The 144179-nt window shown below is 33.6% G+C and overlaps 8 protein-coding genes and 1 long non-coding RNA gene across 12 annotated transcripts; 4 read left to right on the top strand and 5 right to left on the bottom strand.

Moving 5' to 3' along the window:
• The first annotated feature begins 15851 nt into the window (after positions 1-15851).
• LOC124830609 (two-component response regulator ORR3-like) lies at positions 15852-17346 on the top strand. Its single transcript, XM_047304382.2, has 5 exons — positions 15852-16093; positions 16221-16306; positions 16405-16485; positions 16579-16649; positions 16780-17346. Exons 1-5 carry the CDS (start codon positions 15955-15957, stop codon positions 17087-17089), a joined length of 687 nt encoding a protein of 228 aa, XP_047160338.1. The 5' UTR covers positions 15852-15954; the 3' UTR covers positions 17090-17346.
• Positions 17347-33596: 16250 nt separating this feature from the next.
• FH8 (formin 8) lies at positions 33597-36499 on the top strand. The gene is made up of 2 exons (XM_047304383.2): positions 33597-34910; positions 34995-36499. Exons 1-2 carry the CDS (start codon positions 33715-33717, stop codon positions 36202-36204), a joined length of 2406 nt encoding a protein of 801 aa, XP_047160339.1. The 5' UTR covers positions 33597-33714; the 3' UTR covers positions 36205-36499.
• An 815-nt stretch (positions 36500-37314) lies between these two features.
• Positions 37315-42175, bottom strand: LOC124830611 (neurofilament heavy protein). Of its 2 annotated transcripts, none has more exons than XR_007028195.2 (9): positions 41420-42175; positions 40560-41207; positions 40050-40460; positions 39860-39924; positions 39412-39505; positions 39219-39290; positions 38718-38825; positions 37864-38024; positions 37315-37608 (listed from the first exon to the last, which is right to left on the bottom strand). XR_007028195.2 is itself a non-coding variant. In XM_088094871.1 (9 exons), exons 3-9 carry the CDS (start codon positions 41205-41207, stop codon positions 38001-38003), a joined length of 1422 nt encoding a protein of 473 aa, XP_087950997.1. In that variant the 5' UTR covers positions 41420-41506; positions 41678-42175; the 3' UTR covers positions 37631-38000. The 2 variants fall into 2 exon arrangements, 1 of the variants encoding a protein (XP_087950997.1); XM_088094871.1 differs by lacking the exon at positions 37315-37608 and having other exon boundaries at positions 37631-38024; positions 41420-41506; positions 41678-42175.
• Positions 42176-42688: 513 nt separating this feature from the next.
• Positions 42689-44120, top strand: GLP7 (germin-like protein 7). The gene has a single exon (XM_047304386.2). It carries the CDS (start codon positions 42890-42892, stop codon positions 43538-43540), a length of 651 nt encoding a protein of 216 aa, XP_047160342.1. The 5' UTR covers positions 42689-42889; the 3' UTR covers positions 43541-44120.
• Positions 44121-45089: 969 nt separating this feature from the next.
• LGT8 (glucosyl transferase family 8) lies at positions 45090-46922 on the bottom strand. Its single transcript, XM_047304387.2, has one exon. It carries the CDS (start codon positions 46580-46582, stop codon positions 45440-45442), a length of 1143 nt encoding a protein of 380 aa, XP_047160343.1. The 5' UTR covers positions 46583-46922; the 3' UTR covers positions 45090-45439.
• A 26949-nt stretch (positions 46923-73871) lies between these two features.
• Positions 73872-80517, bottom strand: LOC124830615 (pyruvate dehydrogenase complex E1 alpha subunit). Its single transcript, XM_047304388.2, has 8 exons — positions 79665-80517; positions 79072-79151; positions 77932-78009; positions 76040-76135; positions 75874-75945; positions 74676-74729; positions 74483-74548; positions 73872-74256 (listed from the first exon to the last, which is right to left on the bottom strand). The coding sequence occupies exons 1-8, from the start codon at positions 80347-80349 to the stop codon at positions 74212-74214; spliced, it is 1176 nt and encodes a 391-aa protein (XP_047160344.1). The 5' UTR covers positions 80350-80517; the 3' UTR covers positions 73872-74211.
• Positions 80518-85509: 4992 nt separating this feature from the next.
• EMB25 (DEAD/DEAH box helicase) lies at positions 85510-92399 on the bottom strand. Its single transcript, XM_047304390.2, has 8 exons — positions 91884-92399; positions 91619-91794; positions 91376-91489; positions 90461-90569; positions 90289-90375; positions 89688-89806; positions 88157-88337; positions 85510-88001 (listed from the first exon to the last, which is right to left on the bottom strand). The coding sequence occupies exons 1-8, from the start codon at positions 92346-92348 to the stop codon at positions 85749-85751; spliced, it is 3504 nt and encodes a 1167-aa protein (XP_047160346.1). The 5' UTR covers positions 92349-92399; the 3' UTR covers positions 85510-85748.
• A 10702-nt stretch (positions 92400-103101) lies between these two features.
• On the top strand, positions 103102-106261 carry LOC148196103 (uncharacterized). Its single transcript, XR_015781043.1, has 5 exons — positions 103102-103790; positions 104371-104429; positions 104533-104628; positions 104707-104836; positions 105789-106261. It is a non-coding gene; the product is annotated as an uncharacterized LOC148196103 (long non-coding RNA).
• A 2696-nt stretch (positions 106262-108957) lies between these two features.
• Positions 108958-121076, bottom strand: LOC124823273 (paired amphipathic helix protein Sin3-like 4). 3 transcript variants are annotated; one of them, XM_047295454.2, is made up of 25 exons: positions 120780-121076; positions 120399-120687; positions 119856-120008; positions 119535-119721; positions 119344-119442; positions 119060-119221; positions 118272-118584; positions 117721-117857; positions 115919-115994; positions 115808-115840; positions 115398-115681; positions 115143-115297; positions 114821-114948; positions 114449-114703; positions 113044-113739; positions 112834-112904; positions 111999-112113; positions 111481-111926; positions 110882-110982; positions 110636-110774; positions 110400-110552; positions 110132-110295; positions 109939-110044; positions 109636-109818; positions 108958-109417 (listed from the first exon to the last, which is right to left on the bottom strand). In XM_047295454.2, exons 2-24 carry the CDS (start codon positions 120473-120475, stop codon positions 109660-109662), a joined length of 4209 nt encoding a protein of 1402 aa, XP_047151410.1. In that variant the 5' UTR covers positions 120476-120687; positions 120780-121076; the 3' UTR covers positions 108958-109417; positions 109636-109659. The 3 variants fall into 3 exon arrangements, with proteins under 3 accessions (XP_047151410.1, XP_047151409.1, XP_047151408.1); XM_047295453.2 differs by having other exon boundaries at positions 111481-112113; positions 118320-118584; XM_047295452.2 differs by having other exon boundaries at positions 111481-112113; positions 120780-121075.
• Between the last annotated feature and the right edge of the window lie 23103 nt (positions 121077-144179).

Raw genomic sequence — 144179 nt, 5'->3', positions numbered from 1 at the left:
GTATCATAATATATTATATTATTAATATATATATATATATATATATATATTATATACGTAACATATTAATATATATATTATATATACGTAACATAGTATATATATTAAATATATGTAACATATTATATACGTAGCATATATTATATATTATATTATATATGTAAATTGGTGCATGCAGTGGCTATATATATACATATTATATATACGTAATATTAAATTAATTTTTGGTGTTTTATAAATGCTTGAAGGGTATTACGTCACTTAATATTATTATAACATATATTGCATAGGAGTTTAGGCATTGAAAATAAATTATAAAGATTATGGTATTGAGAAATTTAGATTAAATTTATCGAGCTATTACTTTTATAACTTGTGATGATTGAGTTAATGTATATTGTTGAGATTATGTATATGTTTGTATGCAATGTAAAAGTGAAAGGTTATATGTATATGGTTTCATATGGGTCACGGTTAGTTATAAGTATGGTTGATGGACGTAATTTCATGATCCTCAAGGGAGGTTACATGGTGGTGTCCTATGGTTGTTGTGATTGACCGTGTGAATGGGCGGAGTGTCCTTATGGGGTTTATCCTGACATTCTAATGATCATCCATGCTCAAGTAGAGAGTGATGAGTCATGTGGTGAGAATAGCAGGAGGTCCTAGCCCATAGGTTCTTGGGTGAGTTATAACGGACTAACCTCGGGTGGCAGCTGATGGTTTTCCAGTTACTACATCACCTGGGTGCACAAACTCCTGGAACTTGACATTTCATACTAGTCCGGATGGTCAAATCACGTGGTCGGTCATTGGTATCAGGATAATGCATTCGGTCCTAGTTTGTATTGTGTTATGATCCTTGCATGCTTGAAATACTTGATTGTTACATGCTTATATAAATGTTAAATTGATATGGGTTGTATGATTTTTATATAACTAGCTCACCCTTGCTTGTTTGTGTTTGTGCCTTCTTTGTCTGTGTTTTCTTTTGCGATGATCATCCACTTGGATGTGAGCAGAGGGAGATGAGGCATCTGTGGAGTAGGAGCTGGAGGGTGACAATGCTGTTGAGTAGCCTAGGAGCTTATAGATTTACCTACTTCTATTCTTTTGAAATACTCTACTCTTTTGTAATTCAAGTTTTAATTTCCTAGCTCTTTTGGAAGGATAAATGTAATCATATTGTCCTAATCACTTGTCCTAACTGCTTTATCGTATTATACTTGATGACGTCTTATATTATATAATTTCTATATAATTGGGATGTTACAATAGTTATTAGATACCAATATCTGATGACTTTTTTTAATTTTATTTTTTATTTAAAATTTAATAATAATTTAATTTAAATGAAAAAATTATATTTTAATAATTATTGGTTTTTTAAATTAAACTAAATAATTATTAAATTATAAATAAAAGACAAAGTTTAAAAAATTTTATTAAAAGGGTGCATAGTTAAAGAAGTGTAGAATTACTTTAAATAGAAAGAAAATAAGTAAAAAAATATTTACTAAAGTCAAAAAGAAATTTAAAAAAAGTTGGAGGTGTAGAATTAAACACCCATAAGTATATTATCTAAATGATCACATAAGTAGTATAAGCACATATATCAAGGTTCCAAACACTTCTTCCTGCACTTTCAATAAATCAAAACATTTATTATTATTATTATTTAATTATTTATTAAAAATTAAACAAACTCAAACTATATTTTCATTTTTTTTCTTTATATTTCCTTATCTTGTGTATTTTCTCTCTAATGAGCAAACCTTAAAATAATTTAAATCACATTGAATTTGGATCTTAAACATAGACTGTTTATAGGTAGTTAAATTACCAAAAGGTCCTTCTTACTGCTGTCACCCATTGCCGCCATCAGCCCCTTGCACTTATCATCATCCATGGAAGGAATGGAGAAAAAAGTATTTTAGATAGTAGAATTTAAAACTTATTACAAAGAAAGTTTTGAATTATATAATTTAAAAAAATTGTGCAAAAATAATTTCTAGAATTTGTAAGTTTTTTTTCATAAAAAAAATTACTTTCAAATTGCACAATCTAAAAAAATTTTTAATGCAAACTTTTTCATGCTAAAAATGAATTCGAGATTATATAATATATAATTCATTTTTTAAGGAGGAAGTGAAAGTTTTGCATTTATGGAAGTGCAGAAATATGGGGTTACAAAAAGAAATGTCCTTATACGAGAATGAGCTTTAAAGATATTGGGCTAACAGCCATACGGGCTTTTCTTTGATAATTCTCCTTTCTTCCTAACTATCAATATATATTGTTATAATCTAAAGATAGATTTCAGTTAAAAATGACTAATTAATTTTCGGTTAAAAGTAATAATTGAAAACCTGTCATATATTTCATATAAAATAAATATACATATTTAATCATACTTTTTATATACAGGGGAGAGAAATTCTGTTGCAGAGAGCATAGAATATATTATATATATATATAATTAAGTTACCCCTGCATTTTGTTAATATTTATTAGTTTCCGACATACTACATCTAGTTCAACTAATATATTATGTGGTTTTTTACTTGATAAAATGTTATTATATTTTTTAATAATGCTTACATATGCTTTGGGTAATATAGTATAATATTTTTGTACTAGTATGATTTGCCAAATAAAGAAAAAAAGGAAAATCCGACCTAAGTATGTTTAATTTGATTGGATTGAAAATTACAGAAAATTGTGATCCAATCCATACCATATACATATACTTTTCATGTTTTTCTATTTTTACGTGGTTGTCTTTCCTAAACTATTATACAAAAAAAAAATCCAAATTCTCCTCTTGACTTTTCCATAAAAAAAAAACCATCAAACCATTATTAGAATCTTATCATAAATCCACTTAGAATACTTTACTTTTAAAATATAGGGATAAGAAAGATTAATCATTTACATAGTAAAAAAACAATCGATCCTAATTTTTAAAATGCACCAAAGCATTTTTTTTAACATGTAATTTTTCCTTGAAAGCTCAGCTTTTACCAAAACAGAAAAAGGGTTAAATTCTTTTCCATAAGAAAAGAATTTGGAGTGCATGATAAGAGAAGTTGATTGAACAGGAAAGAAGGCTTTTGAAAGGTGATTTGGGTGAGGCATTAAAATTGAAAGCCTAGTAGAAAACATTGGTATTCCTATAATATTATAGCATATCCTTGACTTCCACTTTGTTTGTTTTGTTATTCTGGTTGACGTTGGAGGGAAAATGCTTTGTGCTTTTATTACCTGTTTGGTAAAGTGAGATCCAAAGTTCCTATGATATTGCCATAGTACAAGCAAATAAAAAAGATACCCAAAATCAGACCCAATATTGAAAAAAAGAGATGCCAAATCTTGATCGATCAAATAAAATACCAACTATTCGCTGGGTTCTTTTTCTCCCTTCAAAACCCTTTGCAAAAGCTAGCTACCATTTCTTATTATATAACACTCCTTGATTCTATTGAATATTTCAACCTCTAATTATATTCATCACATCTAATCCAAACAGTTTGTTCAGTTGGTCGGGCATAATATATATGCATTCCATTACTCCATCAATCTAATATTTTATCTACATTCAAAACACCTCTTCATCAAACTCTAATCTCTCCAAATATTCAATTCTTTTTCCTATTTTTTTCACCACCTAAATCATCAAATCTAGTAACAATTTCTACATAATTTTGAATTAAATATGTTTTTCATCTTTAAATCAGATATGATTCGTGTTACCCAATTAACCCTAACGTTGCTTTCACCAACAAACCTCTTTTCACAAAATTATGCTCCCAAGGGACAAAAGAAGATGAGCTTGACCTATTCAACAATCATACAAGAATGGGTGAAAATAAAATTATAAAAAGAAGGAGACAAACTTTTTGTTTGTGTTTAACCAATATCAAAATGTTACACTAAATTTTCATCACTTTGCACCAATGTTTGTTCTTTTGCACTTTGTTTATACATATTGTTTAGTTAGGGTTTGGAGAGTACCAAGAAATTACAGTTAGGCTTAATTTCAAGTAATTTCATTGTATCGTTCCAAAAAATAATAGTAATTGAAAGGTGCAAAGTAGTATGGTAGTTGAGATTGCTGAGTTTGAAGAACCTGCAAAACATTTTAGATTTGGAGTCACTGATAGTTCATAAAAGATTGGTTCCTTCAAAATTTGATCCCTTTTGAAATCGATTTTGACCTTTTGGATGATTTAAAAAATGGGAAATCCCTTTTGAAATCGATTTTGACCTTTTGGATGATTTAAAAAATGGGAAATGTTTGAGTATAACATGCTAGAAAATGGCATATAAAGTGACTCACGGTTCTTGATTTTAGTCGGTGCTAGTTTATTAGGAATTCGGTGGTTGGTTTCTTTCTTCATTCCTAAATTTTAATTGTTTATTAAATCATTTTACTTTCTTAGTATAAATTTTTGAAACTGAAGTCAAATTGTAGTTGATGTTTGGTGATTTTAAGGAAATTTAAATTTACTTATGAAAATTTTAATTCAGTTTGGGAGACTTATTGAAGTTAAAAATGGTTTTGTTACTTAAACAAATGTTTATAAAAGTATTTTTAAATTACTTGTGAATAAACTGTTTTTAGGGGAGAGTATAACAATTTTAAAAGAGTTATATTGATGATGTAAAATATGTATGATTTGTAAGAGTAAGTGTGGATTATGACGAGGAAATATTCAATATATTTGAGTGTTTATTAAATATTTGATTTGATTGAATATTATGATACTTATAGGTATAGAATTATAATAATAAGATTAAGGTAGGTGTATTATCATATTTATTTTTAAATTATTTGTTAATAAATTGAATGACAAATTTTATAGGAGTGTAAGTCACAAATTACTCTTTTGAAGATTTACTTTGTGAGTGTGATGGTGGGACTACTATTGTGAATCATGAGTAAATTTCTAAGTGACAATTAAACAAAATACAAGTACAAGACCATAACATACAATAACTTATTAGAACTTATAATGAATATATGTTATTTACTAATCATAGAAAATTTAACTCAAAATAATTAAGTCTTTATATTTTTTTCGAGTAAAAATTTATAAGTAATAAGTAAGGGTCAAACTCAAAAGGCTCCTTATGCTAAAATAAAATATTTTGTTTTAAAATAATTATATATATATATATATATATATATATATATATATGAGATTGTTAGAAAAATTAGTATAATTTAAAAAAAAATAATTAAAATAAAAATTTTCTATTACTAATGTTTTGATACATTATTAATCTTAGAGATAAATACTATTTATGTATAAATAGTTTTTCTTTTATATTTATTTAATTGATAATAAATATTATTATTTTAAATCAAAATGATGACAAACAACTCCTATGCTCTCTCTTCTACCTATAAATACTCATATTTAATAGACACAACAACAAACACAATTCATACAGTGTTTTATAATATTTGAAAAAAAAATTGAATAACATGATTTTAAAGGTGAAACCGTACGTAGTTATGAAAATTGAGTGTTTATGTGGATGTAAATCAATTAGCATTTTATGTGGATGTAATTAATATTCTTTTATTAGCATTTATGAATGTAAATCAATTACTGACTCTAAAATAACAATTATATTTTTAGTATTTCGTGAAGTTAAAATGTTTATTTTTGACAGATAATTTATGAGGTTGCACAATTAAGATATCAAAGTTTACACTAATATCTTACACAATCTTATTTGGGAAGTTAAAATATTTACTGTAATAAAAGTTATAAAGCTTATTAAAAGGAAAGCTTCCTCAAATACGTGTTTTATTGCAATTAAGTCTTTTAATTCAAAGATGGTAAAAGAGTTTATAAAATAGGGTCTCCTTTAAATTATTTCATTAATGGCTACAGTTTCTTTAAGTTTGAATATATATATATATATATATATATATATATATATATATATATATATATATATATATAATTAGATAACTTAAATGATACTTAATGTAATTGATTTAATTCACTAAATACTAGCTATATCGTAATCCTTCATTTAATTTAATAAAATAGATAACTAATTACTAACTAATTCTGCATTAGAAGGCTTTCTGTTTATTTTCTATTTAGAGAAATATCGTAACATACATTAAACGAGTTTGTTTTATATAGTAATAAAATAGTTTAATAATATATATTAGACGAGTATGTCTATATGCTGAATAGACAAGTGAATTTGTTTTTGTATACTAATTAGAGGAGTCTAGTAATACATATTAAACGAATGTGTTCATATATTGATCAGATGAGTCTAACGACATATTATACGAATTTATTAATGTACTGATTAGACAAGTATAACAATACATATTAAATTAGTTTCTCCATTCACTAATTTATATTTTTAGCGAGTCTATTCTACATATTTTTTGCACATCTTTTATATATTTAGAGAGTATTGTATATTTTTTCACATTTTTGTCCTTTTACAAAGTTTGCTATTTATATTTTTATAGACATATTGACTTTCTAAACTTATAAATCATTTTTCATATCGATTCGATTCAAAACTTAATTATAAACTTAAAAAGATTTATTATTTCTTTCTTCAACCTGTAAATTTCTTTTAATAAACACACAAACAGACTTCATCATGTGTTCAACACAAATTTAAAACTAGTATACATATAAAATTAGATAACTTAATGATACTTAAATTCAGCATATATACCTATAAGGCTACAACCAAAAATACAAATTTTCTTTGCAAAACTCTATAGTATGACTATCAAATACTGATATCATGACTGACAAGTCATAAGCCGAGGACTGACTACTATTGTTTCTCTAAAGCTATTTACACGCCTTTAACATATCATGAAAAGTCTAGGGGACTAGTGTACTATATATGACCGCTTACCCCTCGACCACATTAGTATTGGTCTCGTCTTCGGACGATGTAGTGAAAATTGCAATTGAATATGTTCTAAGTGCCTACACCTAAATATGTCCAACCTGCATGGTATATGACTACCACTAGGCGACCTGGCCGAGTACCTGTCGATCTACCAAAACTAATGGCGTACCAACTACTCTTTAGTTGTTAGGCTTAAATGTTTACTTAGTCCCCATGTTAATAGTTAAATTTCTGTTTAATATCCGGTTTTAAAAATGAAGACATTAGGTCCTTATGTTATGAAAAGTGTATGACTTTAGTCCTATCCGTTAAGTTGGTGGTAACGGTGTTAACTCCACGCTAACGTGGCTACACTTCTTTTCTCTCTCCTCAGCTTTTCCTGACACCTTCTGCTTTTTGTATATTAATGATTTTCATGATTTCTCTCTCACCAAACCTTTCTCTACAACCCCACCAGACCCTAGTCTTGATTCCAAACCTTCTTCCCTCTCCGCCCATCTCAGCTTCGTCTTCGATCAGAGAAAGAGTGTTCTCAAAAGCAAGAAAGGCTTCAACGCATTGGAGCCTGGCGCCAATCCAAGGTCGCTCCCCCTCAAAACGACAACCAACCTGAGCCGCCGCTCTCCCTTGACGATGAAACCCCCTTGGAGCCCCCGCCGAAGAAGGCAGTGGAGTTGGTGAACCCATGGCCCGTGTGGATCCAGTTGATGGAAATGCTCGTGCACCAGAATTACTTCGATATTTTCCCTTGAAACTGGAAACACACAAGACTGGAGAAGTGGTATTATCAATGAGGCTAGAACGATGAAACCAATACCGATGTTGAAATGTGTGCAATATAGCTCCGAGTCCTAGGTGTTGGAATGGGCGAGTTTAGGGTTTAACACCGAAACTGTATCCATTGTGAAAGTCATCGTGAATGGAAGGCTAAGAGAGGGAGAGGGAAAGATGGTGGAGCTAAAGAGAAGCGAAGGCTACGAGGAAGAGGAAGTTGTGAAGAAAGCAATGGGATTTATAGTAATGGTAGGAATTGTTCTACTATCTTCCTACTCGCCTTCTTAATTCTGTTTCCATATTTTTACTTCAAAAGGTAGGAATAAATTAATTAACCTACTTTTTAAAATATATTATTAATTTATCATTAGAATATGGAAAACTATATTTAGGCTTTAAAATCAAGCTTGCTACACGTTTTACTTCTTAATCTCCAATTTATATCTAATTATTTGTAAATTTGTATTTCATGTTAATTATTTTAATCTCAAATATTTATTAACTATTGTCTATATTTTATTTCATTTTTCAGAAATTTTTCATTCTTCTCCTAACTTAATCTTTAAAATTACATAAATTATTTTATATTTTGTTTTTATAAATAAGAGGTGTATTTTTTTTCCACCGAGTTTATCCATATTTAATCAGCGATTGCACTTGTGAAGGTTGAAGTGTAAGTAGTCTGTGGTGCAAGAATATGATTCTAAAAGCCTTGTTTATTACACACTCTGCCTTTTGCTTCACAACAAAACAAAAGAACCAATGCCCAAATCAGAAATGTCAGGAAGAGCAGAGGAGAGAGAAAAGAAGTATAGCCACGTTAGCGCGGAGTTAACACCGTTACTACCAACTTAACGGACAGGACTAAAGTTATACACTTTTCATAACATAGGGACATAATGTCTTCATTTTTAAAACCTGGTATTAAACAAAAATTCAGCTATTAATATGGGGACTAAGTAAGTATTTAAGCCTAGTTGTTATCATAATATGATCAAACACTTGATCAAATAAGGTAAATGAGTCACTAGACCAAAGCCTAAGCCCTTCCAAATAAGGGTCCACAAACATAATAAGTTGTATTATAAATAGCACAATCATCGAGATATTTTATTTATGTTCTCATGAATTACACATTTACTACTCTATTGACATAAGATGCTAACTTGAGCATCAAAGTATCTTCTACAAACACAATCCTCATTCATCTTACAGAGGACGAGTACCGAGGAAAAGGAGAATGAACACTTTGGAGATTGAAGATTGGAGATGTTCATGGAGTTAATAAAGTCTTTGTAGGGTACGTCATCGACTTTGTAAGAACAATTGGTGTCCACTGTGGGGCTAAGGGGGGTCAAGTAGTATTCTATGAAAAAACCTAGTTTAGTGAAGGAAGTAAGCATTATGGTGTCCACAAGGAGCAAAGTGGTTGGAGAGAGAGAAGTCCTCCTCGACTATAACATAGCCATTATCCTAGAAGCTCAGGTAAGGGTGCAACAAGAATTCACTAAGCTTAAGAAGATGAGTTTTGAAGAAATGGATGCCCTAAGAAAGGAGAATGCAAGACTAAAAAGGAGGGTCGAGGCCAAGGTCATAATTGACAAGGAAAAGGAGAAGGAAGTTGTTGACAACACGGTTTTGGCATAGAAAACTCCTTGCACCGTCCTTGTCTGTGGAAATGAAGAAGAGGGTGATTACAACCCCACTTCCAAGACACACCACTCCTTAACAATGGGAGGGAACCACCAACATCCCTTCATAGACGGCATCATCGACACCCTCCTTCCTAAGCAGTGGAAGACTCACTCAAGATTGGTATGATGCTAGCATCGACCTAGATGAACATGTGGTTTTCTACATCACCCAAGTCAGTTTGTACTTAATCGACGATGCAATCATGTGCAAAGCCTTGCCCTTACTCTTAAAATGGTGACCTTGAAATGGTTACCCTGCCTCCCCCCTTATTTTGTTCACTACTTTAACACACTAATGTCGTCCTTCACCAACAAATTCACCACTAGTCGACATCATCATCTCACCTCTCACCTCTCTCCTCTCTTGCACTCCTTAGGTGAACCACTGAAAATCTTCACTGAAAGGTTCAACAAGGTGGTAGCCCCGAAGATAAAAAACCTAAACCTTGAGGTAGTTCTCCACTACATGATCACAATGATGAGGTCGGGTCCATTTTGCAAATGATCTATGCATGGCGTCGTCTACAAGCATGAACGAGTTGAAACAGAGAGCTGCAAAGTTCATATGCTTGGAAGAAGTAAAAGAGTATTGCAACAAGATAAGACCCAATATGTTAGCTGAGAAGAAAGACGTTGAACGAGGACTCGACTTAGAAAGGTGGTTTTTGGCAGAGAAAGCCTATGCTTCCTCAATTCTTGCACTACACCTCACTCAACGCTTCCAAATCTCGAGTCATTGTGGAAGTGTTGTAGGAAGGCCTTATCTCGCCATCCAAAAAGTCCTAAAACCAACAAAAGGTGACATGAACAAGCACTGCAAGTACCACTACAACAATAGCCACACAACAAATGAGTGTGTCACCCTTAGAGATAAGATTAAAGAGTTAGTCTGAGTCAGACACATGAAGCGATTTGTAAGGATGAAGGTAGTTTGCGCTCTAACTATCAAAGGTTCGATGATTGAAGAGATGATAGGAGAGGCAAAGATAAGGAAGAGAAGAGAGATGAGTCGACCCAATGTGAGGACAAACGTTTCAATGTTAAGCCCTCTTTGAAGGGCAAAATTAACACCATATTTGGAAGGTTTGTGGAAGGTGAATCTTCTTCCTCGACCAAGAAACATCTCAAGGTAGTATAGTTAGTGAATGCGATATCCTAGTATTATCGATGCAACAGGATGCCACCTGTCAAGTTCACAAATGCAAATTTCTAGGGAGTAAACCTAGATCAAGGTTACCCCATGGTCATAACCATGGATGCTGAGAACTTTGCCATAAAAAGGGTCATAGTCGACAAGGGTAGTTCAATATATATACTCTACTGAAAAACTTACCAGAAGTTGGAGCTGCCCAAAGAAGCAATGACGTCTTATAACGAACTTGTATATGACTTCTTTAGAGAAAAGGTGTTTGCTAGAGGTTACATTGACCTCCATACGAATTTTGGTGAAGGAAACCTAACCAAAACCATACCAATTTGATATTTGTGAGGTCGCCTATTGCTAAACTTGTTAAGCGTTGTGTTGTCCACCTTACACCTTACTATAAAGTTCTCATCCTTGTTCGGGGACATTATCATAGTTTATGGTGACCAAAAGACGGTCAAGGAGTGCTACATCGCGAGCCTGTGACTCTAAGCTCCCTTACTAAATACCAATAATGTTGAACGAGCAAGAGCAGCCAACACAATCATAAGAGATTACCTCGACCCCAGAATAGGCAATGATGCAAGGATAAAGCTTGTGGGGAAACAAGACGTTTCACTTTGCAAGAAGATCGATGTATGAAGATAGGGGTAACACCGACCTAATTGATAGGCCAAGTCCTAACTAATAACATGGACCTGTTCACATGGACAACAGTTGGCCTCCTAGAGGTCGACCCAAGGGTAGCCTACTGTTAAGACTCCGACAAGTAAGTGTACCAAATCGTATTAAGTAATAAACATGGTAAGACCAAGTATCGTTTTCCTAGAGACTCACGACCTAAACAGTTATGTGATTTCTTGATTAAATAAGACTTAAAAACAAAATCTTTTGGTTTAAAATGCAAATACAGAAAAGTAAAGATGCATGCAAATTGATCAATCGGACAAGAGTGCAGAAATGAACAGATGAATTTGATATTATGGGATGAATATGTTGTTGGGGTTAGATTTCACCTAGTTTACTCTCATGTATATACGAATTATACTTCTTCATTAATGTTAATGTCACTATCTAAAGTACTTAAAACCCTCCTCGGCGAAGAAAACCTATCCTTAATTACTAGGTCACAATTCCTTGTATCCCTAACAATTAATTATGCATTACGATTAGTAGCTTAAGACAACCAGAACTCATACCCCCATTCCTGAGCAATACTGCTTCTAGGAATAATTTTCCAGAACCTGAATTGTAAGATACCTTCTGGTACTCATGCAAATCATACATCATGCTAATGAATGAGTTAAACAAAGAAAGCATTGAGTGAAGAAGAATTACCCTAACAATTAATGAAAGAAGCATATATAATTAAGAATCAATTCAATACATGAAAGTTTACAAAGGTTTACATCATTCCCCAACAACAAATAGAATTTAGTTCACCATTGGCATGGTGAAACTAGATGAATAATGGAAAAGAATGAAAGATAAAAAACCCTAGAAGTTGAAGATAGGAGTTTTCGCATCCAAATCCGCTTTCGAGGGGTCAAATAATGTGTTTTTGCACCTCTTCTGTCAAAAGATACAATCCCTAGGACGTTCAAGTCCTTAAATATAACATAAAAATAACAGAAAACGGGTCCAAGTCCACGAAACTAGCGCTCAGCGCCCCACTTAGGGCGCCTAGGCGGCATGCCGAATCATCTGATGCTCAGGGTCAGCTCAGAAGGCAAGCAGGCGTGGTGTGACTCGAGGAAGTGGCGCTCAGCGCCCCAAAAAGGGCGCCCAGGCACGAGACAGGGACTTCCTGCGCTGAGGGCTTCAAGAAAAGGGCAGCCAAGCGTGAGAAAATGTAATCTGGTGTTGAGGGCCCTTAAAATGGTGCTCAGCGTTGCTGCGTTCCTCCTTTCTGATGCTTTTCCAGCTCTTCTTGAGTTTCAACTCCTTACTACTTCAACTCTTCTTCCAAATCATCTCAATTCCTGTTGAAAACAAGGAAATTTAGCATATAATCATTAAATTCACCTTCAACTCTCATTCACACAAAACTATTATTTCAAGCTATTTTCTAAGTCAAAAGGGTTGTTTTTAGTATCAAAATTAAGTATCAAATAACGGTAAATTCAACCGTTATCACCTACAGCAAGCTATCCATATTTAGTGAGGTAAGGCCGATTTCGTAGAAGAAGAGGAAGTTAGGCAAGGATAGAAGGCAGCCTATCAAGGCTAAGGCAAAAAAGTTATTGCAAGCTAGTTTCATAAAGGAGGTAAGAAATAAAACGTGGTTGGCTAATGTTTTTATAGTAAAGAAGGTCAATGGAAAATAACACATATGCATTGACTACACAAATCTGAACAAGACATGCCCCAAAGATGCATATCCTTTATTCAACATAGACCGATTGGTAGATAGAGTGACCGACCACAATGTCCTGAGCTTTTTAAACGCCTACCTAGGATACATCTATATCCCTATGGTTGAAGCAGACAAGTTGAAGACTACATTTATCATGGAAGAGGCCAACTACTACTACAAAGTTATGCCCTTTGGCCTGAAGAATGCTATAGCCACATACTAAAGATACAATCAGACCCCTATGGTTAAAGTCGAGAGGCTGAAGACTACATTCATCATGGAAGAAGCCAACTACTACTATGAAGTCATGCCTTTTAGCCTGAAGAATGTTGGAGCTACCAACAACTTATTGATAAAGTGTTCAAACACTTACTCGACAAGATCGTCGAGGTGTACGTGGATGACATGGTGGTGAAGTCCCCAACCCTAACTCAATATTTAATGGACCTGTCTTAAGTGTTCTTTGTCCTATGAATGTACAACTTGAGGATAAATCCAGAAAAGTGTGTGTTCAGTATAAATGGCGACAAGTTCTTGGGTTTTATGTTAATACATGGGGAGATAGAGGTGAACCCTAAAAAAGATAGGTGACCATAGACATGAGGAGCCCCAAGAATGTCAAGGAGGTACAACATTGACACCAGACTACTGATATTATTGTTAATATCTGACTCCTCTCTAGAACTCGTGTTCGAACCACTACAAGACACACATCTGGACTTAGAACTAATTGGCTTCTCAAAAGTAATCAGTCTTTAAAGGGATGAACTTCTAAAAAATATGGCGACTTCAAAGAAATCTTTTGGGAACATGGTGATAACTTAGGTCAAATGAAACCTCTATTTATAACAAATTTTGTAATGGTTTGCCCCCTTACTTCTCTCCCTCAATCGTCAGATTTATCCAAGTCTAAGGGCTAATGGTTGTGACTCCTTTCCCTTCCAAGCAACACATCGTTTAATGTGCAACAAGCCAATCACACCTCCCTCATCATGTTACCCCTAGCACCTAATCATTACAATCTCTTCATCGTTACGTTTCACGAGGTTAAGGCTATTATACTTGTATAATTATAACTAAAGATATAAATTTTGATTGCAAAATTTCACAAGACGACTACCAAATACCGATATCATGGTTAACAAGTAAGAAGCTGAGGACGAATTACTATTGTTTCTTTAAAGCTTTTTACACACCTTTAACATGTCATGAAAAGACTAGGAGCTATTATACTATATATGGTCGAGTACCCCTTGACCACAATAGTATTGGACTCGTCCTAGGATGATGAAACGTGGATTACAACCGAATATGTCCTAAGTGTCTGCATCTAAACATGTTCAGCCCATATGGTATGTGACTATCACTAGGCAGCCTGGCCGACTACCTCTCGATCTATCAAAATTAATGACGTTCCGACTACTCTGCACTTGTTATTAGAATATGATCAAACACTTACTCACATAATGTAAATTGGTCAATGGATCCAATCTCAAACCCAAACTCATCTAAGCAAGGACTCACAGATATGATAAAGTATATTACAAATAACATAATGATTGTAGTATTTTATTTACGTTCTCATTAATTTCGTTATGAGAAATTGACTTAAACATCTTTTTGTCATTCATCTTACAAAAAATAAGTACTAAAGATAAAAATATTTAAATATTAAATATTGGAGACATTCCTGAAATTATTAAAATTTTTACAAAATACATCATTACAATAATACTAATTCCAACTATATTGATAGGGTAACCCTTCTTTAATAAAAAAGGACACAATTAATTATTTGGCTAAACATAATCCTAAATGATTTTATTTTCCATGCACTAAATGCAACTTGGGATTATTTAAATTAGTATTTTAGAAAGGTTGGAATTTGCGTTATCTCAAACTTTGGTATTTTCTCAACTTTATGAAAATTAAAATCATTCCATGTCCTTCAGCCGTACAAGTACTCGATCTTTGCATGTTATGATTATGAATTAGAGATACTGAAAGTACTTACATTATTGACAAAATGAAATGAATTATTGACATGCATAAAATAATAAGTGTTGATTTTAATTTTGAGCTGGCATTGTTTTCAGTCTTTGACCAATATTAGTCAATTATTCTCCATCAAGAACGAAATCTCTCGAAAATATCACCTCCATGAACATAAGCTTATAAAATTAAAATTCAAAAGAGAAAGAACAAAATCAATTCAAATCCCAACGAAAATTCACTTCCTTAATGAATTATTTTCCAACAACAGCAAACACATCTTCATTTTGTACAACAAGCTTTTACCACAAAACATGGACACAAAAATCAAAATCAAAACAAAATAAAATAACTCACACGAGGTTGCACGTGCATCATATCACTTCCATGAAGATTAGAATAGATACTCTACACCCATAAATACTCTCTATAATTTATTGCACCCCCACAAAAAAGAAACATAAACTCACACAAAATCAGAAAATCTTCTTGGCATTAATTAAGGAGTTCTCTTCTTTCACGACTTACCAAACGAGGAACGGTAAAAAAAATGACGTTGGGAATTTGACGGCGCTGTTTGGTTCAGCTTGACTTAGGTCAACGCTGTCAAACCCCACCAATCACTGTGCGACATCGTTCACAAACTCCCAAGATTGACCAAAATCACGCGAGATTTTGTTTGAGGACGTGTCATTAATACCTTACTTAGCTTGGGATCAGAAAAGAGAAAAAAGAAAAAAGAGAAAAGAAATTCCTTTGAGATCACAAACCAAAGTGGATTTCAGAATCTCAGCGCCATCTTCCAAAAAACACAAATAAAAAGAGAAGATTTTAAGATTTGATTTTTCCAAAAGAGACTTTATTATTATTATACCATTATTATTGCAATTACAATAGTAGTAATAATTATTAAAAAAAAAAGTGACAGATGGATATTATGGAACAACAACATAACATGTCACATAGCCACATTCATTAATATAACACTGTATTTAAGATTTGTTCACCCATGTTAAGGAATCCTCTTTCTGTTCTTTTATTTCTTTCTTTCTCTTTGCTTACAATTCCCTCTGCACTTTTCAATGGACACAGACGCCGCAGTCGTTTCCTTTGATCATGTCTCGCCGGAGGATTCTCACGAGGTTCATGTTTTGGCTGTCGACGACAGCCTCGTTGATCGAAAGGTCATTGAACGCTTGCTCAAAATCTCAGCTTGTAAAGGTAATTAACTGTTCTTTAACATATCAAAGCAAAACACACTGTTGGGTGTTCTATATTGTTGTTTTTTTTTTTTTTACTCTTTTATCTGTGTTCTGTTAAGGATTTTTTCTGGATGGAAAAATTGCAGTTACAGCTGTGGACAGTGGAATCAGAGCACTGCAATTTCTGGGGTTGGACGAGCAGAGGAGGACCTCTGAATCTGATGGTTTTGTCGTATGTATCATGAGAATTTTCATTTCATTTTCATGAACTTTCGTTTATTTTCCATAGCTTATTTTCTGCTCTATGTTTTTGTTTTTTGTTTTCCTTAGCCGAGTTTGAAGGTGGATCTAATTATCACAGACTACTGCATGCCCGAGATGACAGGTTATGAATTGCTCAAGAAAATAAAGGTTCATTAATTAATAATTAAAATTCTAATCATAAACCCTTGATTTTTCCTTTGTGATTGACAATTCTAAGTGAAAACGTTTTACTCGATGCAGGAATCGTCCATGTTCAGGGAAATTCCAGTAGTGATTATGTCTTCCGAAAACGTTTTGCCTCGCATAGACAGGTATTATCATTATTGATTTGTTTCCTTCATGCTACATTTTTCTAATTCTAGTTAAGCTAAAGAACATATGTTTAAATTTGTGATGAATTTTAGAAAACTGAAAGGAATTGGAAAATTTGAAAATATGTAGATGCTTGGAGGAAGGTGCAGAGGATTTCATAGTGAAACCAGTGAAATTATCTGACGTGAAACGGTTGAAGGGTTACATGACAACGAAAGAGGTTAAGGTTGGAAGCCATGACAGAGGAAGCGGTGTTGAGATTAACAACAAAAGAAAGCTGGAAGAAGAGGAAGAGACCTCTGACATGTCATCATCGCCACCGTCCATTTCTACACTTTCATCATCACCGTCCGTTTCTTCACCATCATCTTCTCCTACATCTTCACCCACCGTTCTCGCTTCTCCAATCAGACGGCTTAAAATGAGCACCACGGATTGACTCTCTGCGATGGCATCCACAGCAGTATTTAATTTTTTGCTCTTAAGATTTATTACTTTCCTCTCTCTGGGGTCGAATTGCAATTACCCGTTGATGATGATGTTGTTGGTGCTGTCTGTAACGGTTTTTGTTGCATTGGCCCTCTCTTATCTTTTGCTACTTTGTTTTGTTTGTTTGTACGAAGGTGGGTTAAGGTTATGGAAGCATAATGTTATTATGTGGGAAAAGAAAGTTATTGAAATAAATTACTTTTGCAATGTTTTTTGTTGGATTAAAAAGTTAGAAGAAGAAGAAGAAGAAGAAGAAGAAGAAGGTGCAAAAAATAAAATAATGGATGGTGTAAGTGAAGATTGAATTTGGGAGTGGAAATGGTGTGAAACAGATGGAATAATAGTTTGCAAGATCTTGTCTGGTGTAAAGAATAAAGAAATGTGAATTGGAGATGTTGGAAGTGTTCCCTTAAGGAAGAGGGTGGGAAGGTGTGGTGGGGTCTTGGAACTGCTGTACTTGTCTGGTTGTCTCTGATGGAGGAGGTTTGGCTGCAATAAATCTGCAATATCAGAAAGCATTGCCTCTGTCATGTGGAAGAGGAACCAGAATATTTGGTTGTTGATACTGGACCATACTCATCCACATGTGCCCTCTTCACCATTGCCTTTTTTTTCATCTTTTTCCACTGCTCACCCCTTTTCCACGGATCACAACATTCACTACCACACCCTTTACATTTTCTGCTTACACTTCAACCATTATCATCAAAACTATAAAAAATCAACCACCTCTTCTTCCTCTTCTTCATCTTCTTCCTCTTCCTTTCTTTTTAGAGAACACTATTTTATTCTGAAATTTAACACAGTTCTGTAGGCTATAAACTCCAACAACTGCATGCAAAAGTTACTGAGCTAATGTGGCACCCGATAAGCACAATTGCTAATTTGACTGGTTTGACCACCTTCCCTTTTGTACTGTAAAAATCATAACAGGAAGCAAACTTCAACTACTGATAGCCTTGTTAATTTGCTTAGAGTTCTCTAATCTGCATACAGGAGAATCACACTCTCCAAAGCACTTGTTTCAAAGAAACAAAATATCAAGGGTTGACTGAACAACTGCCAATGCCAAAACAGATTCTTACAAATTATGAGTCAAGCTCTCTACTTCCACTGAAACCATGTTTCCCTAATCTCATCTTTCAATTCATATTTGATGTGCTTGTAAAGATTCTGCTCAAAATAAATTCACCATAACTGGACGAAACGAAATGCTTTTGAAGATACTCCACACCAGTTTCCAAGAGTTCTTGAAGAAAGTTAAGCCTAAACATTTATAGCAGAGGACATATGAGAAGAAAAAAAACCAATTTCTGTATAAATTAAAATCAACAGGTCTATACATGTTTTTTTTTTCTTTTTTGAAGGGTATGTGTCTTTAAAATGATTTTTAGTGTACATCAAATCAATTATAGGATAAAGACAACCAATAATGTGGAAATCAATTGGTGTATGGTGGGACTGTTCTGGTTTGTGAAAGGTTTCACATTTAAATATTTGAAAAATGTAATCAAATTAAAAACATTAAAAAGAAAAAGGAGTTTTTGTGATGTATAATGATGATATTGAACACCATCTAAGTAGAGATAATAATGGAAAAATCAGAAATGATAAAAGGAAAAGAGGGTAGATGTGAGTGAAGAGAAAGAAATTGGGCCTATGTGATTAAGAGTAAGGAATGGTTTAATTGGGGGTCCATAAAACCCAAATTGCAGGGCATAATAGAAGAAAGATGGAGACAAACTTTCTACTGGGCACCAATTTTGTATGTGTCGGCTGGCCCCATAATCGAAGTGCCCTTTAAGTGATGATTGTGCAAAGTTTGGTTTTAATGATGTCCCTCATGTTTGGCAAAATTCTGATACGTAAAATCAGCTTTCTCTTGTTTGATTCTGTCACTATGCCATATCTGATATCCGGGCCTTATCATATTTGTTGTTACCATTGTAGACAAAGTTCATCATACATGACACATAGAAGACTCATTTCTAAAAGCATTTTTTTTACCTAATTGGGCTAAATTTATATGCTTAATGGGGAATCCTCATGAGCCAGTTGCCTAATAAAGAAACTCCATCACATGCACTCACCAATCAACCATTATTCTGCATGGCTAATGGATGTTTCTGGTGCTTTTATATGAAACACAAAACACAACAATAGTTTTCATATCTGTTCATCATCAAAAATTTTAATTCTTTAATCACTTTCTGAAACAAGTTTTTTATTTTTTCAATTCAATAATAGCCTTGCTCAGTGTTTAAAGTTCTTAAAACTATCTATAGTTTCAAATACTAGTTAAGTTTACAACGATATTCATGGTTAGTTAGCTGACCTAATTGGATTAATGTGGACCTCATTAATTATTAGAGAGACTTCATTAACTTTCATTAAATCACATCAATTTACTTGTAATCTTTTATTGCACCTTCCTTTTTTTTTCCTATTGCTAAAGAATTTAGCAAAACTATGTTTGCCTACAAATAAAAAGGCTTACTTGTGTTAGGGATCACCAACATTGGAGCATTAGTCAACCTTTGCTTTAGCTCTTGAAAGCTAGCTTCACATTTGTCCTTCCAAGAAAAATGTTGATTCTTGCGAGTCACCTGTGTCAAAGGTGTCACTATCTTAGAGAATCCTTCTATAAACTTGCGATAGTAGCCAACCAAACCCACAAAGCTCCTAATCTTTGTTGCAGAATTAAGTCTCTCTCATTGTAGCACTACCTGAACCTTAGCTACATCAACTGATATACCACTGGCTAAGATCACATGCCCTAAAAACTGCTCTTCATCCATCCAGAACTCGCACTTGGGCAACTTGGCACACAACTTCTTCTCTCTCAATACCCTAAGCCCTGTCCTGAGATGATCTACATGCTCCTCGCGAGTCTTAGAATAGATAAGGATGTCGTCTATGAAGACTACGAAAAACTTATCTAAGAAATGCCGAAAGATTTTGTTCATGGCTGGAGCGTTAGTCACACCAAAAGGCATAATCACATACTCGTAATCCCATATGTGGACCTGAAAGCAGTTTTTTGCACATCACCTGCTTTAACCAGAATCTAATGGTAACCCGACCACATATCTGTCTCGGAAAACACCACAACTTCGTGCAACTGATCCATCAAATAATCTATCATTGACAATAGGTACTTGTTTTTTATGGTTAACTTATTCAGTTGCTTGTAGTCCACACAGCCTGAAACTCCTATCTTTCTTCTTCATCAACAACACCAGTGTTCCCCATGATCAAACGCTAGGTCGGATAAATTGTTTCTCCAACAACTCTTTAATATGCTTCTTTAACTCCACTAATTCAGCTAGAGTCATCTGATAAGGAGTTATTGATACTGGTCGTGTCCTTGGCACCAGATCCATAAAAAAACTCAACTTCCCTTTGAGGAGACAATCTTGGCACTTCCTTAAGAAACACGTTAGCAAACTCACCCACCACAAAAAGATCCAAACTCATTCCACTTTGCTCCACATCCATATGAGTTAACATGATGAAACAATCAGACCCTTCCTTCTCTTCTTGCCATACCTGCCCAGACGATAATAAAACAAAACTCTTCTTCCTTGAGAAACAACAACTTCTTCCCACCATAGTCTATGAGAATGTGATTGAAAAATAGTCAATCCATCCCTAAGATCACATCCAGACCTTTCAAAGGCAAACATATGAGATTAACTCTAAATTGTCGTCTTTCTACAACCACATTACATTTAGCACACACGACAGATGTCTTAACCAACCCAGAAGTTGAAGTAGGTACCAAAAGATCATACTACAACTCTTTCACTGGAAAAAATCAACTATTTAAAACATACTTCTAATATTAATGAGTATGCCGCTCCAAAATCAAACAAAACACACAAATCTCTACCAAACAACACACAACTGCCAACGATAAGATTACCTGACCCAGTTGCGTCAGCCCCTGACATAGTGTATACTCTGCCCGTGGCCTGAGGTTTATCACCTTTCCTCTGTTGTATCTGACCCATTTGTTGAGACTGAGACCTTGACCTCCTGGTTGTAGGAGAATCTCTCGTAATGTCCTTCCCTGCTACATAAATTACATCTCTTGTAACCTGTCAATTGAGGATAAACCCTTCTGATATGTGGTCCCCCACACTGGTAACATTGTAACCCCCTAACTGACTCCTTTACTGTGAAAGATTGTTTATAGACCCATAAGGAGAAGGTCTAGAGTAGGGTTTCTTTTTATCTCCATAACTAGACTTGGACCCAGATGGCCCACCAATCCTCTAAGGCTGCCTTTGTTCATTCTCCACTTCATTTTTCGTCTTCTCAAGCACCCTTGCTCTTTCCACCAGAGCAGGAAACTCCTTTATACACAATCCAGCTACCCACAACTTTATGTCTCCTCTCAAGCCATTCTCAAACTTCATGCACTATCACTCCTTATCCATATTCAAAGCATGACAACTAATGAGGTGTTTAAACTTGTTTGCATACTTAGATATTGTCATCCCTCCCTAGACTAGCTATAGGAACTCCACCTCTTTAGCAAACCTCACACTAAATGGGAAATACTCTGCATAAAAAGTTTTCTTGAATAATTCCCAAGTCATAGTCTTTCCACTACCTTCTAACAACATCCTCATGTTACTCCACCAATGAGTTTCTTCCCTAGTAAGCAAGTGCTCCGAAAAAGCCAACCTGTTTTTTTGCTGAGCACCTCTTAGCATTGAAAATTCTCTTCATGTCCCTAAACCACTAGTCTGCTTCATATGGGCTTGTCTTTCCATTGAACTTATCTGAATGGTGTTAAAGAAGGCTCTATAAACTTCAATCTTGAGCTTGAGTGGGTGGAGTATAAGAGGATCCAATTACTAGCCTTACATCATCCATCTGATTCATAATTTCCATATACTATCTCAGGGAAGTCTCAACTGACACCTTAGCAACTTTCAACTGTTACAAATCCATTGTGTTCTGTTGAACCAAAGATGCATTCTATTGTTACACCGCCGCCACAAAGGATTCCATCATCCTTACAAGATTCAGAACATCTAGATTTGTAGGTGGAGAAGGAGGAGGCCTAGGTGTCATACTCTGCTCACACAGACAAAAGCCATCATTTTAAACTAAAGAAACAAAAATACTAAGTAAACACAACTAAGAGTATACAACAGAAAATTGGTACACTCATAACCTACATGTTTCTAAGAAAGAACTACTATATACCATAAATGTAACATCTCATTTAAATAGTGTAATATACTATTTAGGAAACATCATAAGTCTAATAAACTAGAACAATTAACATACAAGAAGTATAAAGTATCATTATAGTTATCAAAACATAACTATAAGTCAAACTTTATATATAAATTTTTTTTAGCCAAAACTATTTAAAATTTGGTTCTTTAAAGCAACCAAAAGAAAACATCTAAACTAAAACATATATACATATGCACCATCTCCGCCTAGGGCCTGCTCTATTGAAACATAATCTTCCTCTTTTGTTGACCAATCAGGTGATCATCCAAACATACAACAAACCACAAAATAAGAATGATAAGCTAATCGTAAAAGAATCAATCATAACATTCACAAGCAGCATATAACATTTCTTTTCAAACAAGCACCAGGCCTAAACATATTAAAAATCTATACTCAACATTCGGATACATGTATTGTTGTCGAACTATGAGGAGTTCTGCACTTGTGTGATGGAACAACTGACCTATTCAAAGCTAACACACAAGGTTAGTCCGTTAAAATGCAATTTTCCAAATGGTAAAGCCCCTAAACTCGGACCTCCTGCTACTCTTCATGACATAATTCATCTCTCTCTACTTGAGACTTGATGATTATTGGATTGTTAGGATAACCTCCAAGAATAAGCTCTTACAATAATACATACACTATTGGAACAACCCATTGAGAATTTCACCTTAGAAATTTTTTCAAACCATATTTATATACATATATAACCTTAAGATTTAAACCATCATATAATCCAATAGAAACTTTTACACCGTCATCAAAGCCCTAAAATAATTCAAAGTTGCAAGAAAATAATTAAAGAAAGACTTATAATCCACTTCTAAACAAATCGCTTAGCGCATGTCTCGCTTAGCAAACCAACCCCCCTCGCTCAACAAGCCATCATTCGCTTTGTGAATAGCAAAAAGAAAGTTCTCGTCATCTAGCGAGAACTCTCGCTCAGCCACTACTACACTCAGGTTTCTCCCCCAAAACAACTCGTCCAGCCTCATGGCTCACACTACGAATGCAAAAACAGAGAGAGTTGCTCGCCCATGAGTAGATAATGAAGGACTCATAATTGTGATCTTCTAGGCACTTCATAATTGTCAAATAGATGTCTTAGAAGTCAGAAATCTTAGAAAGAAGAGACATGAAACTCAGAGTAAGAGTTTTAGAAATATAGTGAATGTTTTAGATAATGAGACGTGTTTATGAAATTCTATTTATAGTATTGAATTATTTTAGCATTTAAAATATTTGGTCTCATTGTTTTAAAACACTTATCAACTCTAATATTCTATGCTCTAGATTTTTAAAAAACTAGTTTGTAAATTTTTTATTTATTTTTATGAATTCTTGTTATCAATTTTAATATAAACTAATTTTAATTAATAAAAAATATTTAATTTTTCTATTCATTTATCTTCCTTACATATTTTGTGAAAAATTTTATTCAACAAATTTTTCTATTCATTTATCTTCCTTACATATTCTATTCATTTTTCAATAACGAATATTGTATGTCTATTTAAAAAACTAATTGTCACTGTGCCCAAGGATCAAAATTTCCCAAATTATGATGATTGGATTGCGTAACCAAATCGTAATTTATTTTTTTATTCTCATACTCACCCTATGCAATGTAATGCACTGGTTTATAAGAGTGATTTAAAATTAAATAACATTGTCTAATAAAATTTACTATTAGGACAAATAACGTGACATGATTTATGTAAAGAGTTTAAGGGAAAAAATGTTTTAAATATTAATATGAATTTAATAATATGACTTACAAAATTACGTTAAACTATCACTTAAAGAAAAATATTGGAGTAATATGTCAATAATTAATTCACGTGATATTAGGTAAAGAATAACAAAAATTAAAAAAGACAACTTAACTAAACTTATCAATTTAGCTCTTCTTGTATGATTTGGTTCTGACTCACATGGGGTTAAAAAAAATCATAGGATCAAAAAGTCTTTTATTGAAAAAGTTCATCATATCAAAATATGCACAAAAACTCTATGAGATTAGTCCATGAGTTTTTTATTTTTAAAAAAGAAAATCATTTTGAGTACAAAAAAGTAATTAACTCTTAAATTGTCGCAAAAATAAATACTTTTAATTTGTAAAAAAACTATATACAAATATTTTAATTAGACTAATATAAATTTTATAAGATATTTCATTAAACTTGATTGTTTGTTTATGACTGTGTATATTGTGCTAAATTGTTGATTCTATCCATTAACTTGAGAAAAGAAAAAGAAGCCTCATTCATAAATTTTCAGTGTTTAATTTTTTGTACATATTACATAAGGTTTTTGATCTTATATATTTCATCAATTTGACTCCATTTCAAACTAATTATGTTTTTTTCCTTTCAGGAATGTAAATGTTTAACCACATAAAGGAAATAAAGTGTATATCAGGAAAATCTATTAAGCTTAAATCACTTTTTTTATTTTAAAATTGCTACTAATTCATAATTTATTATCATAATATAATTTTTTTTATCATTGATCAATAAAAACCACAGAAACAACATGTAAATATTATATTTTTATAAAAAAATAGAAATTATTAATATGTAGATTCGACCAACGTCTTTTACCTAAATCATTGACTTAAAAGAAAAAAAAAGAATAATAATAGTCTTCATTCTTTGGAAGCAGATAAAAGTTTGGAGTGAACTTATGTATTGTCACTAATAAATTATTAATAACAAAAAGGGAGAAAATGTGTTTTGAAAAGGCACAAGTAACATTTTAAAAGATACTTAGAAATTAGAAGTGGATGATGTTAGTGATTGGGATTAAACACATCATAACTCTGATCCTAACCCACTTAAGCTAGTATTTTAGAAATTAAGTTTTTTTCTTTTGTCTCCCCTAGAGAAGATATGTTATAAATCATGAGTCAAGTTGACACCTCTAAACTCAACTAGACAATAATGATCTCAATCGTAAACTATGGAAGAAATCCTTTTTCATTGACCAAAGAATAGGTTTTTCTTTGACTTTATAGAAAAAATACAAACAAATATAAGTAAGAAAAATCTAAACAAATATAATTTAATTGGTTTAGATAGGCTCCTGAGACATAAATATGAGTATCCAATCCTATAACTTGGAAATTAATAAATTTTTTTATATAAAGTGTTTTTATTAGGAAGAAGGTTGATTAATAAGATGGTAATGATATGTTAGTAAGTATTTACTAAACTTTCAAATAATGTAAAAAAAGAGTTTAAAATGGTGTTGGGTACTTGCATGTTACGAGAAATTTACATTTTTTTTTTTTGTCAATATGAGAAAGTTTATCATTTTTACCAAGAAAATTACATATTGAATATTTGTGAATATAGATTTTAAGAGAACAATAACATTAAGTTTATTGTATGCTTTTATTTAAATTTTCTATGAGCTGATTTCCAACATACTCAACCACGATAATGAGAGGTAACATATAAGATGTAACTTTTAGCAAAATGGTAAACTTTTATTAAATGCAATTTAATTTAAGTATAAATTGTAGTAGCTTAATACTAACATAAGATGCGACACAACACAAAACTAAGTACCCAATAAATAGATCACAAAAGCAAACCATTATTATTCAAGGTTTAGTTTCTACCAGTCAGAACCCAATTAAATATGTTTGAAATTGAATTAAACATTAATTTTTGAAAGAAAGTTGAATGAGAATTCCTTAGCCTAAAGTCAATCTAGTTTTCTCTTTTGTGGGGATATCCATTAATAATATTTTTGGTGAGTGTGTTAAGTTGGTGAGATTCATAATTCACGAAGGAAAATTTGAAGTTGTGACTGAAATTTGCTAAGCCATCATCACTCAGCAATTTGTACAACCAAATATCGGGATTTCATTTTATCATAATTTTCAGTTTAGATGAGTTAATCCTCAATTAATCTTACCATTTCAAAAATGTTTTTTTTAATTAATGTACAAAAATCAATGTATTATTTACTAATGTATTGTTTTATTTAACTTTAATTAAAGCATCTCGTTTTCATATTTTAATATCATTTAATGTATTAAAGAATTTAAATTAGAATCTCTAAAAATCAAATTATGATAGAACTGAAAAAAAAAAGATTGTTGGACAATGATTTTAAAATAAAGGAAAAAAAAGTCAAAAATAATTAGAATTTCTGAATGGAGCAAGTATTAATGCTTACATCATATTCCTAGTTGAATTGTTTTCTACACAATATCTATTATTATTACATTAGTTTTGTTTAAATTTCATTAAATATGTTTATATTTCATCGATAGAATTTAATGTTAGAAGAAAAACTAATGAGAAAAGTGGTCAAGATTTTCATAATTCAAAATCCATGAAGTACTACTTCACGTGGTCTTTCTTCGTTTTTAGCTTTGATTATGATTATAGAATTGAAATTATTACCTAAAATCTAGGAAAATTGAACAATAACTCCTTTCAGTGTTAAAGTACCAAACCCATTTTCTGATCACAGGATTAATTAAACTTTTCATTGTTTTGCCAAACTTTTAGGTTAACTCCCAAACTTAATTATTTACTCATTTTATTTTCCCCCAAATTTAACAAACATAAAAAAAAATTAGGTTGAAAAACTGAAATTTATGGACATGCAAACTGAGGGAACTTGTTTTTTTTTTTTTTAATTGAAATTGTTTCATCTTCTAGAATAAAATTACCTTTGAAAAAAAAATAAACCCCATTTGAAATGGTATGACGTTTTCACCGTACGATTCAATGTGTAGAAAAATATGCAAATGAATGATTCCTTGTAAATTAACCAATCAAAGCAAAACCGAAAAATCGGTTTAGGAAAAAGTATAATAATTCCTTTTAATTTTCTCTTTTGGTCGTTTGGAGGTCACCATCTAGAATAAACAAATATAACCGTTAAAAATGCCGCTGTTTCAAAATTTTGAACTGTATATACAGAATTATAGTATCCGGTTAGTTAATTGGAATTTTTATTTTTGATGTCTATGTTTATTTTCTAATTTTATTTTTTAAATAATAGTTTTTTATTCAAATAATTATTTTATCAGTTTCATTTTTAAGTGGTCGGTTTTTTTTTTAAATTCAATTGAGTTTTGCAATTTAATTACTTTTTAAAACTTAACTATTTTTTAATTATAAAATTAATTACAAAATAAATAAAAACTATTTATTAGTAGTGACAAAACTTGAATTGTAAAACTTAGAAAATTGTATTTTAGAATTGATGGAATTGATGGAGCATGGTGTGGTATAATGTTAGAGGTATGGCTGGTTTTGGTATAAATTGGAGGTTTTGACAAGATGAAACATAATAAATTGGTATAAATTGGAGGTTTTGACAAGATGACACAATGAACCATATTATAGATGAACACTGATTTGATCTAATAGAATACACGACAATGTGTAGAATGTTCACTAATATGAAAACTCTTCAATCTTGCAAGAATCTTTATAGATTTCCTTCCAATCAAGCAATTTTGATTCTCCAAGAATATCAGGAAGCTTTTGCAATTAAATATCAAAGTTAGTTAGGAAAGTTTTAGATCATCAAAATCATTGAGAGCAAAGAGCAATGCGTCTATTTATATATTTTTCAACTCTTATGCAATTTAACTGATTAAGCATTTAATGTAATCTATTCAGTTTTTTCTTCTGCTTTAATAGTTTTACATCTACATAAGATTTAACATATTAAAATTACATGCAATCGATTATATAACACATACAAGCCACAACATTCAAAATATGACCGTTATTGATAGTTATGGCTTTTCAAGAAAATGGTTTTCACTTAAAATGCATTTTAACCGATTATGGAAATAATGTAATTGGTTAAGTTTCATACTTAAGCAAATTTGAAAACATTTTCTTATCAAAACACTTCAATGCACTCAACAAACATATGTTGGCATAGCAACATGTTTTAATCGATTATACACTTAATGTAATAGGTTAAAACATAGTTGTTTTGCCCTTGTTAAACATAAACATAAATCTGAAGAAATTTAACCGATTATAAAATAATGTAATCGATTATTTCTATCAGATATGCAATGTGCAATGTGTTATGTGTTTCAACTAACGATTCATTTACAATCAATGAATACATGTACCAAACAATTCAAGCACAATCATAGATATAATCAAGCAATTGTTTTTCCATTTTTTTATGCAAGAAACTATAAACATTTCTTTTGTCATCATCAAAAACTCATATGTGAGATATGTGTTCAGCTGTACATAACTCTCCCTATCAACAATATTTTTTTATGAATACTAAACACGATATAAGCATTTTGTATGGATTCAAGTTTGAGGTGAAAAGGATTCAATCGAAAATCCTTCTGGGTGTTCTGTTGTGTAATGTATTGAAGTATCCGAGATTGCGGGATGATTCTAACACTCTCAATAACTCTCAATCTCAAATAGAGATGGGTGGTTATGTCGTCAAGAGTAGCAGGAGGTCCTAGTCTATAGTCACTGGTTTAGGCCATAGATGTTTGACGGATTAACCTTGGTGTGTGGAAGTTTGATGGTCTGGTATTATGGTTTGGACAAGTTGTTTCACCGCACACGGGACATGTCCCCCATGAGTTTGACATCAATACATATATCTAGATGGTTGGAGTTTAAGGTTGATGAGGTTATTTATGTATTGTTTGATTTATATTATGAAAGTGATATTATTGTTTTTAAAATGTATGGATGTTTTTTTTGTACTTTAGTTTACTCTTTCTTTTGTGTGTGCTATAATCTTTTCGACAATGATCAGCTTAATGGTGTGAATAGAGGAGGATGTCTCAGGCATGCAGATGCTAGCTGGTGGTTCGTGCGTGGTGACGACATCATCTTTGACCAATGGAGAAAGTGCGGTGGGACTTGGCCACTCTCTCGATCTGTTCTTCATTTTTTTTCCTCCAACACAGGGATCACAGTGCTGAAATGGAGAACCTTATAAAGTTAAATGAGTGTCTTAACAAAGAAGAAGAAAATAAAGTAGAAAATTAATTTCATTTTTTAAATTAAATAATTTGTCACGAAACGAACAACTGATGTGAAACACCGTTTACCACGTCAAGGAAACCACCACTAACATCATTAGTCATTGAGGACTAATTTTATGAATTTTGAAAGGATATGAACCTAACTAGAGCAAGTTTTGAAAGAGTGACTTAAACAAAAATAACTTAATAGTTTAGGAATCAAAAACATAGTTAGCCCTTTAATTTATAACAAATATTTAATTAAATTTGATGGGAACACCAGTGCTTATATTACCAATGAATTTACGGATAAATTTTAAAAAATACAAGTATCAATGGATTTACTAACAAATTTTCAAAAGTTCAACTATAAAAAAAAATTTCAAAAAATTTAATTATCAACATATTTAGCAACATAATTTATCAGAACATGGTTAAAACTAAAATAGAAATTTTAGCATCCATTTTATTGATGAAATATACTAATAAATATATCTATCAATAATAAAAATTATAAATTACTAACAAATTTTACCCATAAATCTATTATATGTGAATACTTTTGTTTATAATTATAATTTTAAAATTTATTATTAAATTATGTTTTCTTTTAAATTTGTGATAATATAATATTTTCTTTGTAGAGGAAGTAAGCATAAGGGACATTAAACATTCTGAAGTTCCAATGAATTTTTTATCACAAAACAAAGTCATAAAAGTAATGTTATAGATATACTTCATTATGTTAAGCAAGAGACCTGTTCTTAAGAATTTCTTTTATTTGTTTAAAGGGATGTACAAATTATAATAGTGAACATAATAACTTACAACGACTACCTATAAAAACATTATGTATTAATTTGTTAATTGATGAGAAAGAATTTGTTGATGAAATTGTAGAAGTTAGTGAATTAAGATTTGAATTTCAATTATACAAATTATGTGTTACATTATTGATCTTAAGTTGAATCCAATCATGAGACTTGAAGTGTTTGAGGAAAATTTTGGAAGTTGTTAGCTAATAAAATTCAACATAAAAGAGAAAAAGATTATTAAAATGTAAAATATATTTTATTTGTTATCATTATGTTTTAAAAATACATCTTAATTACTTTTTGTCATTATGGTAAGAAAAAAATTATATTTTATTATTTTGCATGATATTAGAAATATTTGTTCAATAGAAATTAAAAATGTGCTCCAATGCTATATAAAGGTCTAGTTTTGAAAAAATTTCAAGTTTATCATATTCTCTCATGAAGGAAACTTAATAACGAAATAGGTTTATGGCTGATGAGCTGAGTCACAACTAATTGAATGATCAACAAGATTATTTAGTCAAAATTAACATGTAAGCAATTGAATGTAGACAAAGAGATTATGATAAGAATTGAGTTATTATAATGATTTATTTTTCTTGTGAGTATGGAGGAACATGAAAGGCATTTATTTAAACTAGAAGGCTATTATTATTTAAAGTAGAATTGTTTCACTTGTTTTTATGGGACAAAGAACATCGTATTGGTTTTTAATCTTATTGGGGATAAATGAATGTTCAAGTTATAATATAAACCATGGAAGTAACATAACTCAATTTTTACAAACCAAAAAGTTAATAATTTGGAATGACACGCCAATGTCAAATAGGTAGTGTTTTGAAGCATTGTATAGAATTTTGAAAAATATGCTAACATCCAAAAATCTAAATAGTTTAAATAAATCATTTAGAGAAAATAATGCGATTCTTTGAGGAAATTTCAAACAACTTTTATTAGTAATACCTAACAAGATGTTAGAGATATTATTGTGAATTATCCATATTTTTTATATTTTGTAAAGTTCTTGAGCAATGCAAATGACATTCATCAATTTGCATAATATATATATTTAAAATTTTTGAATCTTTAAAATTAAAAGTTATTTAATTACCCTAGACGCTAGAAAGAAAAAATAGATAATTTATATTATTTAGGCATACATGTAAGTTTAACATTAAAAGTTATAAGTTATTTAGTAATCACATTGCCACTTAAAAAAAAGTCATTCTTCTTAGTGTTTAGATTTAATCCAATTATTATGATGTATTGTTAAATTCCTTTATTCTCATTCAACGTAGCATTGAAATGATAAACTATGATTTTGTCATGGAATCGCCTATTTAAATTTGTGGTTATTAAGATTTGAATAAATAAAATATAGATTTCAAGATTATAACCAAAATGAAATATTTCATATTATCTTAAATAAAATAAAAATATAAAAATCAAAATGGTCTAATCAAATCAAATTCATTTTGTCTAATTTAACTTAAGTGGAAAAATGTTTTTTAGGTCAAGAAAATGTGTAAAAGTCATATTTTTTAGAAGAAATATTTGTTAACATATTTATTGAGTCATTCATTAAAACAATGATTATCACCATGTTGAAATTTTTGAACAAGTTCCTGACATATGATTTTTCATTGTGATTATCAATTGGAAGATGTCGTTAGAAAAATTAGTCTCACACTGTTGTTCTATTTTAGGTTTCTCTTTTTTTGTTCTTCAATTTTTAAAGCATAATGTTGATGTATTAGTTAATTGTAGGTACTTGTTTGTATTTTTTATTTAACTCTCTTATACTCATATTTTTTATTTAACTCTAAAGCTATTATAAGTGTGTATATACTTTAAGTCACCTAGTAATTCAATTACAAAATACCATGTATTGATAAGCTTATTGGCTTTTAACTTAATAACCTTAGAAAATATTTCTAATTTGATGATATAGTGTAATATAAAATATATGGTTTTCATTATAATTCTTATTCTAGCTATAACTAAATTTTAAAACTAATTAGAAATAATAATTCGAAAAGTGAAAAGACAATCATCTCCTATAAAAATTGAAAGCTAAATCATATGTTCCATACTTTTAGTATCAAATTTGTATACATTATATGTAAAAACTAGTTTAATTATCTCTTCAATTTTGTTTTTTTTTAGAATGCAAATTTAAGTAATCCATCGTTTGAGTTTCACATTCTTATTAATTAGATCATGCATATAAAGTTTCATAGAGTTTCAAAATTATCTATAAGTACATCACTTAATTTTCACCAACAAAATGATATTTGAAAATACTTAAATATTTATTTTTAGATAACATATCCATATAGAAAGAAAGAAATTATGTGAAATTTGATATACATTATAATTAAGAGAATATGATAAAAATAATCTGTTAGATTTGAATTAATTTGTTTTCTAAAATAAATATTGAAAGTTTAATTTCACTATTCTTTTACTCTTGTGTAACCATATCTTAGCCCATATTATTTTTATAATTTCTGACAAACCAAGGTGCTGATATTAATATCTTCAAAATAAAAAATTAACATATTAATATAATTGATACAAATATTTTTTAATAAATTTACAGATATAAAATTCAATCAATTAAGTTTATATTTGATAATTTGATTACGTAATATAACTAATAAAAATAGTATTTAATGTTTTTAGGAAGCCAATTTTATTCGTATCATATTAATTATTATAATTAATTACATTTATCAATTTAATTTTGTTTGGATCGATTATATTATAGTAAGATATTGTTTACTTTGAGATGTTAAACTCTTGTCACACCTTATTTACATTGTTGAACCACTGCACCTTATTGTTAGGTCGTCTCTTAAAATACTGAGTATTCAACGCGGGGTTGGCCTTAGCAAGACCTTTAAGTCAACCAAATTTGGTGAGCCTCTTGAGTCAACTAATCCTTCAGCCAAAGGCTTTACAGTGGAATTGGTATTTCTTATTATTTTTAAGCTTTTAAATCAATAGTTTATGAAAGGCTGCTACAATCTCAAAATCACGTTTGTACAAAAAAGCCAAGTCAGACGTGTAAGATTACTGTACTACACATTTATGGCGTTTTGAAAAGCCCTTTGAATCATGATTGTGCCACTTCAAACCTGTACCATAATACGAATGGTTGACTTTGTAAATCAGTTTCCACTTGTGAATTTCAAAGCATGACCAAATCTTTAATGCTACTGCTAAATGACTAAACCATCCTAAACTGCACCATTTTCTCATTTCAAGGGTAAGGGTCATGTTCGTCTTTGCAATGTGAAATTGGAATGCATCTGGAAGGCTGATAATATATTTAACTTGCTTACTTGTGTTGAAATTTTCAGCTAGCAAAACCAACAGCGCAAGACAATGAAGGACGACAAAACTTGCAACGGCGATCGTGCAGAAAAACTACAATAGCTAACTTTGTGGAAACCTCTTTGTATTTTTAATCTTTGCTCCTCAGAATCCGTGTCTTTGCACATGATGTTTCTTCTTCTTGTGAGGCTTGTTGTTTTGCAAGGCTTTCTAATACCAACCTGCTATTGCCAGATCAATACTCCTCAGAATATTGAAACATTTTATCCAATCCAAACTTCGGAATCACCCCTCCCAATCCAACCTTTTCAGCCACAGGCATCACCACCATCATCAGGACCAGTGGCTGCAACAAAAGCCTCTTCATCAAACAGTAAGGTAGGAACAGCAGTGGCTGCAACTGCAGCAAGCACTCTTGTTGTTTCTGGTTTGGTTTTCTTCTTTGTTAGAAGGTGCTCCAGAACAAGGAAGAGAAAGGAGACAAGTAAGAACACCGCTTCTGCTGCGGAAAGGCATGTTTCACCTCAGGTGGAGGTGTTTGAGAGAATGGAAGGAAACGTGAAGGGACTGATCGTTGATGAGGATGGTTTGGATGTGCTTTATTGGAGAAAGCTTGAAGGTAAAAAGATACCACAAAAGGATTTTCAAAGGGAGGTGTTGGATAGTCCCAAAGATGAAGAAGGTGATCATGAGGGAAATCCAGGGAAGATAACTGAATTCATTCAAGAAACTCCTCTTCTTAGAGAGAAATCTTCAACTTCCCACATGAACATATTTCTTCCAGAAGAGTCCTACACAATCATGAGAATTCCACCTCCTGCTCCTCCTCCCACTGTTCCTTCATCGGTTGGAAGCTCTCCTACACATTCATCTTCTCCTTCCTTTACCCCTTCATCACCAAAACCAATCTCCACTTTTTTCTCATCAATTCCAAACATTACAAATTCTGCAACACCATTGGCCCCTCCAAAAGTACCTGATAAAAAGAATGAAGCTCCGATACCAGCATCAGCACCACCACCTCCTCCACCAATCATAGATGAAAAGAAGTCACCACAACCACCTCCTCCTCCTCCTCCAATTCCAAAAATCATGAACTCAGCAGTAGCATCTCCTCCTCCTCCTCCTCCTCCAATCCCTCCTAGAAAGAGTCCAGCACCACCACCTCCTCCACCAAAGGCAAGTGGTTTGAAGTCATCATCAAAACCGCCACCTAATCCAATTGAAAGAGCAGCAGGTACCACAAGTAAGCAAGGAGACACTTCACCTGAGGTGAAACTAAAGCCACTACATTGGGATAAGGTGAATACAAACCTTGATCATTCTATGGTGTGGGACAAAATGGACCGTGGTTCTTTCAGGTAATCATAGTAAACTAGATTTTGAAAATATCTAAATTTTGATTCCTCCATTTTAGCATCGGTTGATGATTTATTAAACTACAGGGTTGATGATGATCTTATGGAAGCTCTCTTCGGGGTAGTCGCCACCAACCGAAATGATAATGCCCCCAAAGAAAATAACTCAACGAGTTCTAGCAAGGATGCTTTGGCTCTATCATCAAATGCCTTCCTTCTTGACCCAAGAAAATCACAAAACATTGCTATTGTTTTGAAATCTTTGACAGTCTCTCGTAAAGATATTATTGAAGCACTCATTGATGGTCATGGCCTTAATATAGAAACCATTGAAAAGCTTGGTAGAGTAGCCCCAACAGAAGAAGAACAATCACTTGTACTTGCATATGAAGGAGACCCTTCAAAACTTGCTGAAGCCGAAACTTTCCTACGCCACATCCTCAAAGCTGTTCCTTCAGCTTTTAAGCGATTGAATGCCTTGCTATTCAGGTTGAATTATGACTCCGAGGTTCTAGAAATCAAGGAGTTTCTGCAGACCCTTGAAATGGGGTGCAAGGAGCTTCGAAAACAAGGAATCTTTGTCAAACTTCTTGAAGCTGTGCTTAAGGCTGGAAATCGCATGAATGCAGGCACACAGAGAGGTAATGCTCAAGCTTTCAACATGGCTTCTCTAAGAAAGCTCTCTGATGTCAAGAGCACTGATGGAAAAACCACACTGCTTCACTTTGTGGTTGAAGAAGTTGTTCGTTCTGAAGGAAAACGTGCTGTTCTCAACCGCAACCACAGTTTGAGTCGTAGTAGCAGCAGGAACAGTAACAAGAGTGATGACTCTCAAAATTCTTCTGCTTCAAATGAACAAAGACAAAAGGAATATATAACACTAGGATTGCCAGTTGTGGGAGGGATCAGTTCTGAGTTTTCCAACGTGAGGAAAGCTGCGATTACAGATTACAGCACTTTTGTTGGTTCAATCTCAGCACTCTCGGCCAAGATTCTTGAGATTAGAGAACTTGTTTCCCAGTGTGGAAATGACAAGGGAGGGAACTTTGTGAGAGAAATGAACCGTTTTCTTGAAAATGCTGAGGAAGAATTGAGATTAGTGAGGGAAGAGCAAACAAGGGTGATGCAAATTGTGAAAAAAACAACAGATTATTATCAAGGAGGAGCTTCAAAAGATATTGTAGAGCACCCTCTTTATCTATTTGTCATAGTAAAGGATTTTCTGGGAATGGTTGATCAAGCATGCATTGAGATTGCTCGTAACATGCAGAAGAGGAAGACACCTAAGGTAAATTAAGTCTAACACTGTAATAGTCTGCAGAGGAACCAGCACAAAGGACTTTCGAGGTTTAACATTGCATGTCATCGAAATCTAGGATTTGCGAACACATGCAACCTGAGCTTTGGGACCATTTACATAAGGGAGCTGAAGTGCTAAAACTCAGTTCAAAGTGACAACATCACTCGCTTTGTTTCATTCATAATATGAATGAGATAGTTCGCAGTTTGTGGTGGAGAATCTTGTGCTGCAAAATGCTAACCATTGGAGGTTTGGAAATACTATGACGGCAGTGTGTGCTTTTGAACTGTTAGAGCCAGTTTGTCTGTTAAATTCAGAAGCTAAAACCATTCTTGTAGTGTTAACAATTTTTCAAAGTTTAACCTCTAAATGTACGTGTCACTTGTACAGAGAACTATTGTTCTTGAGAATTTTAAGTCTCATGTATATACACAGATCTTGGATTCTTTTGTTATCCAGAATTTGATAACGTGCTGCGTTTCTTCTCATTTTCTATTGTATTTAAATGTTCAACTGATGGATTTTATTTTATTTATATGAGGTATGACATCAAAGAAGCTGACTTAGCATTGCTCAAAAAGTAAACTGATCATGCGCATGAACTAATAGAGCAACGTTAGGATAGAAAATGAATTCGTGTCATCAATGATTTTATTTTACCATAATTCATCAAGACAGTCAGATATGCTTCTGCATAATACACGACAAATTTGACATTACTATCTTAGCTGAATAGCTCTCTGTTTGCGTCAGAAAACATTCATAAATTGAATTCCCACGTACAATTATTTCTGCAAGTTTCTTTTGGCAAGTTTCCTCTGTATTGTAAATGTGGTGCGCTTTTTAATTTTTCAGTGATAATTGTACCTTTCTGTTTATGTATGCATTTGTGTACATACAAAAGTATTATCCTACAACTCCATAACCGTACGCAGTTACACAGGTTTTTTCTTGTATACTTTAACTACAAAATAAAGGGGAGAAAAAGAAAGGATAATAAAAAAACAAAAGACAAAAAGTATATATATATATATATATATATATATATATATAGAGAGAGAGAGAGAGAGAGAGAGAGAGAGAGAGAGAGAGAGGCTATTGTACAAGTTCAAAATTTCAAGTTGCTGGCATAAGAATCTTCCTCGTATAGGTAGCACATCCAGCAATATTTATTTCTGATTAGTGTATATTGGAGAGAACATATGTCAAACTTGATACTGAAATTAATCTGCTTTGTGAAACCCACTTAATTAGTCTTGTTCCTTGGTTCTGAAAATTCTTCAATCATGTTTCCCAATGTAACAAAGTCTTGTTTGTATCATTGCATGTGAATAGGGGGAGATAGGCGAGTTGAACTTTAGACAACTTTTATATCACCTTAGCTTCTTAGAGATACATGGTCTACAACACGTTAAAAACCATATCAATCACCCACATAGGACGGGTAGAGAAGCAGAATAATAATGCAACCAATGACAACAGATATTTGCATTTCTTACATTACATACATCAATATTATTTCCTAATCAACACAATGCCTACGAGGAATGCAAGGAAGAAAATTATCATCAATAAATGATGCCTACTCCTTCCTCCTACTCCTCATAATGTTCATAAGCTCCTATTTAATTAGGATGTTGCTCCACTGTTGCTTACCAAACATGGATATCACAGCATTGAGCTGTTTCCACAAACATTTCCTCTGAACATACAGGTCTACCTGATACACTGGTGTATTTAACCTCTTTTCTCCTTCTCCTTCACCTTTATCACTTGTGGGGTCACCAAGGATTCTAACTTTTACTTTTAGCATCACCCTGAAATTAGAAATAACAGTTAATGGAATAAGCCTTTCTTTAATCTCGTCTTTGGCATTCCCCCACCCTCTTTTTTTCCTTGGTACATAATGATGTGTATAAATAATTGATATAGCACGTTCGTATTATTAATAGAGCTCTCAAAAGTAAGGCGCATACTACATAACATCACTGCAAAAAAATTCTAAAGTAAAATACAAACCATGCCTCAAAACTCATTTAGTTTAACATAATCCGCAGTCAGTAAATATCTTTCTGTAATCCTAGAAATGCTGTTAGAATGTATAATGTAAACAAGAACTTCTATTATCATCTCCATCAACCAGATCGCTCATTTGGCAAGAAACAGGTTCATTCTTACAGCAAATCAAAACAACTAGGTCACATAGATCTCCCTTTCTTGTCAACAATCACCAGACTCCAGTTAAAAATTGAGGAACACAAGTTTCAGCTTACTTCACTACAAAGTTGAGCTTTATTTAGTAATTTACAGTTGTGTCTCCAGAAACAGAATGCAATCAACAGTAGCTGTTTTACAAATTGCTTTACATTATTAAACATAAAGAAAAGAAATAATCAGTTATTACCCCCAAAAGAGAAAATGATGGTAAGAATTCAAGAAACATTCAGCGGACAAACATAAACTACAATTTATGTAGGGTACATATCTCGGATAAAATGTACAACTTGTACCTTTTCTGGACGACTTTTTACTACTTTTTGACCACGGTAAAAAGCTGGTGTGGATGTGCCTTTGACATTATGTTTTAACCTTTTCATCTCCTCCTCTTTTTTCTCCTCCTGCGTTTTATGCATACAGAGTTCAGACAAGCCATTTATGGATGAAAATATAAATGTCCATTTTTTTTAATAACTCCATGTCACCTATTCTACATATTAGTACCTAAGTATCATGAATGTTGGAATAAACTGTGTAACACATACTTATTATTGGTTAAATTTTCTTAAAAACTATTAACTCGTAACATAAGTGAAGTTTATTTAATAAGTAGCACTCATAAGGTTAACAGCAGTTAACAGAAGGGAATATATTCAAAGAGGGTGTTTCAAGCATTTTTCCTAGTACATTAGATATATGCAGACACACTAAAGTGAAACCATAGGCAAGATGGAATGTAGGAAATGCTAGTCATTTCTAGAAAAACATTTTGGAACATGAAAGAGGGCGTTTACCTTTACTTTTGATTGAAGACGCGTTCTTTCTACTTCTTTTGCATTAGATTTTTCCTCTATTTTTCTTGAAGACTGATTAAGAAATAGAAAGTGAAAAGGCATAAGTTGGGTGGTTGAATTCTCATAATCTTATGAATATTCCATGTTATAGGCACTGAAATGTAATAGGAAAAAAACCAAGAGCTAGTCCTACCTCTTTTCCTTTCTCTGCTCTGATGGCACTTTTTGGGCCAAAAGTACTTCGTACAGCATTTCCACTTTTATCCGCACTCTCAACCTTAGTTGGCCTAATAAAAAATAATTTCGAGAGGGTCATATACAGAAATTTTCAACTTAAGGAGAAATTTCAATTAAAATTACAATAGATGTGTTGGACAAAATCACAAGTTATAAAATATATTTTAATAAATTTGCATAACAATAACTCGCTACGTTTCCTCCTCTATTCTACAATTTCGGTAGTTTCCTTGCTTAAAATTCGCCCAAAGAAAGCTACCAAAAAAAACATGACCTCATCAAATGGAAATCTTGAGCGCACCAGTAGGATGAAAGAGACAAAGAGAAAATGACCATGAAATATACAAAAGAAAAAGAAACTTGTGCAATGAAAACTCATTATCAGTGCAGTTTAAAAATTTTACCGTCCATTTTCTTTCCTCAAAGCCGTAGATGTTGGAACCTTTGACACGGTCCCTCTTGAAGGAACCTGCACAGGAAATAAAGAGAAACATTTTTAAATCAACATTTTCTACAGTTGGGCAGTACTGATTGCACTGTATATAAATTTTTTTTGTCAATGATGAATAGTAGTGCATAAAGATTTCCAATTACCTGCTTCTTTATCGAAGATTTGTCTTCATCAGAAGCTTTTGGCTGGTTGAAGCTGTTCTGGAATGTCTTAAATGCTCGCTTGACTATGTCCTTATCTCCCATTTTCTCCATGATTAAAGATCTCCTCATGGTAGCTTGAGGAGCTGGCTCAGGATTACTTGGAGCCAAGCTCAGAGACATGTGCAAAGGTTTGTTAGCAAATTTTCTACTCTCCCCACTAGAAGTAATTTGCCTTCTAGACAAAGATGACGAACTTCCCTTTTTAGTTGAAGAAGCAGGTGTTACTGTTTTGGCAGGAGTTGATGCAGGCTTTGAACTTTTTGGTGTGGAGATCTGGGATGCCTTAGAAGTAGGTAGCATTGGTTTCTTCTTTGTCTTGGCTGCATTGCTGCCCTTGTTCACAGAGGTAACCTGTCCAAATAAGAGGGAGAGAAATTAAAACCAGGGTAACCAGATTGTCAACCCTTCAGAAAGAACATGAATCTGATAGATATATGAATTGAATCAAACCTTAGATTCCTTTGGTTGAACCAATTTCACATGTTTTGCTTCAACTTCTGAAGCCTTTGCTGTGTCCTTGTACACAACGTGGGAAATTTCCTTCACATCTTCAGCTTCAATGTTAGGACTTTCTTCATGTTTCACGCATACATCTTCAGGTTCATCCATCTGGAAGGAACTATTTGATCTACTTTCCACTTCCTTGTTCTCCATCTCAACCGGCGAACTTTCGTAATCTCTTGAAACTGCAACTTCCTCCTCAGAATCATTAACATGGGTCCTATGGATCTCACCAACAGAACTGGTTTCTTGTGTAACTCCTTCATCGAAACCTTGAGTGTCGGATTTATCAAGTTCTGCATCAGCGTTGCCACCCAGATCTATTTCATCTTGATCTTCTGATCTGAAAGAATCTTTCTCCTTCTGCTTCTCCTGAGCCAGCAATTCGGCTTTCCGGGCAGCAATCTTCTTGTAATGGGCTTCAAAGTAGGCTTTTTTCTGAGCCACTGATCCAGGTGTGGCACACTTCTCAACTTCTTCTAAGTACTTGTTAGGAGAGAAAGAGGACCATCTCTCCCAAGACAAGGAATCGTTCTCAAATCTCCCAAATGAAACAGACACTTGCAAAGAAGGATTGGAAGCGGCACTTTCTCCCATCTGCTTCAATAACAAGGAAAAAACAAAAACTTTTGTGCATAATTGCAGACGACCAACACAAAGACAACTCACAAACAACACCAAAAAGAGCACAGGATTTCAACAATCATAAATTTGGATGTGATCCAAGCAGAGAGCAAGACAAATTTGCATCAATAATAAAAAATAATCAACTTCTAATATGAAGGAACCTTAATGACAAACAAGTTTACCTTATATTCAAACACTGTTGCATCCACAAGAAATTCACCAATGGAAATAAATAACTACTTCGCCGCAGAAGCTATGCACTATACGGCCTGTAAACAAGCAATTGGGGAATAACCATTCCTGGATATCTCACTGAAAAGACCAGGAGTAAGAGTCCTCCCAATGGGACAAAAAAATAAGAGTCTAAAATAATTTGCAGCAAATGATGAGAAAGGGGAATAGCAGGGACATGTGCATGTGGATTTGGAGTGAGAGAATACTCTTTTTTTTTCCTTCACATCAAATTCGACTTCACTTGTCTACAGTAACAACAGCCTTTGTCTACTTGTGGCACTTCAGGAAACTCCCAAGACCCAAAAACCAATCATAAAAACAATCCATTCCCAAAAGAAAAATTTAGAGAAAAGTGCAAAGTTACTTGGTATTTCTAAATCACAACTTGGTAACTTTTAACGCAATAAGTACCACTGCTTTCCAGTGAGGGCCAAGGTTGAATCAGTGTGTTGGATTAGACTTCAGGGATCACAACACAGCACAACGAAAGGACATAGAATGATGAAACCAAAACCTTGTACAAAGTAAAAAAAAAAAAAGAACAAAAAGAAACTATACCCTTTTTAGCAAATAATTACAGAAATTATATATGTTCAACAAAACAAGTGACCATGCACTGAATAATAAAAGAAGGAGATCACAAGTCAAGTCACAACCACACTTAATTTTTCCTTTGCTCCCACTAAACTAACGAATATCTCTATACTAGATGGTTCAAAGAAAGAGACCCATTAACCCCAATGCAGTGATGGTTAGATACATGGATGAGATCAAGCAGCATTGTAAGGCAGGGAAGGAAGGCCCACATCGCCCCAACCTAAAACTCTCGCGCCGCGTGTGGAAAGTTTGCATGTGACGAGTCTCAAAAATTTATTATAATATACGTAGCATTTGGGCTACATGTGGACCATGATAGAATCGGCTGAACTAAAGTATAAGGTCCTAGCCCCTACACCCTCAAATAAGAACAAAAAACGATGCCGTATCAGTCCCTACTACCTCAAACGACAGCGTTAGATTTGCAGAGTGGTGATCTAAAATGGGCCCAAGCCCAAATAAAGAATGAAATTAGCAGCAATGGACTCGGCCTGGGAATGGTAAGCATAGCATAAAGCATGTTGGTTAATCAAAATGAAAAATCATTTTCAGTCAAATAGAAGGTACACATCAGCCCTTGTGTGTGGCTTAATATGAATTGATCACACTTACTTTAAGTTTTTCCTTTGTTTCTCTCATCCTATGCTCTTAAGCTACTCAATCACCACACCCCACAACACACATGGAAGTTAAATCAATATCAACATCCACCACCTTCTCTCTCTTTCTCTTCTACAACTATTTATATACAATTTGGCTCATGCAATTCTACCACATAAAATATAATTCTCCATTCGCTTGTTTCCTCAATTGTACCAAAAATGAGAAACTATTTTCTCCTACTTTTCTTCACCCTATCCCTTCTATTGGGCCAATCCAGACCCGACCCTGACCCACTTCAAGATTACTGTGTTGCTGATAACAAAGGTGAATTTTTCCTTAATGGGGTGCCCTGTATCAACCCAGATAAAGTTACAGCCTCACATTTTCTGACATCTGCATTGTCTAAGAATGGTAACACCAGTAACCAATTTGGCTTCAGTGTCACAGCCACCAACACTGTTAATCTTCCTGGGCTTAACACATTGGGCCTGGTATTGGCCCGGGTTGATATAGCGGCGAATGGGATCGTGCCACCTCACTCGCATCCACGGGCCTCCGAAGTGACCACTTGCCTCAAGGGCCAGCTTCTTGTGGGCTTTATTGACACAAATAACCGTGTGTTTACCCAGAACCTGAAGCCCGGTGAGTCTTTTGTGTTCCCAAAGGGCCTGATACATTTCTTGTCCAATAATGAGTTAAGGGAACCGGCACTGGCCCTTTCTGGTCTAAATAGCCAGAACCCAGGTACTCAAATTGCATCACTTGCAACATTTGCTAGCAAACCTGCTATTTATGATGAAATTCTCAAGAAGGGTTTCCAAATTACTGGCAGAGAAGTGGAAACAATTCGTAGAAACCTTGGAGGATGATTAAATAGATTATGCTGGTAATCGAGGTCATCCAATTACTGTCACCAATATGCTTAATTTGTTATTGCATTTTGCTTGGGATTCTAGGTGGGAACATGGTGTTAGATTCACATATTTAAAATGTCAGATTGCGTATTTAAAATGAACAGAAAGAGACATCCAAACCGTCATGTTAGAACATTACATGTTTAATAATCAAATTAAAATCAGATGGCTGATCTGAGTCATGTATTGAATATTATTATGGAGTGAAAAGTATTCTTGTCCTTTTTTTAATTTGTTGACACAGTTCGTATAGCTGGCACCTTTTTTGTAAGGTTGATGAGAAAGGGAGTGTCTATAAATTCAAACCCCTTATGATATGAATGTTTCCATTGCAAAAGTTACTCCTGTTTATACAAACTACTACAGTATCTGCTTTACTTTTCTGTTCCTCAATCATAGTCCTTTGATGTCATTTTTTTTCTGCAGACATGACGCAAACAATGCAATTGGCAGTTGCCAACATGTTTTGTATTCTCAATTTTAATGTTTATTCCTCCAACGCATGATGTTCTGGTACACATTAGGCTAATAGTGCTTTCAATATGACATACCTCTGCAACAACTGTTTAACTTTTTGTTCCTCGATATTTTTTATGGAACTCTTTTTTGTTATAGATGACATGTTGCAAATAATGCAATTGACAATTAGCACTAAGAATATTAATAATAACCCTATTTTCGCAATAGTTTAATTCAGTAAGCAAACGCGAAATTTCTTAATTTCATTTGAAACAGACGTTGTAACGGTACACCTCATGTGGTCAACTTTGGTAAAGCAGAACAACAAGACATGACTTCATGTTGGACAAATGGCAAATACAATGGAAATTAAAGAAAAATAAAAAAAGAAGCATAATAGTATAAAGTATAAACCAATAATTTAGCATTATTAGTGTTATTCTTATACCAATTCCTACGAATGCGTTCCTTGGATTCTCATGGATGTCTTGAGAAGACTCGGTGACATGACGCCTGTGACGAAAATTGCGAGTCAAGATGAAGCTGCAATGATTTATCCTTACGCGAAGAACTTTCCAAATAACATTAGCTGTTTGGTGGGGTCTAAAGTTGTTGATAAGTGAAAACTACGATCGCTGTTAGGCATCATTTCAGTTTCCTCATGGCAAAGGAAACAACCGTGAGGAAACCAACCACCACTTCAAACAAACCCCTTTCATGTGCACTTTATTTCACCCTTTATTAGCCTTAATTCATAGTCATTCCGTGATCAATTCTCAATCATAACATGACAAGTGCCAATGTGCCTTCCGCTTTGTCTTTTCATTTATTCACTCTACCTATATTTATCCTAATTTGGAATTTTGCTTTATACACAAGATAATTCAACAATTTTTCATATTTTACATTGTTTGATACACGTTCAAGACCAGAGTAAAACTTCCCCTCATCGTTCAATCTCTCATGCTGACCTCACCGCACCGTTGAATGTGTAATTGTCACAGGTAGGAAAGGAAACAAAAGGGTGATAGAAACTGAATCCAAATAAAACAATGAACAACTGTCTGTTATTCTGCACTTCGTTTGGCACATACAATCAATGGTCCCATAGAAGGAACTGAACCCACCCACCAAAATCGTTCCAATGGAACCCTCCACCAGCAGAGAAAAGAATCGAAATTTCATATTTTGTAAAGCACAAGAATTTTAAAAAACGTCTTAAAAAAAGGTAAGAAATTCTACAGAAAGAATGAAGAACCCCAATCAATCTCTTCTACTCAATCTGTTCTGTACACTGCTAACAAAGAATCTCTGAACAACAAATGTACCAAAGAATCACCATCATCATCATCTTCTTCATCATCATCATCTTCTTCATCTTCATCATCATCTTGGTCACAACAAATCATGGGCATAGCCAACCAAAATAGAAGAAGAGAACCCCCAGCTCTGATCTCTCACCCTATCCCTCGTTTGTTTGGGTTTATACAAATCGTAAGGCTCCCAAAGACGATCCAAAGGACAAGGTTTCTTCTCATCAAGCCTCACCCAAGGCTTCCCCTTTCCGCTCCAATGTAACAAACTAACAGGACCAGGATGCAGAGACCTGCACACCCCATTAACGTTGTCCCCACCAAGCCCATGCTGGTTCCATCTATGATCAATGGCTTCAACATTCCCTGCAAAAACAAGCAAAAAAGGAGGCAGAGAACCCAAATCATAAATCCTCTTTTTCCTCTGCAGTTCCATCCAGTTCTCAATCCTCTTCCTGTAGTTCCCCTCCCTCCACCGCACCAAATCCATCACCATCACTCCAGTGTTGAAATAACAAGGCTTTCGAGAAGAGAACACGCGAGAGAGTAAAGGGTCGTTCCAGAACTCCTCAGTGAAGTACTTCGTGAAGTTCGCGTGGCAATACTCCGGCGCACCGATCACGCGCGCGTCCGTGAGTGGCACGCGCCACAGCTTCCTCACGTCGTCGACCACCACCACGTCGGAGTCCAGGTAGATCACGCGGTCGACGCACGCGTCCAGCATGTCGCCGAGGTAGTTGCGCGCGTAGTTCAACGGGTTTTCCAAGGCCAGTCGGATTGAAGACGAGATTAGGTTAATCACCGTGTCTTCTCTAAAGATGTAGACTTTGAAGTTCAGAGAGGGGAAGATGGACCGAACGAGGCGGGTCAGGACCCGAGGGCTTGCCGGGTCGAACTCCGCCGCAACGAAGTGGAAGAACACGCTTTCCGGGCACGAGGAGTGGCGGAGAACGGAGTGCACGGCGGCGATGGAGCCGCGGAGGTAGCCGGAGTCGAGGGTCATGGCGATGTGGACCAGAGACGGGTCGCACGAGGGGATAGCGGTGTGGGTGGAGGAAACGGGGCAGCCCGCCCCATTTCGGTACCCCGGTGCCTCTGCGTAGTGGAAGAACGAGCCGTCGTCTTCGGTGGTCGGAAAAGAGCGGATTCCGAGGCAGAAGAACGGGGAAAAAAGGAAGCAGAGAATGAGAGAGGAAACGACGGCTCTGAGGCGAAGGGGAAGCATTGGAGTAACGGGTCGGTGGCAAAACGGGTTCTTGATGGAAGAAAATGAAAGGGTGTTAAAGAAAAAACGGCATTGTTGGATTTTCTTGGGATGTTCTTGAGTTCTGCGTTTTTCTTTCTTTCTTTCTCTCCGTTGGTGCGTTTTAAAGAGTACGCGGTTTTCTCTGGAACCTTGATGGAGTGAAGTTCCAGAGAGAGAGAGAAAGAGGTGGAGTTCTGAGAAAAACAAATCTATGACTTACTTATACCAGATTTATTTTTCATTCATTCATCACTGTCTCTGTCTCCATTTCTCTCTCTTTTTCTTCTTTTTTTCTCTTTTTCCATCTGACAAAAAAAGGGAAGAGGACGTGTCTGGTTTTAACACATTGGCAGCTGCTGTTAAGCAAGGAATTTTTTTTTCTTTTATTTCTTTATTTTTCATACTTTTTCTTCATTATCTGTCATTTTTCACAATTTTACAAAATACTCCTCCAATGCGTGTCCTATTTAAAGATACAAAATACAATTCACGCGTCCAAACGCTCTTACGCGCTCCCAGTTAAACTTTTAACTATTATTACAAAAAAAAACTTCCATCTGAAAATGATTTGATTTTGGAAAAGAATCGTATTATTAGAAAAAATTAAATACACTTATTTATGTGTATTCGTATTTGTATCGATAACGATGAAGCACTAAAATTTCGTATCCACGAGATACAATACAACCACAAGAACAGGTGGAAATTCAGTGAGTAGCTACGTGCCAAATAAATTTTTGCTGTCATAAGCTGGATTTTTCAAATTCAGCAGTTAAACGAGACAGACGTAAATGATTTTTTCGTATTCTTCTATTTGAATTAGAAAGTTAATTTTGCTCTTTCTCTTGTTCTGCTTATACACCACTTTCCGACATTCGATTGTATCCAAATTCGCATAATTTTCAAAGATTGTTTTTAATTTGAAATAAATCTTGTAATAGTGTTGTTTGTTACGACTCAATTAAAATACTAACATTTTATATTAATTATGTTTGTTATGATTTGTGACATATTTATTAGGCGTTAGGATTGATATGCATAGAGTGTGTTGAAAAAAAAATAGTAATAGATTGTGTAAAAGAAATAGTTTGTTTGTGGATTGAATAAATGTTTTATGGCTTGTTGATTTGAAGAAAGAGAGTATTTATTAGAGCATTTAGTGGTGCATTCAGCAGTGTGACAGCTAGCTATGAGCATGCAGAGTTGGGACATTTTAAATTGAGAGTGCAAAATACTGTAAACTGCGTCTCTGTGGTTGGAGGGGTTGCCTTGTCTATTTATGAACATAAATGATGTTTGACCATTTCGATGCAGAAGAAAGCATAAACTAATGCATTTCTGTGTTTCGTTTCACTTACTCGCCACACTATTTAAGACGTCTTTTCATTCATAATGGAAAAAACTCTTCCCTTCAATTCTACTATCTCATCATTATGCTTTCTATCAACCATCAAATATGCATTCATGCACTCTCAAGTACTTTCCTCTGTTTATCAAAAACACCTCTCACATGTTGTTTTCATATATATTTTTAGTCTTTTTAGATTTTAAAATCAAACAGATAAATATTATCAGTTGTGTTAATGTAAATACTATGAAATCAGTAAAATTGATTCATTTTTTATATTTCTTAAACTTATTACTCCTATTATAGAATTTTTAATGAATTACATGTTGTAAATGTAGTTTTCTAACTAGTGATGAAATGGGAATAGGCTTCGTGTTACTAGTGTATATTATTTTCCTATTTTGATTAGAGGCTATTATGTTGGTAATATATTACCTCCTCTTTAATTTATTTACCGATTTAGATTTATATGTAAATTAAGAAAAATATTAATATATATATATATATATATATATATATATATATATTAATTAATTACACAATTTTACTAAAATAGTTTCACATTCTCAATATATAGATAATTACGGTGATTGATCACTTAATAATTTAATTTATGAAAAGAAAATTGAGAAATAATAATAGTTAATAGTGCATTATAAACTAACATTGCTTATTTTTTTGGAAAAATATAGACTAAAACGAGGATTATGGTTGGATCGGATATGGATGATATATTATTTGTATAGATACATAATAGAAAATCTTCCTTATTATTTGTTAAATATTTGTTTATAAAATATTTCATAGATAGTTATGAATATTTTTTTAAAAAATTATAGATTTATAAAGTTAAATTTAAATAAAATTTAAAAATATATAAAATATAATGTAAATTAAATTACATATTTTTAATTTAATTAAATTTAAACTAATAAAATATAAATTATATTTTAATTTTAATTAAATTTAATTTAATAAAATATAAATTATATTTTAATTTTAATTAAATTTAATTTAATAAAATATAAATTATATTTTAATTTTACTTTGTATAGATAATGAATATTAACAAATATGGTTAATATAACATTTATACTTAATCCATTTATAAACATGTATTAAATTATTAATGAATACTCGTTTAAAATATTCCCTTATATTAATACTAAATTTAATCCACAAATATTTGAAAATATGAATACTTTTCCATAGATAATTTGAAATTATGGTAGTATATAGATTTATCTTGATTGAAAAAATTCCAAATTAAAAAATAAATACTTTTAAGTTCTATTGTTAATATCTTACCTTTTATGTCATATTAAATAGGTGTATATTACTAGATATATACATATATATACTCTTTAGTTAGTTTTTAAAAAAATTCATAAAACGGAATTAAAAAGTAGCAGAACTTTTTTTTTGGGAGTTTTTTCATGTCTACCTATTCAGAGATTCATAATGTCTACCTTTTTTTTTTCCTTTTAAATATAGTTGCCTAAGCCAAACTAATTGTTAACTTCTTTTTAATTATAACATTGGAATGAACAAATTCACAATTAAAAATAAGAACTAATATTATCGGAATTTTGAAGTAACGAATAAGTATAGGGAATTGAAGAGTCGTATCAAAAAATGAAATACTTATAATAGCAATCATTCATAATTTTATTTTAAAATATAATTTGTAAAAAAATACATGTAAGAAGAAGTAAAATATTTATTTATTACATTAGCATTTCTAGGGTTTAATTAAAACCATTTCTTAAAAAATTAAGAATGCAAAGAAAAAATCTTCTAAGAAATTTATTGTCAAGAACTCTGCATTGGTTTAAAATTTAAGTCAAAAATCGATATACAGCTGGTAAAGCTTGCCCAGACATTATTTGGAAAGGAATCTTTTGAAATTTTCTCATAGTATCTTTTCTTTCTTAGTTTTCTTTTATCTTGTATTATATAGCACCCTTTAAAATAACATTTTACACAGTAATTACCGAAAAATGTAACTAATATTTTAAGCTATTAACCACATTTCCATGCTTTTAAATATAATAAAAGACATGAAAAAAGAAGGTTTGTAAGAAAAACAAGTGAGGAAACATAAGAGTATGATGTTGTAGATTAAAAGGAAAAAGAAAGAAGACAACAACCACAGAGCACTAAAGAAGAGAGATGAATGATATTATTGAATTTGCATGATAATGATAATGATGATTGATGGCTCAGAAGCACTTTTTTGTATACTGCATTTTCTGTGGAGTGGCTTCCACCACCACCACCACTCACAGATACCTTATACAATAATTTCTCATATCCAAACACAGTACTAACATATATAGGTACATGCATTTTAATTATTAACATCAGTAATGTTTCGTGTAACCAATCACAGCAACAATAATTCTCATTTCATATTTCTAATACAAGTTAAAATTTTAATCAGATATTCATTTCCTTTGGAGTTTCAAATCAGTGAAAAAAAAATCATATTAACCAAATCTCTGTTATAAATGTATAGACTGTTTTTTTTTTCTTTTAGTATTTTTTTATTTTGAAAAATGAATGTTTTCCCAACTTAAATTTTTCAATATTCAGTTCTATCTAAATATTTAAATATTGGAAATAAAAAGATAACGTAAAAGAGACAAATAAAATATTGAAACATAAACATTTTATATTTTTCAGTTTTAATTATTACAAAAATATATATTTTTGTTTCTAAACTAAATTATAAACATTTCATCTTACACTTTGATATGAATGTAGAGGGTAGAATACATGTAAAACTTTTAAGTCACCTGAAAAATAACCTTATCATATATGTTTTGCATTATTTTCAGCAGGAACATCGTATGATTTATTTTTAAAACAAAATGTAATTCCTTATTATAGTTTCTAGACAGAAAAATATAGTTAACCTGACATTTACAATAAAAAATAATTTCGTAAAATACAAAGGATGAAATTATTCTTAAAAAATTGTATCAACAATTCCAAGATAACTGACATCTCGTATAAAAAATTATGAAGAGTGAAAGTAGTTAAAAGGAAATTAAAATAAAGTTAATCATAAACTAATTAATTTTTAAATATTTTCTTATAAAAATTAAATATTAATTTTAAATTTGTACACAATTTTCGTGAAAATGATGAACATAAAAATACATTTTGGAAATAGTAAAATTATTTAGAATGATTGTTGTATAAAAAGGTGATGATATGTTAGTAAAGAGTTAACATGGGACATTGCTTGGCTGGCACGACCCCACTGTCTAAACACCTCTGCTGCATCCAATTGGCCAAAACCCACTCATCACATGTCTCTCCACTTTCTATCCTTCACTTTCACCCATGTTCACTTTCACCTATGTTCTATATATGCTTCTAATTTTTTTTTTCTCAAATTATTAATAAATATTAAACATTTTTTCACTTTCAATATTTTTTATTATTTATAACAGTTAATTAATCTGAACTACGTGCCCAACGGAAAATAGAGTAAGCTGGACTTGCTTATCGTATTCACGTAAATTCATAATCATGATTAATCCTCTTGAAAGACGAGTTTTAATTTTAAAAAATGTTATTTTTAAATTCTTAAATACATATAAAGTTTGTAAGTAAAAAAGACTATTTAAACTTTTTCTCACAAGAATTATTTATCTTTCTTATGAAATAAATTTTTTATCATTTTTCTATCATTTTTAAAATTTAAAATTGTTCTAATAATAATAGTGAAGGTATAAGAATCTAAAAAATAAAGTATTAAAGTTTTTTTCACTTTTCTTTAAGATATCTAATTTCTCGATCATTTGTTTGAAAATCAAAAAGTTTCTTAAAGATTACGGCAGAAAAATAAATTTCTATCTGATAAATTTCTAATATAGAGATACAAGTGCATAACCCACTATAGCTCGACATTCATACTAAATTCGGACAGTCCAACCTAGGTCTTGACATATTTAAGATGCTTAGAGTGTTATATGTGTATTATGTTTCCTGCTTGAAATGTTAATGTCTTTACATTTTTAGCTTACTTTTTTTGTTTGTGTATTGTTTGTATGTTCCTGCGTTTCTTTTTTTGCTATGATCATCCGGTGGGTCGGGTGTGAGTAGAGTGTGATGAGATGATCGTAGAACAAGCTTTAGAGGAAGGATTCGCAAACATGTTATTTTCTATAGGCTAGTTCCATATATATACTTTTGCTTTAGTTGGTTTGTATATAAAGTTTGTTTTATAGTACTTAGGTGATCGTAAATAACTTTATATTTTTGTTTGTCCCATTTTATTAAAATTGTAATAACTTTTTTATAATATATATACTATATTTTGAGATATCATATAAGGTATTTTAACTAGTAAAATTTTGTTTATAATATTTTTTGTGTTTTTAGATGATTGTTATTGTTTGCATGCTTAAGAACAAGTGTTTGTATATGAAGTTTTGATGAATATATGATACTTTAAGTATGTAATAATATTCCTAATTTATACTATCACAATTTCTAAGAACAAATTTAAATTTTGTGTTAGAAACATGACAAGTTGGATTTGACTCAGTTAGATATTCGATAAGAGAATTTATCTATCTTTTTTGACGATAAATTGGGAATAGAACTTAGTTTATGCTTGAGATTTTCATTTTTGTGGTAATTGGAAATGTTAAATTGTTGCATATTGAATTGTAGTTCTACGTTTTCATTGGTTTTGAAAATAAAGTATATTCATTAATTGTATTTTTGGGAGAGATAATGTTAGGTATTGGAGTAAGAACTACTTTCATATAAGTTGTGTTATGACAAAAATATATGTTGATATTATGTTGTATACTTTTTTTACTTTATACATTGTAGTATTATTTAGTATGTTGATTAATGATTCTAATATTGTTTATAGTTATTATCTCTTGTATTTGTTTTTTAGAGGTTAAGAGGGTTAACATACGTTATATAAATGAATTTTCTCTTTATTTGGGTGTATAGTTTTTAAGTGTTTCGTGAAACAGTTGAATTAAGTTTTGTTTTAACGGTATCTTATCCATTATCAATATATATAATTTGACGAATAATGAGATGGTTAATAAGATAATTAACCAATTAACTTATAATTAAAATCAACGTAAATACATTTTCAAGAAAAAAATTATTAAAATAATATAAATAAATGATAATATCAAACTATAAATTTCAATTATTTTATATTTATCCCGTGTCTAATTAAAAGTATAAAAGTATCTTCATATTAATATTCTATGTGCGAACGGAAAAGGACATGTTTTTGAGAAAAAAGAAAAAGTCTTTAACGAAATCTCAACCTATACAAGAAGAAATAATTTTGAATTATAGGAATGAAATATTTTCTCATGTATTTGCCTTCGTTTTCGTTTCATCTAATTAAGTTTTTTTTTTTCTCTCTATCGGTCCCTTTCCCTGCGGTTACGTGTTACGTGTTTCACTTTAACTAAACTTGAGATATTTAGTTTCTAGACAAAAGCTGAGTTTTCAATTTTCTAAATTTTCATATACCCAAAAACGGGTCTTTCCATTATTGCTTTCAAAACAAATCTTTCACAATTATAAATTGAATTTTCGATGTTTAACAACACCAACTAGTTTACATCATTGATTAAAAACCATTATTGTCCATCAATTATCTACAATATTTATTTTGGAAATAATTTATCAATAATTCAACGTCATTACATTAGCAATTATTTCCAGGTCGTTTATTTAGATTTCTTAATCTTGAAGACTTTGAAATTTTCTTCGTCAATGAATTAATAATTCATATTACTCGACAAGTTAAACATAAAAATACATAAAATATGAAAAATGGTGAGTGGTGTTGTAGTGTATACGTGCTTCACATGCAAAATACGTCTTTTTTATTTGTTGGGTGACAACGTGACACCAAACATTGAGTAATCATTGAATTCAATAGCATATATATATATATATATATATATATATATATATATATATATATATATATATATATATATACACACACACGTATATACGGTTCCTTTTACATATAAAACATTAATTATTTCTTTTAATTTTCTCTATCTTATTCTACTTCTTGCCCTAGTTCCATAAAAAATTAATCAGCCCTTATATAACACAATTATATATATCATGTTTGATAAGATTCTGTTGTTGGTGATTTATGTAGTTTTCTTTATGAGAATACTTTAGGTTGTATTTTTTTAAAGTGCTACTTTTTTCACTTTTATATTTATTTTTATGATCTTTATAATACCTATTAAATGGTGGTTTTTATCACTTTCAAGTAAAATAGGTTCTATTATAATTTAAGGTACATAAATCAGCACAGTATAAATATGGTGTTTATTTACTCTTTATTTTTATTTTATGTTTAATTAAAAATATTTTACCATATTGTATGATTAATAATAGAATTGTATAATATAAAAATAGTAATTTAAAGTAGAGATTAACTGAAACTGCTGCAGTGTAAAGTTGACTACAAAACCAAATTGTAAATACTCCTTCATATGCTTTTATTAATTAAATTAAACTTGATATAACGCTAAAGGCTTAATTATATTTTGAATCTTTGTGAATGGGAATGTTTTGATCTATGGAAAAAAAATGAGCTCTTATACGTTTGTTTATATAATGATTAAATATGAAAATATGTTTGTAAGGTGTGTAAAATAAATAAATAATTGGATATAAAAAAATGGATATTCTTTAATGCATGAATATATGTTTCTTTTATCTATATTTGGTCTTGGCTGAAACATCAACCACTTAACTAAAATTGAGAAAAAATTGAATTGGGTAAAACTGGGGTATTGTTAGATTAATTATCTTTTACTTATATTCGACAAAAACTTCATTCACACAAAATAATTATAGACAAATCTATTATATTTTCCTACAATATATAAGCATTTCATTATCTCTGACAGCATTATCCAAAAAAAAAATCAACTAGTATGGAAACAGAAAATTCATTATCTGATAATTTTATTTTGTTAACAATACTAAACAATTTATTTAAATATTTCTTAAATGTATCATACTTCTCATCATTTGTAACCGGAACTTTCTTATCAAAGTTAGGGTTAATGACTCTTTATACACCACTATTAAAATTTAAAAAAGTTAATCATTTTATTTTATTCATGTAACGTATATATTAAGAAAAAATATAATAAAATACTAAACATTATCAATATTTTAACCTTCTAAAACTAATTAATAAGTTTATCTTTATGTAAAATATATTTAAAAAATCATTTAAATAAAATATATTAAACAAATATGTTTAATAAATCTAATATATTAATTGTATATCCTCGATCATATTTAATTAATTAAAATGTAAGAGAATATTAAATTAAAATTAGGAATTTCCAAAAAAAATAGAGAACTCTATTTAAAATGAAAAAGAAATAGAATAAGGAAAATGTAGAATCTAATTAAGGTCTATGTGAAGGTTTACCAATGATTAAGGTCTCTTTAGCACCACCGCAAAGTATTTGAAGAGAAATTCTTCTTCACTATACTTACCTCATACGTTGAGTGGGTGTCAAAATTCGTAGACTAAGTTGAGTGAGAATCACAATTCATAGACGTGCTTTTCCGGTAAGGCTTTGCGTTTTCTACTTTTCTCCATTCTTTCTGCAACGTCTTTATGCCGTTTTTAACATCCAATCGTTAGGATGAGATCACCAAAATAATCGAAAAAAAATAATAAAAAGTAATTAATTTCACAAACTTAAACAATTTCCAAAAATATATATTATTTTTTTAGTTTAACGTGCAAACTATTATTTTAGGGATTAAAAAGGAAATAATCGTTTCTAACATTTTAACAAAATCAACAAAGATGGTCGCAAACATTCATCTGGCCGGTGACAGTTTCAAGTTTCAAGTTTCAACGCAGAATTATTGTTAAAAATAGGAAAAACTGAAAGTACAATTATAATTATTTTTGATGTTTTGAAAATGTTGTGTTAGAGAGTGGAAAAGGAAAGCTTATAGAATATAGATTGGGTGGGATTTGAGATCTGTGCTGAAACAAGTTGAAGTAAAAAACTGTGACTGATGATTATTAATTGAGATAAGTTTATTGTTTTAGTGCCTTGTTTGGCAATCACTGAATTGTACCTTATAAAGTAAGGTAAGGTGGATTCTCTTGCTTCAACGATTGCCTCATCACCAAACACATAACAAAGTGCCTCTCACCCACTCTGCATACAAAATTATATTTTAGCATTTTGTTGCATAAACCAAAGGTTTGAAAACTGTGGCCAAATTTTTCTGCACGTGTGGCGTGTATTGTGATGCCAGGTAATAATATAACATATAACACAATTCACATTTTTAAGTGCCAGATTACGAGGATTTTTTAATACATAATCAAATATTAAAATTTATAATAATATCGAAATTTTAAAATTTGGAAGATTCGTATTTCCTAAAAAAATGTTAAAGTTTTATGATCGTTTTGAGGTATTTAATTTTATGTAAATAACTTTCTATATATATGACAGTTTATTTATTTTTATGGAGTTAAATAAAGGATGAAGAGAAAGTACTTTGTGTGAATGCGTGTACTGGTAAATAATTTAGCGCGTGCATTGGATACTCTGAGCGTTGGTACACATAGTTAATGGTGCGTCCAGACTCATCTACGGTGGTTTTGTCGTCATGCCAGTTTCACGTAAGATTCTGCCATGTGGCAAACAACATAAGCAAAGACATCATAGTCATAGAACGTGTTTTTCTTTTCTTCAACGTTCGTCCATGTCACTGCGCGAGCGGGACCCACCTTTAAAATAATCAAAAGATTCTTTTGCGATGTACAGCAATCATCAATCACTGATAATAAAATGCATCTGACGGCTACCACTCACCCGTGAAAATAAACGGGGTTCATCAGTTGTCACCTTCTCGCATGTGATTTCATATGCAAATTAAGCGTAAAAGGAAAAAAAATATGTTTTTATCCATGAAATATTCGTCAAAGTCCGGTCGAAATATTCATACACTTTTTTTTAAATCTTAATTTTGGTTTTATATTCAAATAAAATTAAAATATATATATATAATTTAATATAAACCAAATAAAATATAAACTAAAATTTCATTTGATTAAATTACTCTAAAAATAAAAATTAAATTAAATAAAATATAAATTAAATTTTTATTTTTATTTTTTACCTAAGGATGGATAATAAATACTTGATCCAATCCATTTATAAACAGATATTTTAATATCTGCTATCCACACGAATTTTTTCTTTATGATTTCTTTTCTCTGTCCTAAGTGGTCTTTGCACTTTCACAAGGTTTTTCAACAAAGTAAAAAGCCTTAAAAACCCAATAACTTCAACGTAGTGTTTTGTGTATTGATGGTTTCAAAAATTAAATTTTTAATTCAAGAAAACTCATGTCACATATATGCTAGCACAAGTATCAAGATTTAGAAAAATAAACTAAAACATTGTGAGTAACGTAGGATAAACTTTAACGATGTTAAAAAATAAGAACTAAAACCAATATTTTTAATAGAACACATATTAAATAATGTCAAAATTTTTATTAGACACTATTTTCAATTTAACATAATATTTTAAGGACAAAAACCTATTTTTTCATAAATTTATACATCAAAGTTTAAACCCTCGTTTGGTCCTCGTATTTGTGTGTTAATCTCAAGTAGGTCATCGTGTCTTTTTCGGTCTCAATCAGGTTCATAAACTTGTAAAAATCAATTAAGCCATCTCCGTTAAGTTTTCGCTGACGGCGTTTACAGTTGCTGACATGGTGCCCACTTAGTATGTTGATGTGTACTGTTTGATTACGTAGAATTTTTATTTAAATTAAAAGATTATGAAATGACAAAATTTAATTGGTTAATGTTAACATTATAGGGTTTCGAATCTATGTGCAGGTTTCAAATGAAGCTGCAAGTTGTCATGGTTGTGTGAGATTGATGATGGAGGTCGCGATTGAGAAGATGTTCGTCATCTGGTTCTCTCTGCAAATGCGTGTTTACGGTGATGTGCGAAGATTGTGTTCAGGCATGGTGGAGATCGCGAGTAGGGTGGTCTCTACAGCGACGACTTCTACTCCAATTGGGTTTTTAGATTTATGTATTTCTCTTGTAGGTTGAAGGCTTGTGTTCAGAGAAAAGATAATTGTTGGTAGCGCCGGAGCAGCAGAAAGGGTTTCAGTGGATTCTTTACCAATATCTGGGAGGAGTTCCCCAAAGAGGATGAAAATTCCAACATTAAAAGCTCCCATAACTGAACATTAATATCAATAACTCAACATTAATATCAATAACTCAACATTAACATCAATAACTCAACATTAATATTCAAATTCTTATCTGCATGTGGCTTTTGAGTGTATAAGAAAAGTGGCAATTCCTCCCTCGGAACAACTTTCTTTGCCTCAACCTAGCAATAGACGAAACAATATTGAAGATGACCCAATATCAGAAAAAAGTGTTGAAGATCTATAATCCTTGTTCTCTAACAAACTACAATTGGTATGGACAAAACTTGGATACAGTTTTCCAAGTGTTAAACACAACATAAGTCCAGTATCTAAACCACAAGTTTAATTTGATAGTTAAACTTTTGTCAATCCATGATTGTAATTTTGTATTATCAATTTATCAACCTAGTTCATACCTTACTCTCAATACTTAATTGTAATATCAGTTTCTGCATCAGGTGACATTCCGCATTTCTGATATCATGATTGTATTTATACAATTCGCAGAAAAGCTTTTGTTTTGATGTGGTTTTGTTTTCATAGTGTCTAGATTTCATTCAGTATTTAAATCCAAAGAAACCATCTAATTTAATTTTAATCATGATTTGCTTATTAATTTAAGCCAAATAAAAATGAGGCATATCTGCCAAATGAAATGAATGTGGTAACTGGTATATTAGTATTTTTTCCTATGAACAATATATACGATCAGAACTCTTCAAATTACAACTTAGAGAAACCAGTATATGGCCAACATAATTGCAATTAACACAACAAACTGTGAATTCAAATTAACTGTACTTGCAGTATATCCCTTAAAGTGGCAAGGAATTTTGACTAGTTTTGGCTTCTGAAATCTCCATGTACATATGTTTTTGCACTTGCAGTATTTCTGTTCTGCAACTTCTATCAATGGCTGGCTGTACCCATCAGCTCAATTTTGATTAGAATGTATGATTGAATTGATCAACTAGGAAGAAGCAAAGATGTGATTAGTTCAGGATTCCCAAGTGTTGATTCCTTGTTGGGAGACCAAGCAAATACACCAAGCAAAAAACGGAAAGGGAAAATCCCCAAAATCTCGCTCCGTCTTTCCTTTCGAAAACGATACAGTTCTGTTATGACCGGCGACGAGCTTGGCGGCGAATGGTGGCGCTGGTGGCGCCCTGACTCGTGCCTCGCGGCGGCCGGCCTCGCTCAAGAGGCAATTGATGGAGGAACGAGAGAGTTCCTCTCTCACGCCTGAAGAGAAGAAGGAGAAGGAATGATTGATTATACAACATAACACTCATTCAATTTAATACACATTGCCACGTCAACTAAAAATATTACAGTTCAGCATCCGCAGACGGCGTCAATGAAAACTTAACGGAGAGGACTTAATTGACTCATTTTTACAAGTTTATGGATCCGATTGAGACCGAAAAAAAAACGATGACCCACTTGAGATTGACACACAAATACGAGGACCAAATGAGAGTTTAAACCTACATCAAAAGTATAATTTTTTTTTCAATGTATGTCTCACGTTAATGTAAACCCTTCATAAGTGTAGATGGATGTCACCTCAAAGGCAATGGGTCGGGTCGGATACAGATAATGTCTATCCTCAACTCTACCAGAAAATGAAAACTCCACTCGGAACCCGTTCCTTAGCTATATAGATATCCGTTTCAAGAAATCTGAATATTTTAAAATATGCGGGTATCCGCATATAGTCGCAAATATTAAAAAAAAATATTTTATACATTTTTAAAATAAAATTACAAAAAAATGTATATAATTTAATATAAATGAAATAAAATATAAACTAAAATTTAATTTTAATTAAACTAAATTTAAAAAATATAAATTAATTTTATTTTAAATAAAATAAAATATAAATTAAATTATTATTTTTATTTTTTGCTGGTAATGAGTATCCGCGAGTCGATAGTATAATACTCGTATCCGACTCGTTTGTAAGCGGGTATTAAAACATCCGATAATCCACAAGTAGTAAATATCCGCGAGTATTAACACGAATTTTTTTTACCATCCAAATCTTTGCACTTTCACAACGTTTTTCAAAAGGGTAAAAAAGCCTTAAAAATCCAATAACTTAAATGTAGTGTTTTGTGGGGGTGATGGTTTCAACAAATAAATTTTTAATTTAAAAAAAACACATATCACATATGTGCTAGCACATGTGTCAAGATTTAAAAAAATAAACTAAAACATCGTTAATCACGTATTATAAACTTTAACGATGTTAAAAGTAAGAACTAAAACCAATATTTTTAATAGAACACAGCTTAAATAATGTCAAAATTTCGACTAGAGACTATTTTTAATTTAACATAATATGTTAGAAACAAAAACATATTTTTCTCTAAATGTAAACATCAAAAGTATAAATTGTTTTCAATATATGTCTCATGTTAATATATCGTTTCTAAACATTTAAATGTTCAAACTATTAGAAATTTCATAAAGCAATTTTCAGTTTTATAAAATTATTTACGATTTTTTATTCCCTTCAAATAACCTAACACAAAAAGTGACGCAATGATTAAATTTAAAAAATTGGTGAATAAGGAAAGAATGTACATTGCTTAGAGTAATGGAAGTGGGTGGAAACTATGGTATAACAATGGAGTTTCATACTTTAAAAGTGATGAAGGCTAGAAAAGAAGGGAAAAATCAAAGGAGAAAACAACATGAGCAGTTGTGTACTTCACTTTATTCCAAAGTGTTGGTAACGAGTAACAATTTTAATTGATAATTACTGAATTTATTGTTAAATTGTAGTCATTAAATAAATGGGGGAATGAGATCATGGTCAATAATTTAATCAAGTAATTTTTTTTTTCATTATCATTTCAGCTTACTGAGTCAGAATAATCCCATTTTTAATGTTACCACTACTGTTATTTCTAACAACTCTTTAAATATATCAAAATATAATTTTATATACCGTAATAAAGTTGAGTTTAAGATATAATTTTATTTAATTGTTTTTTTATTAGATAGTTATATAAAATAAAGTTTGTGTTCGAAATATTTAACGTAAATGTACGTTTAAAAAATAAAATAAAATAAATCATTTTTTTAAGGAATAAATGCACTTTTCTTATATATATATATATATATATATATATATATATATATATATATATATATATATATATATATATTGGATATATTAATCCATAGTTATTTTTAACCTTTGATTTAGCTTGAAGTCTATTAAGAAGATGATTAGTCGTTTTATTATTCTATTTGTTGTTCCTTTGATAATATAAATCACCGGAATTAATAACTAAATCATCTCTTAAATTTAGTATTATAGTAATGTCATTAAAGTAAATAAATACTTCGATTATTTAATCATATAAATGATAGTGCAATAAAATTAAAATCACGACATAATTTGAGTTAAAATTAACTAGCTAGATTGTTTATCTTCGTGAATGAATTATTTATTTCATATAAAAAATTCAACTCTCAAAATTAAGTAACAACTATTAAAACGAAATGACAAATTATTCAAGTGATTTTGCTAAGTCACAAACAAATGAATCCGCTTTTTAATATTTATAATTAAATAACCACAAAGTGCTTTATTGTGTAATTATTATCATTATCTAATACTTTGTATTTTAAAAATGAATTTTATGAATTATATGTGTTTTGATAGTAAGTAACAAATTGTTCGAGAGTCATATACCAACTCTATCAAAGCACCCTTTAATTATTTTCTAGAATTAAAATAATAATAATTAATTAAATCAAAATATTAAAAACTGGCTAAAATTTCACCTTCTAAATTATTCTTAAAAATTATTAGAACTCATCATTCTATTCTCACAGAATAAATAAAAAAATTCGTTTGGGTATACGAACAGTCTTATATCATTTAGTATATGTTTGGAACTATTGAAATACGATTTACGAAGACAGAAAAGGAAGTGTGGAGCGTGTTTGTATCCAACAATTTGCATCGAAATGAAGGCGCCAGTTTGTGGGTTAGCAGCCGAAGAGAAACATCACTAAATTCAAAGGAAAGAAAAACAGCTTTGAAATCGATTATATGAGATGAGAAAATCGATTCTCTAATATAAATAATTGATTATCTAATTCTTTATATATATGTATAAATGATCTATTATCGATTTCCTTATACATATAAATAATCTATTCTCAAATTTCTATATATATTAATAGTTAATCAATATAATATAATAATATAAATAATAATTATAATAATAATAATTATTATTACAATTATTATTATAATAATAATTATTATTATGAGAATATGGAGATAGATTTTACAAGATTTGAATATAAAAATATATATTATAATATTATGATATTTTTTTATATGTATCTTATTCTCATAAGACAATTTATATGGGTTTTATGAAGGAAGAAACTAATTACAAAAACCTCTCACTTCCAAAAATTTAGGTTTTTTCAATCTTCTTTTTCCTCTCAAAACTTTGATCTATTTTTTTTTTTATTTTTTTTTTCGTTTTCTTCAATACCCAACGCTGTAAAAGAGTTATACCGACCAATTTCATCTTTTGATAAGTTCAAAATCTACTTCTCTTAGAACAGTAAATTTAATTGTCTAGGGAATGCAATTTTCCCCTATCTCTGCATTTAGTTTTTTTGTTATCTAAATGAACTTTCATCTAGCTGTAGTCATAAAATCATGTGAGGCGATAAGAGTGATGTAAATCTTTTCTAAAATAAGGAAAGCTAAATTCTTTGCAAATTTAATATGTTGTTGAAGTATACATAAGGACTTAAAAAATAGAGTATTAGAGCAAATAGGTGTATTAAAATAATAAGACCAATTATTTTACTTTAAAATAATCTTATAATATAAATAGAATTTTTATAAACACGTCTCATTATTCTAAGAACACTTCATCTCTCTAGAACACTATTTTTCAGAGTTCTCTGATATCTCTCTAGAATTTCTCTCAACTGAGTTGTTTGATTGACGATCAGGAGGTGCCCAGACGTCCACGGCGTAGAGGGCTACACAACTGACTGATCAGTTTCGTGATTCTAGTAGGTAAGTTGTTTGTCCTCTTTCTCCGCATGCTCTTAAACCTGGGTCATGCAATTTCTGCTGGTTACATGTGTCTTGTAGTTTTATCCTTCAATTCTCAACTCAAATTAGGTTCTAAGAGCTATTCTTTATCACCAATTGGTGGTTTGTAGGATTCTGTCGAGTTTCCTTGCGGTGCAAGGTATTGTCGGAGTAACTATGTGAGCTGGGCTGTTTATCTTTGAGGTAAGGGAAACTATATCTGCTTTGAACTAGAATTAAGTATTATATGCATGATGAATTGTAATCATTGAGCTGAGAATATTTAGTTTAGCAAACTGGCTTTGATTTTTAGACGTATGTTATGTGTAATATGATTGTAGTACTGCGTAATTTGATAATCTGAGTAATTGAATCTGTTTGGTTGATGTTTTGAACTGTAATTTGATGTGTGAAATGTTGAAAATTGATTATGTGAAGGTTTAATATGAAATTGAAATGAATTATGCTTGTAGAAGGTCAATTTTGAGGAACTGGAGTAGTGAATTTGTGAATTAGGAGTTGGAAGTGTATTGGTCAGTTGGGATAGCTTAGACAAGTCATTTGGAACCTATTTGAGTTCCTAAGTGGTTCAAGAAACTGTGAAAAGTGGTAGAATTGGATTTAGGTCTCTAGGTTGAGAGATTTGTAGTTTTGAAATCGAATTTGGTTCATAATCAACTTAGATTGATGTTAGGAAGGTTTAGAATCACTTAGTCAAGTCTAATTAAGTACATACAACAATCTAGGGGTGTTAGAAGTTGAGAAAAATGATTAGAATGGATTCACATAGCAAGTCACCTTGGCGAGATGCTCTCTACCAAGGCATTCGCACAACGAATGAGTGCGCTGTGCGAATGGATTGAGAGGGTTGCTCTCTCTTTGATGATCCGCATGGCGAATCAGGTCGCTATGCGACTGGTTGGGGTCTGAGACTATTGTTAATTTTATTCAAATAGCGAATGGGTGCGCTTTGCGAGTGTTTAGGGAGTCTGAGCCACTATCTGAGGCTCTCGCATAGCGAGATGAGACGTTATGCGAGGGGTTTGGGTCTGATACAATTCGGAGTTTATTCGCATAGCGAGTTTAACTATTATGCGAATGGTTTTGAGGGGTGAGTCTCTGTCTGAGGATTCGCACAACATTGGGTCGCTGTGCGAGAAGCCTCTGGTTTCGCTCTACGAATGTGTGCGCTGTGCAAATGGTTCAGTTTTAGTTCACTCTTTTCTTTTAGTCTTATGTTTTTTTAAATGAACTATTGAGTGTCTTAAGAAGTATGTTTGATTTGTATGATGTTATATCATTGCTTATTGTTGTAAGTTGTGTTTCAAAGTGAAAGTTGGTGTTTTCAAAGTTGTAAGTTCAAAGTATGGTTGATGGACGTAATTCCATGAACCTCAAGGAGAGGTTACATGGTGGTGTCCTATATTGCGATTCAAAGTGAATTCTCTTGTTTATATTCAAGTATGATTAGAATGAATGCAGGGCTCAGTATTAGGGGTTATCCTGAAACTCCAATGGTCTTTCATTTTTAAGTAGAGATGATTGATCCATGTCGTGAGGAGTAGTAGGAGGTCTTAGTCTTGGGGGCTTCTAGTATGCTCCAAGGCGTGGTACAAACTAACCTCGTGAGTGTGGTAGGGTGAAATCCATTGGCAATGGCTTTGCAAAGCAGTAGAAACCACCACGAGTGCATAACCCGCCAAAGCTCGACAATCATTCTAAGTCCGGACAGTCAAAGTCAGTGTGGTGTCATGTGTGAAGAGTTTATGTGATGTGAATAAATAAGTATGATTCTATGAAACTTAGTAAATGAATTTATGATTAGTCTTTGTTTAAACTAGCTTACCTTGTTGTGTACTTGTGTTTTGTATGTATTGGTGTTATTTCTTCTGCAATGATCATCTTTTGGGTGTGAGCAGCGGAAGAAGAGGTGTCTCTGGAGCAGACATTGGATGGAGGTGATGTTGTGGAGTAGTTAGTTTAGTAGAATCTTGTATATAGTTTTGAGTATCCTTTCGTATGTATATAAAGCTTTAAATTTATAGTTGTTTTTGGATAATTGTAAAGTTAATACTTTATATTTTAGATGGATGATTGTTCTACCTTATCATGTATGTGATGACTCTCTGTTATAGTTTATACTATATTGGGATGTTACAGTATAAAAGAGATTTGATTATTGTGTAGGAATGTTGCTAAAGCTTGTGAAATTCTTTAAGAGAAAGGAAATTATAATGTATGATATCTATGTGATGATTTTCTTATGTCGAGAAAGTTAAGGCGGTTGTAATAGGAAGAGAATTTAGTTTGTTCTTTGTAATTTTTAAGAGTATGTGAAATTGCGGAAAGAGATAAATTGAGTTGTGGTTGTTATTGTTGGTGTAATGAAATTTGTAAGAACAAATGTTAGAAAAGTTGTTATAATAGAAAATTTATGAAATGAGTATGATTTATATGAATTGTATAATTGAATGACTTTGATGCACTAATGTGATTTTAGTTATGGCCTTTATCTTGTATGAAGGGAGGACTTATATCTTGTTAGATGATTTTCCTTGTGTTCTTCTAGTGTGATTGTGTATGTATTGTCATATGTTTTTAATTAAGGAGAAAAGGGTAGGAAATGAAGGTATTTGAAAAAAAAAATTAATAAAGTTTGTGAGAGGTGTGATAAGCTTGATAGATTGAAAAGGATGTTTTAATTGTTAAAATTAAAATATTATTATTTTACCCTAGAACATAAAAATAAATTAAAAAATATAATAAATATAAATTATGTTAAAATGAGATGTGTATTATTATTTAAATAAAATGTAAAATGATAAAATTATATTGAAATGAAATGGGATTGGTAGAGATTAAGTTAAAATAAATGATAAGTGAGAATAATTAGTTTAAATAAAAATATTGTTGTTTCGGTTGTAGGGGCTGAGTCGTCCAATGCCTCCGCGTCCTCCTTCTCTCGTCTCTCGAACGTCCGGCTCTCGCTCCTTACTTCTCGATTTCCTCCTCAGCGTGCGGGTGGGAGACCTGCGAAAGATTCTCCAATGCCAAAGTCAGTTTGAGAGCAATGACGTTTTTCGATAGAACAATGATAAATGTGCAGTAAATGCAACCTATCTACCACTCACCCTGGATCTGTATTTATAGTTTTTGTTATGGGCTTGGGATTAGTGAAGATTTAATCACTGTCCAAATTCAGCCCAATAGCTTTTAACCACTACTTACCTTAAACTTGGTTAATTAGCGATGTGGCCGGCCGGTCTCTCAAAGTTCGGCCTAGAGACCGGCCGACCCACGTAAGCAGTCTGGTCACCTGGCGGTATGACCGGCTGGCCTCACCTGAGTTGATGTTTATCTGGATGGCAAGGGCAAGGTTGCGCAATCGTCAAACGGACGTCCGGCCCTCCCGATGGCGAGTAGAAAGGTACTGTGGTTGGACCATTGTGGTTATGCGGACGTCCGGTCCGGTCCGTTTGATGCCCGATCCCAACTGGTACAATTGTTATTATTATTATTATTATGAAATGTGAATTATTATATAAAATGTTAGAAAGTTAAAGTCGATAAACTATATTAAATTAAAATGGGTTTTATATAAATTAAATTAAAATAAAATATTGGTGATTATTTAAAATAAATTTAAGTAGTAATTTGAATGGGTGAAATTATTTTAAATTAAAATGTAGTTGTTTGAAGTTAATATAAATTAAAATGTCAGTAATTTGTTAAAAAGCTTTACCATTAGGCTCTCGGACTTTGTCCTATTCTCTTCAGAAGCTTATCCTCAAGTCTGTTTATGTAAATATGTAAATAATTGTAAATCACTTGATCCAAACGTAGCCTTAACGAAAATGTTTGGTTTGCGTACATCAGCACAGGTTTATGCAAACCACCGCGGAAGTTAAAAAGCTCAAAGCAAGTCTTCGCTAACCGAAGAAAGATCCAACGATTGTATTTTATGTTGTTGACGTATAATATAAGGAAAACGTTTATTTGACAACGTGGCGATTGTTTATTGGTGTTTTTCAATTTAAAATTTAGGGTTGAGGAATGTAACGTTGGGTATTTTTAGAAGGGGAAGGCAGAGAGAGAAAACTCAATTGTTTTTCTCAATTGTTTTTGGCGGTTTTTCTTGAACTCTTGCATTTGCGCTTTTCCTTGAACTCTATGTTCTTCTCTCATCTTCCCTTTTCTTGTTCATCTCTTTGGCATCCACTGTTGTTGCTCGTTGAAGGTTGATGCTTTTGTAAGGTTGGAGCTTTTCGAAGGTGGAGGCTTTTCGAAGGTTTAGGCTTTTTAAAAGTTGGGGCTTTTCGTCTTTCCACACAGTCTTTCCCACACTTCATGACCGAGTAAAGGTTTCGAAGGTTGTGGCTTTTGACATTGACCGAGTAAAGAAATATGTATGTGACTGGCTCGACAACGACAACATTAGAAGAATGGAAGCACTACAGGAATTTGGATTGTTATAGGATTGGTTTCATTTGTAGAGTTTTTCTTTGTATGTAGACAAAGATGAATTTTTGTCTTTGTAAGAAACAATGATATTTATGTACAAATTCTTATTGCAATATAATGTTAGCTTTTATGATTAATTAATGTCCAATGTGATTTCATTTACATTGTGTGTGTTTTGATGACTAAGTTACGTGCAACGTCACTTTTTTAGTGGATGATTGTGTTTTGATGACTAAGTTACGTACAGATTCGTTTATTAGATAAATCTATAAAAATTAAAAATATTGACCATGGTTAGTCAGGTTACCCCAACTGGCTCCTACAATAAAACTTTTTGTACAAAACCCAATTTTTATTCGTGTAATCGTTTACGAGGTAGTTGTAATCGATTACTAGTATATTTTTTGCCTACACAAGTTTCAAGACTTCACCTAAGTTGGTAATCTCACAAACATTGTTTCTTTCCTCCATCATGGAATGCCCAAACATCACTTCCAAGCCTTTACTCACACTTAAACACTAAAAACAAGTGTCAACCATTCGATAAATGTCAAAAAATTAAAAATATTAACTATGGTGAGTCAGGTTACCACAGCTGGCTCCTACAATACAAGTTTTTGTACAAAACTAGATTTTTTTTTCGTGTAATCTTTTACAGGGTCCTTGTAATCGATTACAATGGCCAAAAAGGTCTACACTTGATTACCAAGGCATAATTTGAAAGGTCTTTGAGTCTAGATTCCAACAAAACAAGAATAAACTCATTTGGAGTTCGGTGAAGAAAGTTATGAGAAAAAAAATGGCAAAGGTCAGAGGTGGCAGGAATGTATAAAACGTTAACTTTAAGCAATTAACTGTACCTACTCAGATGTCCAAAAGTCACAAATTAGTAGTCATTGGAAAGAGTTTTGAGTCTATTTTCTAATAAAAAAATAATTACATCATTTGGAGGTCTGTGGAGAAAGTTATGATTAAAATAGTCATCAAAGGTCAAAGTTAATAGCATGTTATCTCACTCAAATTGCCTTTGAGGAGTGACGTTCTCACGGTTGGGTTCAGGACTTAGCTAATATGATCATCACACCAACATTGGGTTGCCCAAACCTCAGTTTTTAGGCTCTACTCACACTTAAACACTAAAAAGAAGTCTCATCCATTCAAGAAATATGAAAAAAGTATGTAAAATGTCTTTAGCTACCTATGTGCCCACAGCCGGCTCCTGCAGCACAAATTTTTGTACAAAACTAGATTTTTTTTCATGTAATCGTTTACAGGGTCTTTGTAATCGATTACAATGGTAAAAAAGGTATACACTTGATTACCAAGGCATAACTTGAGAGGTCTTTGAGTCTAGTTTCCAACAAAACAAGAATCAACTCATTTGGAGTTCGGTGCAAAAAGTTATGAGCAAAACAACGAGCAAAGGGGGCAAGTATGTTTAAAATATTAAATTTAAGGAATTAACTGAACCTACTCAGATGTCCAAAAGTCACAAATTAGTAGTCATTGGAAAGAGTTTTGAGTCTATTTTGTAATAAAAAGATAATTACATCATTTGGAGGTCTGTGGAGAAAGTTATGATTAAAATAGTCATCAAAGGTCAAAGTTGATAGCATTTAATCTCACTCAAATTGCCTTTGGGGAGTGACGTTCTCACGGTTGGATTCAGGACTTAGCTAATATGATTATCACACCAACATTGGGTCTTTCCTACATAATGGGTTGACCAAACCTCAGTTTTTAGGCTCTACTCACACTTAAACACTAAAAAGAAGTCTCATTCATTCAAGAAATATGAAAAAATTATGTAAAATGTCTTTGGCTACTAATGTGCCTACGGGTGGCTCCTGCAGCACAAGTTTTTGTATAAAACTAATTTTTTGTGTGTAATCGTTTATAGGATCCTTGTAATTGATTACAAGGACCAAAAAGGACTACACTTGATTACCAATGCATAATTTTAGAGGTCTTTGAGTTTAGTTTCCAACAAAACAAGAATCAACTCATTTGGAGTTCGGTGCAAAAAGTTATGAGCAAAACAACGAGCAAAGGTGGCAAGAATGTATAAAACATTAACTTTAAGGAATTAACTGCACCTACTCAGATGTCAAAAATCACAAATTAGTAGTCATTGGAAAGAGTTTTTAGTCTATTTTCTAATAAAAAAATAATTACATCATTTGGAGGTATGTGGAAAAAGTTATGATTAAAATAGTCATCAAAGGTCAAAGTTGATAGCATGTTATCTCACTTAAATTGCCTTTGGGGAGTAACGTTCTCACGGTTGGGTTCAGGACTTAGCTAATATGATCATTACACCAACATTGGGTTTCCTCCACAATGGGTTGCCCAAACCTCAGTTTTTAGGCTCTACTCACACTTAAACACTAAAAAGAAGTCTCGTCCATTCAAGAAATATGAAGAAATTATGTAAAATGTCTTTGGCTACTTATGTGCCCACAGCTGGCTCCTGGAGCACAAGTTTTTGTACAAAACCAGATTTTTTTTCGTGTAATCGTGTACAGGGTCTTTGGAATCGATTACAATAGTCAAAAAGGTCTGCACTTGATTACCAAGGCATAATTTGAAAGGTCTTGGAGTCTAGTTTGCAACAAAACAAGAATCAACTCATTTGGAGTTCGGTGAAGAAAGTTATGAGCAAAACAACGAGCAAATGTCAGAGGTGGCAAGAATGTATAAAACGTTAACTTTAAGGAACTAACTACACCTACTTAGATGTCCAAAAATCACAAATTAGTAGTCGTTGGAATGAGTTTTGAGTCTATTTTTTAATAAAAAAAGAATCACATCATTTGGAGGTCTGTGGAAAAAGTTATGATTAAAATAGTCATCAAAGATCAAAGTTGACAGCATGTTATCTCACTCAAATTGCTTTTGGGGAGTGACATTCTCATGACTGGGTTCAAGACTTAGCTAACTTGATCATCACACCGACATTGGGTCTTTCCTCCACCATGGGTTGCCAAAACTTCATTTTTCAGGCTCTACTCACACTTAAACACTAAAAAGAAGTCTCATCCATTGAAGAAATATGAAAAATTACGTAAAATGTCTTTGGCTACATATGTGCCCACAGCTGGCTCCTGTAGTACATGTTTTTGTACAAAACCAGATTTTTTTTCGTGTAATCGTTTACAGGGTCCTTGTAATCGATTACAAGTGATAGAATACCCTGCAAATGCTTGAAATGCAATAAAATTTTGTCAATTCCTCATTATTAATGGATGATACTCAATCACATTGTACACTTTGTTTTTAACATTTGAAACAATAACTCACTTGAAAATGCCAATAGGGAAAGGAATAACACTTCAAATAACATTCACAATAATGAATGCAAATCAAGATCCATTTTCATTAACGTTAAAAAAAATGTTACAATACATTATTTTCTTCATCTATGTACAATAATGACCTATTACTTTCTATAATAACTAAATACACAAATCACTCATGTTTCGTCCTATTTCCAGTGTACGGAGTCCTAAAGGCTCTACTCTTGTATTGCTTTCGTGATCCGACCCTCACAAACCTCTCTACAGTGGGTTGGTTGGTGTAAATGCCTCCCAAGCTTACAAAGGGAGTGTTCATGTGGGATTCTTGACGAGTCGTACTGTGTTCACCATCATCTTTATTCCTCTCTTTATTCTTCTCTTCGGCCAACTCTGCCTCCAAAGTAATAAAAACACAATTAAACAAAACCCCAAAATCAAGAAATAAAACCCCAATTAAACAAAACACAAAACCAAAACCGAAAACCCAAAATGAAAACCTAAAGTCAAACCCGTAACGCATTTAAGAAAATGGAAAAACCCATTTATCTTGCTCGAACCACCAGTGTCACCGGAGGATGTCATTGCACACAATACCATAAATGAGAGCTTTTGGTCCGTCCCACGAAATTGAGGAGGTTGACAAAGCTTGGAGAAAGGACGAAAATAGAAGAGAACGAAAATGAAGACAGACAACAAAAAATGGGGAATGAGAGAATGAAGAGAGATGACGAAGGCCTAGGGGTAATTTTGGAATCAACAAGAACCCTAAGCCTCTCTCCATGTCATATTTTTGCTTTAATTTTTTTTTTAAACGGATCAATCTTGTGCTGATACGTGGCATGGTAAAAAAGTTGGTAAAAAAGAGTTTTTAATATATCGTTCGGAATCCATAATATAATTCAACATTTTATTTTATTTTTCATTTGAAATTATTTTATTATATTTTAATTGTTTTAAAAATTGATATATAAAAAAATGTACACAACTAATTATTTAAATATATTTAAGTTTGAAAATTAATTATTTTAAATATTATTTTCAGTTTTATAAAATACTAACTTCACAATTAATCGTCTTTTAACTTTAACTCTTACTCAATTTTATTAAAATTAAAATAAAGGTATTCTTATAATTCATAATATTACTTAATTGATGTTATTTTCTTTTTCTATCACATTAATCAAATTAACTACAAATTTTTTACTTATTATCTTTTATTTTTCACTTTTGTTTCCTCAATGCAAACTATCTTATTTTCAATTATTTTCATTTTTTATTTAACTTTCACCCTCGGTTAAAAAGAATAATATTGTACGTACACACATTTAATTTAGATGGTTGTACTTATAAGAGGACCACTCCACGTATTACCAATAACTAACTAAATTGTTCCTTTTCTAAGTGTTGTGTATGTTTGTCTTTTAAAAATAAAAATTAAATATTTTTACTTTAATAAAATATTTGTAAAATGGTTTATTATCTTTTTAATTTACATAGCAACAGATACAAACATTGTCAAAAGGCAGACATCCATTGTCGGAAGGCTACAAGGACATGCATCTGCATTGGTCGAAACTCTATCGTCCACAACAAGATTTCTGTCATGAGATTTTTATTTTCAGATTCAAAATTCATTCTGGATTTTAAAATACGTAACACAGGTAAGTTTAGATAACAAATAGAACTCTACAGTCCACAACAAGATTTAAAATCCATAAGAATTCCAAATTGTAAAATCCAATATATATTTGTAAATGCCGGATTCTACGAGAATACTTTTCGATCCAAATCTCATTCCAGATTGTAAAATCTGGTATGCTAAATAACTTAAATTATGTTACAGATCTGACAATCTGTAATGTGTTTCTAATCCAAACGGATTATACAATTAGTAATGTATTTTGGTTCAGATTTGTTTTCTTAAACGTGAAATTAGTTCATATTTGGTTCAATAATCACAAGAGGCACCACCATCACCTCTACAAGATGAACTCACAACAAGGAATATCAGCTGTCCAAAACACTAATTATTCATCACATAATACGGTGTAACTTTGAAACGGGAATTTTTTAGATTTTCAAAAATGAGTGAAGGAAAAATATATAGAGATGCAGAAAGAAATAGCCTTAAAACATCACAGTTGTCACTTATTTTTTTAAAAAAGAAATGTTTGCATTATAGATTATTCCAAAATCATCTTTAATAATAATGAGAATAATCTCTTTTAGTTCTATTTCTCTCAATCTCGTTTATCATTAACATATTTGTTGGTTTAAACTTTACTGACTATACACTAGAATAATCAAGGTAAACATTAAAAAAATTTATTTAATATAAATTTAAACTATTGAAGAACTTAACACATTTACGGTCTCTAATCGAATGACAAATCAAATTGACACGTTTAAAAAAAGAAATGTTTGCATTATAGATTAATGCATAGCACTTTTTTTTCTTATCAGTCGTCTAATGAATAATTCACAACAGTCTACAAAGTCTATCCCCACACAACAATTTTACGATATTAATTTATGATTAAGATGAAAGATGAAATGAGAATGAAGTACAAGACAAAGTAGACTACTGAAAACATACAAGTAAATGAGTGAAGAAATATTGTGAAAAATAACAAAAATTGCCTGAAATCTGGGGTGTCATGTTTATAATTATGTCTAGCATAAATCTTTTATTAAAAAAGAATAACAACTTTATGTCTAGTGTATTCGACAAAATAGCAAAAATGTTGCATTTTGCATGTTAGTGTTGAATAGAACAGAAATTAAGTTCAGTGTTTGGGCTAGAGCTATATAGAATTGATTTTGAAGTTTGGAATATGATTGAGATGTGTCTAAATTATTCTGAACTACATATTTGCAAATAATGCACAGTGCATTCCGGAAATCCTCAGAACACCCCAGTTGCATCAATCACAATGATGCTTTCGCTGTTAGTTTCCTCCAAAAAAATTACATGGCAAAAAAATAATAATTCCGCCCAGTTGCTACCCAAGCATAACAAATCCACTATATACGAGGGTAAAAAACTCAACAAATAGGGGGAGACAGGACCTGCTGTAGAACCTTTTTATTCTTCATTATTTCCATGACTCTGCTACCAGATGGTGGTAAGATATTCAGAGGACAAACTTCTTAATTATGGTAAAGTAGCTCTCACTATTTTCCTATCAACACCGAATGCCTGCAATACATAGCACCACCAATCATAATGTTATTCACTAATGCTATGAATTAATTGTTTCAACGTGAGTGCAGTTGCATCTTTTAAATGTAATCTTATAAACCAAGGAGGCTGTCATTTCCCTGAAATTCATATTTTAACTGTATAAATGCTAAATCAAATTATTCAATTATATGTATCCATTCTATAAATTCTTAAGCGGTAATAGTTTGAATGAAATCCATACCTCAACTCCTAAACCTTTAACGTAGACATGGCTAAATAATTCGGATGGGTCTGGCATTGGACTCTCCTGGAAATAGAAATGAACACAAAACCCAGATTGTAAACGATATATGGACATTACAGAATGTGGAAAGATAACGCATACAGAAACAAATTTTCAGCCAAGAGAAAATAGAAAAAGTTATGTTTTTCACCTTTGCTTTAGCAATGGCTTCGTCGACTTCTTTTCTGACTTCTTTTTCAATGTCCTACAAGAAGGAAAGGAAATTAATACATTTGACTAGCATTGCATCAAAATTCAACTTTTACATAACACACATGAAGACATTTGCATAATAAACCATAAACTGCTCAAACGTCAAACTAATGTTTCCTAAAATCACAAAAATCTATACGGAGAAAAAATTGGTTAAATATAACAAAATTTGAAGTTAACCATGAAATATTATTTGTGAACCATAATATCGACAAATTCATCCTTGCACACAGCAAAAATACTCATAGGTACAATGTTACGTACCTGAGTACGAAACCTACTCAGACAACCTCTCACACACCCACACATGCAACAGAACAATGAACGAATGAATTTCTTTTATTAATGGTGATAGAACTCTTTGAATAAACAAAAGTAAACAAAGATAACTGGGAGCATAACCTCCCTCACAGAACTATCAACAAACTTAATAATCAAAAGCATAACCATAACAATAGCATCTACCTTTATTTATACTAATTATTTCCCTAGAATATAGCTCTATTTACTATAATTATCTTATACTGAATATTTCCCTAAGATATAGCTCTATTTACTATAATTATCTTATACTCAATATTTCCCTAATATATAGCTCTATTTACTATAATTATTACTAACTATTTCCCGCCTATCCTAACTGTTGCAACAGTTAGGATAGTAGCTCTTCAACCGGTCGGCTCAGGTTCTTCGCTGATTCCCACCGTTCGACTTGACTCCTCATCGCCTTCCACCATTCGGCTTGACCTCTCCCTGCCTCCTACCGTTCATGCTTCCCCTGCCTCCTACCGTTCGGCTCCCCTGCCTACTATCCTATCACCCTATATCCTATCATACAATTAAACTCAGTAGAATACTAGCTACCACCACAAAGGACTACCAGCCCATATGACACCCCACTGGCACTCAACTTCATGCCTGTATAAGCTGATTCCTAAAATCTTTTAGATAAATTAGATACCCTTCATCATTATAGAGAATGGAGTTTCTATTATGGACTGTCTTCAGGAAAACAACCAGAGGGAATTTAGCCAAGGATATAAAAAAGAAAAGCATTGTATGTTGTGCATAACTAATTCTGAAAATATCAAGTTTCCCAATTCGAGGGATTAAGAATGAACCCCAATATTGTTCACCTTTAGCTCCTTTTCAGCAGCAATGTCATGAGACAATAACAGCTTTCTTACTCTCTCAATTGGATCACGCTCCTACAATCATAGCAGACAAGAAAAATAATTAAAATAAATCTTTTAAAATAATTAACTTCTAACATGTTGTAAGCTGGCGAGTAGTGTAACAAACCTGTCTCACTCCAGATATTTCATCACGTGTGCGGTAAGTGCTGCCAGGATCAGACATAGAGTGACCATGGTATCTATAAGTATCCATTTCAAGAATCTGGACAGATTAATACGAAAGAGAAATCAATAAAATAAAAAAGTATAAATTTTTATAATTTAATCAAAGCAACACAAGTGACAGATATATTAAAACATTATACACCAATTCTTTTTATGTCATGCAATCTATAGGATGCTGTACTATATGTTTAGAATAAAGGACCCTTTACTATTGGACCAAATCACACCGCCATTAAAAGGATGATGGTAAACACTTTTTGAATACAGTAGCTGATGGGCAATATATGCAAAAAACCAAACCCTATTTTTATAATGCAAAGAATCAAATAATAAAATACATTTTTTATTTGCAAATAATAAATAATATGCCCAATCTATTGAAAACAAAGGATGATAAACAATTGTTTTAAAATTCAAAAAGTTGATGAATACATTCTTCACATCAATGACCAGTACCAGAAATATTAAACTTTCAGAAAAATAATTTCTTCCCAGGATTCAAACTGCAATTAATTAGTCAAGTAAAGAAATAGAATTTATAATGCCTCAATGGCTCCTTAATCATATGATAATTTGTTCCGAGTATCATGATATTTCATAAGAATTGTTGGAGTTTAGAAAAAGAAATTCAAAGTAAATAAAATATCAACTCCGTAAACTTGAAAAATAACTAAAATGATCCCGATACAGACCGGGGATAAAATTCAACCAAATAGCTTTGACTTCGGGTCCTACAAATCAGGCAAGTGATTTTAATTATCTACATTTTATTATCAAAATTATTTTGACCAGTTGGCATAAATTTATCCTCAGTAAGAATAGAATTGAAGGCAAGACTTGAGTATGAAGAAAGAATCAAGATTATGATAATTATCAACAGTGGCCACTACAAGCTATCCGTAGTAGTTACAAGGTATATTAGGAATGGTTACTACATGTTATTATTAGTCAAGACAAACATTTGCATGAGTATTAGTTTATACAATGTATTAAGGGTATGAACTTGATTGTTCAAACTATTGAAATCTCTAAACACATCCCACACACGGTGGGTGAGTGGGTGGGGAGGATTACATGAGTCACTGCAAGTTTTTCAACCACCTCCATCCTTTCAACTCAATCGCAGTTCAGTCTTTCTATCTTTTTTTCTCATTTCTTTCTCTTTTCTGTCACTCTTCATCTCTTTTCGTGGTTTCAAATAGATTTTTTTCTCATTTAAACCAAATTTGGCCTTCAATTTTTATAGTTTTTATCTGACTTACTCATTCAAGAAAAATTCAGGATGGAAATTATTTACTTCCCTGAATTGATATTTGAATCAAATTTTAACAAAAATGGCAAAATTTTCATGTAAACACTACCAAAACTATATCAATTAGAAATCACTGACAATATCAGATTCAATGAATTGCACTCACCTTATCTACAACTCCTTGTCCATTGGAAAATAACACTAGGCCAGAATGCAAAAAACAACCTAATCTTATGAGAAGTACTAGTTTCTAACAATCTTGTCTTATATATGCATTCAATGTGCATTAGTTCATAGATCTATACTTTTAACCGAATCAGATAGGTAATGGCATTTTTATGGTTGATTTAACCAGCTTTAAGTAATTCTTTTCATTATTAGAAAATTAATGAACAAGTGTATGACCCAGTCACTAAGGCAAGGCTAAGACAATCTGATAAGCAACAAAAAAGAGTTGATTGCCTAACCTACAGTGTAATGTCAACCTTCAGCAGATCAAAAGCTAATTCAAAACATCCAATAGCGGATAATTAATTTTAAGAGAAATTCAAGTATACATAACAGTAAAAAAATTAACTCACAATGGGCCCATTCTTCAAAGCATGTTCTTTTGCAAATTTGCAAGCTTGCTTAACAGCAAGAACGTCCATGCCATCTACCTGTGCGTAGTAAAAACTATTTGTTAAAAAAAAAGATGGTTTAAAAAGGCCACTAAGTATACTTAACCACCCTATTTACAGATATGCAGACAGGAATGCTAAATACAAGTGCATACCAACATCCATAAAATACAGACTTCAAAAAATGATAGCAATGTCCAACAAATAAGTACATCACACAGCAAATATAGTCCTAGATATTTAGACATCAAAACATAAAAAAAGGGAACAGAGGGCTAAAGGAGAGTCAACAAAAGTATCAACATCCAATGCAAGAACAAGAAACGTGCCCATTACCAAAACCTCATTCGGACCCTTAGAAAAGAACTGACAAGACCTAAGATCCTTTAATTAAAAACAAAAACAACATAAAAGAAGCAATGGCCTTGAATATGATTGGAATAAACAAAAAGAGAGTGAGAACCTAATAATATAACTATTCAGTCATCATCTATCTACATTTTCAAAGAACTCATATCCAGGGAAAATTAAATCAATCAATAGGCATTAAGGATCTAATGTACAATCTATAAACAGCATCGCCATACAACATGATAATTTGATAACAACACATCCGAACATAGATTTTTTCCACGAAATTACATGCAATAGATCTTCACAGTGCAATGCTTTACAAAACAAAATTCATTATATCTGTCAAAATAAAATATGAGTAGTGCGTGTTTGGCTGAGTTGTTTTAGGACAAACAATTACTTATTCCTAAAGAAAATCTCAGAAAACCAGCAAAAATAAGCAACCATCTCCAAAATAACCTGAACCAAATGTTCACTAACTACAGCACTGAATGAAATCGTGCATCAATCAAAGAATCCAGACAAATTAATACACACCCATCCCTTAAACTAATACATTACAAAAGTAATTAGGTACACAGACATTACTTTCCTCAACTTGTAAGAACAACACATAATCTCAACTATTGCGTCAATTAAAAGCAGGCCCCACCTCATCAAAAACATGGATCCACCCCTTTTAACCGAGAAGCACATTAAATTTTCCCTTTAATTTCATATCAACCAGACACACAAAATGAAACCCACCTTCAAGCCAGGCACATAATCGCCACGCTTGTAATAAGCAGGACTCTTTGCAGCCCTCCACTCCGCAGTCCCCATCCCATCTGTGTTCACCAAAACCAAACTACCGAGTCACAAATACAATTCAAAAGAAAACAAAACAGTTTGACAATTCATCTAAATAACTTTACTCCCTAGACCACTTTCTTCTAGCTGCTTATCACCGTCAGAAAATCAGTGTACTACTTTTATAATACCAGAAAATTTTCTCCCGTGCCAACACCACAGACCAAAACTTAACTCTTAGGCTACTGTAGATGCTAAAATTTACAATTTTCTTGTCCAAGAAATAAAATATAAAAGAGACAACTACAAAACTTTAAGGAAAAAAACAACAACTCAAGATCATAACTTCTAAGTGCATGTTCCAATTAGGAGAACCCAAGATATAGCAAATTAAAATGAAGTTTTTTTTATAAGCTAAATTTAAGTTATACATGCATTAAAAATAAATATAAAAGGTTAGAGAAACTATAGGAATCAATTTCACCAATGAACAAACTAATCTCAATTTTTCCTTCCTTCTAATAAAGGCAGCAACTAAGTGAGTGACTCACAGTGATTATTCTCGCAGACCAAGATAGCAGGAAGATCCCAAAGCGCGGCAATGTTAAGCGCCTCAAAAAGTTGTCCCTGATTGGCAGCCCCATCTCCATACAAGGCAAAAGTCACACTCTCATCCTTACTATACTTCTGCGCAAACGCCAAACCACACCCTAACGGAACCTGCGCCCCCACGATCCCGTGTCCGCCGTAGAACCCACCCTCCTTCCTATAAAAGTGCATGGAACCCCCTTTCCCTTTCGAGCATCCGTCCTTGCGCCCCATCAGCTCCGAGAACACCTCGAGCAGCGTGCCGCCGCGGCCCAGGAAGGTGCAGTGGTCGCGGTAGGCAGTGATGATGCAGTCCTTTCTGGTGATGCCGGCCTCCATGCCCACGGCGACGGCCTCCTGGCCGTCGTAGAGGTGGCAGAATCCGCGGATGAGTTTGGCCTTGTAGAGAGAGTCCGCAGCGATCTCCATGCGGCGCATGAGGGCCATGTCACGGAAAAAGGAAAGCAGCTCGGAGGGAGAGGTGGTGACTGCGCGTGACGGCGCCTCGCAGTTGTGCGCCGTGAAAGGAACGGAGGTCTCGACGGTGAGGGAGGCGTCGGAGGAGATCCGGCGCGATGAGACGGCTGCGGATATAGGCTTGGCGAGAGTGGATCCGAGGCCTCGGCGGGAAAAAGTTGAGAGAGCCATTGGATCTGTTGCGAATAAAATTTGCTGTGATTTTTTGTTTTTGGTTTTTGAATAGTGGAAGGAGGGATTGGAGTTGAAAGGGTTAGGTGTTGCTGAGATGAGACCTTTAGAACAAAATATTAATTCCAGGAAAAGAGAGAAAAACCGAAGCACTCTTCACACCAATCAGGCTGTCGTTTCGCGTGTTACTATTTTATTGGCTCCTGTGCTGTTAATCATATCTACTTCTTATTTAATATTTAATATATATCACACTTATGGCAAGTAATATGTATTTGCCTTATATAATTTTCTTTTTAGTCATTATTTTTATACCATCCAAACTTTTCTCACTTGCATATGAAATTATGCTTCATGTTTTTAAAATCCCTTGTAAAAATAGTTATTTTCACATACTTAACTTTAATATAAACTAAAACTCTAGTTCTTATGAAGTTATTTAATGTATTTTTTTTCTTTTTGCCTGTATTCTATCGTACAACAGAAAATTACTTGTAATATTTTAAATATTAAGAGACAATGTTCATGGTAGTTTCAATATAACTGGAGATAAAAGTTGTTGGAAATTTTTAAGCGCATTAAATTGTAGAATTTGCAGAAATGATGATAAAGCATCAGATGCTATTAACTATCTTAAAGTAGAATAATTTGTTGTATGCCAACTACAATATCATACAGTAGTTTTTAAATTAAAAAATGAATCATATTTTAAGAGTGAGTTTTATTGAAGGTGACTGAAGTGTGGCAGGCGCAGCCAACCTTGCCATTTTTTTATACAATTCTTGACATTTGCTGTTATGTGCAGATAAAGATAAACTTTAGAGTAAAACCTGATTAAAAAATAAGTTTACTTTTTTATTTTATTTTATAGAAATTGTAATAATAAAATAAGTTATTATCCATAAATCATGATAAGTTTATCAATTTACTATAATTGTTTTGAAGTATTATTTGATTTAAGAAAAAAAAGAGAAATGAAAATTGAGACCAAATTATATAAATGATTTTTTATGTTTTACAATTTATTCGATCTGGTATTGTTTTTTTAAATTAATTTATTATTTTTGCATTTTAAAATTGTTTAAAATGTGTCTTCCATATGTTTAAATTTAATTTCGCTTATATTTGAAATCAAGTAAGTCTTTTTCACCCTCAATATTCTTTATCCACTTCAGTTCCCTAGTCTTCTTTCCCTTTCTTCTCCATCACTACTTCTTCACCTATAACCTACACTCAACTTTTCATTTTTTTTTGTATTGCTTGTTCATTCGTTCAATTACCTTTTTGTGTTCTTTTCTTTTCCGAAAACAAAAGTGAAAGTTTTGCTTTAAATATGAAACTTTGCAAGTGGCTCCAACTTAATCTGTCTTCCTCGGGCGAAATAAGGTTGTTTGAGAAATGAGGTTTTTTTTTTTATTTATGTTGTTGGAGTATTTTTATGTCATGATTTGTTGTTGAAGAAAGAATGAACAAATAAATGATAGAGAGAGCACCAAAGAGGAAGGAAGTTGAATCTGGTTGCAGGTGAGTTGGGGGCGGAAAAGAAGAAGTAAGTTGTGAGGGAAAAAGAAGGAAGTGTAATTGAAAACCAAAAGAGGAAAGAGAATAGACACCTGAATTTGACCACTTTAAAAATATAAAAAGAATAGAGATTAAACTAAATAAACATAAAAATAATTATCACAGTAATTTAAGAGGAGAAAATACTCCTATTTTTACCTCATTTGGTTCAAGTAACTTAAGAGGCTCAAGAAATATCTGTGCAAATTTATTCTCTCAAATCAGAGAAAAAAATAGAAGAATTTTTTTCCCGAAAAATATAAGTATTTGTACCGACCGGTCCTCCTGACACATAGACCGAGCAAGCAGGTAAACCAATGCCGCCCACCCAGGTCACAATCATGACCGAGCGTCCAAACTAACGTTGTCTGAGTCGACATAGACCGAACGGTCCTCCAAGGTCGTCCATCCAGGTCGACCATCAAGAACGAGCGGCCCACCAAGGTCGTCCATCCAGGCCGACCTTTCGACCGTCCCACCCAGGTTGACATCATTGGCCGGTTACCCTACCGGCCGACCGTTTCGACCGTCCCTCCCAGGTTAACATCATTGGCCGATTACCCTGCTGGCCGGCCGTTTCGACTGTCCCTCCCAGGTTGACATCCTCGGCCGGTCGCCCTGCTGACCGACCGTCACCACCGTCATTCACTATGTCGACTACGCGATTAAATACTAATGACTCGTTAAAGCCCTTAATGAAGATTAAGGTATGATTGGGCCGTTTTCAGGCCCACGAAAGGTAAAAGCCCATTACAATCAGTATAAATAGAGGTTCCAGGTATGAGTTCTGGACGAATTCCTTACGATGCAATATATACATGCATCACAGACCGCTCTGTCATATTATTGACTTGAGCGTCGAAGTGCCTTTGACAGGTACCCGACCGCCCGGCTTGGAGTAGGAGGACGACCACCGGGAGTGCATAGGGAGAAACTCGCCCGGTCTACAACCTAGAGCGTGGAGCAGCGTCAGTCCGTAACTGTACCGTCCGCCACACGCATGGCCCGGCCTTCTTCAGTTCGTGGGATTCAGCAACGACCGTCCGATTTTCGTCAGCTTCTAGAGCCCCCGGCGCTAGAGCCGCTCGATCTGCTTCAGTTTATGAGGAAGCGTCCGCCCGGTCCATAGCAGCTTCATCGTTCGTCCGCCAGCCTTTACCGTTCGTGATCGTCCGTCCGGTCTTCGACAAACTTGTGTGTTTTAACAGGGTCCCCCTGGATCCGGTCGAAACAGTATTATTTTTTATCAAGACTATTTTTATTTAAAACATTTATATCATTTATGGTACACATTTTTCTTTAATTTGCATATATTTAAATCCTAATTTTCATTTTTATTCTCGGTATCAAATAATTCAATCAATCACTCTATTTTCATTTTTTGTCTTCTACTTTCTTCCCTAAATTAAACGAATCATATAGATCATCATAACATCTTCAATGGAATTATTTAAAGATAAAAAATCCCAAAGTCTCATATATATAAATTGCTTAACTCTCTTTAAATTTAAACAGCTCATGTATAAAGAACCCACAATAAAATGCCATTTTTGTTTATAGGCTTAATACCTGTTTTTGTCCCTCTTTATAAGGGAAATGTTCAATTTCGTCCTACCTTTTTCAAAAAGTTCAATGTGGTCCCAAGTTGTGTAAAAAGTGTCCAATTTAATCCTTTTTGGTCACGGCGTTAAATATTTAACGATCCTGCTGACAGCGTGGACTGATGTGTGCAACGTGGCTTTTTTCCTTCGTAACGTGGCAGTTGACGTGGCAGTGGCAGTGAAAAATTCTGAGTTAGGGTTTGGGTATTTTCTCCCATCCTTACTTCTACAGTTTGGAGCCAATTGGATTCGAAGCTGTTACAGGGCACAAACAACGTTTGTTTTGTTTAGTTTGGGACTTTGTGTACCCTTCTGCGCCTGGTGGTATTGATATCCCCATGGTCAACCCCTTCGCTCCTGGGGCACCAAGCTTGGGTGGACTTGGGTGTTCCAAGATTATTGTGTGTGTGGCTAGCGAGGATAAAATTAGGGATAGAGGGGTTTGGTACTTGGAGGGTGTGAGAAAGAGTGGGTGGCAAGGAAAACTGGAACTGTTTGAAGAGCAAGTGATGAGAACGGAGAGTGTAATTTTGCCGTCGAAGCCCCTGGTTGAAGAAGCATCAATGGAGAATCCTCCCACGGCCATTTTTTGCTGGCTCTGTTTTTCCTTTCTAAACACTAAAAACAGGTATATTTTAATGTTAATTAAAATTAATGTTAATTAAAATTAATGTTAATTAAAATTAATTAGGGGTTGTTATATAAAGTAAGAATTTTTATTTCCTGTTAACGGTAATTAAAAATAATTTGGGGTTGTTAATTTCTGTTGTAAGTGATAAATTTTAATTATTTCTCTGATTCTAAGTGAGAAATTTAATTAAACCAATTGAATCCTAATTACTCTAGTTAAACCCCAAATGCTGATTCATCTCAATACCCTAATCTGAAGAATTTTTTCCCCAATTTTGTTTGCCTTCCTCTTCTTCACGGAAACCCCAACTTAAGGCGGCTTGGGAGTCTTGGAGCTCGTGCAAAAGGATTGCTAGGGGAGCAACTTTATTCTTCCCCATATATGTTTTCGGGTTCGGGGACAACCCCAGCCCTAGGGAAAACTCTCCTGCCGTGCAAGTAGCAGTGGGGTTCTCTTTGTTCTCCCTCTTTTCTCTGTTCGAGCTTGACGTTGCAGGAGATCCTCATCCTCTCTGTTCTGGTTCGTGGGCGCAGTGGTCATGACCGTAGCATCTCTAGCGACTACGCAGCACAGGGGTTTCTGTTCTCGCATTTCTTTTGACACTGCCACTGCCACGTCAACTGCCACGTTACGAAGGAAAAAAGCCACGTTGCACACATCAGTCCACGCTGTCAGCAGGATCGTTAAATATTTAACACCGTGACAAAAAAGGATTAAATTGGACACTTTTTACACAACTTGGGACCACATTGAACTTTTTGAAAAAGGTAGGACGAAATTGAACATTTCCCTTATAAAGAGGGACAAAAACAGGTATTAAGCCTTGTTTATAAATAACTAATATGTCTTTAATTGAAAATGCTCCAGTGATTAAATATAAATATAAAATTATCTTACACTATGAGTTCATTTTGTTCTTATACTTACAAACTTAAATGTTAAGAATGCCCTGAATTGAAAGAATTGTCAACCCCAGATCGTACATTAAAAAATATTACCTAAAAAAAGTTTCTTTGACAAAAATAACATTATTGTACCATTGTTACTGAGTTGACAAATTTAAGACCAATACAGCTATTGCAGAAGAACGCTATGAAGACCAACTAACTGGTATCAAGTAAATATTTAATAAATTAAGTTTTTATTGCCATTTTATAATTTTAAAATATTTATTATGAATCTTATTGCGACAGATGATAAATATGATTTATTTTATTAAAAGTATTTTTCATTATAACAGAATTACATAAAAAGACACGCTATACAAGAACATCATAGCTTAATATTTTTAATTAATATATATTAACAATTAATATACAAATAAAAACTGCACACACACACACACATATATATATATATATATATATATGAAGGATACAAATTTTAATTTAATATAAATGGTTGTAAATTGACGTATTTTTAACAGCAATGATATCATCATGCCAATAAGAATTAACCCAAGCCAAAACCAGTTTGGGTTCTATTTACATTGGAATTTTCTCCTAAATTTTTCTTAATGATAATATTAATGATGATAATAAATCATAAAAGCATTGCTGAAAATTAATTATACAAAACCTACAAACAAATAGTTAGAGACAGATAAATTACCCCACAAGTTCACTTATTGGAGGCCGGTCCATGACAGCAGAAGCAGCCTTTGCATTGCGCTGCAACAATGGATCAATATCTGGCAACTTTGGAATCTGAACTAACAGATCAATGGTCCGGCGAAGGAGACGAGCTAAATCACCATCATCCATTGCACAGTCCATCATTATTTCTCTCCATGTCAACCCAGAAGCCCAGGCCTCAACCATGCCGCAAAACTGGTTATCCAAACAGCAAGAGATTGTCACCCCATGTTTGTCCTGCAATGCCAATAAGGCATTTCTTTGTTCATCTAATAATGTTATGAATTTTGTTACAGTTGCAGAAGGCTCATAAATGTAACTGTTATTTTTCCAGGGTCGAACTTTGATCCCCACGGACACCAAACTTGCGCACACTGCAGCGAGCTGCGCAGGTTTTAGATCTAATAAAATTTTATTGCGAAGAACCATCGCAAGCCATAGCTCATTTTCTCCTCGAATTGCACCAGCGGTTTCACCAAGTGGAAATATGACATGTGTATTGATATCTAAAGCTCTGATTTCATGAATGACATTGCTAACCTGCATAAACTCCTTCCAACCTGAGGGTTCAATCTGTTCAATCCTATTAATCAAACGTTTAGATCTATTCTTCAGGCGCTTGATTTTCTCCTCAACAAACTTGACTGCGCCTATAATTTTAAAATATTCTTTATAGCCTTCACTACGAGATATCTTTTTCTTCAACCGTGCAACTTTATTTCTTTGTTCTTTGTAACCTTCAATGGCATCTTTGTAATCTTGAGACTTTAGTAGTAGCTCGTCATTTTCGGCCAAGCTACTCAAAACAGGAACATTCAAGCTCCAAGACCATGTATCAAGAGATCCTTCCATGAACCATAAACCACCATGCTCGGATTGAGAAAGCTTATCCCAATTCATATCACCGTTATCAAGTAGGGTGCTCATAATTTCTCGAGGTCGAGCATCCCCTTGACCCAATGGAACATTAGGAAAGCCTGTCCCATATACTGTCTTAATCCACTTTTCTGTAAAAAGATACCAAGTGTTATCTGAACCAAGAGCCACATGGTATGAAGGTTTAATATCTTTATTCAGTGCAGAATCTGCAACACTTGGCTCTGCTTCTGCTAAATTCAATGCAAAAGAATCAACAGAAGAAATCATAGTTTTGAGTTTTGAAGCATTAAGGGAGTCAACCTTCCCCAAAAATACAGCAGGAATTGAATGTTCAACTCCTTCAGCATCTCTATACTGCAAGCATAAAAATGGCAAATGTCCACTTTCAGTCTCCTCCAACAAAGGTTTCAGGGCAGACATTCTCTTTGCTTCCACCTGTTTACGCAACTTAGTCCGAACCCGCTTTTCTGATCTTAAATCTTCCAATAATTCTGCAATTTCCTTGTATTGCCGTGGTGCTAAGGCCTTCCTGGTTTTTCCATCAATAGCTTCATCAGTAGTTTCTGACATCAGCAACTCAATTTCTTTCTCAATTTTATTAAGTTCTTCTTTAGCAGCCAGCATTACATTGCTACTAACATAATTCCCAAAACTTTGCTCAACTAATTTCCTAGCTTCTTCCAAAGTTCTTCCCGTGGAAGGTTTCATGTTACCTGATTCATTTGACCACTGAATGGCTTTCACACCAGCAAGAAGATTCAAAACCATCCCATATGAAGCAGTAAACTGTGACACTAGAGGCTCTAGTCCAGCAAACAGAACTTTGCAGCCCTCCTCAGCTCCTTCGTCAGTAGTTTGGATGAGAACTACATGACCACTCTCATCAATGCCTCTGCGTCCAGCACGCCCAGCCATCTGAAGCAGTTCATTTGAGCTTAATGCTATACGCCCACTGTCACCCCTTTTGCTGAGAGATGAAATAACAGCTGTTCTGGCAGGCATATTGATTCCAGCAGCCAGGGTTTCTGTAGCAAAAACAACTTTAACAAGTCCTCTTTGAAACAACTCTTCTATGAATGCCTTCCACAAAGGTAGACATCCAGCATGATGTGCGGCAACCCCTTGCAAAAGTCCTCTTACAGCTGATTCTCTGACAGCATCAGGATACAGCTTGCGGAACTTCTTCAAGGCTAGTTCAACCTCACTTGATTCACACTCATCTAAAAGTTTGCAACTTTCGAGATATTGCACAGCTGCATCACAACCCTTCCTGCTAAAAATAAACCAAATAGCTGGCAGCATATCCCTGGACTGAAGTTGCCATAATGTATCAATTACTTGAGGAACCTGAAAAAGTGTAAGAACACACTCCATAAGAATGTATGCACATGATTATAAATACAAAATACTTATTTATTAAACAAAATAAGAGTGCTTTTAACCAAAGTGCATATCACAACCCAGATTGTATATCCAATATTCATGAATGATTATTGCATTACTTGAGATCGACGTATGGCATTTATGTCATTCTTTGAAAGAGAACGTTGTTGAAACATGCTATCATCACTATCATAGCTAAAGCGTGTTCCCCTTTTCCGAGAGTTCCTCTTTCTAGACCAATCATCTTTGTAAGGTTTAGCTCCTGCAGCTTGAAGTTGTAAATAATTGAATGACAGCTTCCTGCTTTAAACAAAAGAAGCTAAGTTTCCATTTTTATTCGATTAAGTAAATAAAATAAGATGACAATCTACCGTATTTTGTTGTTTAAAGTTGCTAAATAATAAATAATCCATAGTACTTTATTTAATTGCTATTTATATTATATCAGAATAACGATATCTTCACATTTTCGTTTTGAAAGCAGACTTGATGCTTGTATATTCACTCTAAAACACCTATTCTCTAAATCCATAGAACTCTCAGTTATCATTATGTCAGTGTTCTCATATTGATCATATAGAAAACATAAATAATTATCACAATCAATAAATCATCATCAGCACCAGTACGAATTATGCAACCAAAGCTATTGCTGTAGGGCACCCCCACCGCAGACATTGATGTATTGTTTGCTTAAACAATTCTATAAGAACATTGATGCTACAACAACCACAGTCGCAGTCCACAACATTGCTTGATCAATCACTAGTTAAAACACTAGTACTAACCTAAATTGGAAACAGTGGTAGGCTTTTATGAAAAATAACTCATGGATATCATCCCTTGCCTTATTAATAGATCAAAATTCAATCAGTTTCACCTTGTCAGCAACTTTTACTGAAGGACACTATGCATTATACTCCTGCACTTCAGAGCAGCCAAATCCATATTTCATGTTAATCCAAGCCTCTTACCACTATGCGTAAGCCCCATCTATATTGACAATAAGTCTTATGGTGGGCCAGGAAATACTTGGAATGATCACCTTTGGACAGCAGCCTTCAACATATCATATGATCAGTACCCACAATTCAATTATTAAAATTTCAGTGTCCAATAATTAGTTTTTTCTCATAAACCGTCATCCTCCATCCTACCCATATTGTTAGGGGTGAGTATTATGTGGAAATAGAAAAAAAAAAGTTCACTGGGTAAGGGCGTCATCACGTCATCAAACTTAGTGCATTTTGGTTCCCCATCAGATCAAGTCAAACGCGAATCCTCTACCCATAACCAAATGAAACTACTTTGAGTAACTTTAATTTTTCACATCCAAACCAAACATGCCATTGGTGCTCAGAAATAACGAAATTTGATTCTTTTTGCTGCTTAAATTGGTTTTTAGAAACCAACCAATAGTGGATCCAATATGAAAACTTATACATACCTAAAAGACAGAAAGTATAATTGCCAGACACCAACTTCAAACAAGTTTGACTCTTAGGCCATTAGCAATTCCGATTATCATGAAATTCTTTATAAAATGAAAACAAGTAGGAAAGTTTACCAATAAAAAAGGCTTTTACTGATGTAGAAAATATGTAACCCATAACTAAACTGAATAAATGCAATGAGGACCCCAGATAGCACCTGTTCATTTGCATTCCTTTCTCATCAAGAAGTGGAAATAAGGAATTCTTCATAGAGAAATGCCATGTCAATGGAACTGGGCGTTTTGAGGATGTTACCAATTCAGTTTTACCATGAATCTGAAAGCCAAAACATTTTGCAGAGGTTACAAAGAATACTATATTTAATTTTCGATTTGAATTCTTTCACTAGATTCAGTTCCATCAATCAGGGAAGATGCAATAGTACTAAACAAGATACCTGTGATACACTTAAATCATACAAAATGCAACCATAATTATAGAAGTAACTCTAAAGGGAGGTAATTTTACATAAAATGTCGTACTTTATGTAATCTAGTTCTTTCTCCTCAAATATATTATGAAAAAAGAATCTGATAATTAAAGTTGAATAACAAGCCTCACATTGTTACTGGTTCTCTTTTGATCTATTCCTAATCTTATAATATTTGGTTTTCTTCTTTAAGAGAAGTACTACATTTCACGGGGCAGGGGAAGTAGATTAATCAATTAAGTTTAATGCTGGTAGATTTAACAAGAGCGAAAAGTCAGCACAGTGCATTCTGCGACTTTAATAGACATAAACAGCACAATCTGAATACCTGACCAATCCAGCCAGCCAACTCATCTGGATTTGCAACAGTTGCTGACAGGCAAATTAGTTGAACTACTTTTGGACAATAAATAACCTGCAGAGTTAGTCCAAACATGCACGAACAAATAAGAAAACTTGAGCAAGTTATGTAACATGCAAATACAATAAATCATGCTTACAATCTCCTCCCAGACTGTACCGCGAGATATGTCACTAAGATAATGAACTTCATCCAAAACAATCACATCAACATTTACAAGTCCACTTCTAGAAGAAACATTGCCAACACTGCAAGAAAAGCAGCAGTCAATAATTACTCCTGTTTGCAAATGTTCATACAAATGACAATGTAACGAAACAAAAGTAGAGGACATAGGATTAAAGAATCAATTAATAAAACTTCAGTGGGAACAAATAACAATGACGATGACATTGTCATAAGCAAATTGTTAAACACAAGGTTTGGAGTTTTCAAGGTTTGTAAATTCATCACTACGAATGTGAACTTTGAAATGTTAGATCCCCAAGTTTGCATTAGCTTTAAAAAACACTGTTGGGTATTGTCGATTCCAATGGAAGTAGTATTATCTTGTTTTACTTTATATATTCAACGTCAAAAAGATGGGTATATTGCATTTTCATGAGTATATAGAAAGCTATTTATGTGCTAACCATTAAATCCCATTCCAACTTCCACTTCCACTTCCACATCTTTTTTAAAAGTGTTTCTAGGAATACTAAATTCTAGAATTTACTCACCAATCACATTCCCGAATCCAGTATTCTAGGGATGTCACTTGGAAATGTAATAAGATAGCTTAAAATAAACACCACCAGAGATAAATAAATAAAAAACACTGGAGCTGTATTCTAAAATTCTAGCTCCTGACAATAGTGCAGCTATTACTTCAAGTTCTTGTGCAACACGACCTCCTCAACTTCTTAAGTATCTCGCACCAGCCTCATCGATACAGAGCTATTAATGAAATTGGAAACTACACATTACAAAACCACAATCCCAAACGCTTCTACCCCACATCAGCAAAGACTCAAGTATGAAACAGCTAATTTCCCCCTATTTCAATGCAATGTACCTCTGATACAACATGTTGCGCAATATCTCCGTGGTCATAATCAAAACCTGAGCATCCTTGTTCACAGCAGAATCACCCGTAAGAAGGCCAACATTACTGTCACCAAAAGTCTCACTGAAAATCCGCAACAAAAACCAGCAACAATTAAACTTCCAAATAACAAAATAGCAGTAACTCTTCCCCCACAGTTACACACTGACAAAAGCAAAAACACATCAAATTCAGATTCTAATCATTGCACACCGGAATTCCCGAAACTTCTGATTGGACAACGCCTTGAGCGGCGTCGTGTAGAATATTCGCCGTCCCCTAGCAACCGTAGCCACCGCTGCCGCTTCCGCAATCAGCGTCTTCCCGCTGCTCGTCGGAGCAGAAACCACTACCGAGGAGCCTCTCAGAAACGCCAGTATCGCCTGCCGCTGAAACTCAACCAAACCAAAAAAACATCATCCAAACACGTTCCAAATCCGAAATTTCTGAAACGAAGAGATACAAACGCTCAACGAACCTGAAACTTGTCGATACGAAAATCGTAGATGGAGGCCAGCTCTTCGACGTCGATGATATCCGCGCCGAACTCCCTGACTTCGTTGCAGAGCTTCTCGACTCTCTGCCACTTGAATCCGTCGTGGCGAGCGAACACACCAGCGTCGTCCTTGGAAGCATCAGCAGATACGTCGTCGTAGTCGTCGGCAGCAACGTCGTCGTCTTCATCTTCTTCTTCTTCTTCTTCTTCTTCGTCTTCTTCTTCCTCTTCTTCGTCCTCCTCGGCGTCGGAGAATGCGCTAATGGTTGAGGTAGGGGACTTAAAGGAGAAGGAGGCACGGAAATTGAGGGAAAGAGGAAGAGATCCAAAGCGAAGGTGAGAGAAAGAGAGAGCGGTGTTAGTTGGAAGAAATGGGAAAGAAGAAGATGAAAGAGAAAAAGGGTAACGTGGTTGGAGTGTGAGGATGAAATGAGTGTTGGTGGCCATGGCGGGAGAGGACGCGTTTGCCTTCCGTGCGGGTTTTTTCTATTCGTTCTCAAATATTTCTAAATATCCAAAATCGCATGAGGCCCAGTTTTGATTAATATTTTGACTAATTGAATTTTTGTCCTTTTACTAGTGATGTTTCACAAATTTGGTCTTCCTCTGTTTTTTTTTTGGACTTCCTCTGTTTTTTCTTTTTCAAAAAATGATGGGTTTTATCATTTCTTATTTATGTCAATTACATAATAATTGACAAGAAATGCAAAATGTTTTTTTAGTGCAGTTTTTCATTTCTCTTATACATCTGCTAAAAACATTAACGATATTGGTTTAATATTAATAGTATTTAATTATTTGCTTCATCCTTATGCGATTTTTTTTTAAAATAACATAGCAGTGGTTAATATTTATCTAGATGGCATGGTTTTTGGACATGTCAGAATTCAGTTATCGGCTAACCAAATTTTTACTTGAATTTTCGTAAATTTAATTCAGTTGTAGTTTGGAATTCAGATTTTGGAAGTCAAATTTTGAAATTAGTTTTAGTGAATTTGATTGAGATGTATCTCGAAATTTGGTTTTCGGATAGCCGAGTTCTAACTTAGTTTTTTATGATTTTAGACCAGTTTTAGCTTGGAATTTGATTTCTGGGTGTTTCTGCTAAATGGGACCGGAGAAAACTCCTGCTACCTTCGTTCGGACACACTCCTCCTCCTCCGATCGGTCTTTCTTTTCTTGCCTCCTCCGCGTTCGGTATCAGTGTAAATGGGTTGACCTGCAGCAAACACTCCGACGATCAAGTCAGAATGAGCTCTCGCAAGTCTATAATTATCAAAAGAACAGAGTTTTTACCTTCCCCTTTGACTTCTATTTATACAATTACAGGGAATATTATTCATTAATTTACCTTTTAATGGCTTTCAATGCTCACTTTAAGTACTCGACAAAGACCGTTACCTCATTAACCACGCATTCATGAACATTTAACGGCTGTCTGCAATCTCCTTTCCTCGTGCTTACCCGATCGGTTATGTTATCAAACACCCGATCGGTGACCTACCCTCGGTAGCCACACAAGCTGCGGTCAGTTACTCACCCTCAGTAGTGACTCCATCCGTGGTCGGATGCTTACCCTCGGTAATAACCCACTCCATGATCGGTTGCCTACTCTCGGTAGTAACACAAGCCCCCCAAGCCCTAGCAAAGTACTTTGCGTAGGGTTTTGAAGTGACATCTGCCTAGCCTTCCTTTCCGTTTAACATAATTTGACCATGTGTTCTGGTGGGAACTGAAAAGTCTCGACCGTAACATTTAGGCGAGAAATGTGAAAAAACGAAGCGTCTTCCCCCCCTAAACCGTCAGATCCTCCCACCACCGAAACGTCACATCTCCTGAACCGTTAGATCTCGCGACCTTTGACGTTCCAGATTTATCCGTTGAGTCGGTTTTAACCTAAGTATAAATATCCTTCTTTTCACCCTAATTTATTACTGTCTCTAATCTTCTTGCCGTCGCCAGCCTCTTCTCTTCCTCCGAATCTCTCTGCTCCTTCCGTTTTCTCTCAGGTAATCATGTCGTCTGATCTCTCCGGCAACGAGGGGAGGGGGTACGCTGATGAAGACAATGCCAGTCCGTCGACCTCCATAGCCGCCGTTGCCGGTCATGGTGCTAGGGCTTCGCCCTCCGGGAACTCCTCCGATCTTCTGGTAGACAGTGATGCCCCTGAAGAAGTCGCCATCCATGTAGACTCCACCGGCGCTTGGGACGGGAAGCTCCGAGCTTGGCCTCCTGTCCCCGGTTATGACTGGGTGCCTGACGAAGTTAGACAGATTCCTTCCTCCTTCTACAATCGTGACGCATTCCGGAATCTGATCACCTGTATCTGTCTGGTCAAAAATGCTGATGACGCGAGACAGTTCAAGCTTGCTATCTGTCAGAGGACCGAGCGCGTCTGCCACGGTCGGGGGAACTACCCCTCTGACTTCTTCTATGCTTACGCCACCCTGTTTAAAGATCTGAAGGTTCTCCTGCCCTTCACTGACTTTCAGATGGGTGTGTTGAAAACCCTCAACTTGGCCCCTACTCAACTTCATCCGAACGGGTGGGCCTTCATGCAAGCATTTTCTCCTATCTGCACTGGCTTGGCGCTTAAGCCGACTCCCGCGGCTTTCCTCTATTTCTTCCACGTGCAACCACACCCGACCAAACCGTGGGTATCCCTGCGGACGGTCGGGAATAAGCACCTGCTGACTCTCTACAACAGCTCCTACAAAGACTTTAAAAATCACTTTTTTAAAGTCGTGCCGACGGAGGCTGGATATGAGAGTTTTTGCAACCCCGGCCCCGCCCGGGATGCCAAGTTTCCTCTTTACTGGACTCGAGACCCTCGGAAGGTCCTCTCCTGGCCAAAGCCGCAGATGAGCACCGAGGACCTGGATTTAATCAATCAGCTTTGTCAGCTACCCCCCAAATCCTCGTGCCGTGTTTTGATCGGGTTTCTTGGCAACAAGAACCTTCCGTCCAATGTGTTCGGTAAGCTATTTTTGATCGTCTTTTGTTGAGCAGCCTTTTGTAACTTATCTGAATTTCTTGTCGTTTTGCAGATTACCTATCGAAGATGGACCCTTCACGGAACAACACTTTTGCTCGCCTGTTCGCCCAAAGAGGGGGTGAAGTCAGGAAACCGAGCGGGGGTGCCTCCCCCGCCCCGTCGGCTGCTGTTGACCCGGCCACCTCCCGCAAAGTCCAAAAGGCCTCGATCCCTCTTGCCGTGGTCGAGATCCCTTCTCAACAAACATCTCCAGCCCCTCCACTAGAAGCCGAGCACACTAAGAAAGGCAAGCGCAAAGCCGCCAAGGAAACCTCGGCTGAACCAAAGAGGTCAAAGAGGCCCCTTCCCGACGAGCCTCCCCTCACCGGGCTGTTGAGCCCTAATGTCTGGGTGGCCAAGCGCCTCCCTCTTGACCTTTTCACTGAGGAAAAGGCCTTGGTTAGTGGGATGACCGAGGAGGAAGCTTCCAACATGGCCCTGGAGCTGATGGCACGGGCGGCCTTATGTCAGGCCTATGCTGCCCATAAGAAAGCTTCTGCTTCCGCCGAGCTTCAATTGCTCCAAGAGAAGCTCGAGTCTACTGTTAAGGCCAACCAGGACTTTACTCTTCGGCTAGCCGAAACCGAACGGATGGCGGAAGAGGATAAGAAGAAAGCCAGCACACTGTTGACCGAAGCTCGTGCTACTCAACGCCGTATGCAACGGTCTCTGGATGATGCCCAGCTGGACCTTTAGAAGGCCACTGCTTCCAACACAACATTGACGACCGAACGGGATTCTCTCCTCGATCGGGTAACTAAGTTGGAGGCCGAAGTCGAGCTACTGGGTGACGAAGTAGTGAATGAGCATGTGCTCGACTTTGACAAAGCTCTCGCCCAATGTCACCTTCTTTTCCAAGTGCCTACCGACGATCCCCGTATCGACGTGAGCATGATGGTGGTGGACGACAAGTTAGTTCCCATCCATGCTCCCCCATCTTGCCCTCCGGTCGGCCAGGATGTCGAAGCTGCCGTCGAGGTGATTGGAGAGACCGGCGAAACCGCAGGCCAATCCTAAGCGCCTAGACTTAGGGCTTTATTTCTTGAAACATGTATTTGTAACAACATTTTGCAATCAATGAAGAATTCAATTTCCTTCTGCCACTTTACCATTGTTCTTGTGTACTTGTATTTTCCTGTTTTAATTGTCTTCTCGTACTTAGCTTTTCATTTCCTGCTTGGTTTGCCTTGTAAGAACGCCGCTCGGTTTAGGTCTTAGGAGCTCTCTAGAAGTGTGTCCTAAGACCAAGGTGAGAGCTCACGAAGAGACTGCCTCACCCGTTCGGTTTAGGTGTTAGAAGCTCTCGAGGAGCGTGCTCTAAGACCAGGGTGAGAGCTCGCGAAGAGACTGCCTCATCCGTTCGGTTTAGGTCTTAGAAGCTCTCGAAGAGCGTGCTCTAAGACCAAGGTGAGAGCTCACGAAGAGACTGCCTCACCCGCTCGGTTTAGGTCTTAGAAGCTCTCGAGGAGCGTGCTCTAAGACCAAGGTGAGAGCTCACTAAGAGACTGCCTCACCCGCTCGGTTTAGGTCTTAGAAGCTCTCGGGGAGCGTGCTCTAAGACCAAGGTGAGAGCTCAGTAAGAGACTGCCTCACCCGCTCGGTTTAGGTCTTAGAAGCTCTCGAGGAGCGTGCTTTAAGACCAAGGTGAGAGCTCACTAAGAGACTGCCTCACCCGCTCGGTTTAGGTCTTAGAAGCTCTCGGGGAGCGTGCTCTAAGACCAAGGTGAGAGCTCACTAAGAGACTGCCTCACCCGCTCGGTTTAGGTCTTAGAAGCTCTCGAGGAGCGTGCTCTAAGACCAAGGTGAGAGCTCACGAAGAGACTGCCTCACCCGCTCGGTTTAGGTCTTAGAAGCTCTCGAGGAGCGTGCTCTAAGACCCAGGTGAGAGCTGACGAAGAGACTGCCTCACCCGCTCGGCTGCCGACGTAACAACAATTCTATGTACAACATAACAAATTCTGTGTAATAAGCAATGTATTATTGATAATGAATGGTGTATACAAAGCTCTTAGCTGAAATAGAATTTTAAATGAGATGCGTTCCACGTATTGGGTATAGCTCTTCCCGTCGGGTGCTCCAAACGGTATGCTCTATTTTGCAAATTCTGAACCACCCTAAAGGGGTCTTCCCAATTAGCAGCTAGCTTTCCTGCCGATCGGTTCCGCCGGGCTTCTGCTGTTTTTCGCCACGCCAGGTCTCCTTCCACAAATTGTCTTGGTTTTACCTTGGTGTTGTAGCGTCTTGCCAATAATCGCTTAGTAGCCTCCGCTCGGATCATAGCTACTTCTCTTCGTTCCTCTAGAGTGTCTAACTCTACTCGCATCTTCTCATTATTATCCCGCAAGGTTATCTTCCTTCGTAGGGAGGGCTCCCCTACTTCCACCGGCAGCATCGCGTCTACACCATATGTTAGACAAAATGGGGTTTCACCTGTTGTACCATGCGGCGTGCAGCGGTATCCCCACAGGACCTTCTGTAACTCATCTACCCATAGGCCCTTGGCTTCCCCAAGTCTTTTCTTTAGCTCGCCCACGGTGACCTTGTTGGCCGCTTCCACTTGACCGTTCGTTTGAGGATGTTCTACCGAGTTTGTCACATGTTTAATTCCCAATCGTTTGTAAAATTCTCCCAGATGCTTGTCAATAAATTGTCGCCCGTTATCCGTGACTATTACCTTAGGAATCCCGTATCTGCACACGAGCGTCCATACGAACTTCTGTACTCGAGCGGCAGTGATCGTTGCGAGCGGCTCCGCTTCTACCCACTTGGTGAAGTAATCAATGGCCACCAGCAGAAACTTCTTTTGCGCTCGTCCTACTGGAAAGGGTCCGACAATGTCCATTCCCCACTGCGCGAACGGCCACGGTGACATCAAGCTGTGTAGCTCTTCCGGTGGCTGATTGAAGTTTCGGCCATGTTCTTGACACTTCAAACATTTCTGCACGAACACTTTACAATCTTTTTCCACCGTCGGCCAGAAATATCCTGCTCGTATCACCTTGGCCCGCAACGCTCGTTGTCCTGTGTGCATGCCGCACGCTCCCTCATGCAACTCCCTCATCACATATTCGGCTTCCTCCGTAGATAAGCATTTCAACAAAGGGCCAGAGAATCCCCTTTTATAAAGGTCTTCTCCTATCATCAGATACCGAGCGACCTTCTTGGCTTCCTGTGCCCGAACATGTAGTCCACCCTCCTGACTCTGAATAATCTCTCTTATTTCTTTCCTCCAGTCAGGCGGAGCGGATATCTCATGAACGGCCAAGCTCTCCACCGATGGGTTCATCATGACTTGCCTTATGACCGAAGACAAGTGACATTTTCCTTTGCTGTTGGCGAGCTTGGACAAGATGTCCGCCCTCGCATTTTGCTCCCTCGGCACATGTTTGAACTCAACCGTCCTGAACTGCTTCACTAACTCTTTCACCTTATGGAAATAGCGAAGTAGCTGATCATCTTTGGTCTGGAAGCTCTCTGTCAGTTGTCCTACCACCAGTTGAGAATACGTTCGGCATTTGACCGAAGATGCTCCCAAGTCTTTGGCCAATTCGAGTCCGGCTAGTACAGCTTCGTACTCGGCTTGATTATTGCTTATCTTGAACCGAAAGACAATTGCATGTTCGACAATAAAGCCGTCCGGTCCCTCCAAAACAATGCCTGCTCCTCCAACAGATTTTTCCGAAGAGCCGTCCACATAAAGGATCCATTCATAAGGTCCTTCTTCTTCTTGTAACTCAACTGCAAAATCGGCCAGATGCTGTCCTCGGACTGATCCCCTCGGCTCAAATTGGAGTCCGAATTCTGACAACTCCACAGACCATCCTACTATTCTCCCTGCCAAGTCAGGTTTGTGGAAGATTTTTGCGATCGGGTGGTCCGTTCGCACTACCACCTGATGGCTCTGGAAGTACGACCTTAAGCGTCTTGCTGCCACCACTAAGGCCAAAGCAATCTTCTCCACCCTTTTGTACCTAGTCTCCGTCGGCTGCAATGTGCGACTGACAAAGTACACCAGTTTGAATTCAGGCTGCTCCTGCACCAATGCCGAGCTGACCGTGTCCTCCGAAACCGCCAAGAATAGTTGTAACGGGCGTCCCTCCTCGGGTCGTCCCATGACCGGTGGGTTGACCAACATGTGTTTTACCTCGTTAAAGGCTTGCTTACACTGGTCGTCCCAATCCGTGCCTGAACTCTTCATGATTCTCACTATCGATTTTATCCGCTCGACCAACTTGGGGAGAAATCTAGATAAGGAGGTGAGTCTTCCTACCAACCTCTGAACCTCCTTCAACTTGCGAGGACTCCTCATTTCCAATATCGTTCGGCATTTATTAGGGTTCGCCTCAATGCCTCTAGTTGTTAGCAGGAATCCCAAAAACTTTCCCGCTGGTACCCCGAACGTACATTTAGCCGGATTGAGGCGCATGTCATACTTGCGAACTTGCTGGAAAACCTCTGTCAGATCTCGCACATGATCTTCTACCGAACGGCTTCTCACCACCATGTCATCCACATATACCTCCATACACCTACCAATTTGGTCAGCAAATATCCTGTCCATCAGCCGTTGGTAGGTGGCCCCTGCATTCTTCAACCCGAACGGCATAACATCATAGCAATAGTTTGCCCGCTCGGTGATGAACGTCGTTTTGTCGCTGTCCTGTGGGAACATGGGGATTTGGTTATATCCTGAATAGGCATCCAGGAAACTTAGCACTTGAAACCCTGACGCTCCATCCACCAACGCATCAATACTTGGTAGTTGATAAGAGTCCTTGGGACAGGCCTTATTTAGGTCGGTGAAGTCGGTACACATCCTCCACTTTCCATTCATCTTCTTCACCATCACCACGTTCGCCAGCCACGTTGTGTACTTGATTTCCCGGATGAAATCAGCCTCCAACAGCTTCTTCACCTCAACTGCTATTGTCGACCGCTTCTCCTCCCCCATTCTTCTCTTCTTCTGGGCTACCGGTCGGGCTTCCTTGAACAATGCCAGCTTATGTGACATTACCCTCGGATGGATTCCTGGCATATCAGCTGCAGTCTAGGCGAACAAATCTTTGTTATCTTTCAACAAGGTGCCAATTAAATTGGCCTGATCCTCCTCCAATTCACTCCCGATGGTTGTAATTTGTTCCTCCTTCGGCCCCAGGCGGAAGGGCTTTGTCTCCCCCATCGGTTCCATACGATCGTCAGTATTCGTCCTTGGATCTAAGTCTGCCATAGCTACCTCCGATCGTCTCCTCCTACTCCGACTGCGCGAATCCGACGATGATGGTTGAACCTTCAACCCTGCCATGTAGCATTCCCGCGCAATCCTTTGATCTGACCGAACGACACAAACATTTCCATTGTCTAGTGGAAACTTCAGTGTGAGGTGAGGCGTGGAGACGATCACCCCAAATGCGTTGAGACATGGTCGTCCCAACAACACATTATAGGAAGTGTTAGCATCCACCAGTAAGAACCTGGTTTTCACTTCCTTACTCCGTTCGGTCCCCAGGCATGTTCTAAGATCCACATACCCCCTGGTGCCCACTCGCTCCCCCGAAAATCCCACTATCTGTTCGTTGTATGGGGCGATCAGGTCCTCTGATACGTCCATTTGCTGGAATGTTTTCCAGTACAAAATGTTGACAGAACTGCCTTGATCCACTAACACCTTTCCCACGCTATACCTGGCAATAACTGCCGTTATCACCATCGGGTCATCTTCATCTGGGTCGGGAGCATGAAAATCTTCATCTGTGAATGTGATTGGCGGCATGTGTCGCTTTCTCACATCTACCCTATGAACGCTCTTAAGCTCCCGCAAGTTTCTCTTCCTCGCGGACGCGGACGGCCCCCCACAAATCCACCCGAGATGGTGTTTATTGTCCCTCGCAGCGATCAGTCATGGCTGCGGCTTCTACTCCTCCTACGGTCGGGATGCCGGTCCTCTCTTCTATCATTTCTTTCCACCCTAGTCCTCCTGGGTGAACTTCTTGTCCCTCTCTCTTCCTTCACAAATCTCCTTAAATGACCTGCTCGGATCAATTCCTCCACCTTATCTTTCAACACCGTGCACTCCTCGGTGTTATGTCCTATGTTCAAGTGATATGTGCAGTGTTTAGTTCCATCTGCCTTTGGTGATGACTTGGAAGGTCTCACCTTCAACAGATCCGCACTTAGGGCTTCCTCAAGCACCCTCGCTCTCGGTGCGTTCAGCGGGGTATATCGCTCATATCTACCCCCTTCGGGCCATCTCTAAATTTTTGACCTTTTAGCCGTTCGCTTGGGACGAACGGCTTCTTGCCTTCTTTCTTCTCCTGCCCCGTGCTCGTCCCTTGCTCTTGCTGCTTTCGCTGTACCGCCCTCATCTCTTCTATTCTCATGAACCTAGCGGCCCTCTCTTGTAACTCATCTAAAGTTAATGGAGGCTCCGCGAACAGGTTGTCAGCAAATTGGGAAGGCCTCAGCGCGGTTGCCAGAGTGCTGATGGTAAATTTCTTGCCTACCCCGTTTACTTGCCGAGCGGTTCGGTTGAATCTGTCCATGAAAGCCCTAAGACTTTCTCCTTTCTCCTGCTTTATATTAGTCAACTCTAGATACGTCAGATTTCGCGCTCGTCCTGCCGAAAACTGTCGTTCGAACATATCCCTTAGAGTAGCAAAACTATTGATGGTTCGAGGTCTCAGTGAGTGGAACCAAGCTAAGGCTTCTCCTTTTATTGACAAAGAAAAAACCCTACACCATACATTCTCCCTGGGTGAATAAACGGTCATCGCGTCCACAAAAGACCTCAAATGCTCTTCCGGATCTCCCGAGCCATCATATTTTTCCAAGGTCGGGAACATTCGGTCCGGAATCTGTTCCGCCATGATTGTGGCCGTGAACGGATGCAATGCTCTAACCCGACCAGCTGTGGCCGGACGGTTAGCAGCCCGATGCGACTCGGCCTCACTCTGCTCCCTCTCTTGATCATAACTTTCAGTCATTGGGTCCGTACCATCTTCTGAATCCGGATCAGTTTCCGGCATCTCCACTACTGGTGATAGGGCGCGCGCAGGACGATTAGCTTGCGCCCCTCTGGCCGCATCACGCTCAGCCCTCAAAGTTTCTATTTCCGCCTGCATAGCCTCCATTCTCCTCCTCATCTCCTGTATAAATGTCGCTGGGTCTTGATCCATCCCTATGGTCGTAAAGGTTATCTTCTACTTCCCTCGGCCCCACGGTGGGCGCCAAAATGTTTCTGCTGAATGGGACCAGGGAAAACTCCTGCTACCTCCGTCCGAACACACTCCTCCTCCTCCGATCGGTCTTCCTTTTCTTGCCTCCTCCGCGCTCGGTATCAGTGTAAATGGGTTGGCCTGCAGCAAACACTCCGACGATCAAGTCAGAATGGGCTCTCGCAAGTCTATAATTATCAAAAGAACAGAGCTTTTACCTTCCCCTTTGACTTCTATTTATACAATTACAGGGAATATTATTCATTAATTTACCTTTTAATGACTTTCAATGCTCACTTTAAGTACTCGACAAGGACCGTTACCTCATTAACCACGCATTCATGAACATTTAACGGCTGTCTGCAATCTCCTTTCCTCGTTCTTACCCGGTTATGTTATCAAACACCCGATCGGTGGCCTACCCTCGGTAGCCACACAAGCTGCGGTCAGTTACTCACCCTCAGTAGTGACTCCATCCGTGATCGGCTGCTTACCCTCGGTAATAACCCACTCCACGATCGGTTGCCTACTCTCGGTAGTAACAAGTTATCAAAACACACATCACAAATATTAAGTTTTCCATTTGGATTCTCATGCTATTTAAATCATCTTTAGGTAGAAATATTTTCAACAATAATCTCCGTATATAGGACATATAACTACTAATAGAACTTTCACTTTCCAAAGATCCAATAAAATTTCATATAACTCCGCACTCAATTATCTTAAGTTAGAAAATTTCATGCATTCCAAAAATTACGTTTTGAAAATTTTATTCTAGAAATTTCGTTCCAAAAATTTCTAAAAAATTGTTCTAGAAAAGTTTCAGAAATTTTAATCTGAAAATCACTTTCACAAAAGGGTCTCATTTTGAAGATTTGGAGGGATGTGCAAAGGAATTTTGGAGGGTTCAGGAAGCAAAAGCCTCTCGTACTTGTAATGGACTTGCCTGCATCCAGAGAATATCCTGGTCACATATAGAGAATATTCTAGAAATAGGTTTTTTGCTTCCTGCACCTCCCTCCTGTAGTAAAGGTCGAAAAGACCAAAATGCCTACAGTTTTACCCCCGATCTTCCACCTTTCCCCGTTCTTTGTCGCTTACATGCTTCCCCGCTATTACATTGCTGTTGTGATCGAAGAACAATTTTATTTTATTTTTTTTTAACATTCCAGAATGTTTTTTTGGGAATTTTCCATATTATTTATTCCGAAAGACTAACACATTTTGATTTCCAGAACTAGGGGTGCATGATTAGTCTTCCAGAGTGCACATTGTGGAAAAGTGTTGTGGAATTACCATTCAGAGGACGTGTTCTTTTAAGCATTCCAGAACAGTAATTGTTGTTTTGAGCATTGTCTGGAACGTATTGGTTCTATGATTTAGTTTTCAGATAGACTTTGATGTTGTGCATTTAGGTTTCTCCTCGTCCATGTTTGAGTCGAAGTGCAGGTGGTTTCGTGGTGGGTGTGGTTCTTTCCATCCCCATCATTGTCCCGGCGTTGGCGTTCTTTCCATTTAGGACGCCCTTCGTTTCAGGCGCGGTGGTTGTGTGTTTCCGGCGCAAGGTCGTGGTGGTTGAACACGGCCTTTTTGGTATTGTGCCCCGGTGTCCCCGAAGGCCTTGCTCTGTCGTCAGAGATCGTAAGCTTTCCTTTTCTTTTTTCTTTTTTTTTCACAATTCTCCTAAGGTTTAGGATATATGTTTAGTATTTGGTCGTTATGGTGGATGGAGTGTTATTTGGAAGTGGTATGAGGTGGAGACTAAAGCAAGTGAGCTTGATGATGTACTGCTTCAAAACAGAAAACTTGAAGGTTCTCTTGTTAGTACCGAGAAGGCCTTAACTACATCAAATTAGGAGCTTAAACTTGCTAAAGAATCAATTGAGAAACTTTCTAATAAAAATCTGGACTTAAGATTTTTATATGCCAACAAAAGTGAAGTTGAAGGTTGGATGAATATAGGAAGTGATTAGAGATTTGGAAGAAGAGATTGCTAATTTGACAACTTCTCTAGAAAACACAAAAATGATATGATGGCCGCAAGAATCTTGTTAGAATGTTGTTTAATTGCCATTCATACATAATTCATCTCAACTTGTTTATCACCTTTTTTTTTGGATTCTTTTCTTCCATGCCTTAATTTTTACATGGCTTACCCAGTCATTTAAAAATGTTTATTATTTGGTTCACAGACTAACATGTTCTCTTTTTTCTTTTGTAGAAACAAATTTTGTAAAAGTTAGCCACTAATTAAGCTGGAGGCTAGGTGTAGAATTTAAGGTATAGGATAACGGAACTACTTCATATAGATTTTTTAACAGTGTGGTACAAAAAATTGGCACAGTACTTATTGCATGGTTGTCTAAATTTTATATTGGATCAGGTATTATTTATGTTACAGACAAGGTTGGCCGCTACTGAAAACATGACTCATATTCGGAACCTTCTTGGTCTAAAATTTGACATTACGGATTATGAAGTAAGTGTCATATTCATTTATAATCGTGGGAGTTGAAGATTGTGATTTCTTATTGCCTTGCGTTTTTGCTTCTGGTAGGTTATAGAATTTGGTAGATGAAACCAAATTGTGAAATTTATGGAGGAGGCTCAACATCATAGAGATGGGTTATTTGCTAAGGTTCTTAAATTATACATCCTATTCTGCCTTAGGGACGTTATTGATGCAAGTATGCTTACAATTCCCTTTCTTTTGCCTATTCTTGGTTTTGTATTCAGTTTACGTGAATGATAATTCTACTTTTCCGAATTGTTAGGTTATTTGATTATGGAAATTGGATTGTAGGTATCACCAGAGGAATTTATATATAACAGCAGTGGTGAACACCATGAAATATCACTTTGCCTTTAAATGGAACCAACATGCTAACGCTTTTTTCTGACATCAAATTAATGGGACAAAATTTTGTGAATTCATTTAAATAACACGAGCTGCTCTGCTTACTTTTTATGTAATGCTCTCAAATAAAATTCACCCATTTATAAATAACACGAGCTGCTCTAACCTACCTTTATTAATTATAAGTAGTTTGATGAGCACATGTTTTGGTCAGTATGGATTTTAAGATCCTGAAATTCTAAAACTCGTCTTTTTAGCATAAAAAAACATAAGTCAATCTTCATGGAGGTTATCATCTTAGATTGCATATTGTTTTCTCTCGAGTTGATATTGCCTCCACTTTCTGATCATCCTTGTCTTTTTAGTAGTTAGTGCCCATAAGCAACTCATTCGAAGGTGACATAAAAGAATTCATAATCTTCATAAGAATAATGTAGGTTTTTCAGGATGCACTTTCCTTACCGTATTGAAAATCAATTCCCCAAGCATACCCATCCTTCCTACTGGCATCATCATCCTTATTTCAGAATAACAAAATTAATGTGTGCTTATAACAAACAGACGTGGATGTAAGAATGATAAAATATAAAGATGTTTTTGTGAGAACTAACTTCTAAAAGTATTGTTTGTTTCTCCATTCTTGTTCTTTGATTTAGTGGCCTAGTTGCCCAAAGTATTGTTTGTTTTCTTTTGAATATTACTTTACCGTCACACAAATTTTATTCTATATGCTTTTCTGAGTAAACTGCAACTTATTCATTTTGATTGTTTTGGAATTGCAGGACTTTTTTTCATAATTGCTATCATTGCTAGATGGGTCGGTTGTTGGACAAAGTGACATCTGACTTGTGGTGCATGACTGTGTCCATTACTAACACATTTTTGGTTATCCTACATAATAGACCATGCCATCAACAAACATCAGCAAATGTTTCTTTGTATAGGTGTTTGTCAATGACATGTTCTGTAATTAAACTTGAGTACAGACAAGAACCACATTTAGGATTTCATATCCTTTTGGTGTTATTGTTTTGATATCCATAGGGTCTGACTTGAGTATATAAACCTTTGGAGGGATTGTCTTAGGTCGGAGACGGTTTTTGAGGTAGGAGTTTTGGGCGACGAGTTTTTCCAAATGGGAGATATTCTGGAAATGCTTATTCTGTTTCTCTGTTACGTCTTCGAGGGAGAGTGAGTGTTATTGTTTCTGGGATTCCTCATACTCAATTCATAACAGAGTTATGGAATTACATGTTTCTTCTGCTCTGTTCCTTGATTTCATTGTATTTTGAGAATTTATTTTCTTTAAAAAATAAAGGAAACAATACGTGGGAGACATGTGTGTCATCACACCTCAACATCTCTCTAACACCGTTAAACTGAAACTAATACTTTTGAAAGTATACAATTTCAAAGTTTCGGATTTATAAAAAACAAAATGCTCACACTTTTTATTTTTTTGTTTCAAATAATTTTTTGAAAACAATTCTTTAAAATATAAATCCAGATAAAAAATTAATTTAAAAATAATATTCAAATAATATTGCATAATAAATCACTAGTGCAAACAATTTGGTCCTTCTAAAAACACAAACTTAAATAATTTTCACTTGTTTAAGTTTTAAAAACTAACATTTCTATAGAAAACAACTTTAATTTCTTAAATCTAAATAAGAAAAATAAATAAATTTAAAAATTAAATTTAATAATTAATATTTCTTTCATTAAAAACTTTATTTTGATAACTTGTTTTTTTTTAAAGTCCAAATAAAAAACTTAGTAACAATAATTAGTGAATAATAAATATCCCGGGATTAGATATTTATCCAAATTGTTTATCAAATGGTTTATCCAAATTACTTCTTTTTACATTCTTAATTTGAATAATTTGACTTAATAGTAAGAGTTCATAAAAAAAGTAAAATAAAATATACACTTTAAAATATGTTTAATCAATTCTAGTATTTAAATCTTGTATTTACTAGTCTACTAACCATCAGTTGACTAACATAATTAGTTTTATTAAATTGCGTTTTAGTAAGAATGTTTTATTTGCACATGTTTTGTTTTTGACAGATAACTTTTATATTGATTGGATACATGTGTACGGATAATATCTATTTTTTATAATTAAATATTGAAACTAAAATAATATATATTTAATAACTTAAAAACTTACATTAAGTTTAATTTAATTTTTAATTTCGTAATTTATGTATATGATACACATTTAGTCACTTTTGTTTTTTTCTATAATTATTCAACTTTTATTCAATTATTATTTAATGTTAAGATTTAAGATTTGTAAATTATGATCTATTTTTTTATATTTGATATTGAAAAAAAATATATTTGTATCTTCTTTATATCTTTTATAATATCATATTTTCTTATTTATGGTTTTTATTTTTTATAAGATAGTTATTTAATTAATAATTAAGTTAGTAAAGGGAGAGATACAAATAGACATCCATAATAAAAATATTATATTTATTAAATATGAAAATAAGAATGAACTTTTATTATGAGAATGAGGGTATTGTTCCCTCCACCACCACCCTATACTTCTTCCACCTCTCCACATTATTTTAAATACAGTTATATCTTTAAGTTAAAAAGATTTTTACTTTTACCCTATTTTAAATAATTTAAAACCATAATTTTACTTTCCCAACACCCACCATGGAACTTTCTTCCCCTTTCTCCATTTTCGTTTCACCTCCCCATCTCCCACACTTTCATTTCTTTTTCTTCCCAGTTTTTTTTGGTTTGAAAGCTTCCATTGTCGTCGTGGTGTGAAGGAGCGTCGCCGCCGTGGTGTGGAGGAACATCGAGAGCGTCCAGAGCATCAACTAGGAAGTATACATCAACGGAGGTGACATCCTACAACGAATGTCCCCTAATAAAACAAACTCTAAAATAAAAAAATGTAACCTTTAAATGGAAGTGACATCTTTAACGGATGTCAACATTCGTTTAAAGTAAAACGGATGTCAACATCCATTTTTCCTTAAACGATGTTGAAATCCGTTGAAGGATGTTGACATCCATTTACGTTTTTTACTTTAGGGTTTTATTTCAAGGTTTATTCGAATGAGGAAATACGACACGCACTGCACCACTCCACGCACTACATCACGAGAGCGACACTGCACCACTCACCGCACTACATCACGAGAGCGACACTGCACCACGAGAGGGACACTGCTTGATAATTCTTTCCACTACCACCAACCTTTGCAACTTGTAGTATCTCACACCGACGAAAGAAAGGAAGAAATATAATGTTAAAATGAAAGAAAAGTATTTTACTACTAAAATAAGTTACTAGTGAAATAGATTATGAATGGGTACAAATAAAAATAATAATCCTAAAAATAAAATTTTACTGAGGGACAAAATAATAAAGAGGAGGTGAAGGGAGAAAGGTGTGGTGGTGGAGGGAGCAACACCCTAAAGATGGAAAAGTAAAATTCACGACCAGTCCATGGCGTCCCTAGCCCCAATTTGAATTTAGATTGGGTGTTCACACAACTTGTCTGTTGTGCGTAACTCAATGGAAAATTTTCTGAAATACGTGCTTTGTTAACAAGCTAATCTATCACACATATATAGGAAACTCAACTCTTGCTTGACTCAACGTGCCACGTGATCTTGCAGTTTACTGCTTTCATTCATCAATTAAAAAGCAAAGCAAGAAGCCCGTAATTTAAATAGAGTGGCATAACGGTATTTTTATCACAGAAATTATCATTACACAAGTTCATCAAGCAATGCATTTAGAGTGATACCTAACTCTATCTGGTATCCTTCTAGCCTCATTAGCTACTACCAAAAAGTCCAAATGTACTACCATATTTTTCAAAAAGAATACTCTTTTAGCAAGTTGGCCTATTCAATTCATCATTCCACCGACCTCCTATGATAAGTAGCTTTCAAGACAAGCAAAAATACCCTCAGTATGCTACATTCTTCTCATTTTACTGTATCCATACCAAAAGATAAACAAAAAGAACAAGGAAGTTGTGGGCAGACTCTCAGTCTACGCTTTGTATTTGAAACGGCAGGCCAATTGCAGCCACCGAATGTTCCATCATCAATAACCTCAATATTTGTAGCAGCTAAAGTGAAAGGGGAAAATAAAAAACTAAATAACAAAAATATTGATGAATGAAATAAAAAGTCCTCTAGTTACATCACAAATTACCTTTATTTACATTATTGTGAGACATCATTAGCCATCAGATTACAGTATACAACAATCTTCCGTCAATTCCGCGCCCCCATTCTGTACGATTTATTAGGTTGCTCAGAAAAAATTTCAAAAATAATTTCTGATAAGCATCCCTAGATCAACTTGTATAGGGTGCTGTTTTCACGGGCCTCTGCCAATGACATTTGGCAAGTATTACTGAAAAGGGTAACCAAACAACGATTATCAGTCAAACTTTTTGTTTGTTACTACATCAAGAAAAGAACAAATGATAGATGAACTTTTAGCTTCATTATATTTATTATATAGATATAGCAGTAAGGGATATTGATCATAACAATTGATATTGGATGGAAGTATGAGTTCTGCATGTTTAAAAGCATGACACATTTAGCAACATATAGAATTTTGCATACCATGTCCAGCTCAAAATGGACAATTCATGTAATGGAAAACATGTTGCGGAATCGTTGCAGTCTTCTTGAACGAATGTTTGAAGACTGTGCCTGTTCATGGGTGCCTGAACTCCTCGGATGCAAGACTCTTCGTTTCCTTCTCACCCGATACAAAAAGTCTTCAGTATCTAAAACGTAAGAGACCTGAAAAACAGGTATCGAGGAAAAAATATAAGGCTGGAAATTCAGAAACAAAATCCAATAGGCATCATACTCTAGCTTAAAGTGGTAATACCAACTATGAAATCTTATTATATCAAATACCTTAGATGAACTGCAAGCTATCTTGCACTCCAGACCATTAATAATCTGTAGTCCTTCCATAGCCTGGCTTGAAAATTCATCACTACCAGCATATCTACGTTTATTCCTGACAATATGAATAAAATAAAATAAATTCACAAAAATAAACAACAGAATTCAATTAAATTTATAATTCTACTGACTAATCAAATACCTTTTCAAGAAAATCCCTGACTTCTCTTTTTTGTCAGGGACAACAGACAGGAAGTCATTGAGTAGATAGGTTGAAAAATTAGGGTCCATCGAAACAGCAGTCACTTCGGGTTTATCATGTCCAGAGTCCATCAGTTGAATAGATAGTTTCGTTGCTCCAGGTGACTGCAACGGAATAAACTAGGTTACCGCTACAGAACTTGTAACACTATTTAAAACTTCATTCAGGAGCAGACCTAGGTAGACAAGAAGGCAAAATAAAAGCTTACATATTCAATACGATATATGTTCTCATCATGGAGAAGAACACGGGCATTTTCATGATAAACTATGTCGACAAATTTTCCAGGTTTTCTTGACTTCTCATATGCAAGTAGTTGTAGAAGTTTATTATCCATCTCATCAGCAGCAACAGCTTGAAGCTGAAATAAAATAAGAGATCTTTTAATGGTAGGAAAGATAATAAGCTGTGCAAACGATAAAAGGTGGAATTTATGTATGCGACCTGTTTAACGAGTTTATATATCAGCTTGTCTAATGTGAATAAGACATATGACTGAATTCCAATTATAGCTCGACAATCATCCTCAAATTTTGTATTATCAGAAGAACCATCCAGCAAACTGAAAAGGGCATTCATGAATCTACAGCATAAAGGAGACACATCAGTCTTGCATAGATAGATATTTACATATATGTTCAAAATTGTAATTTGTAATTTGTAATATAATACATTTCATAGGTTTATCACCTGTCATATTGATCAGTGGAGCTTGTATCACTCGAAGCTTTCCATTTCCTATCAGCAGATGATGAGTTAATCTTCGCTGATTGTATCCTCTCATACAATGTCTGTCAGATTAATAAGACAAAATATTATAAAATGAATATACAATAGATGCAAACACGTTCACATTAACAAGAGGAAATGCATATAAACTAAAAAACATCTATTTTGTCCAAAACCATACACATACGCACTGATACCCAAGATTGACATGCATCCATACACACACATAAACATTTCCTCTCACTGCCTCAAATTGCAATTAGTACAAACACCACCTTTCCAAAGACAGTCATCTGGCTCAAACACTTTGGAATGAATCTACTGGTAGCAGATACCCAATCACTTAGATAAAAACAGAGAAGCAAAGCCAAGGTGAGAAGAGTAGCTTAGACACCACTACATTTCTGACAAACTATTCCTAAATTCTTGTGAATAATAGAATAACAAAGATTAATAATGCTAAATGAAAATTAACTTTGGTGTTTGTACAACAGAAACTCCAGACCTCAGTGTAGGTTATGAAAATGAGAGGGTGTATTTCTAAATGGATATTTTTGTACCTGATGAAGTCTAAAAAGAACATAAAAGGAATCGTTTCCATAGAAAACTCCTGAATTCCTGTCCTTCTCATGTAACATTGGAAGAACATGCTTTGCCAGTGGCTTCACAGTTAGGAGAAAGCGTTCAGAGTACGGCAATGACATTCCATCTCCTTCAACGTCATGGGCATCAGCTATTCCTTCAGCTTCACCTTCACTCTCAGCCTTGTTATCATGTTCTCCATCCTCATGCTCTTCCCGAGAACACTCCTCACCATCAGCAGACTCGCTGCCAGAAACATCAACATTTTCAGATGCATTTTCACTGTCCTCTGATGACCTGTGAGGACTTTCTTCACCTTCATCATCAGCATCAACATCATTTTCTCCTCTAGTTTCACCACAAACATCGTCCCCATGTCTATCTTGATATGGCCGACTAATACCACCATCCTTTCCTTTATGCACTGCATCCAAACCATTACCTCCATAAACTGCAAAGTTATCTTCTTCAAAGTCTCCATTAGGAGATAACTCACCCTCTTCTCTTTCACTTTTGAAGGGTCGAACTGATTCCTCTTGGTACCGGTGGACTTTGGTGCCTCCAGTGATGACCCCATTTGTGGATGTACCTGGTCTTGCAGAATCACCACCCTAAGTCATGATAAAGAAACACAAAAAATCACCAAATTAATCGGTATGATAACTGGTGTATAAAATTAAAATATTATGAGTAATGATGTCACAGAATTACAAGTTTTAAAAGGAGAACTAAATTAATATTCAGTCAACAGTGTTGATTTCATTATAATGCAGAAAAATATTTGAAGAACAACGGTAGTCATGAACTTTGCACGGATGGAAATCACAATAGTTCTTTACACATAAGTACAAAGGAAAGAGTGTTTTTCCCACTCTGTTCTGAAAAGCTAACAACTTATGGCTTACCACTCAGATCTTCATATTTACAATCTGAGGATCAATTCACTGTAGAAAGACCGCTCATCAACAATATATATTGCAAGATGTTCATGAACATACTTCTACCACAATCAACTTGATCAAATTAAAGGAGAGAAAATACCACCCACTAAAAATCTGGTTTGCAATATAATGCTTCAAGATTTCTAAGGCAATTGGTGTTGGTGCTAATGACAGTGAGTAATGCCAGTCATATACCCTAAAACAGCCTCTTTGCAAATGAAAGGGGAAACGGCAAACAGTGATCCTCTCATACCTTCACAAAGGAAGAGGCCTCTAGCACCGGTGTATAATAGTTTATTGATATAATCTCAAAATTTATCCTAATGATGAATGTAGAACAAGAAAAATTTAAATTGAGACTGACATAAGCTGTACAGAGTTAATCCGTACCTCTGAAGGTGGAATATCAGGTCCTCCTTCAGCAGATGCATTAACAGGTCTAGCTGGAGTGGCAGTGAGTCCTTGTACAAAAAATTGCGTCTCAGTTCCGCACATTCTTAATAAGTAACAGTTGAAGATTATGAGAAATAATTGACAGATTACATTCAGTTAACGGAAGGGTAACTATCAAGAAGTAGCATCATTGTTTAAGTGGCTAACCTGACAAATTATCTATGTTTGTCCTTCCATTGCTTTGTTCCATTCCAGATGTGGGGGAGGCATTAGCATTCACTACCCTTTCACTAGACTGGTCTTGCTTATTATTAAATCCTGATAGTTCATTAGGTGGGAAAGCAATATTATTCATTTTACCATGCTGTGTATTATTTCCCAAAGTTTCAGTTTTATGTAATACACGGTCGTCAAGATACCTATCCTCTCTAACCCCACTATCACCATTTGATTGCCATGCTTTACTAGAAGTTGATTGATCTACTGGCAAACAACCATCCCCATTTCTGGAAACATTTATATGCTTTTGATTCATGACGGTAGCACCCACAACAGGGTTACCATCACTTTCAGCAACACTCGCAGTGCCATTCTTGACACTATTATTCTTAGTCTTGACAACATCTTCCGTATCCTCTGCACCCTGGGGCCGAGAAGGAACACAAAGCATGGGCTCTAAAAATGTTGTCCAAACCTTCATAACTTTATCCACATGTTCGGTTGTGCAAATTTCTCCACAGGAATATTTTATGAGCTGATACAAATCTTCATGAATATCTAGATCAGAATACTTAAACTCCAAGTTTGGAAGAATTGGCCGTCTGTTTCCAGCAGCAATAGCAAGAAGAACATCATCTTCTTTGCGTTTCTTTTCACTAATTTCTTTGATTTCTGCCAGCAAGGCTGTAGAAAATTTGATAAAAGAAAGGTGTCAAGAAAATAGAAAGGTGTCAAGAACATGGAAAGAATTGCTATATCATAACCACCAACACACTGAAAATTTCACTTCCATACAGGTAATCACATACCATTGATTTTGTCTTGCATGGTGTCCAACAATTAACCTTTCGTTTTGATCAATTGAAATTAAGTAAGAAAATCAATCAAAATGTGATATGGGAAATACTAGGAAGGTGCCAGAAAATGTAATAAATGGTTGGAGATGGCACCACAGAATAGTATGTTGTGCTTCAGACACAAGAGGACTCAGTGTTATAGAATACGGTTCAATTTAAAACCCTAAATAAGGGAGCCAACTCATGAAATTGCACCCAAAATAGACCTTAAATGACGCAGTATTGTATGGCTAAACAAGGGCTTTCAACCATTAATCAAAGTTAGGAATTTTAATGCAACAAATAACCCAAATATGGCTATCATTTGTGCCACTATAGCCACAACAGCAAGCAGTGACTGATGGACTTTCACAAAGTGGCCCAAAGCTGCAAGGCCCACATTGCAACAGCAGCACTATAGTGTTAGATTGAAAACTCAGGTTTAGGTATGTCCACAGATTATCTCACATAATTAAAAATTTGCAAACATAAGAGAATATTCAAACATTAAAAGCTTTGAGAATTCAACATAATCGAAATGAAACATTATTTATTACCTTTGGTGCTAAGGCTTTTTGTATCCTGCTGCTTAAAGTAGAAGCTACGATGATCAAGAGATTTGTGATAGTTCTTAGAATATATTTCAGCCCAAACTTTACTAAAATCAGCACGGCACCTTGCCCACTCTTCCTGTTTCTGTTTCAAGCGTGTTAATATCACTGGCAAAGCTAGAGGTGCATTCTTCCTTAACACTTCCATCACATCAAGCCCATGATCACCGTATAATCGTTCAATACACCTAAGATTTATAGCTAAAACAACAGACAGAAAAAAAAAATCACATCAAAATATGCAAAAGTTCTAGAAATTACCTCACACTGTATATCTGCTGTAACCAATTTCCCTGATTAATTGAAAATACCATATACCTGTTAAGTGCTCCTCAATACGAATTGGGATGTCTCCTTTAATTGTATTATTATTGATCTTGTCTAACAGCTCTTCTACTCGTTTGGTTGTCACATTCACAGACTCTAACAACATGTCAAGTTCAAACCTGCGAAGCAGTTAACATAATATCAGCAAGTGCAAGTGATAGACAACTTACTGAAATCATGTTTTAATCAACCCAATGATGGCAAAAACAAAAACTACAATAATATGGCAACTGTGACAGTGATCACCCCTAGAAGATTAATCAAGAAAACAGGTATTTTAAAATGTACTTAAACATCACTGGAAAGATCTTACCTGTCATCTTCGCATCTAAACAAGCTCTCTTCATACTGATTTTTGCGCATATGTTTGAAGGAGTAATCCTCACTTCCTGAAGTGACAGACACCCAGTGATCATTCAACACTTCAGCACCAAGTTCTGTTTTTTGGCTAGCTATAGGTATTGGGTACTGCGTAAGCACAGACAATATACATGCAAAACAATCAGCAAGAGGATCTCAGATTCCATTAGAAAAGGACAAAATACAAAGAGACAAACAAAATAACTACATTTTTTGGTAAGAGCCGATAACTAGGAGTACACTGGTCGCAGTTAGAAAGGTCCAGCTCATTTATAGGTTTTGATAAATACTTATCCTTGCTGGGATATAGAGACATCTTAGAACCTAAAACATCTTTGTTGGCAATCACAGTGGATTTATCCCGTTCTCGGAACTCACGATCCCTTTCTTTCATCCCATCATCCCTATAACGGTCTCTATCTCGATCCCTTTCTCTTTCCCTTTCTTCACCCTTCATTTGTTTCAGTCCATGTCCATCATTCCATAAGGACTCTAACAAACACAAAAGAGAACAATTTGGGATCAGACCACAATACTGCACAAGTTCCTATGAACCCAGATTATTTCACATAAAACTAAAAAGGGGAGCATATATCAGAAAACTGAAAAACATCTTACTTTTATTCATAACACCAGCAAGAAATCCACCATCTGTATCATAGGGTCTGATTAGACATAAATTTAAAATTTAACTTCATGGAAAGTAATATATTATTAGTTTGAATATACCATTTTTTTCAGATTGTAGCAAAAATTCATTAAACCCCTCCATAAGATCTGGATACTTTCCCAGTAAATCGCCCACCTGGAAGAATATATGACCAAGAGTCAATCATATAGCATTGCACAAGGACTAAACATCAAGGTAAATATATAGTATGAAATACAGTAAAAGCAGGTTGAGCTGCTTCTCATATTGATCAAGAGAAAAATCATTTATAGTCGTGTTTTAACATCATATTCTACATATAAGTTTTCAGGAGAGAGGAATGAAGTTTCAGAAAGATATCAATGTACTAGTCTATTATATTTTCTCATAAGAAAATTCAATTAACACAGTGTAGCAAATTATTGAAGTTGAAGCAGCAACATTGTCATATTTTATAGATAGACAATGGCACAAAAAAGGGTTTTAGAAGGAACAGTCTGCCAGATCTGTCAAGAATAAATGGTCAAAGACTGAAACTACATACAAAGCAACTAATCACTCTATAAATAACATAAACCATAATTTATTCAACAGCAATTGCATCTGATGTAAACATTGTGATTGGAACCTAACTCTAACAGTTCGTGTTCTCTAGCAATTAGCGGTGTAGCCCTGTCATTTTATAGACTCAAAATAAATTTGGTCTGGCCCAACCATTCAAATCAGGTTGGTCATCCCGTATCTCGCAAGAAAAATTAACAACTGCATTGTGGGCCAGAGGATTTGAATGTTTGACTGACAGTCCAAGGTTTACATTACTGTTACAATTACAAGACAGGAACTGTAGTCTTTGGCCCAAAATTTGTGTCCCCCAATTACAGTCTCAATCCCAAATCCAGGAATCCCCAATTTTGTGGTCTTTTGACAAAGGTGTTTATCCATTCCAGCTGCTCCTTCTGGAGCTACTTGTCTTCACTCTCCAAATCAGAAAGCAATCTTGCAAAATGGTACCAAACATCTCTCTCAGATAACATTATTAAGATAAACTAACGCAAATTGAAAGGAATATCTTAAAAGGATTGAAATCTGGGTTAATGTCAGATCTATATTGATCTCGACCTCCAATGTGTCTCCTGTATAACGCACAAGGTGATTTGGGCAAAAGCATATCAAGATTCAGGCCTAATCTGGTTGAAGAAAGTTTCCTGGTTTTCTTTTTTATTCTGATGACATTTGGAAAGACAACTTTTATGGGGATTATTGGGAGCATACAGACATGGTGCCACTGAAAGGGGATAAACTCTCTTGTTCCAGATTTCATATCCAAATGAATGGTGCATACAAAGTGAAACCCACTAGAGTCAACCTGGGTGTGGCATGGGTCATAGATTCTAACTTTAATACAACCTCTGCACACCAAAAAATTATGAATGGTGCCTGTGAAATGAGCATGGCTACTGAGCAACCAAAGCATACTACTTTGATAAACATGCTAGATTTTTCACTGTCGATGTAAATTTCTTCAAAGCCATTGAAATCCATTCCTTCAATAGCTACTCCAACATTCTGCTCAAAATGGTCTTCCTTCAATATATTTCCTTAATAGTATTAACATTTATTGCATGGAAATTGATTATTTCTTCAAGTTTTTTATTCTATTCTCAGTCCTGGGACTTCATTGTCCATGTAGTTCACAACACACCACTTGTTTCATGCAAATAAACTCTGTAGTTTCCAACACACCACATTTTATAAGGAATTAAGGTCAATCAATGTTCATTGCCAGCCAAACCAACATAGATTGATAAATTTAAGTCACTCATCTTGACAGAACTTGACATAAAATCGAGTATCTAATAGAAGTAAATATGCAAACCCATACCAATGACTGCAACTCTTGTCGGGTAATTATTTCCCTGCTGTAAATATGTAAGCACTTCAAAAATTCCTGATAGTCATCAGGATTTCGTAATTTTTCTTTGACTTTTTCGCAGAAAGCGAACTCTTGACTGTACATACCTGAAATCGCAAAATTTAAGATACGTAACAAACCACAAAAGGAAGGGATGAATTTCAAAATATTTGGAATAAATTAGGTCCTTCATTGTACACAAAATAAGGAAAATACTTACATAGCCCTAGATAATAAATATAAAAATTCAAAGCACTTTTTAACTATGGATGATTCCATCACCAAAAGAAATCATAAATCTTTTTCATTTTAATAGTTTAGCATTGTATGAGGCAGAAAAGTCATGACAATTTTTAGCATTCATTGATTAATTTTAAGTTCACATGTTTTTTGGATTTTCTTTTTGTTCATTTATTTCTTACCCTATTAAACAGCAAAACAGGTTCGACAATTAGTGATTAATTAATTAGGAAAAAGGTAAAATTACACAAAAATAAGTTCATAAGTAATGTCATACTCACTTTTCAGAGAATTTTTATCATCACAAGTGGATGACATAGGACGCGTACCAAAATTTTCATCAGCATCAAGCAATGGTTCAGCTCCAGAGTCCTCAACCTTACGAGAACGTTTGTGAGGAAATCGCTCCCTATCATGCTCAAAATCTCTATCATCCTTTTCGCGTTCTCTCTTGTCTCTATCTTCTCTGCGTTCCTTTTCCTTCTCCGCACGTCTCCTCTCCTTTTCTATCCTTAATAAACCTCTGTCCTGATCTGGATCAGGACGATCAACACTGGGATCACGATCCCCATGTGAAGCCATGGTCCTTTCTCGCTGGCATGCAGATGAGTAAAATGTTAACTTGATAAGCAACAATAAAACTCATAGGGACAAAGCAACAGAGGTCATCAAAGACAAAAGGTGGGCTCTCAAATAATCAAAGACTGACTACTAAGCATGACATTTTCAGTGAAAAACAAATGATTTAGATGTTCAATTTACAAAACCTGTCAGCTGACAAGACTACCAAACACCAAATGTTAATTTTTTTCCGTCATAACTCTTTTACCCAATTTAACATCCTAGTTAGCAAAAATAGGTGGCTGGCATTTTAGGTTCATTTTCAGATATCAGTAATATGTAGAGGGTGTGCTTCACTGGAACCATAAACGTGCCAGAGGCAAGAACCTCACTAAAGGGTCAGCACTTCAATGTGCAAGGGGTGCTGACCCTCTGGCACCTCGCCTTATCTCCTTAGGTTTAGGTATTCCTTCAACAACAAAGAGGGGCACAACAATTGGAGTCAAACCTTTTCAACATGCATTGGCCGTACTGTTGGCATTGAACTCCTATCACGAAGAATAGAATTTCTTGCAGACGCATAATGAGTAGAGGCAGCTGCAGAAGCGTCTGGAAGAAAATGAGTAAACTCATCAAGAAGATCAGGATGGTCCTGGAAAATAGCAGCAACCTGAAGAAATCCAAATGATTAAAATGAGTCAAAAGAAATATAAGCATTACAAGAGGAAAAAAAAAGAAAAGAAATTCTATTCAGGTTGCATTACAACACATAACATAGGCAAACACACATACCTCCTGGTAGACCTCGGTGATAGACTTGTTTTCCTTTCTGTACATATTCAATATGTCAAGAAATGATTTGTACACATGATCGTCGCCTTGAAAACGAGTCTGCATGATAAGAACCCATCAGGCTCAAAAGAAAAACAATACATTGGTTGAAAACAAATCAGTAAAGGAAAAATTAATAACAACGCACTAACCTTTATTTTGTTCACAAAATTTATAGCTTCTTCAAATTCAACAGGTTTCTTTGGAGCAGGTTGTTCATCCTCTGACGGAAGTGTGATTTCATACCCCTTAGGCAAGAAGGTGTTAAATCCCAATATAAGATCTCTATGGCCTTTAAAGAGTTCCTTCACTCTTCCAATGACACCCGCGGTATCAATTCTACAATGCACCCAAGGGAAACACAACTCAAGTTCCACTAACAAAACCATGATCCTCTTTCCCAATATGATACAAAAAATAATGAACAAGCAGAAGGCGAGGTGGACAAAGAATATGTTACAACATGATCAAACCTTTGAGCCTTGAAATCTTTCATAACCTCCAAAAAGTCGTCATACTTGTCCCTCTTATCTTGAAATATATCCTTTACTGCTTTAAGATATGCTAGGGCATCATTAGTTGTCAATTTCTGAGCACCTCCATTTGCCATCTGCGGTTGCCCAGACCTTCATTCAAAAAATTTCATAAAATTTTTAGAACAATAACTCAAGCCACAAATAAAACCTAAAAATCAACTAATGATGAGAACGATTCAAACAATATGGCAGACAAGAAACAATCCGATCTCATTTCACAACGTCAAACAATTCAACGAAAACAAAACTACACGCTTCACTAAAGCCTAAACCTGCAAAAACAGATTATAAAGCAGAACAACCATTGAAACTCCTTCGATTTCACGTAAGAACACGAAAACAGAAAACTTCACCATACCAAAAAATGAAAAGCCTTACAACTCGATTGAAGAGCCAAATGCTTCATCAAGCACGAAAAATAGCAAAATCAAAACACGAGCACAGTCTAACAAAATTGAAGATAACAAAATAAAAACTTACGCTTCTCCTCGGGCAGACACCACAGGTCGTTTGAGTTGAGAACAACTAGTGAAAACTTCATCTCTAGACCTCTTCATCTTCAACAACAAAGCGAAGAAACAGCACACTCTCCCTCTTCAACTTCAAATCATATTTCCAAACTCCGAAAGAATTCAAAATTCTAGAACCTCAGGCTTCTCATTCAAACAAGAGCAATTAGTACACTTCAGATCTATCCACAAGGAATCAACGCGAAGCAAGAATCCTAACCGCTAACTCCATGAAGAGATCGCCTCAGAGGAGCCAAATCCTGAAATAAAAAGAGAATCGCAAGCAAAATTCGCATTACTTCAATGTAAAGCAACGTGAGGATGAATTAGAGCGAAGGAAACCGAAATTTACAGAGTGATCGCCAAGTCTCCGAAGTGCGAAGTCCTGAGAAAAAAAGATAGAAAATCGAAAGAGAAAAAAAAAAAGATAAATAGCGAAAATGCTTTGTGTGACAAAGCTTTTTCCTGTTGCCTTTGTGATTCCTCAGAAAGCGTCAACGTTGAAGTGCTGAAGAAAACACCATGGCTTTTTAAGGAGAAGTTTCTCTTTTTTTCTCTCTCAGTTTGAATTTCAAAGAGGATTATTTTTTCTCTCTGATTTTCTGGGCAAACAAAGCGAGAGAAAGAAGAGACAACGCGAAAATAAAAGAGAGAACCAAAGAGAGTTAACGATGTGATATAAGAACAAGAGAAAATAAGGGTGGCGTGGCGGTAGTAAAATTTGACCTTCATTTCCCGGTCACCGCACTGTTTACCGCCTATAAGCGGTTAATCCTTTCCCCTAAACACGTTTTCACAATTAAATTATGGCAATTCGAGATTGTATTGCTAGATTGCCTTCGTATTGAACTATTTAAAAGGAAATTATGAAAATCATGCAATGGCCTATCTGAAATTTTGGTAATAATGTTGATAGGGTTTATTTATTTATCTCCTTTTTCTGTTTGGTATGAGTTTGTGAGTAGTAGTTGTTGGTGAATAGAATGTATTACAAGACTCATTCTAAGTGATTGATGATGATGAAATTAGGTCTAACAGATAGTGAGAGAATGGGTAAAACTCTTAATAGTATGGTATTAAACAAAACTTCGTAATTGCCCTTATCCTTATGGTAACAAACTATATTAGATTTTGTGTAACTTTTAAGGTCAATTTGTTGATATTTTGGTTATTGGGCTCTTGTACATTTGCAAAGTTCAAACCCAATTAATCCCTATGTCAAGGCCCACTTGGTTATGACCATAATACAAAGAAAAGTTCACTCATTTTTTACTATTATTTGCTTGAAGCCATAACCGAACATATCTTAGGGTTGTGGGAACTTCTAAATAGTCATTTGGTGTTTTTGTTTCACAGCAGGATAGGACAAGGTATATCAAGGAACAATGTTCATTTATGCTTGTTTTTATTAATGATGGTGAAGCAACACGACCGTTCAACACCTTAAGACATGCACGATTTATTATGCAATAATTTTAATGCCCAATAATTAATGTTAATAATTAATACTACTACTAATAGTTAATAATGATTTAATGTGTATGTATGTATACATTCATTATTTTTTAAATTGGGAAATACATTTAGTTTTAATTGCTATATTTATCCCATTTTTACATCCTAAAATCTTTTGCTGGACCTCATCACGTTAAAAAAATATTAAAAAATATATATCTAAAGTATGTTTAGTAATGTTAATAAAATTAACAATTAGTTTATAAATTAGTTTCACCAATAAAAAGATGTTTGATAAATTATCTTAAATTAATGTATCTTAAAATTTTATAGTTTATAATAAATGGTAAATTATTTGACTCAAGTTTAACTTGGATTTTGTAACTTATTTAATGTTTTTAGTCCCTTACTTGAATTTTTTTTTCAAACATTAATATATTTTGGTTCCTAAATTTTTTTTAAAAATAAACATAATTTAATCTAATAATGTTAATTTTTTATATTTATAAACTAGTGTTTCATATTATTATTTGAATTGGACTATATTAAAATCATACAAACAACTCAAATATCATCCTAACATGTATTTTACATTAGAAAAATATTAATACAATTAGATTAGGAGAACTATATCCATTAATTTTTAAAGTTTGAAAATAAAAAGTATCAAAGTTTAAGACAACAACTAATTTCGATTTTGTTTTTAAAAACTAAAACCATATTTAATCCTTTAATTTATTATATTATTAAATTTTATATTTCTAATATAGTTATTTATTATTTTATAATTTTTATTTATTATTATGTATTTAATTTTAGACTTAATATGACTTTTTGTTTCAGTATTTATGGAATTTGTTTAATATGATTCCTTAGTTTGTTTTCTTAATCTAATCTTCGTTTTATTTAAAAAGATTTAATTTAAATAGTATTGTATGTTAAATTGATGTTAACATAATTTAAAAGATGACAAATGATTTAGGTTTTTTATTTGTTTTTTTTTTCTTTTCTCACCAATAATCACCACCTTCCAATACTTTTTTTCGTTTTTCCTCTCTCTTCTCGATCATCTTCCTACTTGTATTACACACCCTCGTTTTCAAGACCATCTTATACACAAGCCCTAATCTACTCTTTCCCAACACCACGAGAACAAGCCCTGAACAACATTTTGGGCGAGGATTAGACACTAGAACTGGGAATAATTTTGGGACTTTGTGTCGGAGAGGAAGTTGTTGTCAAAGAGATAAAGGTTTTTTAGACGAGAAAGGTCGGAAGGGTGTTGAAGAGATTATTATTACCGTAAAGAAAGGGAAAAAAATGATGGAAAGTGTAAGAAGAACATAAAAAACAATCATTTTAAAAGAAACCAAGATTGAAATGGGAAAAAAATTTAAGAATCATATTAAATAGATTTCACAAATATTCAAACTAAAAAAAGTATGAAGTTTTAATTTTATAAAAGTAATTATTTATTATATTATTTTTAGCTTTTTTTAGTTATTTTTAATTTTTTATGTAATTTTTCTTAAAAAATATTTAACATTAAATATTGAATTAATTAATGTTTTCTTACTTGATACTATGTGAAAATTATAGGTTATAAAGTTTTAAAAAATGAACGTAACGTCGGTTTAAATTATAAATAAAAATAAATAAATTTATAAGCATAAATAAAAATTAAAGTTGATTAATACTCATTAAATCAACTCATTCAAATAAAATTAGTTGTGAAAGTAAAAAACATATATAATATTTTAAAATTAAATAGAATTATTAAAAAATTAATCAAAATTTAATTATTTGAAAAAGTTTAAAATTATAATTACCATATAATATTCCCAGAAAAAAAATACAAAATTCATTTTATACTAAATTTTCTATAGTTACATTTTTTTATATTATTTTACGTTTAATGTGTAGTTTATCACCTAGTTTTACTAAAATACTTTTAATTTAATAAAATAATTTATAAGTTATTAATTAATTTATCAGATATCAACTAGCTTATAAATTAGTTTTGTGACATAAATTATATAATTATTGGAGATAAAAATAAAAATTGAAATATTTTTTTTAGTAATGGAATATGATATGAGTCAACTATTTAAGAAAACAATACTATAGGGAATTATAAAAAATATTCACGCAGATATCATCGTATAGGTCTAAATTTTTGGTTTTTTAACCATTTATCAGTTAAATTTTTCCTCCCCTCTTCATCAAAAGTGACTATTTGTTTGAGTCTTAGTTCTTCTTCAAATTACATTATTTTCTCATTCCTTCACCTTCTTATTCAGCTACCATGACTTTGAAATTTATATGTTCTTGAACATGCATTACTTGGTCCCATTTCTTATTTTTTTTCTTCAAAGTTCGTTCTTCTATATTTTTTGGGTGAGTATCAATTTAAATATTGAATCTCCTTTATGGACTTAAGGGATGGATCAACTTACAAAATGGTTGGGATAATCGAGATGTACGGACTAGCCAGACTAATGAAATGGTTGGTTCTAGTGGTCTCCGATCTTCAATATTATTAAGAAGTCATTTGTGTCTTTGACGACTTATTGAGATGAAATCGCCAATCCCATATAAGACTTAACTCAGATACGTAATAAATTCAAAAAGCGATCTAGATACGTAAATTTTAAAAAAACATTTACCACCTTCGGTACAAAAGCCAAATATTAGTCGCTTCTATTTTGGTGTTTGACTGAGCATGTGTTTTGGTTGCATATGTACTTTTTGTTTCAATTCATTTTATGAATTATTTCCTGGTGGTGTTACAGGTCTTGTTTTAGTGTCCAATTGACATTTTAGTGTGCTCTTGACTGATTTAACAGTGTGAAAATTATATTAAATCTGTTACAATATAATAATATAATCATGTAAGTTTTATTTTTATTTATTTATATATAATAATATATAAATTTTATTTATATATATAATATTAAGGGTTAAATATGTTTTTAATCTCTAAACTATAAAGTGATTTTGGTGTTTTCGTCCATCTTCGAAAGATTTGTTCATTTTAGTGCTCTTAGTTTTGAAAAACTCTTAAATTTAATCCTTAAAAAGTAACGGTGTTAAGTTTTTTTATGTGACAAACACGAATCCCCGTGTGATGACCGAGCAGCGTCCACCGTCTCTGACACCGCGCCAAATGAATATAATATTTCCTCTTAATTATATTATTTTATTTCCTCTGCCATCTAAGTATTATTTCTTCTTAATTATATTATTTTATTAAAAAAAACTCAATCATATGCCCAAGTGAATATAATATTTTAATTATTTAATTATTCTTTTATATATATTTTTCAAAAATCCATTTTAAATTAAATACATATCACTATATATAATTATAACATTTATATTTACAAATATAAAATTTATTTATATAAATATATTATGTTTTAAATTTATTATTATTCAAAAAAATAAATTAAAAAAAGACGAACGAAACATGTGGGTACGCTCGGTAAATAGACTAATAAACACTTAAAATTATTATGTTTTGTCATTTTGAAGAATATTTATCTTCTGGAGTGAATACCACGACGTAGTAATTTTTCGTCCTTGCATGTTACAATTAATAATTAATTAGTGTTTAATTAGTGTTTTTAATATGAGTTGTAATATGCGAACCAACCGGTTTATTATGGGTTTGAGCTGACTTGAGTTTGAAAAAAATGTAATTTTTTTATATGGATTAGTTTTCAATCCGTCTCACCTAGAACCTGACACATCCGGGTTGAAGACACACCCGGGTTGAAAGTCGGTTGGATTACCAACCACCTAATTTAATTTAATTATTTATTATTTTGCGTTTCAATTTAGTTAGCATTTTTTATTATATTGTAGATGAGATAAAAAACAATATTTCAAGAGAGAAAAATATTATAGATTTATTTATTCAAAATTCCAATGCTATAAATGGACAAGTAATACAAAAATTATCAATATTAAAAACTTATTTGTTCGCCTTTTGTGCTTGGTTTTGGATTAAACTTAGATGGTATGATATTTTTCTATTATTTTGAATTGTATTTATTGTTTAACATTATTTTAGACTGAAATTTATTTAGAATTGAATTAAAAAATATATAATTTTTTATATTAAAAAAACTTATACCTAAGTGAACTAGTGATGCGTCATACTGGATTAGACTGACTCAATAAGTGACCAATCTGTGATGCATCGAACCGAATCAAACTTCGTTTTGACAGTTCTACTATTAATCTATATATAAAATGATACTAGGTATGTTTTCTAGATTATAATATGATTAAGAATTCGTTCAATTGGCAGCTAATGTTTAAAATTTACTTAATCACTAAATTGTTTAAGTGTTAACATAACATAGAGACATGTACATGTGTATATAGTACAGATTATGACTATTTAGGAGACATGATTTGAAACGTGGAAAACTGACCTGAGATTTGAATTCCTGAATATCTGTTTGTATAATATCATAGGAAATAAAACTCTTGAACATTGAAAAATAATCTTTTTTATACTGTAAAATAAAGGTTTAATCCTTTTCGACATCCCTATTTATGTACGAATGTCTCAATTGGGTCCTCGTTTTTTAAAGTGTATCAAAATGGTCCTTAATTTTGAAAATTGATATCAATTGAGTCCTTTCCGTTAAGTTGGCTGGACGGCATTAAAAAAATTGATGAGTGGATGCTGAGATGACGAACGAACGCTCGTCCACCAGCGAACAAATGCTCGTCCACCAGCGAACGAACGCTCGTCCACCAGAGAACGAACGCTCGTCGACTTCTTACTGCTGGACGACCGTTCGTTCCACACTGGACGACCGTTCGTTCGGTGGTCGACGAGCGTTCGTTCGCTGATGGACGAGCGTTCGTTCGCTGGTGGACGAGTGTTCGTTCGCTAGTGGACGAGCGTTCGTTCGTCATCTCAGCATCCACTCATCAATTTTTTTAACGCCGTCCAGCCAACTTAACGGAAAGGACTCAATTGATATCAATTTTCAAAATTAAGGACCATTTTGATACACTTTAGAAAACGAGGACCCAATTGAGACATTCATACATAAATAGAGATGTCGAAAAGGATTAAACCTAAAATAAATGTATAAAATATTTAATAAAAACCTTTCATTTTTAAATGTTAAATAATGAAAAAATCACATTAGAATAATATGATTGAATAAAAAAACTTATAACTAATGTTTAATATGACTTTATTTAGAAAAATAAATAGATAAATAATAATATATTTATTGTTATCAACATTTTCAGCTAATATGCTAATAAAACAATCACTATTTGATATATGATACTAACTATTTAATTAATACGAGTATACTAAATTATTTTCTTTTAAAAGTGTCTAACAAACAAGTTAATATGAATGTTTTAAATTATTTTTTAAAAGAGGTAATGTATGAAATAAGTTAGTAATAATAATTTCTTCCACGTTTAACGAGATCAAATATAATTAAGACTATTTTTATGTGAAAAATATTGTTTACACATCTAAAATATTCAATAATATTTAAAAGAATTTGTTTCTAAACATTGTATTATTTTTAATAAGTAAAATATTTTTGAATAAGTTGTCGATTTTGTTATATATTTATAGGTTAAATATATTTTTAGTTCCTCAAGTGTTTTTGAGTTTAGTCTCTTTTCCAAAATGTGCTTCATATTCATCATTCTCCTTAGTAAGACTGTAATATTTAGTCATCGAAATGCAATGGGTTAAATTTTAACTGAATTGGCTAATGGTGTGTCATGTTTCATGCCATGTGTACACTTAGAAACCCTCACTCTCTCCACAACCACCACCACTTACTCTTCCTTTTTATCATCCGTCACCAACGATGTCAGCGTCTCCGACAGCAAATCGGTCCTTTCTTTCCTCCCTCTACCGCCAAACCTCCTCTCTCCTCCTCCCACTGGAAAAAGTGTCACGACGCTGCGCTCTCCACCAAACCCTCCTGCCACTGCTCCAAGAAAAGGTCTTTCCCCTACACCCTTAAAAACAATTAATAATTTTAACCACAAACAAATAGAGAAACTGATGTTGATTTCTTTTTTTGTTATATATTTATGGGTTAAATATATTTATGGGTGAATTACAATTAAACCCTAATTAATTTTCCCCAAATGCTTGATTTCCTTTCAAGAACCCTAATCATTTTCGTCTTTTCCACCTTTGGGTTCTTTCCTAGCACAGTTCAAACCAGTCAAAGTCCAACATTCCATGTAGCCACCGCGAGCCCCTGTTGAGTCACCGGCAAGTGTACCGGATCGTACAAGTAATATAAAATGGTAAGACCAAGTATCATGTCCCAAGATACTCTCGGCACTAGACAGTCGTGTGATAACTCGATTAATTAAGACTTAAAAGGAACGAAATCATTGGTTTAGAATGCAAATACAGAAAAAAATTAAATATGAATGCAATTTTGATCAATTGAAGAGTAGCACAGTGATGAACGGATGAGGTTTGTGTTATGAGATGAATATGTTGTTGGGGTTAGATTTCACCAAGTTTACTCTCATGTATATAAGAATTCTTCTTCTTTTATTAAAGTCAACGTCGCTCACTAAATTACTTAAAACCCGATCCCTCGGTGAAGAAAGTCTATCCTTAATTACTAGTTCATATGATTCCTAGCATTCCTAATAATTAATTCTGAAGATCAGGAGCTTAAGACGACCAAGACTCATACCCCCATCCCTGAGAAATACTACTCTTGGGAATAATTCTACAAGAACCTGAATTGTAAGGAACCTCCTGGCACTCATGCAATTCATACATCATGCTATGAATGAGTTAAACAAAGCAAGCATTGATCACAGAAGAATTACCCTAACAATTAATGAAGAAGCATAAATTATTAAGAATCGATTCAAATACATGAGAGTTCACAAGGTTACATCATCCCCTAACAACAAATAGAAGTTAGTTCCCCATTGTCATGGTGAAACTAGATGTACAATGGAGAAGAATGAGATAGAAAAACCCTAAAAGTTGAAGATGGAAGCTCCCGCATCCAAATCTGCCTTTAAAGAGTGGAAGAGTGTGTTGCTGCACCTCCTCTGCCAAAGATACAAAACCTAGGGCGTTTGGATCCTTTAAATAGAGCAAAATCACAATAAAAACAAAGCACAGGCCTATCTCGCTGGCGCTCAGCGCCCAGGCGTGCTGCGATACTAAAAGTAGCGCTCAACTTCACTCGGAGGGAAAGCAGGCGTGGTTCAGGAAAAGTGGCGCTTAGCGCCCCAAAAAGGGCGCCCAAGCGGTGTGCGGTAGCCTTTGGCATTGAGGGCTCCAAAAAGGGCGCTCAAGCTTCGGGCGTTCCTACTTTCTGGTGTTTTTTCAAATCTTTCTGAGCTCCATCTCCTTGGCACTTCAGTTCTACTTCTATATTATCTCATTTCCTGCCAAAGTAAGGGAATTTAGTCATAAAATCATCAAGTTCAACCCTAACTCTCTTATTCACACAACTTAACATAAAAACATGATTTCAAGCAAGTTTCTAAGTAGGAAAGGATGCATTTAGTATCAAAATCACATCACAGATAACAATATTTTCAACCATTATCAGCCCCCCATTGCTGCAACCCATTAGCACCTCCATAGCCCTGACCCTTACAATCATCACCAACAACCTGCAAGAGTCCAGAAACACGAAAAATAGAAAGCCCAAAAAAAATCCAAATCAGAAACCTAAACTCTAAATCCCAAGCCATAAGGGAGAACAGAAAAATCCCAAAATGCAAGATCATTAACATCAGTCTGCAAAGAACAAACAAGAACCCAATTCGCAAACGAAAAACCCCAAAGTCGCAAGACCAAAACGCAAGAAACAAAAACCCCAAGCTTTAGGAAACACCCTAAATATTTTTAAGGTATTACGAGTAGTGAAACAAATATTTAATTTGACATCTGATATCAATAATCAAAACTTTATTTCGATTCAACAAAAGTACGATTTCAAACTTACAAACCTTAAACAACACAGTCTTCACGACTTAACATAAGTTCAAATTTAAACTTACAAGTCTTAACACAACATAGTTTTCTGATACATATTTTTTTATCAAAAAGCCCTTGAAAGTTTTTTTTCCCAGCATGTCTCTCATCATCTCTATGCATTTCCAACTACATCTGCAACATTATCTGCTCACGCATAACACGAGTTATACAATCATAGCACAAACAAATAAGAGTAAGCTAACCATAATTTACAACCATTGAACATTCTCATTATATATAATTCAATCATGTATCATTACAATTTATACACACGATGCCATTAATTCACTTTAATATATCTTTTATTTTTCCGTAATATACCACTGCCTAACTTCTTTCAAAATCATCCTTCTTGTGTTCATAAACGTTACAAGTATACCATGCTTACTCTCAAAGCCGTATGGTCAGACCACTCTTTGCCTACTTCCTTAAGCCTTACGAGTATACTATGTTTTACTTTCCGAAGCCTTATGGTCAGACCATCCTCTGCCTGCTTCTATAAGACTTTCGAGTACTTTGTTTATGTCAAAGCCTTATGGTTAGGCCGCTCTCCGCCTGCTTTCATAAGCCTCCTGAGTCACTTTACTTAACTCAAGGTCTTATGGTGGAAATCAAATACACTACTCCTAGTAGTAAAAACATAAACATCATTTCATAGCTAAAAATTCCTCATATTCATTCAGCATTACACAAAATCATATCATCTCATCCACCTAACTTAATCATATTTATTCATTAATCCTAGATTGGTAATAACCCATTTTTATCACGAAAACATATTAATACCCAAAATTTATAATAAATAAATCATACATATACTAACAAGATAAATATCATACTCTTCTTAAAATCTTAACTTACTCATAACAGGTACAACCTTCACATAATTTTACAAATCAAAGTTTACGGATCAACAATCTAAATTACTAGTACAAGCCTCACATTAAATATTTGAATAGATAAATTAAATCAAAATACATCTACAATATATCATAAAATGTTTAGTCCGATCTAACGGTTAATAAAGCAAAATCTTATTTTTTGCATCGACGGTCCAAAAACAGAATTTAGGTAGTGTTGAGATCTTTAATAAACACGACATAATTTCTATAAATTCTAATAAAATCTTTGAATGGTCAAGGTGAATCAATATGTCTTAGGAACTACATATCCAAATTTTAGGTTAATCTAACGGTTAACTAGGTAGAGATTGAGATTTTACCTAGACAACTCGAGGATAGTATTCAAGTGGTTTCCAACTCTATCCAAAAATCCAAAATTAATTTCTCTAAGTACAAACATCCAACTAAAAATTTGAATGGTTGAAGTATAGTAATATATCTCAGGAATCATATATAAAAATTTCAACTTAATAAAACGGTAAACGAGGTGGGAATTTAGATTTTACCGTGGGAATTTAGATTTTTCCGAGGTAACTTAGAGGTAGAAATAAAGTGATGTCCATTTTACTTAAAATTTTGATATTGCTTCCTCTAGGTACAATCCTTAAATTAAAAATTCTAACGGTCAAAGTAGATTACTAAGTCTCATGACCATATATAAAATTTTTAGGTTGATCTAACAGTAGATTAGGTAGAAATTGAGGTTTTATGAAGGTAACTTAGAAAATGGAAAAATAAGGCAAATAAAATCAAAGATACCTAAAGTTCACAATTGGACTGAGTATCTATCCCAACATCTTTATAGCTCACATATCCAGATTAACAATCACAATTTATTTGAAATTCACATTGTTGATTATATTTACATGAAAAATTATTTTCCACTTTTGAAATAAAATGAAAGCTTGTTGAGTAAACTTCTAGGAAAGAGAGGTGCATCTCAATAAACAACTTAAGTACCTCGTATTTTCTTAGCCAAAGTGTTCCTCAACTAACTTTCACATTATCATCATCACAAGAAATTAATCCAACAAAGAACATAAGATAATCAAAGAATTAACACATACTTACAATATTAATATTTACACATTCACAGATTCAATACAAAATCACAGACAGTTTTCATCACCCAAGTTGACACAGAAAAAAAACAATAGTAAGGATAGTTCCATTCACACCACAACAATATTAGACCATCATACAAAATAAGAATAGAGAAAGGTTAACTCCTCTTACCTCTTTTACAAAATTCTTTTCTTGGTCGAAGAGGGTTCCTAGTAACCTTCTAGAATCTCTACTACCAAACGTTCTTCTCTCCTTTCCTTCTTAATTTTTTCTTTTCTTCTCTCTTTCTATGATTTGGTTTCTGCAGAAATCCCTTGGCTATTTATAGGCCATAAATGGCCTCATTTTTTATTATTTTTTTAATCAATCACCGAAATTATTTTGGCTCTGTTGATAGGGGGAGCTTTACTCCTTATATATCTTTGTTTTTTATGATGAACAAAAGAATGATTTTATAGTTTCTTGCACAACAAATGACATAACAATTGCTTTATCTTGATTATGTTTGTCTTTGATATATGAATTCATTATTGTTAAATGAATCATGCTTTAAACAAATTAATAATCACATTTCTGGTTGAAAGAATCAATTAAACATAGTATATAATACATTAGATTTCACTAGTTCACTTAGTATGCTGAATAAGGGCAAATTGTTCTGTAGTAATCGATTATACAATATATATAACCGATAAGAACATAAAGCAAGCCATAACATGTTTCAAGAGTGAGATGATCTGTTTAAAATGGAAATTGGATAGGCAATTTGCTTAAGTATATGATTATATATATGCGTCTTGAGACCTGTTTCAAAACAAGAAATCATTATTGGTTGATTACCCATCAAGGGTAGTTACCATCTGAGCTATGACAATTCTTTGTTTAACTTACCACTTTTCTTTTATATAAACTTATTAATCGCGTTTCTATTCATAAAAAAAATATTACTACTAATAATACTCAGAGAAAATTATTACTATTTATTAAGGCGAAAGTTTTCATGGGTTTTACACTTTGCGCCATCAACCTATAGAGAAGAATAAAAAAACTCTTACCCAAGTCACGACACACCACCGCGAGCCCTGTTACTGCAAAGACGAAGATCACGCCTGCACCGTCAGAACCCACCTATCCTTCCCTACGAAAACCCAAACCAGGACCAGAGCAAAGGGGAAGAAGAATGGTCCTTTGCAAAGTCGAACCAAAGAAAGGGGAAGACGAAACCCGAAAACCCCCCCAAATCGCTAGATTCTTCAACCTAAATTGAACACTAATTTTAGGGCCCCTTCGAACCCTAATTGCAATTTAATAACAATTTAACTTACCATTGCCCATCACATAACAATTTATGTGATGAAAACTAGATGATCGCATCGTACATTAATTCATCTAGATATGACCTCCCCTAACCTAAACTCCAACCTTGCTTCGAAGCTACCCACCGTGAAGCCCAAGGATTGTTTTTGTTGCAAGTTGATGACAATTGCCTCCTTCCCATACCAGAAAAGTGCTAATAGATCAAATGTTACAAAAACATTACTTAAATTGTGTTATCATCCCTTCTTCTTGATTTATCTACGCATCACTCAACACCATCAATCCATTATCCAATGCATTTCAATCAACATATAATACAAGGAAACGATGCTGCAAACAACGATAACCACCAGTGACCACTGCAAGAACGTTTCAGGCACTTATGACAACTGAAGATTGATGAAGGAAAAAGTACTCTAAAACTGTTTCAGGCACTTACGACAACTGAAGATTGATGAAGAAAAAAGTACTCTAAAACTTGGAATAGGAGAAAATAAACTCCCGAGAACTTGAAATATTAGAAAACAAACTTTTCTTTTACTTTGTTAAACCCTTGATATTTTGAGAACCAAATATCTTTTTGAAATTGGTGTAAATCTATTTCTTAATTAGCATAGGTTGGTCTAAGGACGATCTACAATGAAGTTATGGTATAACTCAATTATATATTTCAAACTTTATTTAGATTGTGAACGAAGATCCCACATGTTGAGGTATCAAACCATGATTCCATATCCGTTTCTAGATTGCCATTGCTCGGCTTAGAGAGATAATCTACCATTAAATTATAAGAGACTTTAGTCATTTGTTTTGAAATTGGGACCAAAGTTGTTAATGATGATTGTTGGATTATTGATCATTTGTTTTGAAATTGGGACCAAAGTTGTTAATGATGATTATTGGATTATTGATCAAACATATCTTAAAATATCGAACTATAACCTTTTTATCTAATCTATTTTATCATGTCATTATAACTTTATTCTAAATTATTTTAATAAATATATTAATAAGAACAATTTTAAGACTAAATCTAATTTTTTATAGAAAATTCAATAAGATTTTTTTAGTTTTTTTTTGCTGTTGATGTGGAATTTTGACTTTTAAAATTCCATCTCCCTTTCTTCTTCAAAAGTCAGAAATTTTTTTCCCATCTATATCTTTCCTTAACTTCAATTCTTTCATTCACTCTAATATTACCTCTTATAACTAACATAACTATTGTTATTACTAGTAAATTTCACAGCGATGTATTTGCTTCAATTTCAAAATACAGTTTAGTAGAGAAAAGAAGAAAATTGTCATAGTAATTGTCCTTAATGAGGTCATCTTATCAGAAAGATTGATCATACTTATACACAATAACCAGGACTGCACTCATAGTTATGCAGCACAATTGGTAAAATATGTAATAATCATGTTCTCAATTCTTATATTATTTCTGTTTCAAAACTATTAATGTCATACAAATTTTAAGTTTCATTTATTATTTTTTCAACCTTTTCAAGTTAAGAGTTTAAATTACTCATACATTATAATGTCAGTTTATATATATATATATATATATATATATATATATATATATATATATATATATATATATACTGCATTCTTATGACACGTTCCTACTTTGCTACCTGGTAATGTCTGCTAAATTTGACTATACTCTTTGGTTCATCATTGAACAGTAAAAACAAACAACTTTTTCTTCTATCATGATTGTGTGTGATGGGTGTTGAAGGTGGTTTTGAAGGTGATGGGTGTTTGATATTGGAGAGAAGATGATGAGTATTTTGATGATGAAGTTGTGATGTAAATGGAAAGTGAAAGTGGATATGCATAGTTCTGAACACCACCAAAGCCCTTTATTCAGCAATAGTAATTGGTTTTTTGCTTCTTGTACCCCACAGATTACTTCTTGCACCCCTAAAATTTTAATATGCACTTATTGTTTATGAAGAATACCAAACCAAGGGGCACAATTTGCTACATATCAAACTCGTTTGCCTATGACTTCGCTAACTCTTATTTAGAATTTAACAAACTTGTGATATTCATTCTGATAGGAATTGTTGAATTGGATATGTATTACTTAGCTAAAAACTATAGTACATCAATTTTTATTTATTTATTCAAAGTACAACTTGTTTTACTATTGAAGAGCGTAACAATTAAAATGTCTTTTAATTATAATTTTTATCCACCAATTATATTTCAGAAGACAATTAATACAACTTGTAACGAAAATAATAAAAGTATATTTATATTTTGTATTGGCTCTTATTACAAAATAAAAACACACAACTCTCTTTTGTTAATTTTTTAGAAAACTTAACGAGAAAAAATGTTTCTGTTAAGATTATATGAAAAAGTTTAGCACAACACGGACAACTTTCTATGGTGTATTTCAGTTGAAATAATTTATCCTTTTTATAGCAGTTAAATTAAATATGTATAAATTGGATTTTTTATTAAATAGAATTAATTACAAATTTAAATCTTTTAACAGTAATTGAATTAATGGTTATTGTTTGGGATGAATGGAGTGAAGTTTTCATTTAAAACAATCTTATTGTCATATTTAATTTTTCTTTTCTTTCAAATAGTCATATTTGTTAAAAATACTTTAATATCTAAGTCACTTAGATTCGATTAGTTAAACAATTAATATTATAAAAAATACATCATAAAAGGCTTAACAATCATACATTTAACATATATTTATAAATATCTCTATAAATTTCTGATTAGATCAATCTAATACAATCCAATTCTATTAAATCTAACTATTAATATGTTCAAATTAATTGGATGATTAGTTAATTTTGATAGTCACTAATTAATCTTTTCCATATTAAAATGATCGACGAAACAGTTCGATGGATATCCACCCGTCAGTATATATACCATTATTATAGTTTGTAAAAAAAAATGATTTGATTACTATTAAAAGAGTAATTTATGTCATTATCCGTTCAATTATAATTTTAAAAAATAAAGAATGGAGTTAATTTGATTTCAAATATAAAGCTAACCTATATCATATTTATTTATATTTACGTTAGAATGTAATTTTTTTAAAAAGTAGATTTTATACTTAATTAAGTATTCAATATTAATATTTTGTCATTGTACCATGTGACTTTAAGTACTGCTTTGTGGGTGTTTTTTCTTGCATTTCATCCCTTTCTTCCTATACCTCCAACTTTTTTTAATATCATCAAAATATTCTTCTGACACTTTGACCAAGCAAAGTTATTTGACCAAAAGTAAAAAAAAAAAAAAAACTTATATTATTGAAAATTCTTCTTCTTGTTCTCGTCTATGAGTCTTGTTCATCATCTGATTTATCAAAGGATTCATCTATTTTAAGAGTTTAGTAGACATCATCTTGATGACTTTAACAGCATTGCTTTTCCTTTTTTTATTGAGCTATATTGTTGAAGTTAGGGATGACATACCTAACTAAACTATACTAAAGTATAATTAACTATAATTTTAACAAATTGAACTACTTAATATAATATATAAACTGGTATTAAAAAACTGAACTTATATCAATTAACTAAAACTGAATTTATATCAATTAACTAAAAATTCAACTGCTTAATGCACTGAAATAATCAATTGGTAAAACAGTGTTTATTTTTGTTAGAAATAATAATAATTTCTTGGAAGTGTTGAGTTTGTTGAGGTAGAAGAATTTATTACAAGATTTTTTGTTTCTGGTCAAATTTTTCACGTAGTCTTTATTGTAGATATTTTATTTTGAATTAAATATTATTCTTTGTTTTTGTTTTTTAAGATAAATTATATATTTTTAGACTTTATATAAATCATATAAATTATTTATGAGATTAAATGATAAAAATAAAATATCTTTGCAATATAATAAAATAAAAATAAAAATTATGAGATTAAATAATAGATAATGGATAATAATTAAATAATCAAATATTAAACAATTTATATTCTTATATTAAAACCTAAGACTTTGTTCACTTTAATGGATTTGGGGGACATTAAGTGTTTGTTGTTTACTTGAGTAAATTTGGAGGTAAGTGAGAGTAAATTTGGAAGTAAATTTTTTTTAATTTGTCACATCAACAAATCTTACATTAATTCTCAGAAACGTTGTTTTCAAATTGATTCTCACTTACTTCCAAATTCACTCAAATAAACAAGAAAAAAATTTATTTTCAAATCCTCTCAAATTCACTCAATCACTCTCCCCAAATCCATTCAAGTGAACAAAGGATAAATGATTTAGAACTATAACTATTAAGAAAGTAAAACATGAAAAATCTAATATTATAGATAAAAATTAGATCGCCAGAATAAGTAATAATTCAAAATTATAATTATAGAGATTAAATAAAATATGCAAAATATATACAATAAAATGTTATATCTCTTTATACATTTGTATATATAATATAATTTTTAATTTATATATAATATACATAATAATAATCTTGAACACATATTTATAGATAATGGAAAAAAGTATTAAGTGTTTATATTTTATAGTTAGAAAACTTGAATTTTCTCTTATTCACAATTTAGGAAAATTAGAGATAAGGGAATAATGAAAAAACCATAACTGGAGACGAGGGAGTAAGAGAAAAACCATCCCTACAGTTCTCAAAAGTTAACTGAACTGAAAATCATTTAAGTTCAGTTTTTCAAAACTGAATTAAAAAATAATATATTTAGTTTTTAATAAAAATGGATTAATTTTTTTAAATATAATATAATATAATTAATTATAGTTTAGTGCAAATAAGTTATTTCTGTACAACTTTAGTTAGAGTTGAAGCTCGTGGACCTCTAAAATCCCGACTAACTCTTCCAGACTCGTACCATTGAGGTTTTTCTTTTAACAATAAGTATCTAATTTAACTTTTTAAGTTTTAAAATTGACATCACCGTAATCTTTATTTATATTTCTTTTAACTAATTTAATTCAAAACAAACTATTTTTAAGGAATGTTAATATTATAAAGAATGATTCTTAAATAAATAATGTCCCATTTATTAACTTTAACCCATCTTTCTAATCAAAGAGCTGACCTAAAGGGGAAAAACCTGCTCCGTCTTAGATTTCAATCTAGCATTGTGAAAAAGTTTGTGGTGTCTAAATTCATAATTTTAAAAACTAACCATTTTTAATTATATTATACTTTATATTTATAAAATGTAAAAAAGAAAACTTAATTAGTAAAATACTTATGTCTTATCATTTCATACAAAAAATACATTATCTCTTATTAGATCAATTATTGTTATAGTTTTTTCTAATGATTAAGACAATATATAATAAAGTATTTGTTGTTGACTGTGACATAGCCAATGATTTTTAGCTCATCTTCTTATCAGATACAGCTTTAGGAGTATATAATAAAACTGCTTATCATGTTTATGTCGTTTTTCAAACAGAAATTGAAATTAAAAAAAGTTTTGCAGGTTTGCATGTGGAATAGTCAAGATGAGCTGATATATAATGTAACGTGATATATAAATTTTATGCTAACTAATTATTCAGTACCATGTTTCTTGACAGAATAAGGACAGAACTCACACCTAAGTATGACAGAACAAGGGCCACCACCACTCAGATCCAAACATGCAACTCAAACACAATTTTCTTTAATTTTTTTTAAGTTATCTTTTAGTTTTTTAAATTAAGATTTTCTGTTTAATATTAAAACTGTAAATTTTAAATGTAGTATATAATATATATATATATATATATATATATATATATATATTATTGGAAGTATTGACTAAAAATAAAATTAATTTATAATATATAAGTGAGTCAAGCTGGTTTTGTAAGATTGAGTTAGACTTAAAAGTTTACTCGTTACAACTATTTTAGTGAGATTTGTGTAGAAAGAAGAATAATATATAATCATCAAAATTGTGATAATAATCTAAGCTTAATTATATAAAAATTCATAACCTCATTACAAATTGCAGTGTTTACTATATATCATTAAAGTGTCTATGAGAGGAAATACTAAAACTGTATAAGGGAGATCGAAGTTAAATTAAGGAGACTTGAAAAAAAAGAATATGAAAAATTTGACTGTGATCCTGAAACATAATCAATTAGGTATTTATTATAATTTGATACATATGAACATCAAAATATCTTTCACAAACAGATACCCCTCTCAAATTAAAACAATATTTGAACCTTCTTGGAAAATCTAGAAAAAGAACATCTAAAAAAACTTATGATGAAGTTTTTGCAACGTGATTTTATGTAAAAACATTAAATATAATTCATTTTTATAAAATTAAGTTTAAAAAATTATATATTATAAATTTATTTTATTTTTAACCGATAATTATTTTAACAAATTATTTATAAGTGACACAATAATATAATTTAATATCATATAAAAAAATTTAAATTTAATTCTATTAAATAAATTTATCAGTATAATTTTTTTATATCTAATTAATATAAGATCTTCAATCCTCATGTTTATATTTTCTTAGATCACGCATATCTTTAATAAAAGAAAAGCTATTTACGTTAACTTTTAACTTTTACCAAAATTAATTTATGATTACATATAGTTAATTTATTCTTTTACCTGTTAAAAGTGCTTATCTTTTTACTTGTTTTTGATGTAGATCATGTGACATTTACGTATTACATTATTTAAATCTTCAATTTAATATTTATAAGAATAATTTTATGCTTTGATATTCCTCATGTATTTTCCACCGATTCTCGTTAGCCCTGCATGGCTCAGTTTGTAAGTTTGTAAAAATTTAATTGACATTTAGCTAGATATCTTACTATATTATTTTAATCTCGTTGTGTGAGATATTTATCTTAGTCAACAATTTCATATTATAACGTTTTAATAATTAAATTTTAATCGATAACATCTTAAGTTGTTTCGTTTTTAAATATTCTGTTTAAATTAAAAAATTTAATTTATTAACTTTTTATTTTTTTAGATAAAATATTTAAAATAACCCATATTAATATTAATAAAAAAAAACTCCTAGTGAATATTAGTCAAAAAGTACTCATCTCATTGTTGGCTAGAAAAATATGAACTAACATATCCAAATATGTTGTTCATAGCTCTAATTGATTGATTGATTGAAAATAATTTCAGTTGACATAAATTTTAAAAAAAAAGTAGTATATGAGTTGAAAAAACACCCATTATATTGATAAAAAAAAGTCTAACTGAAGTTAACAGGAAAATAACTCAATATCAATAATAAAATAGTTCGACAATATCAGTTGAAAAATAAATACAATTGATTTTAATCTCAATGAAACCTTTCATCGATATTTATAAAAAACAAAAAACAATGTCAAAATTATGACACTCAACCTTAACCAATCCAACAATGAGTGTTTTAGTCAAGTTAGCAATGTTCTAAGAAAAAAATAAAAGAGACATGAATTTAATAATATTAATCCAATTACTCATATAAATTTATAAAATTTTAATTTCTTTTGAAATATACTTTATTATAAAGTAATTTAAATTCTCTCTAAAAAGTAAATTACCTCCTACTATTTTAAATTTATTCAAACTTAAAATTAATTTTACTTCAACTAAGTTAAAATAAGAGTATTAGTTTAACTATTTATTTTAAATATTTTCCTAGATCAAGAAAATAATAAGTTTTTTTAATAAATTATTAAATAATACGAGACTTTTGAAAATACTAAGAAAAAAACTATCTAAAAATTTCACATCAGGATTACTAGAAACAAAAGAAGTACAGTCCTAAGTTTTTTTTAGTGAGGATTTTAACTGATTTTTAGGACCACTTATGTTGAATTTATTAAAAAGCACCCAAAAGTATCACTCTCATGTCGACAACAAACTTAGCTGTAGCCTCACCTCCTTACATGACTAGTTAAGCATCCCAAATCAACCCCACCTTCTCATATTTTTTATCTTTCCTCCCATTTATCATTTTTTTTTTAATAAAGTAGTAATTTTTGTTAAATTTATTAAACGGACAATTTTTAAGAAAATTACATATAGACTAGTGGTAAGTGGTGTTAAAGTGATATGACTTTACTGCTATAAAAAGCTTTTGATGTTTGTTATTTACGATATTATGTTATTTATTATATTTAACGTTCTTGGACGTCAATATTGATGTCAGATCCCTCTTAAATCGATGTTTCTTTTGTATTTTTTCATTTAAAAAAATAATTTGTTTATACAATATTACCACATCTGGAATATAGAAAATCATTATAACACATCATAAAATTGTATATACTACGAGTTTCAAGCAATGGAGATTAGACACTCGCTACCACCACCTAGATTCATCAACTCACGAATAAAACTACATCATAAGCTAAAATTAATTAGTGCAAACGAAATTTAATCGGTGCAAACTAAAGTTAATTAGTGCAAAATAAATTAATTGGAAGAAAGTTAATCAAACATACCTTATAGCAACAATGGCGAACACGAACGAAAAAAAAACCTAAACGAAAACGCGAAAGAAAGTGAAGCTCGCATTATGAGTTTTTGGGGTTTTATAAAGCATTTGACGTCGGCCACCCTCCAGATCCGACGTCTAATTACTAATAAAATCCATTGTGGCTCTACTTTTTGGGTATTTTCGTAGCTTATTGACATCTGGGAAAGGGGATCTGACGTCTAATGTGTATTAGACGTCGGTCTCCTCTATGTTCGACGTCTAATGTCTGAAAAAAGTGACATTTCAATTTTGATTTTGCAGCTTATGACAGAGGATTTGACTTCTGATCTCGGGGCACCAACGTTTATTTTCGGACCTTTTAGACGTTTGATCTAAGGGGGCCGACATCTAAAGGAGGATTTGACGTCTGCTTTAAGGGGGCCGACGTCTATGTTTAAAAAAAATTAATATTAACACTTAAAATGAAATATTTTCGGACCTTTTTGACGTCTGATATGAGGGACTGGCGTCTATACCTTATTTGACGTCTGACCTTGGAGGAACCGACTTCTAGAATGACATTTTATTTATAAAAATGTCACCAGTCATTTTTTACCTTGGATTTTCTTTCGTTAGACGTTAAACGTGTGACGTTAAACACTATTTATGCACTAGTGCTTCATTGTAAAGAAGTAATGTAAAAGTGATATTTAGTTCAAAATATTTTTTAAACTTGAATAATGTTAATGTGACATGACTTTAGTTCACCGTGTTTTAAGTTAAAATCGTGTCGCCCTAACTTATGTTATAAAACCAAGTAACAGTATTGCAAAATATTTCAAAAATATTTTTACGCATCTTTCACATTAACAACTTTTTGTTGTTTCAAACGTTATTTTTTTTCTCTTTCCACGACCAAGTCTTGTGAATTTTGCAATGAACCGTTGCCCGACTTTTGTGTTCTCTCTCCACAAGCTAAGGAAGGTGGGTACCTTCATAGGGTCTATAAATAAATATTTTTTTGCTCTTCCGAAAACACACAATTTTCTCTCATTCTCTCATTCTCTTATTCTCTTCCTTTTCTCATTTCTTTCTTTAATATATAGAGTTTATTTTTCTACTCTTTTTAGAGTTCTTTGTTAGTTCTTATATCTTCAATTTTTTTTTAAAAGGTTCATGTTGTTCATGGTTTTTATTATTGTTGTCGTCAACCTTTTGCAACAATCCTAAGGATGTATGGCTGACATCAACAACCTAATCTTGGAGAATCAAAACATTATTTTCAGAACGCAGACGGTCTTCGCTAAACCATTTACGGATGTGTCGAAAATCGAGGTATTTTCTAGTCAGAACTTTCGACACTGGCAATAATGTGTGTGTATTTTAGACATGTACAAAATGGCTACCGCCCTTTCATCTCCAAAACCTAACTCCAGTCTCCCTTCAAATTCAAAAGAAGTTGAAGATTTAATTCATGCAAACAAGGTGTGCCAACATATTTTACTCAGTGCACTTCCTAATGATTTGTTCGATGTGCATTGTTCGTATAAGGAAGCAAAAGATTTTTGAGATTCGTTAATTTTTAAATACACTACTGAAGATGTCGTCAAACAAAGGTTCATCGTTAGAAACTACTACCATTGAAAAATGATTGAAGATAAGGACATAAAGTCTCAAATTAATGAATACCACAAGTTACTTGATGATATCAAAGTGAAAAACATTCTTCTACCTCTACTTGATGAATTTCTCATGGACTAATTACAAACAACAGTTGAAACACAAACACAAGCAGATGTTACTTTCAAAGTTCATCACACACATAATTATTGAAGATACCAACAAGAAAGATTGCGGTACACAAGGGTCAACGCTTTGTCTACAAAAGCAAATATGGTAGAAGACAAAGGAGATGATATTATTGTTACAATCGTTTCACAAGTAAATTTGATGACCAATGTGAGCAAGTGGGTGGTAAACTCTGGTGCTACCAGACATATTTGTGCAAACATAAGTGCTTTTACCTCCTACACTAGTGTAGGGGATGCAGAAGAACATGCTTACCTTAGTGATTCCAGGACAACTCATGTTCTAAGAAATGGGAAAGTTCTTCTCAAGCTCACATTTGGAAAGACTTTGGTCTTGAGTGATGTGCTACATGTGTCATCAATCAGAGTTAATTTAATCTCTATAACACTATTGGGAAAAGTGGGGGTTAAAGTGTTATTCAACTCTTATAAGATTGTAATGCTAAAAAATAATGTTTTGTTGGGAAGGCATATTGTGATCAAGGTCTCTTTGTACTCAATATTTATGAAAATATTAATGAATCTTCTTCTGCTTACATTGTTGATTCATATGATATGTGGCATACTAGACTAGGACATGTGAATTCTTCATATGTTATGAAATTATAACAATTAGGATTAATTGATATGTATGATAAACAGAGTACTAAATGTGATATATGTGTAGAATCTAAAATAACAAAGAAAACATGTTATCCTATACATCGTCAAATTGAATTGTTAGGGTTAATTCATATTGATCTAGC

This window comes from Vigna umbellata, chromosome 7 (assembly GCF_029865625.1).
Source record: "Vigna umbellata cultivar VRB3 chromosome 7, Vumbellata_1.0, whole genome shotgun sequence".
Classification (NCBI taxonomy): Eukaryota; Viridiplantae; Streptophyta; class Magnoliopsida; order Fabales; family Fabaceae; genus Vigna; species Vigna umbellata.
Note: the sequence above shows the minus strand (reverse complement) of the source record. Positions and strands in the feature narration are given on the sequence as shown.

What these genes read in the sequence shown, in the direction of transcription:
- FH8 (XM_047304383.2), top strand. Translation starts at nt 33,715, where the DNA reads ATGATGTTTCTTCTTCTTGTGAGGCTTGTTGTTTTGCAAGGCTTTCTA. An exon ending in ATGGACCGTGGTTCTTTCAG is followed by an intron (nt 34,911 to 34,994) that starts GTAATCATAGTA and finishes ATTAAACTACAG; the next exon opens with GGTTGATGATGATCTTATGG.
- LOC124830609 (XM_047304382.2), top strand. Translation starts at nt 15,955, where the DNA reads ATGGACACAGACGCCGCAGTCGTTTCCTTTGATCATGTCTCGCCGGAG. An exon ending in CTGAATCTGATGGTTTTGTC is followed by an intron (nt 16,307 to 16,404) that starts GTATGTATCATG and finishes TGTTTTCCTTAG; the next exon opens with CCGAGTTTGAAGGTGGATCT. An exon ending in GTTTTGCCTCGCATAGACAG is followed by an intron (nt 16,650 to 16,779) that starts GTATTATCATTA and finishes GAAAATATGTAG; the next exon opens with ATGCTTGGAGGAAGGTGCAG.
- LOC124830611 (XM_088094871.1), bottom strand. Translation starts at nt 41,207, where the DNA reads ATGGGAGAAAGTGCCGCTTCCAATCCTTCTTTGCAAGTGTCTGTTTCA. An exon ending in GAGCAGAGAAAGGAAAAGAG is followed by an intron (nt 39,291 to 39,411) that starts GTAGGACTAGCT and finishes TTTCTTAATCAG; the next exon opens with TCTTCAAGAAAAATAGAGGA. An exon ending in TAAAAAGTCGTCCAGAAAAG is followed by an intron (nt 38,025 to 38,717) that starts GTACAAGTTGTA and finishes TTCTAATTTCAG; the next exon opens with GGTGATGCTAAAAGTAAAAG.
- GLP7 (XM_047304386.2), top strand. Translation starts at nt 42,890, where the DNA reads ATGAGAAACTATTTTCTCCTACTTTTCTTCACCCTATCCCTTCTATTG.
- LGT8 (XM_047304387.2), bottom strand. Translation starts at nt 46,582, where the DNA reads ATGCTTCCCCTTCGCCTCAGAGCCGTCGTTTCCTCTCTCATTCTCTGC.
- LOC124823273 (XM_047295452.2), bottom strand. Translation starts at nt 120,475, where the DNA reads ATGAAGAGGTCTAGAGATGAAGTTTTCACTAGTTGTTCTCAACTCAAA. An exon ending in TGCTGGTGTTATGAATAAAA is followed by an intron (nt 115,682 to 115,807) that starts GTAAGATGTTTT and finishes TGTGTTTGTTAG; the next exon opens with AGTCCTTATGGAATGATGGA. An exon ending in TCAGGGATTTTCTTGAAAAG is followed by an intron (nt 110,045 to 110,131) that starts GTATTTGATTAG and finishes TCATATTGTCAG; the next exon opens with GAATAAACGTAGATATGCTG.
- EMB25 (XM_047304390.2), bottom strand. Translation starts at nt 92,348, where the DNA reads ATGGCCACCAACACTCATTTCATCCTCACACTCCAACCACGTTACCCT. An exon ending in TTCGTATCGACAAGTTTCAG is followed by an intron (nt 91,795 to 91,883) that starts GTTCGTTGAGCG and finishes GTTGAGTTTCAG; the next exon opens with CGGCAGGCGATACTGGCGTT. An exon ending in ATGCCATACGTCGATCTCAA is followed by an intron (nt 88,002 to 88,156) that starts GTAATGCAATAA and finishes ACACTTTTTCAG; the next exon opens with GTTCCTCAAGTAATTGATAC.
- LOC124830615 (XM_047304388.2), bottom strand. Translation starts at nt 80,349, where the DNA reads ATGGCTCTCTCAACTTTTTCCCGCCGAGGCCTCGGATCCACTCTCGCC. An exon ending in CTTTGAAGAATGGGCCCATT is followed by an intron (nt 76,136 to 77,931) that starts GTGAGTTAATTT and finishes TAATCTGTCCAG; the next exon opens with ATTCTTGAAATGGATACTTA. An exon ending in TTAAAGGTTTAGGAGTTGAG is followed by an intron (nt 74,257 to 74,482) that starts GTATGGATTTCA and finishes TATGTATTGCAG; the next exon opens with GCATTCGGTGTTGATAGGAA.